The sequence below is a fragment of the Eupeodes corollae genome, chromosome 1 (genome assembly GCF_945859685.1).
Source record: "Eupeodes corollae chromosome 1, idEupCoro1.1, whole genome shotgun sequence".
NCBI classification, from domain to species: Eukaryota; Metazoa; Arthropoda; class Insecta; order Diptera; family Syrphidae; genus Eupeodes; species Eupeodes corollae.
Window position 1 is genome coordinate 141,089,563 of NC_079147.1, and position 144,179 is coordinate 141,233,741.

The window sequence follows — 144,179 nt, forward strand, 5'->3', positions numbered from 1 at the left end:
TTTTTTCCTGCTGGGATGAGACATCTGTATAAATTTATTATCTGTGGTTTTAGTAGCATCAGTTTGTCATTATGTTTTGAACATCCTGACGTTTCTCCCTATAGGTTGCTGGCAAACACTCAATCGCTTGATGCCAAGATGATGTCAGTCGGCATAATTTGCATATCAATCAAAAGATTTTATTATTAAACCATAGCCATGTGTCAGCTACACCCCAAGCCTCCTCCTTTGCTCTAAGTTTCTTCATCTGCAGATGCTGCCGTCAAGTCGGCCGCGTCATCATATCCAGTTTCTTAACAGAATGCATATACATATATAATATCGATTGATCGTCGGCAAGATTGATTTTTAATTGATAAATTTGATCGAAATCCTACATCGCTTGAGATAAGAAAAACGCAATGTTTAATTCGTTTTATGTGTAAAATCCAATCTGTCAAACAGAAAGGGAATAGCAAAAAGAGAGAGAACGAAAGATACAGTGTGAAAAATATTGTCATATTCCATATGACCATTTGTCACTCAAATCAGATGAATACGAGTATATGTCAAACGAAATGGTCACCAGTCTGTTTTAAGCAAAACAAACTTTAGCAATCCTTTTTACTGCATACAAATGGTTCTCTTTGATATGGATGGATGTAACTTAAGCCTTAAGTTAGTTCAACGCACATGAAAAATTGAGGGAAAGAGAAGTCTGTATGACTTTTATCTGGAGAAAATAGCACGCGTATAAGTTTTCAAATTGACTTTTCCAATTATCGATCAATTAATGGGGCGATAACTTTTCCGATATCAAAGTAAACCTAAACGTCTGTATGTCGATCGCAAGTCGATGAAGGGAAGTCAGCATTTAGTTTGTTTGTTTTTTAATCATGACCGGTCTTTTGGGGAAAATTAATCGCTGGAAAAGTGTTCGGTCACAACCTAGATCAAATGGGTGAATGCAATGAGTATATTTAGTCTTGTTTGTAAAGGTTGTTGAAATGAGATTTGCATGCGATAGTTCAAGTTTAAAAAATAAATAAATCGTCCCTTACCGAAATTTTATCGTAAGCGACATTTTCAATAAAAAAAGGGCCTTTGGTCGGGCTTTTGACAGGCTTCTTAACGATTCTACGAAATCTTACGATATCATGTGTCATAAAGAGCAGTAAGTATTTGCAAAACGTATTGTAGCTTCAAACCTCGGACCTTGAGAAGAGAGTATACTTAAGTTTGCGTAAATTTTGTTGAATCATTATATTTTTTTTATATAAATTAAAAAATAGACAAATAAAACAAACAAAATTGCAATGACAATACAGTTGTCAGCTGTCAAAGTGCGCCAAAAAATAAAAAAAATCTAATCGGGCATTGAAATCGAGCCTACGATATTTACGATCTAAAGCGTGCTGAAAGCTTGTCCTGTGTTTCTATTCAATATGTCAAAGTGGTGCTTTAGCTATTAAAATTAAATAAGTACCCTCCAAATTTTTGTCGTTCTATACTCATCGATCACTGCCACTCTGTTAAATTTCATCAATATATAACTATCCGAAGTGTTTCTTATAAATGATAATATACACATGAAAAAAGGGGTGGATACTACGCCCCTGGGACTATATTCTTCGATGTTTGATTTAAGCTTTAGAAAACGCATCAGTCCTTCTACTCTAAGTTTAAGTTTTATAAATTTAAATTTAAGATCTCCCATGGATACAATAGAGCAAATTGACCATGAAGTGGAACAATTTATTGCTGATGCGCAACAGGCCGCTAAAGAAAGTAGTCCAACATTTTCTAATAGAGATATAAGAGAGTTGATAATAGAGAAAAGAAGAGCTCGAAGAAAATGGCAAAATATTAGATTTCCAGATGATAAAACAACGTTTAACCGTACTAGCAACAATTTTAAACAACAAATTTACAAATTCAAAAATGATTCACTCAGTACATTCATAAGGAATTTAACTTCTGATGCTTCAACCGATTTTTCGCTATGCAAAGCAGCCAAGCTCCTGAAAAGACCGCAGTTACAAAACTCACCGTTGAAATCTGATAGGAAATGCATCGGTAACCCGAAAGAAAAAGCTAACCTTTTCGCTGAACATCTTACGAATGTTTTTAAGCCATACTCATCAAACGCGGCTGAAAATAGCTTACAGTTTGTTGATAAGATAGATGAAAGTGGAATACCAATTGTAAGACTTAAAGAAATATAAAGTATGTGTTTACATCAACTATCAAATAAAAAATCAACAGGTTATGATCTAATTACTGCCCAGCCCATGTTATGAAAGAAATGCCATTGAAAGCCTTCATAGGACTCCAATATGTAATAAATGCATGCCTTAAGCACCGGTATGTTCCGCACCATTGGAAAATTGCTGAAGTAATTGTTATACCAAAGCAAGGTAAACCACCTACAGAAGTGACGGTTTACAGACCAATATCGCTTATACCAATTATGGCAAAAGTTTTTGAAAAACTGCTTCTGAAGAGACTCAGCAAAATCATAGAAGAAAGGAGGTTAATCCCAAACCATCAGTTTGGTTTTAGAAATAAACATTCCACGATAGGCCAAGTTCATAGAATATCGGATGTAATAGAAAAAGCATTAGAAGAAAAACAAGTAAGTTCAGCTATTTTCTTAGATGTTGCTCAAGCTTTTGACAAGGTTTGGCATGAGGGACTTGAGTACAAACTGCAAAGGGATCTTCCCAGGCAGTACTTTGAAATATAAAAATCGTACATCTCAGACCGATTGTTTAGAGTAAGGTATGATCGAGAATGCTCGGAATTGAAGAAAATAGAAGCCAGTGTACCACTAGGAAGTGTCCTAGGTCCTACCCTGTATTTATTATACACAAGGGATATTCCAGTTTGTAATCACACCATAATGGCTTCTTTTGCAATTTTGGTACCCACAAATGTGTCTCTAAGGGAGCAGTAAAACTACAAAATGCCGTCGACACAGTGAGTGCATGGACCGAAAAATAGCGCATCAAACTCAATGCAAAAAAATCTTCACATATAAACTTTACAAATAAAAAGATAAACAATATTCCAATAATCATTAATAATCAAGCTCTACCTTACGCCAATACGGCCAAATACCTTGGAATGACTTTGGATGCAAAGCTAAAATGGAAAGAGCACATCAAAAAGAAAAGAGATGAACTAAACTTGAAATATAGAAAAATGTACTGGTTACTTGTTAATAACTCTGATTTATCAATCCAAAACAAAATAATGCTGTATAATCAAGTACTGAAGCCTGTTTGGACCTATAGATGCCAATTAAGGGGCTGTACAAATAAAACACATACAGAAATCATCCAAAAATTCCAAAACAAAGTCCTTCGTGGAATAGTTAATGCACCTTGGTACATAAGAAATATCGATCTACATCGTGACTTACAAATAGAAATGATTACAGAAGTTGTTAAAAAATACGCTGTATCACACAACAAGAGACTGCAAAGTCATGCTAATGTTGAAATGGAGTCCGTCTTGAATATAAGAAACCATGTTCGGATATTAAGAAGAACCAAGCCTCATGAGCTTATGGTCTAAAAAAAAACATGGGAAAGTATTAAATTTAAACTTCCCCCCAAGTGATTGTACAAAATTAAGAAAGCAAAATCGGAAGTCGATCCTTCAAGATTGGTCCTGATGAAGAGGGTGTTTTAGTGGTTAAGAGTCCCACACTACTTGGTGTCGAATACTGTCTTTTGAAGATTTCCTCCTGTTAAATTTCATAATTCTACAAGAAGCTACATTTTTTCATGTAAACGATAACAAATACACGAAAAGCAGGTGAATACTACGCCTTATATTAATCTTGTATTAGCGGTATTTTTAACTAATGTTTTGTGTTTTTTTGTGGGTCGATACCACACCACTCTTGTCTGGAATTTATTCGAGCCACCCGCCACTTGCCATTTTTAAAACTTAATTTGGAAAACTCTTATATTTATGTTCAAGGTAAATTCTAGGCCATTAAATTAAGTTATATCCCTTTTATTTTCATGAAAACCATATATCTAAGAAAATACCCTTTCTATAAAGTGCTAGGGTTTTTGTTGACAAAGACATCACCAATAATAACCTCACCACAACACAATTCACAAAGTTTCACCCAAAGTGAATTTAATGTACAAATTTATGGTTTTCTGACCTGTTCTCGAATGGGGTTCAATGTTTGAGATATGGTTGACCCAGAAAATCCTCAAGACGTTTCACAGAGTAACGAATGTTTACAGCTTTCTTGTGACAGTGTCTGTGACTTTCCAAGTGTTGCACTCAAAAAACTGCACGGATAAAATATTGAAACAGAAAAGATCTAGCTTTGTCTTTAAGCTAAAAGAGTTGTTTTTCCATATTTTGGACAGCAGAGTTTCAAAAGTAGCACGGTTTCTTACGTCTAGTTCAATTGGGCCATCCGTAGTGACAATTATAGTCACAAGATATTTTAAATCTTCTTTTGTCTTCCGAGGCCGTTTAAATATATTTATTTGGATTGATGAAAAATTTAAAAGGCCCATCCTTTTGGTTTTTGCCGAGTTGATCTTAAACTCAATGAACGTCTGCTTTGCTATTTATCATAATGTTGTCATTTGATGGAGTTTCATTAGAGAGAGTTATCATACTTCTTCCGCCAAGTCCAGATGTTCGAGGTGAGATTGCAGAGTCTACTGAATTTCTAACCATACTTGGCTAACCATACTTTGAATTTTAAACTCCCCTGACAATAAACCTGGCTTCATGCTAAACGTGATAACTCGATTTATTAAATGGACCCTTAATAGAAGCTATAAATTGATCTGGGATGCCCCTGCTGTGTAAAGAAAACCACATAAATTCTCTATTGACACTGTCGAACAACACCTTTTGCATATCGTTGAACAGCCGGTGTAGTAGCCGTGGAGTGATGATTAGAACGTAGGACTTACATACTAGAGGTCTTGGGTTCAATAAATGCCCGTTCCACCTAAAGTAAGTATAACTTTCTGAACTAAGGATGACATTTTCGGGAGCCTCTTAAAATCCTGTATGCATCATTCTTGTTACTTTACTTCAGAACTTAATCCGTTTTTTAAAATTCAAAACTGATAAATGCTTTCTTGAAGGAGTAATGGAATAAGGTATTCCCAAGAAGTACACATCCGAGCTGCATCGAATCTTATCTCAATTGGTTCCGTGCATGCACATATTTTACCTGATGATTCCCTAGTGGCCTTAGGATCTAGGAAAAAGAAAAACAAAATATCGTTGCTACTATCAATGTCGAAGTAGATACATATACGAAGAAATACTGGAGCGTGCAGCAATACCTATCCCCATTTTCCAGTTTCAAGCTGGCCAATTTAAGGCTTGTGCCATATTTCAACCCCACATGGACATCTTCACTTTGGCCCAGCTGTAGTGTATATAGTCACCTCATTTATTAACCGAACGCATCTTCCATGGATATCTTTCCAGCTTTGTTTGTTGTATAGACAGTAGAGTAGGTAACTTACTATAGGTTACATATATCTGAGTTTAGTAATCAGAAAATCCAAATATGCGTGAGTTCCTGATAAGCAAATGAGATTGGTGCCGCGCTGAATGAGGTTCTGCACTCCAAAAACTCGCAACACCAGACTCTTAGTATTCCGATTAAACGAACTGATAAGATCCTTGAGCAGCGGTTTACCATGATGGTGGAGGTGCACTTAAATTAAAACACACGCGCTTCAAGATGACCATAGCTTCATCGCTATCGTTGTCGTTTTTGTTCATATGGTCTGTAGCTTCTAGGCTTCAAGACTGCGAGGACGACCCTGTAGAAGTAAAGAGACAGCCGAAGAAATGGTTTGCAGATAAGATGATGGGGTGACACGCAACATGTGTTAGCCAAAAGGATTTGAAAAATAAATTTTTCGGCGGTTTAAGCGAAGCAGACAATAATCATCCGTGTGCCTATACCGCTACCACCACCATCGTTAATATTTGAACGTGTGTACCCTTAATACCTTTGGAATCAAGGCTTAAATAGGTATAAATATATAAAGATGAAGATTCCAGGCGAGAATTTAAGATTTGTTAGGTTAGTGCTGGGCAGGCTTAAATGCTGATGCCAGGATATGGATAAGAAAGAGTCTAAAGCACACCATAATACGGAATGGCTTAAGAAGTAGATATAATTAAACGAATGATGGCGACACATTTTAATCTTTAAATGCGTAATTTATTAGTTTTTGTCATGATGGTAAACGCAAGTGTTTTCCAAAAAAGGGATAACTTGCTTGCATGAAGTTTATACAATTGTAGCTTATAAGAACAAATATATTAAAGAGTGTAAGAGTGTGTTTGGATTGTTTGGTTATTAGTTTCTACCTATGACAATCAAGGTTTCTTCTTTTATAAAATAGATCGGAACTTAAGGGAGATTTGATTGCAACAGAAGGATAGAGAAGATAGAATCAACGTATCATCGTATCGTCGTATTTAATCGCAACATGGAATTCGAATCAAAACAACTTCAAAGCATTGCAAGATTTTTTCGAGTAAAAATATTTTGTTGCAAAAAGAACCTTTCGACACATTCAATTCTTACATGATCAGAAATATCGTCAAAAAATACTACAATGTCCCAAAGGTACTTATACCATTTTTGGTCATTTGTAAAGAATGTGCGTTATCGTCGGTTTCTACCTTCATTTGCAATGACACTTACTTTGTAAGCCCGAGATATGTAGCCAACTTACTTGCACCACAGTTGGCTGTTAGTTCGGTTCCGACAATGATTGGCTCCTCCTGTTCTTGAGAGCATAAACGAATGGTATCCCCACTATTGTTCCGAAGGGGCGTTCTTCAACACTGACAAAACAACAGCGTAAGCTTTTCCATAGTTCGGAGTGGATGGAAAACAGCCTTTGTCAAGCTTGTCATTGTAAATTCAAAATCCTCTTCCCCTCCAACTTTCGTTCAATTTCCGTAACGTGACTCCATTCCAAGGTCGTGGAAAAGCAATTTTCAGCTTAAGAAATATCTTCAATACCGAAAGATTCGTGTTGTGCCCTTGGCATGATGGTTAGTGCGTTAAACTGTCATGCTAGAGGTCTTGCGTTCAATCCCTGCCCATGCCATCGAAAGTTTTTTTCACGGGTACTCCCTCTTTCAAGAAATTGACAAATTTTCCAAAGAGTAAATCTTGTCATGTCAGCTAAAGCATTAAATGCCTTACCATTAATCATTAGAAACGTGATAAATGCACAGCTGTGACTCATGAACATGAACGTTTGTTGAAGGTTTAAGATTTCTGCATCCGCTTGATCATTCGTTGGGAAGCTTTAAGCTACAGCGTTTTAAAATCCGCTTTGAAATTAGTTTAGTCAAAACCGCAATTTGGCTTTTTTTCTGAGTTTTTTTCTCATTTTAATCAGAAACTTTGTTGTTACTATATTTCAATACGCACTGACCATCTCAATATATCAATTAGTTGTTTTCGTTTTCAAAAATTGTAAGAACAATAACGCCGGCGGCCCAAAATCCAGACCAAATGGTAATTTTTTGAGGATGCATTATCACCTGGTGAACCTCGCGAGTATTGGTGTAGTTCCATATACGGACATTTTGCTTGTTAACACAGCTATGTATCCAAGAATGCGCCTCGTCACTAAAGCTGATTCATGCCAAAATTGGGGTATTCTTCCAAACGATTCAAAGCCCAGTCAGCGAACAAACGGCGTTGTCTTTGAGCTCCAGGGTCAGTTGGATCTTGTACGGGTGTAGGCCCTACGCAAAATTCGCCAAGTTGAAGGCTGAAGGAAGAAAAGATCTGACAGATGTCACCAAAAAAAAATGGCCGTGACAATTGAAAAACCATTTATTTTAAACCGGATTCACCCGGGACAAAGGGATTTAGAATTGTAGTTCCAGTTTTCACACCTAGAAACTTTTCCACTACCGTTTTGAAAGATCATCCCTTCAGTCTTTACCATGTTTACCTCTAAGCTCCATACCTTGCAATATTCTGCTAGTCTGTTTATCATTATTTGCAATGACGTGGGTGACTCAGCAAACATGACAATATCGTCGGCATACATTATGACTTTTACCAGCTTGTCAACAAACCTTACTCCACAAGGCAGATATTCAGTCAAATCATCGAGAAACAGGGCGAAGAGCAAAGGACTTAAATTGCAACCTTGTCTTACTCCTCCATTGACTTCCAGTTTCTTTGATATATTTTCTCTATCAAATACATACGCTTCAGTCTGTTGATAGAGCTTTTCCAAAGCTTTTACAAATTTGTAAGAAACTCTCAAGTTATACGGTTTGTTTAAAAGGGCCCTTGGGTTTATAGTGTCGAATGCTGCCTTAAATTCTACAAAGGAGGCGTACAGTTTTTTATTGTGACTAATCTGAATCCTCGCCAAACTACACAAAACAAAAATATTGTCCGACGTGGAATATCCTCTTCGAAAACCCGATTGAAACTCACTCAGCCTCTGTTTCATTTCAACCCATCTTGTGAGCCTTTTACAAAGTAGTAATTTTTTTAGGCCGAGTTCAGGAAGGAATTACCCCTATAATTTTTTGGATCCAGACGTTCACCTTTCTTAAAAATTGGCCAAATGAGCGCTTCGTAAAAGTGTTCCGGATTGACACCAAACGTATATATAATGTTCAGAGCTTCGGATAGCTTTTCTTTGAAGAGACTTGAATTGTACTTATAAAATTCACAAGGGATACCGTTAGTACCCGCGGCTTTTCCATCTTTAAGACCATTTAAAACTAGCTATATTTCAATTTTTGTAGTTTTGGAGTCAAAAATTACATTCTGTAAGAAAGGCACAGTTACACAGTAATCATTCCAAGTTAAGGCCTTGTAGCTGTTATTGTTATTCTTGGATAATTCTTTAACTCCATTTATTTCAATTTTTATTATAATTGGAAGATGATCTGATAAATTTAGATTTCTGACCCGAAAATCTTTGATAACGGTGTCTCCACCCGCAATATAATAATCTATTGTTGAACTTCCATGTTTTCCTATAAATGTTAACTCCCTTCCAGGTCTCCAAAAGAACATCCATTTAACATACCCAATCCAAAATTTTATGTCCCTCAGAGTTAATTTTTTGGGCTTTAGCCTTTCTTTGTTGTATTACCTGATTATTAGTTGGCGCATTGTTTGCTGTTCTGGCATTCAAATCACCCACTACTATGAAATCATGTGTTTTTAGTGAGCAAAGCATGTCATAAAATAAGTTATAGCCCTGTTGCCATTTAGTGCAGTTTAAATATATTGGAATTATAAACATTTTCTTTTGATTATTTTTAATGTCGATATAAAAGAATTAGTTTATTTGGTTAACTTAGAAATCTATTGCAAGATCTTTTTTAATTCCCAAAAGCGTACCACCACTTGCTCTTCCTTTGGTAGCAGTCTTCTTTGCTGGAAGCCAAAAACAGTTATAAGAAGTAAAAAACTTTCGAAGATTTACATTTTTATCTTCAACAACATGTGTTCCAAATAGACATATAAGGTTAAACGTGTAGAGAAAATTCATGAAGTCTGGAAAAATCAATTTATTAATAAGTCCAGCTAAATTATACGGCACAAAATCAATTTACATATATTTTTGTTTTTATCCGATTTGGCCTCAGTGCCACCAATGAGCTAATGACTAGAACTTTGGGTTTAACCGGAGTCATTTTCTTACTGGTTGACGTTTCCTGTCAACTTTCTATCACTGACAGTAGAAGATGATAAACAATTTATAAAATAATTCTCTAAAAAGCCGAATGTTTGTGAAAGTTTATCAAATTCACACATATTACCATGTCGTAATCCTGATATATCGTCCCATGAAAACTGGATATCTTCAACATACAACCTATCGTCTTTTACCACTTTCTTGATGCTTGCTCGGTTCTGCTTGATCAGCTTTCGGACGTGGAGCAAACGCGCTCTTCGTCTTTTCACGCTCGCTAGATAATCTTTTTGGATCGAGATATTTTTGTGTTTTTTAAATTATGTGTATTTTTTAAGATTGGATAAACCTGATTTTTATTTTGAAAGCTTACAATAAAGTTTTTATATCTTGGATTCCATGACTTTACTTCCTTAATATCATTGGTGAAATTTCAGATATTGGGCGCTTTCCAACTTTGAACTTCATTTACAGTATAAAGCCTTTGTCTATAAATAGTTTTGTTCTGCAATAATTTAATAAGTAAAATCACTTCCCTCTTTCTATATATGATTGTAAATATATTTTTATTATTTTGATGTTCGTTTCACGTTTATTTATGCTTGTCGGTCACTTTTTAAATTTATTTTTACTTTTTTAATTTCAAAATTTTAATTTAATTTAAGAGAAAATCTATAGCTAAACCTTATCTACTAAAATGCTACTAAAGATTTTAAAAATTGGATTTTGACTAAAAATCTCGTTCACAACAAAAGATTTTGAATTAATAATATGCAAAAATTGTGGGCTATTTTTTACCTGAAATTAAATGCTTTACCAGGCTCAATATTTCCCAACTATTGCAATACGCATCACACAGAGTTAAATCAATTAACCCAGCTTGTCGATACCCCAATGCCTGATCCCTGCCGTTGCAGGTCAATCCGCCAACACCCTAGACTTGTTTCTTACTTCTGATCCTAATAAATACACAATCAGTGTATTACCGCCTCTAGGCACATCAGACCATTGAATCGTATCTGCAAACTTCTCATGTGTAACAAAGTTGAAGAAAAAACTCCTATGAGAACCGTTTGGCAATATGAGAAAGCCAACTGGGACGGTCTCAATGAATTCTTCAGGAACTTTAACTGGTCATTATGCTTCCTCGATAGTGACGTAGATTCCAGCGCAGATATGGTTACAAATTTAATTCTTTGTGGAATGAGAGATTTTATCCCGAATAGGGTAAAATTAATCAAACCTAAAGGGAACTCATGGTTTGATTCGAGCTTGAAAGAGGAAATTAGTATCAGAGATGTAGGTTTCCGGATTTATAAGGCCAACCCAACTGAGGAAAACCGGAATAAGTTCAAACAAGCTAGAAAGACTTGCAACGGCCACATTCGACGAACCAAATTTTTGCATGACCAGAAATTAAGGCAAAAAATACTACAATGTCCACAATGACGCTCCCTATGTGAGCTCGATCGAAAAAGCCCATTTGCTTGCAGCACAGTTTGCTGTTAATTCGACGCTACCGGAGAGTGTCATGAGTTCTCCTCTTCTTGAGAGCGTAAACGATTTTATGGGACGAAACTTCTTTCAAACTCGTTCAGTTGCAAGATTACTAAGAGACCTTGACATCCACAAATCCGCTGGCACGGATAGTATTCACCCTATTGTTCTGAAGAGTTGTTCTTCAACGCTGGCAAAACCACTGAGTAAACATTTCCATATTTCCTACTCTACAGGTCTCTTTCCAAACGGATCGAAAACAGCATTTGTACAGCCTGTCCTTAAAAAAGGCGAATCATCCTCCCCCTCTAACTATCGTCCAATAGCACTCACGTCCCTTCTTTCCAAGCTCATGGAAACTCTGATTAATTATCAGCTTAAGAAATATCATGAGGAACCTAAGCTTCTTAATGACCGGCAGTATGGCTTTCGTAGCAATAGGTCCACTGGTGACCTCATAGTTTATCTCATCGAACAGTGACACAAATCTTTACATCGTTTTGGAGAAGGTAAGATTATTGCACTTGATATTTCAAAAGCATTTGATAGAGTTTGGCACAAAGCTCTCTTATCGAAAATACGTGCTTTTGGTATTTCTAACCCTTCTTCGTTGGGTTAGAAATTACCTTTCGGACCGTTCAATTCAAGTTGTGTTGGACGGGTTCAAATTTGATATTCACAAAACAAACGCTGGTGTGCCCCAGGACTCCGTTTTGTCTCCGACGCTCTTCCTTATTTTTATAAATGATCTTTTTTCTGAAACTTCTAACCCACTAAATTGTTTCGCTGATGACAGTAAACTCAGCTTTTCATATTCGTTTTTAGATTCTCATCCTTGTCCTTCGGATGTGGAACTTCAACGGCAGCGTATGATAAGTTCATTATATTCTGATCTCGACAGCATTGTACAATGGGGAATCAAAAACCGTGTAGAATTTAATGCTTCGAAAACTCAATGCTGTCTCCTGTCGTTAAAGCGTTACCCACCCCCGATGCCGCTATCCATGAGCGGCACTTGCATCCAGGAAACTAATCAACTTTCAGTACTCGTTAGGAATATCACAGATCACCTTATCGAATATGTGATCTTATGGAATGATCACATATTCGATATTGCAAAAAATGCTGCTAGGTGCTTAGGATTTATCCGACGAGGCAAGAAATTAGTCACCTCTTCTGACCTGGCTGTAATTTATAAAGCCTTCATTCGTTCAAAACTTGAATATAACTCGCATATTAGGGCAGGTGCCCCTAAAACAAGTTTAAGTATTTTAGACAGGATCCTAAAAAGACCTTTTAAAATGAAAGGCGATATAACTATAACCGAAACAATTACGTCACTTAAACACCGTCGCAATGTTTCATGCCTTTCGTTGTTTTACCGATATTTTTATAAACAATGTTCTATCGAATTAGCCAGTTGCATTTCCCCCCTAAAACAATTCAGCCGTAATACTCTTATTTCTAGGAATGCACATCAGTTTAACCTTGAGCGCAATTTCGAACGTACTGTCAAGTATAGAGATTCTTTTTTTAACCGCACATCGAGAATGTTTTTTCCTATCATTTTGATATTCAAAACATTAAGACCAATGTGCATCGGTAGGTGTCTCCTCTTTAATCCTTCCCTATTTACCTAACGCTCGCACTGCGTTTAAACTTTAAACATGTTAAGGGTATTAATAACCCCTTGAGTGCCTGTTTATTATAAAAAAGCACTTTTCATGACAACAATCACTCTTGGAGAATTTGTATTGCACAGGCACGGATCGAACCCAAGACCTCTGGTATGACAGTCCAACCCTACGGGTACTACATTTTCAATTAAAGTCCATTGAAATAAACGGTGGCGAGATAGCAGGTATGAACTTTGAGTGTAATTTATTTTAGACTCAAAACATCTCAGCCAATCAATTCATTTTTTGATTATGTATACACTTGATATATTGATGGTTCAAAAACAAAATTCAACTTCTTTAAAACTATCACAAGCTCTTATAATGGTTACGCTCGCTGTGCATCAGAAGCTGCTTCAAAAAACATGTTTGGACAATGATGGTCAGACACGGGTTCTTAATTTTTATTGTTTACTTTGTATTTTTCATTAAATCTGGCAAATGTTAAACCAATTTAAAATGAAACGTAACTTTATACACAAAGAAATAGAACAATAAAAAAATCTATGACAGACTAATAAATTTGAAACTGAAGAAATTTAATTTTAACACCATCGAATCGAGAAAATATATAAATTTTCCAAGATCCCATTAAAGCTAATCGCTATACCTTGTCTCAGAGATCTTCTGTTTTATAATTATTCTACAATATACAAATACATATGAATTCATGTTTCTTTTAATGAAAATTTATCACTTTATCGGTGGCAACAATTTGATATGCCTCTTGCCACACATTTATGCGGCAGGTACCTAATCAGTTCCCTAAACAAAGATAATAGAATAAAATAAGAAATACCAAAATTTACACCTTTCAATGCTAAAGGCCTACTGGGATTGGACTGACTCTAACTACTACTCCGTCCGTCGCTCATCAAAACTCTAATTCGAAACCAACGATCGATCTACAAATCAAAGAGCTATTAACATAGCCAGAAGCATCAGCTTAGAGTGATATCGTCTTGTAACAAAATATTCATTGTACCAGGGCAGGTACCATCTCCCTGGAACACAGCTATAGCATATAGCTATAGAGAGCTGGTAAAAGTGTTAGAATTTTGAAAAATTGATCCCAATCAAATCAAAGGGTGTCTTTCAATCGGTACTTTAGGTAAACGATCCATAAACTACTGTGTTGGATTTTTCACTGTGAGAACACTACGCACCACTTGATTGGATTCAACCATTTTCTGAATTTAAATAGAGACATGAAGTCGCTTCAATTTTTGGTTTCTTGGTTTTTTGGGATTGTTCAACTTTTGGGGACAAATCGGTCCCTTCGGGTGTATTGCTTATAATCTCAGCTTCATTCCTTTATTTTAACCGATTTTTCTATTGAACGCTGAAGTAATAAAATCCAACTAAAGATTGAAGTCAAATCTTATGAGGGTTATGAACCTATTCAAATAAATAAGAGTGTATCTACATCTTTCAAAACACATAACGATCGATTAAAAAGATGTTGTTATTAGACACAATGGATAGCTAGATTTTATGACGCAAAATAAATTAAAATCAAGTTACTAGGAAAAAGAAATAATAAAACTTCATACATTTTCTTAAAGAATAAGATTAAGATTCTTGAGTCTTAACGTAAAGGAATCGTAAACGAAGCTTGATCCTCAACAGCTTTTGACACGATCTTCGAAGGTAAATATCAAAACTCGACTTGTTGGATGCCTTCAACAGCATTCGTACGATTATGTGTCGATTTATTTTCCGGTAAATTGTCTCGATGACAGATGTCCATGGTTTTAGGTCTTAGTCTTTTTCTAATCCGCTTATAGAAACTTGTACTCCTCCCTGAATGACAACTTCGATATTCCAACAAACGCTAACTTATGTCCGTCTAACAATGCGTTAGCAATTAATCATATTGCGCACTCTCTGAGCCGTCTTATTGAGAGAGTAAAATCGCACCAAACAAGTAACTTTGCAATCGATCATCAATTAATGCGCTTGACATGAGGATTAGACTTATTATATGAGGTTACAATGGGCCATGACCCATTCTTGGGTATATAAGCATTCATAAGTGAGGAATAAGTATGAGAATGAGAACCGAATTGTTGGTTGTACAACGAGTGCCCGAGAATGAATGGGGGTTTCCGGTCTAAAGTTATATAAGAGTAAAGATGAATGAACCTTAAGTTAAAAGATTTCCAATAAGAGGTTTTATTTTGAATAGCCTGCTATTTGGATATATATGACTTTTGACATTTGACAACTTACTAAAAAGTTACGCAACTACTAAAAATATAATGATTTGAGCTTGTGATGTTAAGAGTCAACATATTGTGCGTCACTTAAGAACAAACAAGCGGAACAATTATTGCTTTTTTATTTTGTCTGGCCATGGATGTGAAAGAAAATGAAGTGGATGACGCCCGTTTAATGTAGACACTCAAGACCAAACCAATACGTTCTTCTTTTAACAAAATTTCTACATCTCACAATAAGCTATCGAAGTTAAGTGATTAATCACCTTCAGCCTTGCTTTATAATGTGCTGGTGCAGAATTTGGTATTGTCAAAAACACTTTAAATAAGCTCATCAGATGGGCAAATCGGTGTGGACTAGGCGTTAACCCACAAAAAAACCGACCTTGTCCTCTTAACAAAGGACAAGGAGAATAAACATGGCCACAGTAGCCCTGTTTTCCTTCAAAAAGGCTATTGGTAAAAAATGGGGCCTACAGCCCCCCATTACACACTGGCTATATCTCTCGGTCATATCTTATGGAGTAGCGGTATGGTGGACGGCGCTTAATATAGCGACAAATTGCGATAAACTCAGCAATGTCTAAAGTACCCCCTCCGCCCCACTTGATGTTCTGTAATATCTATTACTGGTGGACATTTTCAGCAAGCAAACGGCGGCTAAAACAGCAATACGGCTTCAAGCCTCCTCTCTGTGGATCAATAATGGAATTGGCCACACCACTATTTTGAACTCGTTCAGAACTATAAACAGTAATATTGACTTCACCATACCCCATTCTCAGTTTAATAACTAAAGCTTCAAAGTGACTATACCTCCCAGGTCTTCTTGGGAGAATACATCATTTTTGAACGATGATCCTATAAACTTTTATACAGATGGATCAAAAACGGAGGACGGGGTTGGTGGAGGCGTATACTCAGAAAGACTAAACTTAAGTCTCTCCTTTCGTCTACCCGATCATTGCAGCGTATTCCAAGCTGATATCCTGGCTATAAAAGAAGTCCTATCCTGGCTTAGAGAAAACGTTATATCAACTAATGATATACGCATCTTCTCGGATAGCCAATCTGCGTTAAAGTTCCTAGACTCTGTCTCAACTAACTCACTAACAGCCCTAAATTGTCGATCATCTCTAACAGAGGTGGCTATATAGTTCAACATTTACCTTTTCTGGGTGACGGACCATAGTGAAATTCCAGGAAACTGCAAAGCTGACGAACTTGCAAAAAGCGGAACAACTTTACCTCTGCTGGCTCACAATGCTAGCATAGGTATCTCCTTAGCTACATGTAAACTCATGCTAAAGCAAGATGCAATAGAGAAAACAAACTTCAGGTGGAATAACACCAACACCTGTTTAGCGACTAAACTAATTTGGCCTAATCTTATCGCCAGGCGCTCAAAACAATTAATCTCTCTGTGTAGATTGCACTGCTTGATAGGAAGGCATGCTATTCGACTTGGTGTCCCTGCGAATGATTTTTGAAGGAGTTGCTAGGGCGAGGAGGAGGAGGCAAGAGAATTTTTCTTTTTTTATATTGATCGTTTTTTTCAATACAAACCACGCCTGATGAATGGAATCTCAGTATTGTTTGCTGGTGTAGACCCTCTAAACTGCACCGGCAAAAGAGGAATCAGTCGACTTAACAAAGCTTAAAAAATCTTCTCTGCTTTAATATGTGAATTCCTAAAGCGCATCGTCAACAATCTGATAGGTCCTTATCAGTGTGGTTTTAGACCAGGAAAGTCTACAGTCGATCAAATCCTGAAAAAACGATTCAAGGTCTTATATGACAGTATCTACAGGGACGATATGGATATAAGATCAAACGAAGAATTGCTCTTGTTTTCTGTTTCTTTGGGATAAGATATGCCGAATCCGAACGGCTAATTTGAAAAAGCACTTTTCATGACAAGAATTACTCTTGGAGAATTTGTCAGTTCTTCGCAAGAGGCAGTACCTGTAAAAAAGTTAGGTGGCACAGTCATGGATTGAACCCAAGACCATTTGCATGACAGTCCAACGCACTTTTTTTTGTAAATTCATTTTTTTAATTCAATCTAAAACCTATCTTAAAGCTAGACAAAAATTGATAAAACTAGCTTAAATAACAATAACTTACAACTAACTTAATGGTTCCACAAGGACACTCTAAGTTAAACAATAATACTTAATTCTAAAAATAAACTTCTTCTGCTTCACCCTATCAGTTCGGTCCCGTTTGTACACAGCCTTACTGAACAGACGGAGCTCTGCTCCGCCTTGTGCCATGACGTCCCGATTGTAAAGGAGTCACCTATCCAAGGTTCGTCATCTGACTTGGTAGATTAGCGGAACTGCCAATCTATCCTGTATCAGACAGCATCTATCTAAAAAGAGGAATGCCGCTGGTGGAATGATGCCGCTCAAGCGTGTACTCTCAAAATACTCGTCGTTCGGATAGAACGCCCCGCAAATTAAATTTTTTGTAGAAGACATAGCTCTTGCAAAGTGACCTCGAACGAGTTTTATCACAAAATTGTCAATTCTTTTGATTCGAGCCCCATTCTATAGGACCTCGTTGGAATAGTAATGCACGTAAGAAGAATCGGCTGTTCGATATAAGTCGATACAGAGTCGTAAGCACTGCCGCTCGAACACCCGAAACTTCTCCATCTGGCAAGGGGCAACGTTAAACCACACAAGACAACCATAAACGAACATCGGCCGTATGAAGGCCATGTAGCAAATTACCTTCACTTTGGGGTCAAGCCGGCTACTGTAAAACAGCCGGGGCCGGTCAGAGCGAAGGCTCCTCTGGCCTTGTCAAAGTAGCATTTAGATCTAACAAGATACCGAGGTACTTCACTTCACTTTTGCTCGCTAATGGCTGCCCTTGAAGATCAACGATGACTATCTTGCGCCAATTCTTGCAAGTATCCCTCGTGGCCCTAGGTAACGGAATCCGGCACAGAATTGTCTCCGTCTCCTGGATATTTATTTTCAGTTTAAAATCGTCGCAATATCGCTGAATCTTGTCGAAATCACGCTGCAAGTTAATTCTAATAACCTCAACACTGTCCAACGCACTAACTATCACGCTACGGGTACTACTTAATGTAGCTGTAGAAGACCCTAATCATTCTCATGGTGCAGAAGCTTGGATTATAACAAAAGTAGATGAAAACACCTAGGGTCGTTTAAAGAAAAAAGTTCTTCGTGTGAGCTACGATTCCGGAAGCATGGGATGTAATTGCATGAGTAGATAGAATGACGAGTTCTACGGCTGTTTAGCGACTTCAAATCTGTAAAAACTATGTTCCGAAAATTGTTTTTAAGCGTTTTAAGTGCTCTTGCCGCTTCATTAGTAAGTGCATTCTTTAAACTATAAATTTCATAGAATAATTGAAATAATTGATGGCAAACATGTCCGCATAAAATCTCTTGGTGAAAGTAATGCCGATAAATTTAGGAATCGTTTGTGATGGTTTTTTTCTCAATTTTCAGACGGTTTATACAGTAAATTTGAACAATTACGATGTAGTGGCTCGCTGGCATCTAAAATCTGTGTTTGGAAAATGAAAGGTATTTTCATATTTCATTAAATAAGGATCTGTTGAATACTTCGAAGAACTAGAATTTGGTCATTTTTTATTTTTTACTTGTTGAAATTACAAGGTACAACTATACCTTTCCCTTATGTTACAAATGCAATTAAAATCTGTAATGAATTAAAATTTTTAACTCGTTAGAACGATGATATGAGGATTTTGGGACAATTACCTTTCAGACCGATCAATTTAAGTAGTATTGGATGGGTTTCAATCTTATATCCCAAAATAAACGATGGTGTACCCCAGGGCTCTGTTTTGTCTCCGACACTCTTCCTAATTTTTATAAATGTTTCGCTGATGACAGTACCCTTAGTTTTTCACATTCGTTTTTGTATTCTCATCCTTGTTCTTCAAATGCGAACTTCCAACGGTAGCGCATGATAAGCTCATTAAGTTCTGATCTTGATAGCAATATCCAATGGGGAATCAAAAACAGTGTAGAATTGTATGTTTCGAAAACTTAATGCTCTCCACTATTGCAAAAGCGTTACCCTGCCTAATGTCAATACACATGGGAAGACTGAACAGCTTTCAGTTTTAGGTATGTACATCCCAAACCATCTCTTGTGGAGTGAGCGCATATTTCAAGCCTCAAAAAAAGTTGCTAAGTGTTTAGGTTTTCTCCGCCAATGCGAGAAGTTTTTTACCTCTTCTGATCTGGCTATAATTTATAAAGCCCAAAACTAAGGTGCGATTCCCATATCTAGATAGGTTGTTCAATAATCCACTTGAGTCTCTTGGACAGAACTCAAAAGAGAGCTTTAAAAATAATAATTGCCCGTTGTAAACCTGACACTTTTGTATCTCTTGAGCACCGTCATTGTAAGGCTTCCTCATTAATTAAGATGTAGGTGACATCATCCGCTTTAACACTCTTCACCTCATAAGGAAATCTTAGAAGAAGCTGTTTGTAATAAAGACAGTTTGGATTTTGTGTAGTCGATTTATCTACATATATAACGGTGCAAGACTCAATGTTGAGGGAGCTGTGAGGAAAGAAAACTGCTGCATTGATTCGCTTGATTTCGGTAGTTCTGTTTGGGGTCCAAGGGATATTTTAAAAACCTGAAGTTACTTATGGTTTCAATTTAAGATTTTACTCTTGCTTTTCGGATAAGTTGAAGATTAGTAAAAAAAATTACCCTTCGACTTTTTTTTTGGGGGCAGCTCTAAAAAATATCAATGCGCTTCAATCAGTTCAAAACCTTGAAGAGAATGAGATTCGTAAAGGTAGCGGGGACACACAGTGAAAATGTGTGTATTGGTAAAAATCTTCTTTGTTATAAAAAACCCCTTTTTTTAATTATCAAAGTGACAAACAAATCTGTCCAAAATGTATGCATTTCGAGGCATTTAAAGAAATATGTGCCACAACAATTAAACTTTAAAGCTCGACACTGTCACTATTTCTTAAAAGTTTTTACAAATTCGTTCGTACTCATTGGAACCACGGAATTTTTAAATATTTTATTGGCTTTTTAAAAATGTAAATTGAAGAAAATACCTGAACCTAACAGAGAAAGATTAGAAAGTACCTAATAACTTTTAAACCTAACAATTTTGTGTTCGAAATAATATGACATAAATTAAATAGAGCAGATTACAATTAACATCAAAATTGATTTTATTATGACAACTAATTATTTTTTCAAAAACCTGACTAAAAATGTACCTAGTTGTGCAATAAGTTCTAGTACAAGCATACAACACCCTACGATAATAACTCTATAATATTTTGTATCAATTATGTTTTCATTTATTTCGCCATAATATTATTAAATTTAAAAAGGAAGCTTAACTCATAACGACCGACCTTATGCTTTCCCTCTTTGACAGCTCTTAAACGTTGTGGGCTTCGACCCATAGTGGCACGCAATGTTCCTATTGATATTTTTGTCACTGTTTCAATAATTTCTATCCTAAGAATTTATACATTTCTTTGAGAAGTCTTTCTGGCCACAAAAAATATAGAAGCCCTGATTTTGAAAAAGGTACAACTTTCAACATTCATTCCAAAATTGGTGGATGCTTAGAATCTATTTATGTTAACAAATCAATTCCATGCAACCATCTTTACCGAACGTATCTCCTATTAGAAACATTTCGATAAAATAATTGTATTGAGGCTATCCACTCGTGCTCTTGGGGGGAGTTGTTCCAAGGAATTTTTTCAATTTTTATTTTTGCGTTGAAGACGAAGATCATCCAATTCAAATTGTACACCAAAAGAAATCAAAACAAGAAGTCGTGATTACGAAACTCATAACTCACTGAGGTTGTCACCCAAAAGCAATGCTCTTCTTCTGCAAGAAACCACTTGTTTTACCCGTCTTCGCGTCGCGTCGTCGTCACAGTGGCCGAAGACGTCGTCGTAGTCGGCTTCCATCCTCTCGAAGAAAGAAGAATCCAACTCCTTCAGTACACAGTGCTTCTGCTTCTGTATTGTTTAATTAAAAGCGGATTCACGTTTTTACGCGTGCTCCTCATTTTCACTTCTGTCATCATCATCATCATCATTGCAATTTCAGTCTCGGGCCTCAGCATCAGTATCAGCCGTTGCGCAAGATTGTAACTTGGCAAGAGTTCGTACTTCTCCTACTTCCATACCTACTCGTATAGCTGTAGCACGTCCGGTTTTCCAAGGTAATAGGGTTTGGCATGGCGAAGTGAGAACTGAGAAGTGTTGTCGTCTTTGTTGTGATGCTCTTATAGTAAAGGTTCCACGACTTAAATTTTGAACATATCCCTGCTAAGAGTATGATGACAATGACGACCATGATTTGGGACCTGATGATGATTCTGTTGCAGTGCAGACAATTGGAAGATGATTTCGTTTTGATAACGAGCTTCCATCGTCAAAAGGACGCAACCATAACATAAGACCACTAAAGCGAAATGAAATAAAAATTAATGCCACTGCCACTGAACCAGACTGCATCTATACCTAACCTACTACTGCTGGTTCAGAAGCAGCTCCAATTATAATGTTGCCGCGAATATTGTGAGTGCAGTTGTGCTGAGTGAAGCAAAGAGTATAGATATGTATACCAGAGTCAGAATAAATATTTAGACAAATCAGGAGGAACATATTGTTTGCACAACACTCGACCATGGACTACGTCCGATCTCAACGATCCTCGATCCTAGACTTACAACCAAATACCGAGCTAAACCAAAATAACCACAACATAGACAATATTTGCAATTATTTCCGAATTGTACTGAGGCTAAGTCAAGTGGCCCCCAAACGACCTGAGCCTGAGATGAATGAGGCCCTTAGCGATTTTGACTAATTTGACAGATCATGCGATCCACATGGAATCAATTACCACCAACGGTGATATAGTGGATCGTGTTTGAGGCAACTCATCATGTCGGTTCCATTCATCCGGCATCATCTCAAACTGCGGGTGGGGTGGTTAGTGGTGATTGTTGGGCACGACCAGGAATGATCAGTTGGTCTAGAGTCAGCAGGATACTTTAGTCTCTGTTCGAGACTATCGAGCCGCGACCATCGACGACGCATTGAATCCCCCTGAACTATGTGATCGATAATTAATTGTGGCACAGGTTGTGTAATCATTTGTTTTTCTTTTTTTTGTTGTTGCGTTATAAGCTTTTTTCGTTCTCATTTGCATGTGCAGCACCCTGTTGAATGATTGATAATGTTGCTCCAGGTGCCGCATCGGCACGCAGGAACATAGAAACACACTAACCACACACGATCTGTTTGCCAATTGAATTTAATTAATTACCGATCGGCTTTCGATGCACCTCAAATGAAATCCAATGCGCCTTAAGGAAGGTGCTAAAACCTAGGCCGCTGAGAGTTGAAGATATATGCATAAGGTATGTAACTCGTTGCATAAATCTATCCAGGAAGTGGACAAACAACGACAAATCCCTTGCGGAATGCAACGCAGCACAGCGCAGTTAAGATGGTCACTCTGAGAAGTCGCTTGCACAGTTGGATCGGATTGAGTCAATTGAGCAAATTCGCATGAATGATTGTTTATTTGTAGGGTTCCTCTTGTTGAATCGATCCTCGACTTTTCCTGATTGCACTCATGTTTCCAGTGCCGGACTTAAGTAATTTGGGCCGTAAAATTTCAACTGGATCAACGTTTACAAAGACGACGAAGTGGTCTCTAATTTTAAAGAAATATAACTTCAAATGAATTAAAAAATAAGCAAATAAGGTGTCGGAATAGCTTGTAGAGAACTTATGTCTTATAGGTCTCAGCTTTTCCTCTGTGCCAGTAATTTCTGGGATGGAAGGGACCTACAGTTTTAATGCCGAATCTGAACTGCTAATTTAAGGAACTTTTTTTCATGAGTAGAAATATTTTTGGAGGTTTTGTAAATTCATCGCAAGAGGCAGTCCACATGAGAGAACTTAAGATCTTCGGTTTAATTATGTCACAAATGAAAAGTTTTGTTTGGCCCTCTTTGACCTGTCACTGATCACTGATTTGTTTTTAAAAGATCCTTACCTGTAGTACACAGATGGTGTGTTCTTTTCGATCCTCTCATCCCATCCCCTACATCGTGCGCCATCATCATCTTTTGAATAAAGGATGCCGCATTGATCATACCGATATCTTCCGATCTTTCGATGGCCTAATCTTAGCAATCGATCGATCGATTTGAACTTCAGTCTTATATAAAGAAGAGGTATAGGTTTTGGACCCTTTTTACTTTTTACTTCTTACTTCTTTTTTTCTTTTATTTAAATTTTTGTTTTGTTTGTGGTTGTTTTCAGTGTTTCCCTTTTGTTGCAATTTATGAGGATCGGTTGGTATGTTAAATGGGCAAAACATTTGACACGGCAGGGCGCCATGTTCAATCGAAGATATGTGTTAATAAATTTTGATTGAAAAGGGAGAAAAAAAGTAAGAAATAAGTAAAAATAATCGTGTGTGTGTGTATAGAAGCAGCGGTCATTTTATCGTCCTGTCTTGATGCTATGATCGGTTAAAATCATAACCAACGGTATATGAATGTTTTGGTTCCTTACATACATATTTTATACTGGACAAGTGTACACATCCTAAGTTAAGAGTGTTGTGTTATCAGTGGCCATTCGAATGAAGAATGAGGCTGTTTATGTTATTGGATTTCGAATTTTTGTCCTAAATAAGGTTATCTGACAGTGAAGGAAAAATTCAGTACAATTTGATTTTTTCAGGACATAAATACATCGTTGTAATTTTCAGTATAATTTTGTTTGTTAAAAATTGTTTTATTGCTGCAATGTGAGACCTTCAGCGGGAGTGCATCTTAACTTCCAATTGAAAATTTGTCAGTAGAGCAGTACCTTAGCCAATCGGAAGAAGATTCCAGCCAACAGTTAGTCAGTGAGAATAGTGTAGAAATCGGGATGAATGAGAAAAAGGAAGCTATCAAAGCTAAAAAAAACTTTGAATGGTAAAAATAAGAGTTAAAAGTCATGACTTCTATGACAGAAGGCCAATTTTGTTGGAGGAAATGTAATTTTAAGATTGATGTTAACGGATTATAATAATGATGAAAAAGATTAAAGTTGAAGTTCTAAAGTTATTTAAAGGCATATCGTGGAAAACCTACTCAAATTATTAATTTTTCTGTGAATTGTTTAAATATCATTTATCGTCTTCGTTTAGAGCAAGTGAAACATTTTTTAGGCCCGATATAGGAACGAGAGTTATTTTACGTCAATGATCTTTTATTTGATATAGTTACCAATTAGACATCATGGGAAAACAGAAGTGTACAAAATATGTTCTCGAAAAATTTAATATCAGAGTGAAATAAAGTAAAATTGGAGAGTTGCAGACCTTGAAAACTACAATGATATTGGAATATTCCAAATGTTGGGAATGCATTTTGGCAGTGCCGATGCCCATAACTATTTTAAAATTGTAAAGTTATTATATTTGTTAGTTTTTTGTGTTTTTTGTGTTCAGAAAAAATAATGTGTTAAGTAAGTTTATTTCTTCTAAATTATGACTATACCGTTGCCGTTTTCGGTACTTTCTTAGACTTTACATGAATTGTTTTTTAGGCAAGTTTCACCGTTGGTAAAAGGCTTACTATTGTACTGAATTCAGTACTATCTGATTTTCTCAGTACGTAAGTACATCTTTGCCATTTTCAGTACTATTTTGAATTGTTTATACAAAATTGATTAATTCCATAGAACATACCCAAATCACAATTACCCAAAAAAGGTCCGAAGACGTAAAATCGTAAAGATTCAGACAAAACTTTCATGAACGCCCCTTTATATACAAATTATAAAATTGCATAAATTATTATAAATGAAATGGATGAACAATTTCGGTGGATTTATTGAAGCCTTTGAAAAAATAAGTAAAAATGTTGTGTATTATTGAAATATTTGTTGATGTCAAATTTGTCAAAAAAATGGTCATGAATCGACACAAATGCCAAAAAATTATCAAAGAAATAATGGCTCCGGAAAATTCGAAAATTATTTCTGAAATAACAAACCGCCAATATTATTCATTAGTTGTAGATGAAAGTACCGATATACCTATACAAAAAAATTTGGCGGTGGTTATTCGAATATACGACGAAAAGTGCCATGGTATGTTTTTGATACTTACTGAAGTTTTCTTGACGGAAAGGCTTCCTGAATTTTTAACACAATTAAAAATATTTTTGAACAAAAAAATATTGCATTTAAAAACATGGTTGTATTCACCGCATATAATTGCCTTGTTATGATGGGCAAAACAAACGGTGTTCAGGCAAAATTAAAGAAAGCCGTCCCCAGTCTAATTGTAAATGTCCTAGAATTGGTCGATAATCTAATAAAGGAAATAAATCACCGATTTTGTAACAGCTCTAGCAGAAGGTTGTAATTCCAAGAACATTTTGGAATTAATTTGCACACAATTTTAAAAATTTTGAGATACGCAATGGCTTTCCCGTCAGGTACTTGAAAGAATGCATTCATTTTAAAATTGCGCTTATGCTAATTTTTTTGTGTTAATAGGCAGCACTTGATCGCATCTTGGAGCAATGGGACCCTTTGTGTTATTACTTTGGACTTGGTGAATTTGAATCCAATTATGAGAAACAAAACCTCAACTACTCTATCGTTCAATTTATTTTAAAGTTTTTTTTCCAATGAACACAAAAATATTGAACTAATAAACAATGAATATAGAGCTCTAGCTGACTGCGAATATTTAAAAACATGAGAAATGTTTCCATATCAGATTTTTGGGCAAAAATTGGTCTCCTTAAAAATGAATGCAATGAGTTAATTTTTGAAAATATTCATGGCATTTTTCAGGGTGCCTTTGTGTTCCTCACTCTTCGGCAAATGTCGAAACAAAATTTTCATACCAAAACATAATTAAAACTAAATTAAGAAATCAAGTGCAAACGTGCTCTGCACTGATACAAACGAAAAATCTGATAAAAAATTAATGTTGTCACAGCTTCATCATTAATACAAACCTTGTGAGTAAAAATGTTACAAGCAAACCACTTCAAAAAAACAAAACTTTTGAGTAAAAAATTATCTACATACCTTTGTAAGTCATCAGCAGTGTTGGGACTTCTACCACTTAAGTGGTATTTCTACCACTTTTTGGTGTTCATGAAAATCTACCACCTAAAAAGCAAATTCTACCACTTTTTGCAACTCGCCGTTCACCTATCATTAAACTCTACCTTCTACCATATACCATACGCATACGACTACAACTCCACGCGTCCACTCCACAAACACAACAGCATACAAAATCGCTATGATGGATTTCTCCCATGCACTTTTTTACCTCAGTTATCTTTCTTTTTCTCTGGGTTGCTGTTGTGTTATCTTCCTTGTACAGATCTTACATAGTTGTCTAATCTCTGTATAAAATAGATTCTTTACTTTTGCCACCAAATTTTAAAGGTTTGTCAAACTCGTTGGCTTTCAATGGAAATGGCTATAAACCGAATTATAGAGCAGTGGGATCCCTTGTTTCATTACTTTATTTTGCTCGCATTTGAAGAACCTTCTTCTAAGGCTTCACAAATTTTTAATTTTTTAAAAAACAAAGACAATTTAGTATATTTAAATTTTTTGTCAACAAATCTTAAAATTATAAACCAGTTAAATAAAACATTTCAATCTGAGAACACAAAAATACACTTGATATTCGAAAGTATGGCTACATTAAAATTAAATTTAATGACAAATTTTGTAAAACCAGAAAATATAAATGTAAACACAAATATAAAAAACAGTGAAAACTATTTACCATATTCTTAAATGTATTTTGGCCTTTACTTTGAAAGGTACTTACTTGAAAATGATATTGTTGAACAAGATGTAATGTAACTACGAAAAGTTATGTGCAGCTATTATATTGAATTATGTGTTCAAATTGGAGAAAGGTTTAACCTTTTAAACGATGAACTAACATTTTTTCAAATATTTAAACCCGAAAAATATCATTGATGGAACAATGCCATCAGTTTTAGGTCTCACGAAACATTTTTCACCAACTCTAAATAACTCAGAACTAGAGTAAATTAATAATAAGTGGAGAAAATTAATTGGAGAAAATCAATTACTAAAAATTTTTAAAACTGATGACATTGTTTCACAGTGGCTTTTGATAGAAAAAATTAAAACACGGAATGGACAATTAAATTTTTGAAAGCATATCTTCTTATATGTTGAAGCTTTGTTGCTTACCGCATAGCAGCGCCCACCGCCTAACGCAAATTTTCATATAAAATAAAATATAAAAATTGAAAAAGGAAATAAATTAAAAACTACAACCATGCACAACATTTTGGCTTCAAGAGAAATTTCAGTAAATTTTCAGAATTTGAATCCTCCGGAAGCATTACTGAAATATGCTTCATAATTTAAATTTTCCGGTGATATAGCAAAAAATAATTTAAAGTTTTTCTAACTAATTTAATTATTGTGAATTGTGATATTTGAAACTGAAAGAACTGAATTATTGTTTATTTAATTTTTTATATTTTTTAACAAGTTATTGAATATAAGATTTACTACATAAAAATTGGTTTTAATTTCTACCACTTTTCTACCACCTTTTTTACATCATTTCTACCACTCTTTTGCTTCTAAGCGGTCCCAACACTGGTTATCAGTTATAAGAATCATTGAAGCTCACAAAATACAAATATTCAATGATAAGTTTCAATGAAAACTCCTAACTGTGATATGGGGATCCTACATTTTGTTTTTGAATGTGTGTGTTCGTTTACTTTAATCCATTTAAAAGAGCTCATTACTATTTGGCCTTTTTTAGTACTTTTTTGTTTCAGCTTTCAGTACAATCGAAAAAAGTCGATTTCCATCACTGGCAAGGCCTAATAAAATTTAGTAACAAATTTACTATAAATGTTTTTTGAGTATTAATAATAAATTTATAGTATTAATTCTTCATCAAAGAGCAAGTATGTAAGTTCATTTGCCTTTCGCAATTGTAAAAATACAGTTGGATTTGAAACTTAGAAAAGATAGCGATACTTTATTTTGTAAATACTTAATTGAAATTATATTGGTGGTATGAACTATTAGCATACAGATGAGGCACTTGGCGAATGTGCCCCATGCAAAGACTAATCAACACTCACTTCAGTCGTTTGAAAATATGATTTCAAACGTACACTTACTTCTATGCTTAAAATGCTGAATTCATATAAGGATTAACGAGACGTCATCATTGGACAGTGGGAAATTTAACTTTGAGTATACGACACTGTAAGCAAAAAATATAAAAAAACAGAATAAAAACAAAACCAAATGTACAACTGTAAGATCTCTTTTCTTTATTTAAAATAATAAATGTAAAGGGCTGCCACTAGAATAGAATTTAAGTAAAGAGAGAGAATCAAAAAGCACGCCAACCGAAGTAGTTAGTTCAGTTGAATTGTGTTAGTCATATCGGTCGGACGTGTCATTTTTGATCTCGCTAAAGAAATAAGTATAAATAAAACAAAAAAAATACATTGAAACCGATTCAGCGTTTTATTAAACAGAAAACAAAAGAAAATAAACAATTAATTCCTAAAAATCAGAAGTGGGATAGATATCCGCCAAATCTGTATGCGGTTTAGTGTACTAAAAAAAAAAAAAAAAAAAAGAAAGAAAATATATAAGGCCTAACTAACATTTTTGCTCTTGAAACCGCATTCAGTTACGAAATTTGTGTCGCGCAAAATGGAAAACGACGAATCACGAGTCGAATCGCTGAAAAAATATACAGCCGTTCAGCTGCGGTCGTGGCTAGACAGGCTACAAAAAAAAACCAACGGCACAAAAGCCGAGCTAATATTGCGATTGCTCTCCCTACCAGCAGAAATAAGGGGTGAGTACGTGCAGCCAGATGCCGGCGGCGACGACGACGACAGCGATGATGCGCACATAGATATATTTGTAGACAGCGTAAACGCTGCCACAGCAAATATGGAGATGGAGAGCACACACATCGAAAAAACAAATGAGGGAAATAATGAAAGAGATACAGACGAGAGAAACAATGAGAACGAGAGACAACAAAACGACAGAACAAAAGAGCGAATGGAACAAATGGAGCGAGAGATGACATCACTGAAGAAAGAACTCAATTTGCAAATGAAAGAGAACGAGCTCTTAAAAAGAGAACTGGAAATTTTAAAGGAGAAAGAATTCAATACTCCTAGTTCCAGTGGCGTCGGAGTAGCTGTAGCAGCATTAAAAGAACTCTTACCAGAATTCCGAGGAGAGTACTTTTCACACTGGGCTGCTCAGCTGAGGGATGTAGTTGAAGCATACAAATTAAATGACAATAATGCGCGAATACTTATTTCGAGTCGTTTGAGTGGAAATGCGTTAAGATGGTTTCACTCAAAATCCAATCTCGCTTTCATGACGACAGAGCAATTATTGAGGGAGATGGATGGAATGTTTGCGACAAATGAGAGCCGATTAAGTTTAAAACGAGCGTTCGAGGGGAGAGTATGGCAGACTGCGGAGAGTTTCCAAAATTATATGCATGAGAAAATTATTCTCGCAAATAAACTAGATCTGGACGAAGAGGAAGTGTTGGAGAATCTAATCGAAGGAATACCTGATCCTGGATTGAAGACTCAAGCACGCATCCAGTGTTTCACGACGAAGCAACAGTTGGCTGACGCATTCAGGCAAATCGAATTGCCCAAGGCTAAGGTGCTATCGTCAAGGATGTCCGCTCCAGCGAACGCGGGTCCTTCTACATCCAGACAAGTGGCAGTTCCAGGAAAGGTAGACATCAAGACGATCCGATGTTACAATTGTAACTCACTTGGGCATTACGCTTATGAGTGCCGAAAGGAAAGGAGACAATACGGAGCATGTCATGTTTGCTCCCAGTTTGGACATCGAGCAGACGAGTGCCCCGGTAGGAAGGCCGTAGTACTACATGCCATCAACAAAGATGAAGAGGACGAATATGTAAGACAATTAAATTTTGTATTAAGAATAAATTTGTTAACATATAAATTATCTTTAGGAACATTATTAGACACTGGCAGCCCTATTTCAATAATAAAAAGGCAACATGTGCCCTCATATTTTTTAATTAAAGATAACGAATGTAGAATAGTTTATGGTATCAATAAAAGTCAATTAAAAATACTCGGTTTTGTCAATGTTTGTATTTATTTTGATTTCGAGGAGATTGAATTAAAACTGTATGTCGTAGAAGATGATACTTTGAAGCATTCAGTATTACTTGGTAGAGATTTTTTAAAATTGGCAGGATTAAAATTAAAAAAAGAGAAAAAAATGTGAGAAGATAAATTAGAAAAAAATGATATTATAAATGAGAGTATACTAGAAAAAGAAAATAATGAAAGCGATTATGAAGTTACAGATGAAGATGCATTTAAATCTATGAATGTAACAAATGAAAAAAAAAAACAATACTGTTGAAGAATATTTTAAATTAATGAACATAAATATTGATGAATTAAACGAAGTAGAATTTAACGAAAAATGTAAACAACCACTAAAAATAAAGAAAGCATTTAAAGAAATGTACCGGGATTTCATGAACCGCAGGCGTCCCGAGTGTCCCAAAACCGATCTGCAGATGAAGATTAGGATATCAAATGATAAACCTTTCAATTGTGCACCCAGAAGGTTATCCTATTTAGAAAAGGCGAAAGTTCAGGAAATATTAGATGAGTTATTAGAGAAAGGCGTAATCAGGGCTAGCAAATCGGAGTATGCCTCTCCCATAGTATTGGTAAGGAAAAAAACAGGCGATATAAGATTATGTATCGATTACAGGACCTTGAATAAAATTACACTTAAAGATAACTACCCCCTTCCTCTAATAGATGACTTGTTGGATAGATTAGCAAATAAAAAGATATTCTCACTATTAGATTTGAAAAGCGCTTTTTATCATATCAAAATGGAGGAAGAGTCAGTTAAATATACATCGTTTGTGACTCCATTAGGACAGTATGAGTTCCTCAAAATGCCATTTGGCTTAAGGAACGCGCCTTCGACTTTTCAACGATTCATTAACGAGGTTTTTGGGGATTTAATTCGAGCTGGTAAGGTTGCCATCTACTTAGATGACATTATGGTAGCGACTGAAATGGTGGAAGAACATTTGGAAATATTGTATGAGGTTTTTGAGAGGTTAGTTGCGAATAAGTTAGAGTTGCGTCAGGATAAATGTAGGTTTCTAGAATCAGAAATCCATTACTTAGGGTATGTAATATCAGAGAAAGGTATTAGGCCTGACGAAAAAGGGATAGAGTCAGTGAAGAATTTTCCTATCCCACGGAATGCTAAGGAAGTACATAGTTTTTTGGGACTATGTTCCTACTTTAGGAGGTTCGTTAAGGGATTCTCTCTGTTAGCTGAACCGTTATATAAATTAATAAAGAAAGATGCAGTGTTCAAATTTGAAAAAAAGAGGTTGACACTTTCCGAGTGCTTCAACAGAAATTACTCGAGTCACCAATATTAGCGATTTACGATCCGCGGGACGAAACCGAGTTGCATTGCGATGCTAGCGCGTTGGGTTTTGGGGCAATTCTTCTACAAAAGAAAAAAGATGGGATTTTCCACCCAGTCTTTTATTTTTCGAAGCGTACAACAGAGTGCGAATCACGGTATCATAGCTTCGAATTAGAGACACTAGCAATTATCAATGCGTTAAAAAGATTCAGGATTTATTTACACGGGTTAAAGTTTAAGATTGTTACAGATTGTAACTCTTTGACGTTAACATTAAATAAAAAGGAAATAAATCCTAGAATTGCTAGATGGGCTCTCGAGCTACAAGACTATGATTACGTCTTGGAGCATCGAAGTGGTGGGAAGATGCAGCATGTGGATGCGTTGAGTCGTATACCCACCATATTGGTACTTGAAGATAACACATTCGAACAAACGTTGTCGATTTGCCAAAATAAGGATGAGAATATACAAAAGATTAGGGAAAAGTTACAGGTGCAAGAGGATAGGATGTACGAGTTGAGGAACGGGTTAGTCTATAGGAAAATGGGAAAGAATATACTGTTTGTAGTGCCATCATGCATGGAACGAAATATTTTGCAAAAATATCACGATGAGTTAGGACATGTAGGATCCGAAAAAGTGGTAGACAACATTCTGAAATCCTATTGGTTTCCAGAATTAAATAAAAAAGTGAAGGACCACATTAGTAACTGCCTTAAATGTTTAGTATTTTCAGCAAAGATGGGCAAGCATGAAGGTCTCATGCACAACATCCCGAAGGGTGATGTACCATTCGACACTGTGCATATCGACCACTTTGGTCCGGTGACGCTTAGATCTTGCAAGAAAAGATATGTTTTCTTGGTAGTAGACGGGTTTTCAAAATTCACTAGGTTGTATGCAGTAAGTTCTGCAGGCACAAAAGAAGTGATTTCTTGTTTAAAATCTTACTTCAATGCGTATAGTAGACCTAAAGTCATTGTGTCTGATAGAGGCAGTGCGTTTACCTCTGCTGCCTTTAGTGAATTTTTAGATGAAAACAACGTCAGGCACGTGAAAATTGCCACAGCATCACCTCAGGCCAATGGACAGGTCGAAAGGGTGAACAGAAGTTTGGCGCCTATGCTTGCGAAAATCACAAACGGCGGCTTAGAATTGTCACTTGATAAGGCGTTAGTGAAGATTGAGTTCGTCATGAATAATACTTTACATAAAGGAATAGGAACTCATCCAAGTCAGTTGCTTTTTGGTGTAAGTCAAAGGGGAGATGTTGTTGATCCATTAAAGGAGGTATTGGAGGGATTAGTGAATAATGAGAGTGATAGGGATTTAAAGAAAATACGAACGAGAGCGGCTGAGAAGATAATGAGAGTACAGGAGTATAATAAACAAAAGAAAGATCAGATGAGAGTGAATAAGAAATATCAAGTAGGAGATTATGTATTGGTGAAAAATTTTGTTAGTAAATCAAATGTCTGTAAGAAAATAATACCCAAGTTTAAAGGGCCCTACGAAGTTAGGCAAGTATTACCTAATGACAGATATGTGCTGGGTGACGTTGAAGGGTTTCAGATCAGCCAAATACCCTATAGTGGAGTATGGGAGGTAGCAAACCTTAAGCCATACATCAATCAAGATCGGTTAGCGGAAGACAATCGGGACGATTGTGTGTCAGGAAGGCCGAATTGTAAGCAAAAAATATAAAAAAACAGAATAAAAACAAAACCAAATGTACAACTGTAAGATCTCTTTTCTTTATTTAAAATAATAAATGTAAAGGGCTGCCACTAGAATAGAATTTAAGTAAAGAGAGAGAATCAAAAAGCACGCCAACCGAAGTAGTTAGTTCAGTTGAATTGTGTTAGTCATATCGGTCGGACGTGTCATTTTTGATCTCGCTAAAGAAATAAGTATAAATAAAACAAAAAAAATACATTGAAACCGATTCAGCGTTTTATTAAACAGAAAACAAAAGAAAATAAACAATTAATTCCTAAAACACCACAGGTTTTTTCCAAAGGTCATGAATATGACCAGTTGTGTCCAATATTTTTGGTGTTTGAAGTTGCCTAATATCATTGATAGTTTACATGGTCTGGAACTATATGAACAAAAAAATGCACCGATCTTTAACTTCACGTGTATCTCGTCGTAATGGCACCTAGCTTTCTTTTATTTGGCTTTAAATATAAATTGATCGTGATTGATCAATACTAATTTTCGGTCTTCATCCTCATCAAAAAAGGTGAGTTGAAAGGGTGCTAAAAATAGAGAGTAAGAATTTTTGTTTTTGTTATATAGTTTTTAACCACTTTTTGTGCATTTCGGGCGGTATTTTCAAGAATTATTCACGTAGACAGAAATGGGGCTTCTGCGTAGCTCTGCAGAAACGACTTCGACAAAACGTGAAACGCGAACTTTTATAGAGATAAAGCCATAATATTTCGTGTTATTTGACTTGTTGCCAGTTTGGGGCGACTTTCCATTACCGCAGCACGAATTTCGTTCTGATTTTTTTTTACAGTTAGGTAGGGGTCTTAATAGAACAGCATTAAAACATTGGAGCGAATTTTTTTGAATTTTATTTTGTATTATTGACTCTGTACGCCTACTTAAAGTTGATTTTAATGGATGGTCCAACGCAGTGAAAGAGTGACGTATATAATTTGGGGCATGCTGCCCCTGTACCCCCCTGCTTGGGCCCACTATATGATTTGGGGTGGGTACAAAGTTTCTTCGTATTTTAAAACGAACTTTCATAAACTATTTTTGTGTGACAAGCACAACGAAAAGAGATTGAGGTATATAACCCCCCTGCTTAGGCCAACTATAGGATTTGAGGTGGGTGCTAGGTTGAGTATGTGCAAAGTTCCTTGCGCTTAAATAATTCATTTATCAGTAAGTACCTTTTTGCGCTACAAAATACAAGTAAACAACAGTGAATTAATTGTTTGTATTATTCTATTTTCAAAATTTCCATAAACAACTCGTCAAAGGGATCAAGGCATTGTGTGGTTATAGCTATCATTATAGAACGCACGTTTTACGTTTTTTGGGATTCAATTCGTTGGGTATGCGTACCTTCTTCTGCTACAAATTGATTATCGGGGGCGCTATGGTTCACCTTTTTATGGATATAACCATGCTCTCCCAGACAATCATATTCTCTACAGTAGTCCGTGTGGATTGCTGTCCCATCTTGTACATGCCCCTGACATGAAAAAAAATTATTAAGATTATATAGTTTATATAAGTATTAAAACTTACATCGGCACTGTGTACATTCCAAGTACGCACCTCTAACCTGAGATCCTCAGATCCACCCTCTATCATACCTAGAACCCAATGTTCATCCTCCTTACAACCTTTATTGAACTTTCGTCGTCCAAATTAACTCTCGTCAATTTGAACGACGCGTCCAGGCCCACCAATTTTGGTACCAATTTCTTGGTTCTCCAAAAAGTGGTCAACGATAACTTCGCGGCAGTAGCGATACCAATGCGCCATGGTTCTCGTTGACACACAACTTGAAGCGGAAGTAAAATCTTCCACCATTACAGTTTCGTACGAACATTTTCTGGCGAAGCTGTACATCAAGTACATAACCCTTTGCACAGGGATTTTTTTTGGGTATTTTCTTCAATTTTAATTGAGTTTGAACACCCAGGAACACTTTCACTGCAACTTTTGCTCTCCATTTCGATGTATTAAATTTGCATTCAAATAATGCAATATCATTTTTCTTGGATTGCGGCATATTTTCCGTTAAATAACTGCTTTTTCCCAAGTAATATTGTAAATATTACTATTTTTAACTTTTAGAAAGTGAGAACACTAAAGTTTCCCAATTTTCCCCCAAATGTATGTATGTAAAATTTCGCTAAAAAAAATCAAATGAAAGGAACAATTCCTAATAAAATCTCCAAAAAACTACATTTGGCATCACTGTAACCACAGGAAATTTGGAAAGAACTGTCAAAATGAAAAAACATCTGGAAAATTGCCATTATTGTGTGTTTTTTATGCGAAAAATTGAAACTTTAAAAATTAATTAAAAATAGAATAAGATTTGTCCTCATCCTGAAATTGTGATTCATATTATCAACGCCGATATCCATTTTTATGATACCATATTGTCTCATGTTTTAGCACTTAACACCGCACCAATCAACCAAAAGCGGAAAATTATTTTATACAAATTGACACAGAAGGAATACGCCTAAAACAAAACCGGCTACACTGATCGCATATTGGACAAACTACCTTGTACGGCCACAAAACCGTATGCACAAAGCTATCGGGATATCAACATTTTAATCACACATCCCATTACACTGGAAGAGGTTGAAGCGAATGTCCGCTCCCTAAATTCAAATAACCCCTGTACTGACGACATAACTGGATGTCAAAAAAATCCGCAGATAAAATGTGGTCCTTTTCTTCAATACCGTCTTCATCGCTTAAAATCTTCCTGACGACGACCTGAAGAAAATCACAACAACAATAATAATTATCAAGATCACCGCCCACTTGGAAACTCTTCTATTTGAAGACCGGTCATAATATCATCGATCTTTCTAAGTAACCGTATCAAAACCAAGCAACAATATCGAGTTCCGAGAGAATCAACACGTGATCTAGTCTGAGAGGCAAAGCAAACATTTGAAAAAACTCTAATGTCAACTGCTGCGCCTCTTTAAAAGAACGAAAGTTGACGGAAAGTTCATAAACTCGTGATTTGTCAATTTCTGCGAACAAAATGGATGAATTCGTATCATCCATCAATACTTGAATTTATGCCCTCAACATTTTCGAATAACCGTGAACTACGATATACATAAGTATCGCTTCCACTGACCGACAATTTCTTCGCAATTTTACGGATTTACGTATTCAGTCGATTATAATGTCCATAATGCCCGAAAAGTGGATAAGTTTGAATCAGCACTATGCATGCGTTACGCAATCGTTGTTCGATTGCCAAACGGACTAAAAATTGGAAGACACATTTGGAATGACAGCTGGTTTGACAAATATTAACTGCCAGTATGGGTAGAGAATATCTACGTTAAACTGGCAGTTCTCATTCCGAGTACCCTGATTTTTAATTTGGAGACCTGAACACTGACCTCCAGATGCAAAATAATGAAGTATTTAAAAGCAGCTAAAACTTATGTTTAAAACAATGCACTTATATGCAACCTATATCTAAGTTTTCTGTACTTTGTACAAAAAAAGGCAAACAAAAACAACGTCTTCAGTTCATACATAGTGCGGTTAAGACATTTATGAATGACACAACAGGAAGACGAAGATATAAATAAAAATAAAAATAAAAATAAAAAATAAAGCTAGTCTCCCTTCATAAGACCATCAGTGTCTTCTTTGTTTTCCCAAAATAAAAATAAAACTCTTAACATCTTCAAAACCATCTGACTTGTCCCCATCATGAGAAACCATCATGGAACATGTTCACAATTACAACATGCAAACGGTGTTTTATGCAAAAATGGCCAACTTATCCTGGCCTCTTGGTTCTTCGTCCTCATATTAGACATTCAGCACACACTCTCTTCTATATATATATTCTGATTTATGAACCATTCCAGAGTCAACTTAACTCCACACCACACCATACTGTGGCATGTACCATATACCAACTCCCAAAGCAGACATAGTAAAATATGCCACAGAAATCTAGAAATCACAAACAAGTACACCACACAAACCAGAATATCCTTAGCCAACAGAGTAAACGGGATGAATTTGAAAATGGACAAAAAAAAACGTTGACCATTGCGTTGTCGTCACTGTAGTTCCAAAAATACAAGACAACCGTCAAGGCTATCTATCCATCTCCTAGTCCCAAAGAGAGTCTCCTTATACGATGGAGGATGAACTCCCCAACAGCCAAATGGAATGAAGACTGACTTGACTATATCTGATGTCGTGGAGCATCATTGCTGGTCCAGCAGCAGGAGCAGAGCAGCAGCGCAAACAGATGATGTTGATGGTGATGATTGCCATCATGACGATGATCACGGTATGCCTTAGCATAGGCTGTGCTATGGATGCGGTGAAACCATCTGAAACGGTCATTTAGGAACCTCTCAACATTATACTGGCCTGATGTTCTCTGGCAGTGTAATTTGTTTAGAAAATTTGTCGCTGGAATAATTTGTGTTATCACAGCTAGAGGATCAGTGTCGAGAAGGATGATCACCCGGTTGGGGAAGAGATGGACCATCAGAATGGGTCTTCGCATATAATGTAGCTATAGGTGCTTCGAAGATGTCTCTTGTAGGTGGGTCGGAAAAGAAGGCATGTTTTATTTAAATTCATTCATGGAATTTTTCTCTCCGAACGGACTTGGAAGTGAATTGGAGGCCGGATGATGCGGTGATTCTAGGAAGATGAGTTGTAAAATCATTCAGAAATATGTTTTAAGTAATCTTTTAAGTCAATAACTTGGAGATATGACTTTGGCTCCTGGGAGTGGTCGTTTCGAATATTCTGTGTCTCTATAGTGCACCCAAGTATATTACGCCAAAAAAGAAACTGAGGGAAGTGTTCGAATGTAAAAAGTATTTAATGTTTGGGTCAATGTCCTTGATGAAGGCAGTATCTTTTTTGTTGTAGAAGTTTCTTTGAATATATTTTACCGAGTAGTTCCTGTAGTGTAATGGGTAGTGCGTAGGACTGTCATTCCAGAAGTCTTGAGTTCAATTCAAATTTTTTTTTTCACAGGACCTGTCTCTTGCAATTAATATACAAATCCCTAAATTCAAATAAAAAGCATTAAATAAGTAGGTTAAGCCGTAGGTTAGCCGTTGGTAAACCGTTTAAGGCCCATTGATAAGCCGGTTAAGAGTCGTTGATAAGCCGGTTAAGATGCGCCGATAATCCGGTTAGGAGCCGTTGATAAGCTGATTAAGAGTCATTGATAAGCTGGTTAAGAGCCGGGTAAAAGCCGTTGATAAAACGTCTAAAAGCCGTTGATAAAACGTCTAAAAGCCGTTGATAAAACGTCTAAAAGCCGTTGATAAGCCGGTTAAGATGCGCCGATAATCCGGTTAGGAGCCGTTGATAAGCTGATTAAGATCCATTCATAAGCTGATTAAGAGTCGTTGATAAGCTGTTTAGAGCCATTGATAAGCCAGTTAGAAGTAGTTTATAAACGAGTTAAAAGTTGTTAAAAAGCTGGGTAAAAACAGTTGATAAAACGTCTAAATGCCGTTGATAAGCCGGTTAAGAGTCGTTAATAAGTCGGCTAAAATCCCTTAATAATCCGTTTAAAAGCCGTTGCTAAGCTGATTAAAAGTCGTTGATAAACTATTTAAGAGCCATTGATAAGCCAGTTAGAAGCTGTTGATAAACGGGTTAAGAGTTGTTAAAAAGCCGGGTAAAATCCGTTGATAAAACGTCTAAAAGCAATTGAAAAGCCGGTTAAGAGTCGTTGATAAGCCGGCTGAGATCCCTTCATAATCCGGTTAAGAGCCGTTGCTAAGCTGATTAAGAGTCGTTGATAAGCTGGTTAAGAGCCATTGATAAGCCGGTTAGAAGCTGTTGATAAGCGGGTTAGGAGTTGTTAAAAAGCTGGGTAAAATCCATTGATAAACATTGCATTGCCAGCCAAGAACAGCAAACGAAGGCCGAATCAGAAAGGAGAAGCCAGCAATCGACGGAATTTTGCCAAAGAAGCAATAACCTGAAGACCTGAGCTTTTAACAAGCTAGCAGACTATTGATACGAATCAAGGAAATTAATGTACGTTGATATTATTTAAATTTTTATGAAACTTAATTTGTAATCAGAATCATACTCAAGAAAACACCTTTAATCTAAAGCTTTCTGTATATTCCTTAGTTGCAACCTGGATACGACAAGCATAATCCAGTCTTTGAATCCGAGTTACATCAGCAAATTTTAATAAAAAAAAAAACATTTCAAGAAACATATAATTTTGTATTGAACATTTCATTTCCCAGTTAAGGTCATTATACAATAAGTTTACTGTGAGATACCTAAATTGACAGATCCTCTATTTTTTCGTGTCCATGATGGTTTGCATAAAGCTTAAATTTTAGTAAAAGAAATCTACAAAAATCTTCAGCAAGTCATGTTTATCGGACAAAAATTCTACAATGAAAAAACATGTAGTTATTCCCGACAAAACCACAAGTAACTGACAAGCACCCATAAGCTGATGCAATGTCATAATTGTTGGTACTCTTTTACGAAGAACATTTTTCTTCTTGAAATTTTCTTTTGCTAATCTATCATAAATATGTTTGATAAGTCCATTGTAGGACATTTGTTTTATACGCCTTTCAAATTCTTCAGTGAAAAAAGAAAACTTTGACATGTAAATACAAAGAACATTATTATGAAAAGGCTTCTTCAGGGTGTAATAACGTTCATATCGAGAAGGATCAATTCTATGGACAAATAATTCATCGCAAGTTGTAAATGCAGCATAGCTATCATCACGCTTGTCAAGTTCGTCAAATAATTGATACATAAAAGGCACATCGTGGTAGAATATCTTTCCCGGAAATGAACTAAAATAAGGATCCAAAGCGTAGAGATAGGATTTTTTGGCAAGATAATTATAACCGGCTTCAATGCTTTCTTCGAAATTATTAGGAATTTTTCGTTGCGGTTGATTGTGGATAAATTTGAATACTGATCCCTCGTAGGAACTTTGAATGACCAGGATTCCCATCAGCCATGACAAGAGATGTATTCGTGAGGAAGATGTCCCCAAATATAGAAAATACTTGAAAAACTTCTTCCATAGAACTTGTCCGACACCTCTCGCAGTCAAAATGAACAAAAGTATCAGCCAAGTATACCAATCGAAGGGAAAAAATAAGATCTCCAATGAGCTGTAAGCCTTCGGTTTTTTAACTACAAGCTGTAAGGAACTTGAAGAAAAGTAATTTGTTCCTGCAAAGTTTTCTATTCGGTCCTTGGAGCAAAGAAATCCGCCGATCATAAGGTCTCCATCGTCTATCTAAAAGAAAACAACAGAATTTAGTCAACACTATAAACTTTTGTAAATATGGTTTTCAGAATTTACATGATCAAATAACACTCGATCTAAGAACTTGTGTGTTTCATTATTTTCTGGAATTATCTGGACATCAATTTGAAAGTTCATGATGTCTGCTAAACTTTTGAGAATATCCACATCAAATCCAAAGGCATTTTTTTCAATAACACTCACAAATGGAGGATCTTCTACAATAACTGCCACAAGAGGGCATTTCCGAAAGTTGTTAAGTTTGTCTGGAAATGTAGGCTTTATCCATTTAAGTTTTTTGTTCACGAAGTAGTTATGAATTTTTGGAGTATTATCACGACATATTTTTTCATTGAATGGATAATAAGTGTAAATAGAAACGATTCCACCTTCTTCTTCTTCGACAAGAACGTTTATGTGTTTGATGAAATTCTTGAGACAAAAATCCATAATATTGTTAAGTGTAAGTTGTAAATTTTCTATTTTGGCGATTGGTTGTAGAATGACATAATAGAATTGGTACATCCCAGATATGTCCTTGGTAAAGACTCTTTGACGAGTAACAAGCCACCTAGAAACATACAAAAATAGTAGTATTAAGTTTTGAGTGAATTGACGCGTTTGCACATAAATTAGTATGAAGGGGATATATGGATTACGAAGGTGATCCTCAACTACTAAACGCAGTTTATCTTCTTAAAGTCCCTTCCATGTTGCGATTGATATGATAGCTCGCGATACGTTTGCTGGCCAACTAAAATAGCTTTTAATTCAAAATTAGATTTGTGAGTGGTCAAGCATGAAGATTACTTACTTACCTACTTTCTTAAGGTGGTGCTACAGTCCGGGGCGGACCTGGTCCTCAACCAACATGCGTCTCCGGCTGGAGCGTTGACCCAGCCATCTAAGCCGTTGGACTTTAATTCTGCTAACTAGGTCAGTGTCGCTGTACAGCCCATACAGTTAGTCGTTATATCTTCTCCTCCATTCTCCATCTATGCGTACGGGACCACAAATCACCCGAAGAATTTTTCTCTCGAAGCATCCTGAGACGCTATCATCTTTCTTTGACAGAGTCTAGACCTCAGCGCAATAAATGAGAATCGGGATAATGAGTGTCTTATCGATGGTGGTTTAAGATGCTCGAGAGAGAAATTTACTTCTCAATTGCCTTCTAAGTTCAAAGAAGCAGCGATTTGCAAGAGTTATTCTTCGTTTGATTTCAGCGCTGGTGTCGTTGTCTGTGTTAAAAACGGTGCCTAGGTAAAGACTATCTCAAAGTTATAGCTGTCCTTGGTGACGTTTTGTCCAAGACGTCATTGTTCAGTGTCCTTTTCTGATAACATCATAAACTTGGTCTTGCACTCATTGACCACTAAACCCATCTTCTTCGCTTCCGTCGCAATGCTCAAAAACGCTCCATTGACATCACGCTTTGATTTTCCAATTATGTCAATATTATCTGCGTATCCGAGTAATTGGATGGATCTTTGGAGAATGTGCCTCTAATGCTCCAATGTGCCTCAATTCTTTCCAGAACGATGTTGAAGAAGTTACATGACAGTGCATCGCTTTGTCTAAAACCTTTTTTGATATCAATATTTTGCATTCTCCAAAAATGTCAAAAGTAGACATTGCTCTGTAGAGCTATTCCCTATTGATGCTGTCATACACGTCTTTAAAATCAATAGAAAGATTGTGGGTATTTGAAGCTCTTGGGTTTTTCAAAGATCTTACGTAGTGTGAAAATTTAGTCGATAGTGGACTTTCCTGGTCTGGAGCCACACTGATAAGGGATAGGACTCCTTAAGAGGTTATTAGAGACTCGATCGGAAAAGGACATGGAATCTTCTCACAGTGCTTCCTTGTTTTGACTTGGAACGGGATATCCGTAGCCGTACCTTGGCTACAACGAGGTAGTGGTATCCTGTATACTGGAGAAGTGTCGTGCGTCGATCGCAATGTGGTCAATCTGGTTGACGGTTGATTGATCAGGAGATTTCCATGTCCCATTGTGGATATTAAGATGTGTGAACTGCGTACTAGCTACCAGAACGTCTCACCCAGCAGCGAAATCGATCAGCCTGAATCCGTTGTCGGAGGTGGTCTCGTGCAGGCTACATCTCCCGATTATGCCACCAAAGATGTCTTCTCTTAATAGCTTGGCATTAAAATCTCCTATGACAATTTTAATGTCATAGCCAGGGCACTGCTCATATGCCTTGTCCAAGAGCTCGAAGAATGTGTCTTTGGTGTCTTCATCTTTCTCCTCTGTTGGAGCATGCGAGCATATTAGGCTTAAGTTAGTGAATGGGTTGTCAACAGTGAATCCGTCCGTATCCGAGGCTTGTTGGTGCTTCGCAACTAAAGGTTTTTTTACGTGGCCAGGAAGTCACCCCGACGGCACAACCCCCAACCTGGAGGGCCAGATTCTTAGTTTAACTCCAAGTCGGATAAACCGCTCCTTACAGGCCTGGGCTCCAAATATGTCGAAGAAGCCTTATAAGGTAGTTCAACATTACTGGAACTGTAGAAGCCACCGTTGATTCCATCTCGAGAATTCATCCGCTGCCGTCTGGATAAGGAGAGGTGCCTTAATGAAAACACCTCTTCCCCCCTCTCTCGCTTGCTGCTCCCAACAACTTTCCACTGGGGTTAGTATCCAATCTCCCGTTGAGGTACAAGCACTCGATGTTCACCACGGGGAGTTGAGAGTAGGAGTTGATAGACAGAGGTGGCCTTTGAGAAAAACCTGTGGACGCTTGTGCCCTCTTGAATGCACATGTCTACCATTTGAACATCAAATCATGAAGATTGGTTGATAAAAAGATTGGGATTGTTTGTAAAAAGGTTTGGTCCAATCCATCGATTAAATGGACAGCTGAAGGACTACTTGATAGACGTAAAGCAAATAGTTATACCTTAAAAAGTATACTAACTTTGAAGTTCGTTCTTTAAAAATTGAAGACGTATGGAAGGCTATAATCCTGGAGATGCTTAGAAATTATATATTTAAAAAAAGGCAACCCACAGTAATAACTTTTTATTGATGGTTTAAACAAATGTTCCAATGGTATTGCCAATTTTGTATTTATAGAAACAAAAAGAGTTTGCAATATTCGACATATTCGAGAAATGAAATCAATAATTTTATTTTTGGCAGGAATTTCATTTTTGTAGTAAACTGTCTTTAATGTTTCAAGATACATTTTAAAACTTAAAAGTCAGTATGTCAGTATCTTTCTTCTAGGAATTTTTAAGTCAAATTTAAATTTTTAGCAAATAATATAAATGAAAACAAACAACATTTTTTTAATTATAAATACATTTCTTCTGGGAGGTTTAAAATTTAATAAAGATGAAACTAATTTTTGGACAATATTATTTATTTTTACCAATATTTTCTAATCGAAAATCAATTTTTAGTAGGATTTATTTTATATTTTTAATTTTTGGAAAAAAAACTTTTAATTCTATTTATCTCAAAAATTTACCAGCTGCCAAAATTTACCACCACCAATCCATTAAGTAAATCACGTCACACAGTATAATATCAAATTTTGTTGAAATCTTTATTTTCAATCTTGTTATTGATTCGTTTGGGGTCAACTAAAATGTTCACTTTTTAAGCACTTTCTCTATTCCGTACAATTATGTGCTAAGTAGTATGTAATGTAATGTAAAATAACTTTGTAATAAATTTGTATTAAAGCACTTTTACCACATTTTTATACCAAAATCTGCAAATTAGATATCTTTGCTATTAATGACATCAATATTCCCAACGTGTACATGCATAGATATCTTCCTAAGAACCTTTAATTTAGATTCTAGAGAACTTAAAACGTATAGAAATGTCAAAATTTTCACTTCGATAAAACGAATCTATTACAATGACTTCCAATGGAAAGTTATTATAAAATTAAGCAATATTAGGACTATACACTTTTCATTTTGATTGTTGCAGGATTCTAATCGCATTTTTATCAGACGATAAACGATGACGCTCTGATTCACACATAGCTTAAGAGTTAAAAAATTTGTAAACAAATATTTAGAAAACAATTCACATTCAATTACTGATTTAAAGTTTTCTCCAAAAAAACGTGACAGGGAAATTCAATTGTTGAAAATTTACTTCTGGCGAAATAGGATATGGTCGGGATGGTTTGATACGTTAGCAAACTTTCAAAAAAAATCCAATAATAGAGTTTTGTTGTTATTTGCATGTATTAAAATATCATCTAAACATCGTTTACTTGTCAACATTTGTATCCCAGTTGTGTACATTTTTTAAACCCTTTCAAAAATTGTCAATTCTTCTTGCAGGGAATGCATTTTATTTTGACAGGGTATCAACTAGCTAATCTGCAACTCGTGATTGTTGATCTTATTCATTGCAATGGTTGTCATCCATCCATTTCCGAGGCTTGTTGTCTATCTTCTAATAAGATTGTTTTCACGGAGTCGGTTATCAGCCTATCTCTAACCTGAAGAACCAGCCTTAACATATTAGACAAAACATTTTTGAGTTCGTTTCTGGCAGCCACTACGAATAGGCTTTTGATCACATTTCCACCAATTCTAAAGTTAAGTGCATGTTTCCGTACTCTACATATTAATCCCTCTTTTCGGTTGATAGCTGTTCAACAGGTTGCTTTATAACCGTCGTTTCAACTCTCTTAAAATTATGATTTTTTTGGAAAGAAATAATTATTCTAAAAAAATATTAAATATCGGAAAACAAATGGTTTTTGCATTCGCTTAGTTTTTTTTCAAATACGCAAACCATTGATAAAAAATTAAGTTTTTCAACTAATTATAAATAAAAATACAATTCGCCTTGTCTAAAGAAAATTCCACCTACGGTTGATGGAAGCTCTCGATACTTAAAAGGCATTGAAATCATTCTTAAGACTGATTAAATTGTCGTCAGAAGATGTCTACTTTTGTAAGAGTGGATTACTTGGATCAAAAACAACATCAACCGGATAGAAAAATAAAAAATCCAAAAAGAGGCTGGGATGCGACTCACACTGATAACTTCCATTCCTATCTGTCGATTTGTCTTGTTTAGAAGATTTGTAAGTTTTCGTGTTTTGTTATAAAGTTGTCAATTGAATTATTATAAAAATTAATAACAATGTTTTTCATATGATGAAATAGTTTTATTTCAAAATCTATTTTTGTTAACGAGATTTTTTAGTCGTTAACCAATTTTTTTCAAATTTAGTACCATTTCTTAAAAGGTTTTATTTCTTATATAAAGAAATACAAATTGGATGAACGAAATTAATATGAAGTCAACACCTTCTATTGAGAACCGTACATCATTTTTACCAAATGTTCGTACTGTTTTTTGTAAATTTTAGTTTTTTTATGAAAAAAACGGACTGTTGGATTCTTATCAAAAATTCACTGAATGTATAAAACATTATTTTATGTGAGATAAAATAAGTTTGAAACCAATATTTTTTTAATTTTTGAAAAGCCATTTGAGTCGAAAATCAATTTTTACGAACTTTTATAAAACCTTTTTTTAGGTTTTTATTTGTTGTTAGAAAACTGTCAATTTGATTTTTCTCAAAATTTCAATGAATGTTGCAAACAAAACTTTTTATGAGATAAAATTAGTTGGAAGCTATAATCTCAAAGATGTTTAAGTCGGAAATCAATTTTTACTAGCTTTTATTATTTAATTTTTTTGTAAAAAAAATGTTTTCAAATTGATTTTTCTCAAAATTTTAGCAGATGTTAAAAACGTTATTTTTCGTTGCACAAAATTATTTTGGAGATAAAATCATGTTTTGTTCGTAATATTTTTGAGGTGACAAATATTTTTTTCTTCAAATTTTTTGAGTAATAAAAAAAAGTCCTTTTTGCATCTTTCTGCATTATTATGTGTATAACAAAATTTATTTGAAGTCGAAATTATTCGGTATCAACTTGACAGAACGGTCGACTGCTTCGGTGTGAGAAGGCAGCGTCAAAAACGTTAAGTTGTTTTTCGCCCTTGAATTTATAATTTTCAAAGTTTCATCATTAGGAACATCTTTTAAAACTTTGGGTTCATACATTTTCTGCTGCCAATCTATCATATCAGTGTATGATGAAGCATACAGAAGTTTTCCCCCAGAAGTTTTCCGCACTTAACGCTGTGGAGGGCGTACATGACGTCCCGAACAAGTGCGGAAATACTGAGGTGCTGTTAGGTGTGGCGGTTGGTGTGCATCTGGAACGACTCGTACATCGTCTTTTTGATCTGCTTCTAAATATGCTGGCTTTAATCTGTCGATTGAAATTTTTAAGATGCGTCCTCGGATATCCATAGTGAAATATTTGTCATATCGATCAATTATTTTGAATGGTCCTTCGTATAGTGGAATTATTTAAGCTTTCACTGAATCATTTCGGATAAATGCGTGTGTTGATGTTTGAAGATCTTTATGCACGAATGAACGCTGCTGAGAGTGCCATGCTGTTGGTTGAAATCTGCAATTTTGCATCATTTTCCGAAGATCTTTTATAAAATCGGTTTGAGATCGATTTTCGCAAGCAGGTGCTAGTAAGTCGCCTGGAAGACGCAGTACTGTCCTATATACCATCTCTGCTGGCGTTGCTCCTAAGTCTTCTTTAATGGTTGATCGGAGGCCCAAAAGCATGAGAGGGAGACGCTTAGCCCAACTTGTAGAATCGCCACAGTTTATGGCCGCTTTTAAAGTTCGGTGAAATCGCTCTACAATACCATTTGAATGTGGGTGGTCATCGTGTGATTCGTTCCTAAACATTTGCACAATTCGGAAAAAATAGGTGGAGTTAATTGTCTTCCCTGATCAGATGTGATTTGCGAAGGAGTTCCGAAACGAGCGATCCAACCAGTGATTAAGGCATTTGCATAATTATAGGCGGTCATGTCGACCATTGGAAACGCTTCTGGCCATCTTGTAAAGCGGTATATTACAGTGAGGAGGTACCGATAGCCATTTAAAGGTGGAAAAGGTCCTACAATATCGACGTTTATGTTTGGCGAAGCGTTGATCTGGCATTGGGTAGTGTTGAAGTTCAGATTTTGAATGGCGATGAACTTTGGCGCGTTGGCAAGATATGCTAGTTTTGGCAAAGTTCAAGCATTGTTGACGGATATTCGACCAAACGAACCGTTCAGCCATAAGGTGCGCTGATGCACGACGTCCTGGGTGCGAAATACTGTGAGTAGCATCTAAAAACGATTTGCGTAGGTCTTTTGTAATAAAAGGACGTATTCGATTATATGAGATGTCGCAGATTAAGTCAATGCGAGGAATTGTCTTTGAGCAAATGCTGGAGTTCATCATCAGTTTCTTGTGATTTTTCTAGTTGTGTGTAGAGGTCGGCTTTGACACCCACAGAGTCAATCCGGGATAGTAAATGTGCTGCATGATTATCTTCGACATTTATATGCCGGATGTCAGTGGTAAATTCGCTAATAAATGACAAATAATTTGTTTGTCGAGCAGAAGATTTATCGGTTGATTAAGGCTGAAGATTTTGTTTCAGTTCAGATGTTCCAGACCTGACTTGATTTGATGGTGTTTGATTGCGTGGTTGTCGAGACGGACGTTGTTGGTTTCGATTGGCCAGTAATCTCGAAAATTCTGAAATAAGGTGAGCTACCTCAGTGAATAATTGGTCGCAACTCCGATATTCGAGCGGGTGGATATCGGAGTTGCGACCAATTATTGACGCTGCACCAAGTCTAGAAAAATACGAATATATTCGACAAATTATTTTGCGGATAGCCAAGAAAAGAGCCTTCGGCATGTACTTCATGACATGCCTCTAGGTGACAAGAAACCTAGTCAACTTTATTATGAGATGGTTCAGGTACAGGTGTCGAATTTTCTCTCGTCTTGGCCAATTCCTGAAGCTTGAAATAAAAGTCAAGAAGGTAGAACCAATTGTCAACGTCTGATTCGACAATTGGAGGCATCTGAGACGGGCATAATAGTTAGCTGCTACATCAGCTCATACACCCAATTGCTGATCGTTACTATCTTCGTTGGACATCACGTGCGTCGGGGTCAATCATAATTTTGTTTGAATTAAATCAAAAAATGTTTTTATTAATTATAAAAGAAACGTGTTGCTTTACTTAAGTCAATGAAAAGATTTAGAGAACAAATAACAATAAAAACAAAATACGATATGATCTTGAATAAGAAGCAAAGTAAATATTAAAAGGTGTTGTAATAAGCTAAATTATTTAATGTCAACGATGTACATAGTTTTTTATACCGCCACATATCTGTTAATATTTATAATAAAAGGTTTTCAGGGTGTGCAAAGTATGCATTTCGCTGAATTACTGGTTCTATAACTTGCTTGAGTTCAGGAGAGTGATATCGATAGTCCTCAATAAGTTTCCAAAAATATCTTGACCCGTCCTTGCAAGTTGAATGCATCTTTATCTGAAACCATACTGGTGGATCGTGTACCCTAAAAATATAGAACCCGGCTCCTTTATGAAAGAAATATGTTCCTCTGTCAAAACTTGTTTGTATCTTTTGGTACCCTTTTTAACGACACCAAGAGTCTTTTCTCCCATCGAAATACAAAGCAGGGACATTTGAACATAAAGCTTTGGATGTTAATTCGGTCCGTACTTTGATTCTTTCTTGGCGTATTTTAGATTTATCAATCACCTCTACATCGGACTTTAGATCATGAAGTGTGCCAGAAACGATGGCGGCTGCTGCCCTATCAGAAACTCCATACCGATCACATGTCTTGGATAATAGAGGTAGGTTTTGAATAGTGGTCTTTTAGGTCCTTGATTTTGACGTTGAGGGTTTATTTATGTATATCTCTCCGTTTTCGTTTGACGTAGATCTTATGAAAAGGTTGTCACTATCAGAATCACACAATGAAGAAAAATTGGTTAATTGCTTCTTCCTTTGTTCTTTCTGTTGCTCTTTTTGTATTATTGAAGTCGAAAGGCTAATTGATATTTCTATTTTTTTTGCAATTTGGCATAAGCTACACGATCGACACCACCTATCCTCATTTTTCTCTCAGATCTTTGATCTAATAAAAAGGTTTGATCTTCTTTATGCATTTAGAAATGTCTTTGCATTTGCATAAGCAAATGTCAAACAAAAGTGTGCTTTGTTTCAAAAAACTCTGATTCTTTTTCGGAACATCTTTTCAAAGATTTATTTAAGTTTTTAGACTTTGCATGGTATGATATCAATAACTGCATTATTCGTGCATTGGTAACTATTGGCAGCGATGCTTTTTCCAAATATTTTCTATCTTCTGAGAAACTATTTTAGCTACATCGTATGAGGACAGTTCTTTCTTTGTGTTTCTATCTAACCAAAGATAAAATGTGGTCCATTCGTAAAACATCATAACATCTGCGGAAGTTGGTAAAATATTTTCTTTAAGTTCCTCCATTGCTCCAAAAATTGGACATTTATAACAACGCCTTATTTTTTCCATTTCAAAATGATGCTAACTTTAAAAGAACTAACTCTGTTTTTTCAATCCTGTTTGTCGACGAAAATATTATTATTATTTGGTATTATTATTGATGTTATCACAAAAACTCTCACCGTTTTGGCCACGATCACATTAATAAAAATAACTATTTGAAACTATTTGACGCTTTCAAATAAGTTAAAGAAATGAAGTTACTTACGCAGCCTACTTTGATTGTACAAAAAAAAATTAAATTTGAAAATTTAAAAATTTGCATTTGGATTGAAATGTTTTCTATGGTAATTTTCATTTCGATGCGCAGGCTAAAGATAAATTCGGATTTCAAAAATATTTTCTTTGGTCCATTTGGCCACGTTGTATTACTATTAGAATTCAAAATCAGCTAAATTAAAAAATGACCCACCTAACACGCACGCACAGGCATCGTTCCAAAAATCTTTTATTTCGACTCTAGGGACCTTGAAACGTCGAGAAATGTCAAAACTTTCAATTCGACAAACTATGGATATTCCGGAAAGTGTCTAAAATATCGCAGCCGTTCAGGTGTCCGTAGCAAACGATCTTAATCGGATCTTGGCTTACAAGATAATTCAAATAAATTATTTAAGTCGATTGACCGTTTGAAGTGACATATGTTCTCCATCATCTTCAGTGTTGGAGCTTGTTTTTGGCTCAATTTGTCAAAAACATTCCACATTTTTGCTTCATAAATCAAATTTACATCCACAAAAAACAACTGTTTTTCGTCGACTATAACGATCGTTCTGTTACTGCATTACAGCGTTAATGGGTCATGTTTACCGATTGTTTTTAACCAGAATTGAAACGCATGACCTTGGATGACATAAAGTTTAACAAGATTTTGCCACAAGCCACACAGCACACGTTAAAATTGATTTAATAAAGAGTAAGTTCAATGAGCGTGTTAGCTTAAGAGAAGGCCCAGAATTGCTAAGCAAGCCGTTACGGGGCTCGGCGCGGCGTTAAAAGAGTTTAGAGCCAAAATTTAAAATGATTCAAGACTATTTGTATTGTATTAAAATACGCTACTATAACTTTTGAAATATCGATAATGGTTAATATTGGAAAAACCTGTGTAAGCAAAACTGAACTTTCGAACACTCACCTAAACGAATTATAACTATCGACAAGAAGAACCCTTGCGTGAATTGTATGTGGTGACTTTTTCATATTCGTTGTTTGCATTTGCAATTCAACTGCCATATTATTATTGTTTAATTCAAAAAATCTTGTTAACATATCATCAAAATTCCATTTAGCTAATTCTGACTCGGTTTCAACACTTATGCGAATGTTTTTATCAAAACCATTATTTTCGTTTTCAATCAATTTTTTCAAACACTCAACTAAATTATAGCTCGATATTTTAACTGGCTGCAAAATACCATGAATTGGATGAAAAATTGCAACCGAAAAAAGAAAAACTTTCAAAGACCGTATCATTGTTTTAAGAAGCAAAGTCTTACTGGATGAAGATAGAAGTCAATTTATAACTTAAGTAGAAAAACTAATTTCATTAGATAAGTACTCAATCATTTAAATAATCAATCTTACTAACATTGTTATTTGTTTAAATTAAGGGTAAGTGAAATGATTTAATAAAACACGTGTAGATTTAAAATCATTCAGGACAGAAACAATATTATTGTTCTTTAATAGGTTTGCAGGTATTAATTGGAAGCCTATGTTAACTTCAGTCAACGCACTAAAGACCAAAATGGCAAAATGCAGTTTGCAATAAAAACAAACCGACAGACAGACAAGACAACAAGTGTTCGTGTTTCGAGCTTGAACTTAATGAAAGTATAAAAGGTACCTACCCTCTAAAGGTTTTACAAGGACAGTTAATAAATATTTAAGTTAGTTTAGGTTGAGATACATTGTAGGACAGTGAATCAGATAAACTCCTTTAAAGTTTGAAAATAAAGACTTTAAGGGCCAGATTATTACTGTTTATTATTACTTCGGAGTTAACTGCTTAAACCGAAATAAATGTATTAGTCATAAAATATCTAAATACACCTGGCCTAGCTGTTACCCGTAGTTTTGCCATAGTCGTAAAATAAAATCGAAATATCACAGAGACATTCGTGTGGCATGTTTAAATGAGTTAGTTGGTAAGCTTTCCACAATCAGAAGAAACTAAGAGGAATCAAGAGTAACGTTGTCTTTTGTTAAAGTGGCCTTCCTAAGTTCATCCCACGCGCTGCCTGCTTAAGTGTTTGCCCTTGTGACTTATTAATTGTCATAGCAAAGCTACCTTTAATGAATTGGGATTCGAGAAATAAGTACATAACGTTTCGCCCAAGTGGTGTGATACGATTTCTTGTACTGTAAAATAATCGAGGGGCTTCTTAATTTCCATTAGCATTACTGGCACTTCTTATTTCGATTGCAGCTTGTGTGAGGCCACACCGGACAAATAAAGTTAGTTAAGATACTGTTGGGCATGAAGTGCTCTGTTCTGAGCAATGGCGGATCCAGAGGGAGGATCGTAGGGGTCATGACCCTTCTGGCAGATAATTCATTTGTATTTTTGTATTATATCCCTTCAATTCAAAACTAATCGTATTGAGTCAATGGATATGGCCCGTTTTATATTTTCAATTATTTTTTTTTGTATATGAAAACAAAATTTGTATTTTACTTTCTAAACTTTGTTGCAAAATTACCACTTTTAACTGAGGTCTGAACCAATAATATAATATGAATCTGACATTCAGCCCTATTCCAAAAACTTAGCACAAATTCATTTTGACCAATGGACAATCCAGGGGGTTCATAAGTGCCATAAAGCTTATGCAGTTAAGTTGTGTAAGTAAAGATTTGTTAGTAATTTAACGACATTCACCAAAAAGTGGTTTGTTGGCAAAAACGTTTAAATTTTTTGTAACTTGAGTAATGCTTTAAATTATTTTCATAAAATTTGTTTCCCAGAAAAAAAACAAAGACTCAGGTTTTTAAGAAGAAACCTTGAACCTTGAAGATCTTCAATTTTATATTAAGTTCCCTTTAAATTCCTGATACTAGCCTTGAATTCGATCTAATTTTTTATACACATGAATAGTGAACATTGAAGTGATTTTTACTTGCGACACATAGAAACTATGTACATGGCAAGTATTGCATTTGTAAAAAATTTGGAACCATACATGACATTAAGATGTTAGAAAAGTAAAAAAAAAAGTGGGTCCCCCATTCCATCCATCTGTCAGTCTGTAAATCATAAACCACTGTGCCGATTGACATTAAGCCGATTAGCTTAAGGCGTTTTTTTCATGTTTTAATACTAGAAATAACCACAGCCCGCAGACAATTTTTTTTGTGTAAATTCAAAAATTCGATTTTTTTCATAAATGAACCGATAGATTTTTTTAGAACTTTATCAAATTTTTTCTTAACTCGGCTTGCTTTTACAAGAAAACATATTTTGGTATTGCTCCAGAAGGGTACCCCTCATAAAGCCGTTATTTTTTTTCAAAATTTCTTAAGAACTTAATCACATTGAAAGTCTTCGAATCCGCACCCACAGGACACGCAGTAGAGGAAGACCGCGGATCAGGTGGCGCGCACAAGTGGAAGGTGACCTCACCCAACTTGGAGCGCGAAACTGGAGACATCTAGATAGGGACCGAGCTAGATGGAGAAGTTTGTTGGGTGAGGCCCTAGTTCACACAGGACTGTAGCGCCACCTTAAGTCCAGTACTTAATCAGATTTCAATAATCTTGTCGATATAAATAAAGGGTGTCCCAAAACTAACGCAAGATTTGAATTAAATAGAAAACGCCGTTTTTAGTCTTTTGATAGTTATATTTTTATTGATTCGTAAAGTACATAGAATAGGGTTATGTATAGAATAACACATCGGACAAATGGCCTCCACGGCTTTGCATGCACATGCGCACTCTTTTGTTGAAATTTTCCATGACCATTCTGCACAAATGTGGCTGAATTTCGTTGATGCAGCGTTGAATCTCCTCCTTTAATGCACGGGTGGTTGTGGGCTTGTTGACATAGACTTGAGATTTCAAATAACCCCATAAAAAGAAGTCTAATGGTGTTAAATCACACGATCTAGGAGGTTAATTTTGATCACCGAAACGAGAGAGTACACGACCTGGAAATATCTCATGCAGTAATTGAATTGTTTCACGGGCTGTATGACATGTGACACTGTCTTGTTGAAACCACATATTGGACACATCAATATCATCCAATTTTGGCAGAAAGAACTGTGTAATCATGTCGCGATATCGAGCACCAGTAACAGTCACTGCTTGACCAGCATCATTTTCAAAAAAATATGGCCCAACTATGCCTCCAGCCCAAAATCCACAGCATACAGTCACGCGTTGTGGATGCATTTGTTTTTCGACAATCACATGTGGGTTCTCCGAACCCCAAATGCGGCAATTTTGGCGATTGACAAAGCCATCAAAATGAAAATGTGCTTCATCGCTTAGGACGATTTTGCTCGAAAAATCAGGGTCCATTTGTTGATGTTCAATAAGCCATTCAACGAACTCTCTTCTCTGTCCATGGTCATTAGGCTTCAATTGTTGTGTTAATTGAATTTTATAAGCATGAAGAAACAGATCTTTGGTGAGTATACGCTGTAGAGAGGTTCTTGAGATTTGCAATTCTTGTCCACGACGTCGAATTGGGGTTCCTGGATTGTCAGTAACACTCTCACGCACTGCTTCGACATTCACATTTGAACGGCTTGTTTTTGGACGACCAGTGTGTTTGGCGTCTCCAACGGATCCAGTCTCAATGAATTTTGTCAATTAATCTCTTCTTTAATAATGAAGACACGTTGTTCTATCGTGTAACGCTCCATTTTTAATAACCCTATACTGTTAGCTGTCAAATTGCTTTTTTTCAGGGTTGCCAACACTTCACTGCACAAATGGCGGCAAATTCAAATCTTGCGTTAATTTTGGGACACCCTTTATAAATGTCCCAAGAACAGCAAAAGTGACACTTTTGTTAAATTGATGGCTTATTGAAAAAACACAATGCACGTTTCATATCTATTAATATAAAAACTTTGAATCTCTTGAGAAGTGAAGTGAAAAGAGATTCTGAAATCTATAATTTGTGACTGCCTAGTTTGTTTCACTTTTTTTCTTAAATTCAAGAACCAAACATTTTTCTCTCTACAATTTTAAAGTTTTGTTGACTCTTTAAGATGAAGCATCAGCTCCAATCTACGAGTAAGCAGACTGGTAGTGATAGTAATAATAGTCAATCGAAAATTCAGTCCGAAAAAACCATGTACAAAAAAAACAGAAAATTCTTGATATCAGATTTTTTTGAAAGAAGGCAAAAACTCTTTTATATATGGCATATTTAGAAAACTGTTTAAATCTACTAAATTAAATATTTAGACTATACCTTGCTGGACAATAGCGTTATAAAATAATTTAATAACTAAAGTTGTCACTTAAGCCCTTGAAATGTGTACATTTAAAGATAAGGTGCACATTTTGTTACTTAAATTTTGTTAATTTCTGTCTTCGTCTCAACATGCCTACTGTAAAGGTTAATCGGTGGAAACAGCGTTACACACTTTAGTACTCAACATCGAATATTCCCTCCATCATAAAGAGTTCACTATGGTTGCTTTCCTTGACATCGAAGACGCGAACACATCTGCAATCACATCTGACTGACATCTGTGAATGTAGAGAGTTCGCTTCGGGAGTAAATTCATTTAATGCTTCCTAGCAGAATAATTAACTCAAAACTGGGCAACTCTTCTAGTAGGCGACTCGTTAGTAGAGGGACACCGCAAGGTGGTGTTCTATCCCCTCTCCTCTGGAACCTAGTGGTGAATGAAATCCTAACTAGTCTGGATGCGGAGGGTTTCAGAGTGAAAGCCCATGCGGACGACGTTGCTATAGCAGTTTCAGGAAAGCAACTTTATATCCTAAAAGAACTCTTAAAAATGCCTTGGACAAATTAAAATTCTCAGACGAGGCTAAATACCTGGGTCTTGTCTTAGACAAAAAACTAAATTGGAAACGCAACGCACAGGAAAGAGTCAAAAAAGCTACTGTAGCTCTCTTTTCTTGCAAAAAAGCAATTGGTAATAAATGGGGTTTACAACCCAGAATCACGCATTGGCTATACACATCGGACCAATTTTAACGTACGGCCCCGTTTGCGGCACTAGACACCTTGCTCTATCTTACACCTCTTGACATATTTAGCAAACAAATAGCTGCAAGCTCTGCTATTCGCCTCAATGCTTCGTTGCAGTGGACTAACAACAACATTGGCCACTCCGTAATTCTAAGGTACTTTGAATCAATTCCAAAGCACACAGACTACACCATCTTCCAACTACAATTCGACAGAAACTTCCAGATTTCTATACCTACCGAGCTTTTTGGGAAGATAGGGATTTCTTGGAGGATGAGCCAAAGTCAATCCATTTTTACACAGATGGGTCAAAAACAAAAGAAGGGGTTGGTGGAGGTGTGTACTCTGAACGACTGAAATTAAGCCTCTCATTCCGCCTTCCCAATCATTGTAGCGTGTTCCAGGCGGAACTTTTGGCGATTAAGGAAGTCTTGTCTTGGCTCAAAGAAAACGTGATATCAACATCTGATATCCGTATTTTCTCTGATAGCCAGCCCGCTATCAAATCTCTGGACTCTGTCTCTACAATCTCTATAACAGTCCATAACTGTCGATCATCTCTAATGGATATGGCACAACAGTTTAATATTCACCTTTGCTGGGTGCCGGCCCATAGAGACATTCCAGGTAACTGTAAGGCAGATGAACTCGCCAGGAACGGTACAGTACAGCCTATCCTACCACGTTTGGCACGTACTGGCATACCAATCGCTACTTGTAAACTGTTGCTAATGCAAGACACTGTGGGAAGGCCAGATGGTGGAACAACATCACCACGCGTCAAGTCACAAAAACATGTGGCCAACACTGGAATTAAAACGTTCAAGGTGCTTGTTCTCTATAAGCAGATCGCATATAAGATCGATAATAGGTGTCATAACCGGACACTGTCTAATAGGAAAGCACGCCATGAGACTAGGCGTACTCTCATATGATGAGAAACAGTTCTTCATCTTCTCTGCACATGCCCTGCTCGAAAACGCAAGAACTACCTAGGAGAATTCTTCTTTAACGATCTAAACGATCTAAATCATATCAGTATAATCAGCCTCTCACGTTTCGTAAGGGACTCAAGCTGGTTCCATTAAGATTAGGAGGAAGCCTCAAGATTCATGTGGTATCACAATGGGCCATTAAACTGGCCTAAGTGTGTCCGTTTAAATCTTGGACAGCCACTATAACCTAACATAACCTAGCCGTCTTTAAAGAATATGTTTAAGCGGTAAGTAAAAACTATGTTAAATGCGTGACCCCCCCCCCCCCAATTTAAAATCTGGATCCGCCCTTGGTTCTGAGTCCATGACAGTGTCAGTTAAATATGTGTCAAACAACATCGTTTCTTAGTTTTAAAATAGCTACTTGACAGAGAAATTGATCGTTATGTAGGTTATTTTGTACATCAGGATATATTATAAGCAGTGACGTGCGGCAGTCCATTTGACTGGGTAGACACAAATTTTGATTCATTATTTCGCATTGTAATAATGAATTAATAGTTATCTTATCTTCTATAGGTAGCATTGAAAACTTTACATTTGTATCATTTGAGAAATACTCAAAAATATCATCATTTCCTGAAAAATCCATTTTACAAATATGTATTGATTTACGCAATACAGGTTTGCAATCTCAAAAATTTACAACCTTAACTTGTCCTGTCTGAGTTCAATATCAAAATGAAATGAAAATAATTTAATTCACATGTAAGACGCAACGTCTTCCGACAGAGCTCAATATCGATAATTCGATTTTTTTTCAAAAACAAACCGATAGATTTTTTTAAATTCTTGCTAAAATTTGTGTTCTTAGTTTAGCTTCTTTCAATATAAAAATATATAAAGGCTATCCCATCCCAGCTAAAACCGTTATTTTGTTTTTAAGTTTTCTCAAGAACTAAACTTTTTTTTTCTGCCAAAAATATCATTGGTTTTTATTGTTAATTTAAAAAACAAATATTATTTTTTTCGAAATTTGATTTCTTGAAAATGGGTTATCATTTTTTACAAAATTGAAATGCCAGTCGTCTAATAATAAGTTCAAAATTATATTCCAAAAATATTTTTAAACTAAAATTCAATAACTATTTTCAAACGCAAGTTTAAAAAAATTGTATTTTTTCTTGAGAAATCAAATGGCATTTACATTTTTGAAAACAAATTTTTTTGCAGGTACATTTTAATTTAATACAGGAAATAGTTTTAGACAGACATTTTTGAATACATGAGCGAGTTCATGCGAACCAGTCGTGCATTTTTTTTTTTTGTTTGTTACAGTTTTAAGTTATGCCCTAGTCTTATTTTGGATTTGATTGTTTGTTTTCAATATCAAAAGATATTTTCAAGTTGTCTAAAAACAAAGATAAAAGGTTTGTTGATGTACTAAAATTGTATTACGATTCCAATAACTATTTCTTGAAGAACTCGTCCTTTGCAATAAAAACATCCTAAAGTCATTTGATATTACCAACACTATCCCAATCTTTGCTTTTTCGTTGCTAACGAGCAAGATTTAATTTAAGAAATGTTACATTAACATCTTGAAGTATATGATATGAAGCCTTAAATAATTAATTGTTTTTTCTATTTTTTATTGAAATAATATAATTTAAAAATATGTAGAATAATTAAGAAAAAGTTAATTTTTGAAATCTACTTCCATTTTTCTCAATCTACTTCACTTTTTTCCTAAAATCTACTTCCACTTTTTTTTGAGAAGTGGTAACACTTGCCTGCTGCCGCTGCCGCTGCGTGCTGACTGCTGCGTTGTTGATCACATTCACTGTGCTACTCCTCCTGACTGACACTCGTTCTCTTCATGAAAAATTCGAATTAAGAATTTACTTTCAAAACAAACAAGCGATTAGACAGATTCACTTATGTCTACTAGCTTCCATACAAAATCAGTTTTTGGGAATGATAAGCTAACCCTTTTCCCTTCATATAACTTTAAAGGGAAACAAAGACACTGTCTTCGTCTTTACTCGTGTCGTGCCATTCGTACTTTTGGTATTCGGTGTTCGTTCGGGAGGTTCGTTAATAGAAGTCAGTCATATATGTAGAGCCAAGCTATCCATCATAGCATAGCATGATGTTGGTATATGTGAGGTAGCGTGATAAATAAAAGTAGAAATAGGTGTGAATGTAGATTGTAGATACACATATAAATGGGTTAGACAAAAAATGACAAGAAGTAGGTACTATGGGATAGGAAATATTATTCTTAATGAAATCAAAATAGGAATTAGTATAATTAGGTACAAATTTTTATTTTTTTTCCATGCATATCATTTTTAAAGTTATGTATTTAGGTACTGTAGAGAGTAAAGTAATGTTTCAAATCTGAAGGGTAGACACTGTCTAAAACGTCTTATTGACGCACCGTCACTGATTATAAGCATATCTGAAATAAGTGTTAAATAAGAATTATTCTGAATTATAAGTGTTACCGGGATATCAAATGAGCTAAGAGTGATATATTTTACCAATGTCAAATGTAGCTTAAAAGACTCTCCAGTCTCGTTACTACCTTTACACAAGAAATCATAACACAATATTGCTCCTTTACGACATAAAGCACGGACAAACAACCAAACAAACAAAGCTATTTTTCAAATTATAATATTAGCATTGATGGAGAAAAATAGTTTTCACAATCAAAATTCGAATAAAAATCGTTCTCCTTAATGACAAAGTAAAAGACAGTACATGAATTTGTATTTGCTCAGTGTTTAAAACTTGTATAGCTATGTTTTAAACTTTTCTGGATTTTAATCTTAAATGACATTTAACTTTGGCTTTTTTGAAAATTGAATTAAAAAACACAGTTTTTTTTATAAAATTCGCATTTTATTGCATTGTTTTTATTTTCAGTGAAAATAATCCATCAAATGCTTTAAAAACATGTATTTATTTGACAAACATTCTAACATAAAAAAACATGTTGCTATTCCTGACAATACCATAAGCAGCTGACAAGCGCCCATAAGCTGATGCAATGTCATCATAGTTACAACTTTCTTTTTACCAACATTTTTTTTCCTTAGACTATCTGCTGCTAGTTTATCATATATATGTTTTATAAGTCCACTGTAAGACATTTGTTTTATTCGTTTGTCAAATTCTTCGACTAAAAACGAAAACTTCGGCATGTAAATACAAAGGACATTACTAAAAACCGGCTTCTTCAGAGTGTAATATCGTTCATAGCGAGATGCATCATTTTTGTGATTTATTAGTTCATCACAAGTTATAAAAACTGCATACCTGTCGCCAAACTTGTCTAATTCATCGAACATCTTCATAAAAGGAACATCGATGTAAATTATCTTGCCCGGTAGTTTACTGAATAAAGGTTCCAATGCGTAATAGTAAGATTTTTTAGCGAGATATTTGTAACCAGAATCAATGCTTTCTTCGAAATCAGCAGGAATTTTTCGTTGCGGTTGATTATGGATAAATTTAAATACTGATCCCTCGTAGGAACTTTGTATGACCAGAATTCCCATTAGCCATGAAAAGAGATGTATTCGTGAGGAAGATGTTCCTAAACAGAGGATGTGCTTGAAAAACTTCTTCCACAAAACTTGTCCAACACCTCTCGCAGTCAAAATGAACAAAAGTATCAGCCAAGTATACCAATCGAATGGAAAGAACAAAATCTCCAATGAGCTGTACGTTTTCGGTCTTTTAACAACTAATTGTAAGGAACTTGAGGAAAAGTAAGCCGCTGCAGCAAAATTTTCGATTCTCTCATTGGAGCAAAGAAATCCTCCGATCATGATGTCTCCGTCGTTAATCTGAAAAATAAAACAAAGAAGGTTTGAATATTAAAGGTAAAGCATTTAAAGAAAATTAAGTGTATCCGTTAAAGAACTCCCCAAGAATTAACTCCCAAAAAATATGATATAATCTCTAAATTTTGGGGCTTTATTGCATTATGAAAGTAATCTACAAACTGAAAAACAATAATTTCTCAACTTCAAGAATTGTCCAAATTATTTTGAGAAATAACACCAACTTATTTTACAAAAAATCAAAGATTTTTTCCAAGATTTGGACTTACAAAGATTACCCCGAAGCTGGAGACATTCATTAATAAGTTCAAAAACAAAACATCTTACGTATATCAAACTTTATAGGTAAACGGGTCAGTAAGCCATTGACTTTGACGAAAAGCAAGTGAAGAAGAATTGTCGAGGAGGAATCAACGTTTAGGGAGGAGTTAGAGGGATCATAAATACATCCCTGGAAACTGCACACGATGGCGCGTAAGAGTTATTAAAGCCTCTGATTCATTAGAAAACACCCATGGAGCTTTAAGGTCTGATGGCCTAGCTAAGTAAGTTTTTAGCAAAAGGGAAAGCACTAAGCATTTCACTTGAAAGAACTTCCAATTCACATACAATTTTTTGAGGATTATCTCCTATTTCGTTCGGGAGTTATTGCTCGGGGATTTTTTTACGGAGCTAAATTAAGTATCTAAAATGTAAGTTAATGAAAAAAATACGACACATTTTATTTAAGCTTGCTATTAACTGCATTTATAAGACTTACATGGTCTACTAAAAGTCCCCCCAAGGCTTTGAAATGAGAATTGTGTTTCTCTGGAATTATAATCCGCACATCGATTGTAAAATTCAAAATGGTGGCCAGACTTTTAAGTACATTCATATCGAAGCCAATTGCATTTTCCTCAATCACGCTCAAAAATGGAGGATCTTCTGCAATAACTGTCCAAAGAGGGCATTTCCAAAAGTTATTTAATTTTGCAGGAAATGTTGGCTTGTTCCATTTAAGTTTTCCGTCTACGAAGTAGTTATGAATTTTTGGTGTACTATCACGACATATTTGTTCGTTGTACGGATAATAGGTGTAGATTGTAACGATTCCGGGTTCTTCTTCGACAAGAACATTTATGTGTTTGATGAAGTTCTTCAGGCAGAAGGACATAATTTTTCGTACTGAAAGTTGCAAATTGTCAGCATTGTCGTCGGTGGGTTGAAAGAGCACATAATAAAATTGGTACAGGCCAGATATGTCTCTGCTAACACTTCGTTGGCGAAGTAGACTGGTTCTGGAAATATACAAAAATTAAAACTCAAATATATTAACCCTCTAAAGATCGACCGCCTAAAAATGAACAATGAAAAATCCTATAAGATATACTGCTTATTAAGGAGTACATAAGCTAAAAAAAACAAAGGTTTCAATTTTCAAGTCAATTATGCCCGGCTTTATCAAATTTTGCTCGATAGCTGACTTTTTGTTTATTTTCGTCTTATGGCTTGTCGCTACGAATTCTAGCCCTGATTTGCTTGGCCTTATTATTTACCAATGTCGTGACGCTGTCTATATGTCAATGGTAGAGTCTCCAGGTTGAGAGTCGAAGGATAGGGTCTGGGACTCGTTTGGCTGGTATCAGCAGTGTTACCATAAGCCACTCCTTCCTCCCTTCTTCTATTTAGGACAACCATTTCGTTTTCTGTGCAATCAGGGATGGGAGATCCTGTGTTGGTGCAGGTTGCGGAGCTTATTAGGCCGTTAATATGTTCCCTAATATAATGTCCTCAGTAGTGTCAGAAAAATTATCTCTCATCTCATCTATTGCAAAATAGTGCGGTAGGCTCCAGGCTTGTTTGGAAGTGCAGCTCAAGGGGCCGATGATTGGTTCGTGCTCTTTGTCAGTTTGCGCACAATCCATTGTCTTAGCTGGAGTCCAGCTAAGACAGTGGTGGGCCTATCAATGTCTTGTCAAAAACTGCCCTGGAAAGAGGTTTCGGTTCGCTATCGGCATGTGAATGGATAATGGCTCTAGAAGTATGTAGTTGTTTCCGTTTATATAACCTTTTTACCCTCCTTTTATAGTTAGAGATTTTCTTAACCTGGATGTGGTTGATGCACCAGAGAGGTTTAAGCTAGCAACGGAGCAATTGCCTCAAACGCTATCAACCTCAATTGCTTCGAGGTTAGCCTTGTCTACTATGTCTAGTTTGAAAAAGGTGTTGAGTAAGAGTTTTTTAATCTTTCTCTGTCAAGTTTTCTCTTGTTCACGTTTTCATTATTTTTAACTTCCCATAGGAAGTTATTGTAATGGGTCCGATTTGTCAAATTGAAAATTTTGACATTTCTCGACGTTTCAAGGTCCCTAGAGTCGAAATAAAAGATTTTTAGAAAGATGTCTGTGCGTGCGTGTGTACGAACGGAATTGACAGTTTTTTTTTTATAAAAAATAAAAGTCTAAAAAAACATAACTCAAAGTTCGTAAAAATTAAATATCGATTCAAATATCTTTTCAAAAACTTGAAATTTAGGCTTCAAGCTTATTTTATCTTATAAGAAATATTGTTTCAACATTCAGTAAAATTTTGAGAAAAATGGAATAGACAGTTTTTTACAAAAAATAAAAACCTAAACAAAAATATTAATAAAAGTTGGTAAAAATTGATTTTCGACTCATATTTCTTTTTAAAACTTTGAGATATTGGCTTTAATTTACTTTTACCTTTCAAAAAATATTGTTGTCAACATTCAGTAAAATTTTGAAGAAAATCGAATTGACAGTTTTTTTTTATAAAAAATTAAAAACCGAACAAAAATTAACAAAAGTTTGTAAAAATTGAATATGGATTCAAATGTCTTTTCAAAAACTTGAAAGTTAGACTTCAAACTTATTTTATCTTATAAGAAATATTGTTTTAAGCATTCTGAAAGATGTTGAGAAAAATCGAATTGACAGTTTTTTTACAAAAAATAAAAACCTTAAAAAAAATTTATAAAAGTTGGTAAAAGTTGATTTTCGACTCAAATATCTTTTCAAAAATTGTAGATATTGGCTTTTAACTACTTTTATCTTTCAAAAATATTGTTGTTATTATTTGGTAAAATTTTGAAAAAAATCGAATTGATAGTTTTGTACAAAAAATTAAATACCTAAAAAAAAATTTAACAAAAGTTGGTAAAAATTGATTTTCGACTGAAATATCTTTTCAAAACTATAAAATATTGGCTTCAAACTAATTTTATCTTATAGAAAATATTGTTTTCAACATTCGATAGAATTTTTAAGAAAATCGAACTGACGGTTTTTTTACAAAAAATAAAACTCTAAAAAAACAATACTTAAACTTGGTAAAAATTTACTTTCGACTGAAATAGCTTTTCAAAAATTAAAAATATTGGCTTCAAACTTATTTTATTTTACAGAAAACATTGTTTTCGGTATTCAGTGATTTTTATATAAAAATCCAACAGTCCGTTTTTTCATAAAAAATAAAATCTATAAAAAATAGTACGCAAATTTGGTAAAATTGATACTAGTACATATAGGCAAACTTTTAAGCAAGGCAAATCGACAGACGGGATGGGAAATTTTCAGTGTGGGTCGCATCCCAGCCTCTTTTTAATTATCTTTTTAAGATGAAGGCTCTTGTGTTTCAAAAATTTGTAAAATCTGTAAGTTAAATAGTGAAGAGAAGTGAAATGCTCCTCCCGATATTGAGATCGAGCGGCTAAGCCGATGCTGGCAGCCATGACTTTTTCGGACAGGTCGACAATATTGGTAATATGAGAAAAACAAGTGGAACATTCTCAACGACATCTTCAGGAAATTGAATTGGTCACAATTCTTCCTAAATAATATGGTTACAAATTTAATTCTTTTAGGAATCCGAAATGTTATCCCGAAAATGGTAAAATAATCTATCAAACCCGAAGAGAACTCAAAAGAGACATGTTACGGTCATATCACGAAGAACGGAAGGTTCTTAAAGACCGGCAGTGATGGCTTCCGTAGTGACAGGTACACTTCTTCGAATGTGGAACTTCAACAGCAGCGTATGTTAAGCTCATTAAATTTCGATCGCGACAACATTGTTAATAATTGGGAATTATAACTTACTTACTTACTTTAGGTGGCGCAACAGTCCGGGCAGACCTGGGCCTCAACCAGCGTCTTTAGCCAACTCGGTCCCTAGCTAGCTGTCTCCAGTTTCGAACGCCAAGTTGGTTGGGGTCTTCATCCACCTGCGTGCGCCACCTGAGTCGCTGCCTTTCTCTACTGCGCCATACCTCGGGATTGGATTCGAAGACCTTCAGGGCTAGAACGTTGATGTCCATTCGCTCTAATACTGCCTTCGCTTTCATATATTGGGTCTCTCGTAAGGCCCCTTACCACGGCAAGGTGCAGACTCGTCGCTGATTTCTTTGAATCGATTGCGGGACATGGCGTTACTTGCCAATACAAATCTGGTACGTTTGTCTAAACTCCAATAAAGTGATTCGGGGCAACGAGTGAAAGCCCGAAAAAATCATTATTCCAATAAAATTGTAAGGATATTTTTTGGTAAGGGCAAATGTGTGAAATCTATAAGACGCTCATCATCCCTGCCCTTATTTATGACGCTAAGGATTGAACCCTGTTATGCAGAGTACAGGAGTAGATACAACGACGAACTGTAGAGTGGCACTAAAGAATTAAAGTCCAACGACTTAGATAAATGGGTTATGTAGAGCTAATTGAAAATAACGCTCCACTCCAGCCTTTAAGGTCTTCGAATCCAATCACGACTGATATCGCAGTAGAGGAAGATCGCTACTTAGATGGCGCATGCAGTTGGGAAGGGTCCTCAACTAACTTGTTCGCAACTAGACCCCTACCGGATTGTAGCTCTAAGTATGTACGTCAACTTCGCTTTGAAATGGAACCGCTCCTGGGATGTCAACCGGAATATGTGAACCAAAAATATTATCCTCACAAACATTATCTTCCTCTTCTCTTTAGATATCCATATCCTGTGGAATAACTATTGAAACTGTTGAAAAAGCCACTGTTCAAGGTTTTGGCCAGTTCACTTAAATGAGTACACCATCTTTGAATTCTACTTTCCGTGGCGAAAATTATATTACTTTGAAATTCGCTTGAAAAGTTGCTTTTGATTTTGTACCTTATAAAATCGTTCGAATATTTCCCGTTAGGCTAACATACAATTTTTATTTTCGGAATGCACAAAGTAGCTAACATCAAACAAAGTTAATAAATAAACAAGAACATATCACAAATCAAAGCTTACATTTAAACGTGTCAGGATTCAAAAGACTATATTATTAAAAACTACAAAAATAAATCACAATTTTTCTTACCTAAACGATTCGAAAGTATTGACCAATATGACCGCTGCGTGAATTGTATACGGCGACTGGTATATACTTTTTGTTCGCAGTTCAAAAGCAAAATTATTATCAATTCCAAAATATCTCGTCAACATATCTCCAAAATTCCACTTTGCCAGTTTTGAATCTGTCTCAACAACTATACGAATATTTTTTTGAATATTCGTATTTTCGTTATCAAACAAACTTTTTAAACATTCAATTAATTTATAATTTAAGACTTTGGCGGAATGTTGTTCTAGTATTCCACAATGCGATGGATTTGAAAATAAAACCGAAAGTAAAAGAATCACTACTGTCCAATTCTGTGTCATAACGTTTCAAAGTATGCAGCTCAACTGTGGAACGAAATCAAAAGTTTCAAAGTAGCCAATGCACATTGCATATGGCATGTGTTTTCAATATTTAGATTATTATTTTTTTCTTATTATCACTTTTCGAATACCAAAATAGGTTGTGACAGTATAGTTAACTGAACTATGAGCGCGTGTTGATACAAATCTTGGTCGTTTTGTAAATTTTCGAAAACTAACTGCCATAGTTAATAATAAATTATTCAAAAGCCTACTATACTCAATGTGGGCACAGTGACGGATTCAAAGTAAAGTCACTGCGGGATCGTATAAACATGCTTGAAGTTGGAATCATGTGTTTCTAAAACATAAAAAGTGTTTTAAAGTCTTATTTCATCAAAAATAACTAAAATATATCTAATATCTTTTTTCGTTCCCAGTGTTTTTGATCGAAAACCAATTTTTACCAATTTAAGTAGCATTTTTTAAATTTTTAATTTGTAACTGTTAAGAATGCAGCTCTGGAACAATTTGAATTTTTTTGAAATCTAGAACTATTTGTTTCGAAGGATTGACATTTTCAAATCGTTTAAGTCTTTGCTAAGAAAATATAACTATTTGGTTCAATTTTCAAGAATTTGGCAGACCAGTGAAAATTTAGTATTTTCGTTGTTTGAATTTAGGTGATATGTGGTTTAACTTGAAACATATTTGGGTTTATCATTTTTGGAATAGTAATAATGTTTTTTAAAAGCATTGATTTTTTTTTTTCTTAAAATAAATACACAGAGACAGAGTAAAGAGTTAACCGTAGGAAAGGCAGAGAGGGTTTGAAAATAGAAATACATGAACCTTGGTTTTGAATACCTGAATACAGTATTGGGGAGTCAGGACGATGTAGCACGTAGTTTAAATTGATTAATTCACCTCTTAACATAAAAATAGTTTTTATCATCTCCGTTTTGTTCCCATCCAGAAAGTAAAGTTACTATTAAGATTATAGTTGACTTTACTATAATACATCCTGTTAAGTGACAATTTAACTTCATTTACATACTTGTTGTATAAAAACGGTGCTGTTTTTTCCAATATGTTCTCAAATTTTCATCTAAGAGTAGTAGCTGCGTCACAATAGTAGAAACTTATGACACATATGCACTTACGCAGCAACTTGCGAGTTCTTGCCATTCTTTGACGTAATGCGAGTTTTTTCTAGCATATGCTTCAGGACAATTTTTGGCATGCGTTCCTCTTCCATTTGTATGACTTTAACTACAGTACAGCATCACTAGTCTGGACACTTCAGTAGTCCGGACACCTCTATGTTTCAGACATTTTCAAAAGTTTACCCCTGCAGTCCGGACAGCGTATTAAAACGCTTATGTACAATGCACATACATATATGCCCATGTTCTGCATTTCACTTATTGTGAATACACTTTGCGAAAGTGAATTTGGGTGTTCCACAATTCGTTATTGTGAATTGGATTTTCGAACATGAAAATGGATGTTCTGTATTTCGGTTTGTTCCATTTTTTGAACGCATTCAAATCACATTTTATATTTCTGTGAATTGTATTGTCTGCCATACAGTTGCAATTAGTTTGTTCTTTCTTTCTTCTTCCCTTAGAACATATAAAAAAGCGTCTTTGCTTAATCTAAAATTACCATGAAAGCTTGAAAGAGGAAATCAAGAATTTACTTTATTTATCAGAACAATTCTACATACATAATTTGCACACACTTACATTGTGTCAGGTAAATCCAATATATTTGAATTGTCTCGCAAAATTCGTCTTCTTATTTTTTCTCTTGAATTCTGCTTCCTTTTTTCATTTAAAATTGCCAATAATATTGCATCCATCTTGAAAACAGCAAAAATTTTACTTCAGAAACAAAATAAAAATGGATGGCCCTTCAGTTCTGACAGTTCGAAACAATTTCGAAATCGATCGAATTCAAGAACATGCAATTTCATTTCACGTGAAATTGAAAAGTGATTTCAATTCACTTTCGATCGAAATTCGGAACATGGGCGATATTATTTGTTTCTGTTTCTTGGAAAAAACGTTTGTTCATACGATTACGGGGAAATGCAAATTTACTAATTGGAAGTTTATATTTGTGGTCGTTGATTTTTCATGCTCTATTACATTTCATCATGAGCTTTCTTTAAGGATAAGGCATATTTTGTTTGGTGTAATTTGAATTTCTCATTGAAAACTTTTAAAACATAAGTTATTACTTATTATGGCTTCTTCAAAGAAAAGGAAGCATGTTACTTTGACACTTTCTGAGAAATGTAAAATATTGGATGATATTGAAACTGGCAAATTAGTCGGGCAAGTAGTAGAAATTTTCAAAGTCTAAAAGTCAACTGTGATATTGATATAAAAATGAATAAGATGAAAATTCGGCAATTTATATCTAACACATTTCAAGGATCAGGTAAGCTTACAAAAGGTCTTAAATTTAAGGTCTAAGATCATTTAACAATTGCTTCAAGGTCAGAGAGAAATTATTAGACAAGATGAACATCCAGCGGTAGAAGAAGCATTGTTGAGATGGTTCATCCAACAAAGAAATTATCATGTGCCAATTTCAACAGATATGATTCAATCCAAAGTCAAATTCTTTTACAACGAGATGACTGGTTAGGAAGATTTTGCAGCAAGTTCTGGTTGGTTGGAAAAATTTAAATTGCGACATGGAATTCGATGCCTTAAGATTTGTGGCGAAAAAGTATCCAGCGACGTTGCTGCTGTTAAGTTAAATTAAAACTGATTCAAGAAATGAACATAAGTGAAAAACAGGTAAATAATGCTGATGAGTGAGTTGCCTTTTGGAGGGTTCTTCCGGGGACGACATGGGTTCATGCGAATAAAAAATCTGCTCCTGGCAGAAAAATATCGAAAGATCGCGTAACTTTTATGCCATGCAGGTACTCCAGACTGGGTTAATGGCTCGTTTTGCTTCTGCTTATTTAATTTGTAGATGTTTTTCCACATTGAGATTAGACGTTATAAGAAAACCAAGGTACCAATACTCTCTAAAAATGCAGCCTTGTTTTACGTTTTACAACCATCGTCGTTGTAAATTCTTCAGACAAAAAGTTTCCATCCCACACCGCCTCTACATTATTCTCATACAGAGCTTTACTGCTGCTTATACCCATCCTAAATAGCTTGTAAAAGAGTGCTTCATGGAGTCGAACGCAGCACAGTACAGTTTTTAGTGCTTTTGCTGGTATATTTGTGCAAGGTGAAGATCTAATCTACCGTGGAATTATTTTCTTTGTAGCCTGATTGAAATTCATGCAGAATGTTTATTGAATATTAGCGATTTAAATAACTTTGAAGCAGTATTCAGGAACAATATCCCTCTATAATTTCCTGGGTTCAAGAAATCTTCTTTTTTATGATTGATTTTTTCAAACTTTGTGGAAAATTTGCACTCTTAAGCAATCGGTTAAATTCTTTTGTAAGGGCTTGAGCAAATTTTACGGTACAATTTTTGAACAACTCGAAAGGAATTCCGTCTTCTTGACGTCTTTGACTGCTTTCCAAAAGTCTGATGAGGATCTGCTACTACTTATCATTGATATGTTCTGTTGATCGTTCTCTAATTTTTTGGAATTGCACATATATTTTTAGATTCTCTGACAGCCTAAGCGTATAGACTTTTGAAAATATTATTGTTGTATCTCCTTAATAATTTAAGGAAAACAAAAGACTTGGTTCTTGCCAACATGCAGTCTTTGTCAAACTATTTTTGCTTACTTTTCCAGTTATTTCCTCTAAATTGCGGTGGACGTGGGCCAGCTTTTTTAATTATGTATGTAAGTTAATCGATACTCGGTGTAGCTTTGACTGTATATAGATGTAGGAGTTCAAGGTCTAAAATAGTTTGGTAAGTATTTGATTTTCTGTCATTCCAAAATAATTTCGGTAATAGATTAAGCTGGTTTGTCGATTGTAGCCTCTAAAGGCTTAAAATCTAAAATCTGCTTACCAATCCGAAATCAGGTTATGCCAGCCTCCAGTTGCAAAGCAGTAATCTATAACAGAGCATGATGTTTTTCTAAGAAAAGTTTGTTCACCACGTAAATCTCCATCACAACTTCCATTCAAAACTTGACAGTCGAAAGGATCAGTGAGTTCAGGTATTTTGCTTCCCTTGTTGTCACATACTTCATCTTTGGATTGACGGTGGGTATTCAATATTGTAGAGTTTATTCCGTAAACAAAATTATTTTGAGTGAATCCTATTCGGCCGTTGAAGTCTCCAACAAGAACGAAGTTTGTTGAATTGAGGTTCTATAAAAGATCACTCAACTTCAAGCTTAATGAAATGAGAATTACCTATCACCTCGAATTTTAATTGTACTTCTAGGTTCATGCGGTAGGCTAAAAGCTCCCCTCCACTTGCTCTTCCGAAGATGTTTCTTTTAACAGCAGGTATCCAATTTAGTTCATAATTCATAAAAAAGTTTTTAAATCTACTTTCTTCAATATCTAATAAATGAGTTTCTAATAGTATGAAAATGTGGAATTCATTTAAATAATTTAAAAATTCAAAGTTTATTTTTTACTCCAGCAATATTATAACTTAAAATTTAAAAAAACGTATTTTTTTTGATTCGGGTAGACGGCTGCTTCTCAACAATTTGGCCCATCAGAAGCTTTAGTAAAGTTTCCAGCAGGTCTTTTGCTTGTTTGACTGCCTCTTGCCATCCCTGTATTTGGATTCGAAGTTGACAGTTCTCATAATTTGTTTTCACTCATCAATTCAACTATAGTATTTTTTACACCTGTCGACAAATTACCTAGAATTTCATTCAGAACTTGCATTCCATTTGAATTTCCACATCTTAACCCTTCTGAATTATCCCAGGTGAAAACTTTACCCAAAACATGCATCCTATCATCTCTCAGACAATTTGTTTCTTTAGATATTTCTGACGCAGTACCTTCATCAACATAAACAATTTGGATCTTCTTTGGCGGACATTGAATGGAAAATCTTTATTAATAGAGATTCCTGACGACTTCAGCTGTCTCGATTGGAATGTGTTGAGATGTCATTTGGACTGCAATTGTTGCTTTGTTCGAGTCTCTCAATGAAACTTTATAAGCGTTGTCGATTTCGGTGTTTGTGTTGAGGTCAAGCAAACCCGAACAAATTGATTTGGCTTTTTCGGTCACGTTTATATACAGTTTTTACTACACTTTTATTAATTTTCCTAGGAGCTCTTATTTTCTCGACTTTTTTGACAGATAATCAAATACGCACCAATTTTATTTAACAATGAAATGATGCTAATCGGAATTTATTGAGTTTTTTTTTGGATTTTTATATGTTAATGTAACATTTCCTAAACTAATTTTATATACAAAATAAAAATTATTATTATTCAACAAAAGAACAGTACATTAATGTATGTAAGTAAAAATAAATAAATTACATAAAATAAACATAAATTATTTAATTATAAGTACAGTGAAACCCGGATAAGTGCCTTTAGCATAAGTGTCTACCTGTTTTTTATAGAACCAACATTTTGAGGATAAGTACCTATCGCAAAACTACGTCCCCCGCTTAGTTGCCTTTTATTTTGTATACTTAATTGAAATACAAAATCATCTTTGCATCTAGCGCTTCCTTGTGTTTAATGCTTTAAAATTCAAATATAAAAAAGTTATAATCTTAATCTACTACAATGGGGGAGACTAACTAGGTAGCTTTCACTGTCAAAATTAAAGTAATTTTGTTTTGTTTTTAAGTTTAAACTGTAAGATTGTTTTCATTTTCATTACAAATTTTATTCATAAGAATTGTGAAAAAAGAAAGAGCCGAAAACTGACTTCACTTTCAATTAAATACAAATTAGAAATCCTCCGCCTGGTTGAAAGCAAATCAGAATCAAGAAAGGAAATTGGCGAAAAATTTAAATGAATTAATCGCAAAAAACAAAACAAACTAAAACTCTAAACGGAAACGTTTGCGAAAGAGTTCTAATGAAAAGTAGAGAAAGCTCTTATTAAATGGTTTGATCAAATGTGACCTCAAAATGCAATAATCAATGGAGTTCAGCTAATGAACAAGGCTAAAAAGTTTGCTGTTAAATTAAATGAAGACTTTGAGCCAACAAGTAGCTGGCTTTGGCGCTGGAAACGAAGAGAAAATATAAGATACAAGAAAACTCAAGGTGAGGTGGCTGACGCAGATGTTTCAGGAGTTTTGCCAATTTTAATTTCCATATACGAGCATATAACTTCTTTAAAGCAGACGAAAGTGGCCTTTGTTTCAAAGCCTTACTAAATGGTACTATAACAAAAAAGGTAGCACCCTGCAGGTGGAAAAATTGATAAAAGTCGACTCACTCTTCATTTTCTATGCAATGCCGATGGAATATTGAAAAAAGTATTTACCATCGGAAAACTCAAGAATCCAAGGTGCTTCAAAGGAAATTCCATTCCACTTCCTTATTATTCCCAAAATAAAGCATGGATGACGCCTTCTTTGTGAACTAAATTGATTAGGTAAAGAATTTGATAATAAAATGTTAAGAAAAAACAGAAATATTTTACTTTTTGTCGACGACGCAGAATGTCACAAGATTGACAACTTAGATACTGATTCCTTTTGGTTCACGAGTTAGATTCTGCTGAAGACAGTAAAGGCAGTAAAGTCTTGGGTCCACTGGACCCAGGCCTTTTAAAATGTCAATAAAATAAAAGTATAATATATTTTATATATTTTTTCTTATTAAACTTCATACTTAAACAATAGAAAACAAGTTTTAAAAAAATCAAACACAGCAAGTTTCATTTGTACTTCAAATTTGCACTTTCGTCAGGCAGTCTTAATTTGTAATGTTTAAATATAGTATTTTTAATAAAATATAAAATTAAATAATAAATAAAAAGTTAAAAATCCAAAAATACATTTGTTTGCAAATTTTAAAAACCACTCTTTCAAACTGTGGAAACAATAATAACTTAAAATTTTTTTTTGAAAAAGTCAACCAATCTACAAACATGAAAAACATACTTGTTTTGAAAAACTCATACAAATGGGCAGCTTGCACTTAGCACATAAATGTACCGTTTTCGATTTTTTATTTGCCGAACACAAAGAGCATCTTTTTCTTTTGTTTTTATCGAATTTTAGATTTTCTTCGTTATCTGGACCTACTTCTATGGGTTGAAGTTGCACGGGAAGTCTTTGGGTATAATATCTTTCCCTCATGTGTGGTTCACACAAAATCTTTGCAAGCACTTTCAAAAACATCATCCTTGTAATGTTCGAGGATCTTGCGTGGCTCTTCTGAATGACATAAGCATTTAGAGCACTCATGTCCAATATTCTATAGAAGACAGCCATCAGCCAACGACGCGTCCTGCGCCTTTTGTGTTATTATAGTGAAGAATTATTTCAGGCTTCTTAGAAAATTCATCAACATTGCTGTCGTGATGCATGGTAGAAATGAGAATGACAGACTTATTCTTCTTTGGCACATAACTTACAATTGTCTTGTCGTTTGTTAACCCGAACAGTGATGACTCGACAGATCTATCCCTGCGAGGTAAAAATATATCTGGAATTTCTTTCTTATTTTTCCTCACGGTGCCAACGACTGTTAGACCTGTAGATTGCATGATGTTGAGAAGTTCCATAGATGTGTACCAGTTGTCTGTAGTGATGTTCCGATTCGAGTTCAAAATGGGTTGACATAGTCTCAAGAACGCTTGCACTGTTATTGGATACTTTCTCTCTTCCTCTGTCAAAGTGATTCCGTCGGTATTTTTTCCACAGTACAAATAAGTATTCAGTACATAGTGATTCCTTGAATCTGCAAGACATTGCATTTTTAATCCGTATTTGTTGGGTTTGCTGGGTATGTACATTTTAAACCCACAGCGTCCCCGAAAAGCTACCAACATTTCATCGATAGTCCCATTAGCACCAATTGAATAGTTTGCTTGTGAATTACTGTTGAAAATATTTATAATTTCAGTCACTATGCAACCAGGATCATTTTGTTTTCTTTTCTCTCTTTCGTTTGGGTTATCAAAACGGATGCATAATAGCAGTGCATAAAATCGCAATGAAGACATGCATAGATGGAAAATTTCTCGTCCTGTTCCATCTGTCGCAAATAGCGATATTATTGCTTCGTGATTCGGTTTAAACACCGCAAAGTAAAACAATAGACCTAAAAAAGCGTCGAGTTCTTGCTCGGTACATACCTTGTATTCAGCACCATCCGAAGACTTATACTTTATCGTGCAAGCTTCCAATTTTATGTTGGTCCAAGTAAGTATTCTATATTTGATCTCTGCATCGAATATTTTTTCAAAGGCTTCCTTTGTATTGAAAGGCTCTATAGGTCTTGATCGAGAGGTTACACATGGTAGACGGATGATATTGTGGTTCCTGGTACGAGCATTTCTTGTGGGTGGAGTTTTAAACTACTTGAATCTATTTTTCCCATAGAAGTATCCAGAACCCTCTGGGATCTCATCTGCTTCATTTTGGTTATCAGAATCATGGTCAGCAGACAATTTTAAGTCTGAATCGTGATCACTAGTCAATACAAAATCACTGTCACTTCTGGCAGAGAAATCCTTTTCCGAATAATTGCTTGAATTAAACTCAATTTCCTCTTCTTCGTTGTTTAATTCAATATTCAGCTGTTGTTCTAACATGTTTTCTGATATGCAGAAAAACTACTTTAATTTGCCATTATAATCAACTGAAATAATACAATAACTTGAAATAATCATTAAAATAAATAACAGGAAAAAAGTAACGTAAATCAAGTTGTGGGTCCAGCGGACCCATACACATGCAAATACACACCTAAGGAGAAGCGAGCGAAATGCGTCCTTCTCACCACAAAAGCAAAGGCTTACTGCAGGAAGGTACTGAGAAATTGAGAGAGCTGCGGTGACTGTGCCGTTTTCTGCAAACATTTGAAGAATTGTGTGTGGGTCCACTGGACCAACGACTTTAGTTAAGGGCTAAAATCAGATTGCATAATCTAAAACAAACCAAAATAAATAATTATTTAACTTCTTAAATAAAAAGTTCTGTTTTTAATAAGTTATCAATACTAGTCAGTTGATTTTCCGAATGCATTTTCCTATTTTTTAAATAAAATTAAATGTTTTTGTTTGTTTTTGTAAATACTGGGATAAGTGCTTATGTGCACTTAAAAGGGTTTTTCATAGCTGCTCAACCCGCATAAGTACCTTTTAAAGATAGGCATTTATGGTTAGGCACTTATCCGGGTTTTACAACTTTAAATTACCATTGGTTTTTTGATAAGATACTTTCCATTTACAAACTTATTAATTTTTGTGTGGGTCAAGAATTGTTTTTTGAAATATTTTGTATCTAATAAGCTCTTTACATTATGCATTTGCATAATGCTTTCCACAGTACCACATAAAAGCTTGTTGGTAGTATCATAATTTATAAAATTCACTGCAGAGAATGTTCGCTCTGATGCTGCGGAACTGTGGGGCAAAACTGCCAAGTTAATCATCGAGTCCAAAAGTTCTTGAAACATTGTCTTTTTGATGGAAACCTGACAACTCCTGTTTCAGGGGAACATTTTTGAACGAATACATTGTTTACTCCTAAATGTAAGCTCCACTACGAATTCAGTTTTTCAAATCTTAATTTTCATGGAATGGATACGCTTTTACTGTTGGCAGTAGGGATATCGTGCTACCTAATCTTCGGCCGAAGCCGAAGCCTGAGGTTGAAAAAAGTCAAGAATTCTCCTATCCAATTGGATACAAATATTATTTTTATTGAAATTTATTGCTTACCAAACATAAGACAAATGAAATAAAAATAACTAATTAGTAAATTATAAAGAAAAAAGAAATAAATAATTCATTTTAAGTTATATTAATTCAATACATTAATAATTAAAATCAAAGAGTCTAATGTTGTATGCTAAGAACAAAATTTTTTCAACATTTTCACTACTCAAATTTGGTCTTTTGTCTGCATATATCTGTCCGGCAGCACTGAACAGTTGTTCACTAGGAACGCTAGTGGGTGGCGCAGACAAAAATTGCATAGCTACGTTCCTTGTATGGGCTAGACGCCCAATATGCATATACATCAACGTTTCGTAAGAGTAAAGGTTCTTTCAAAAAAGACAACAGCTTTCCCTCAAACGGAGGAGATTCATTTAAGCAAGTTCCGCTCTCGAATGGCAAAACAAATTTATCATGTGATTCCCATAAATCATCATGTTGCAATCCTGATGCTTATGTTGAAGAAGATGGCTGGGGATCATCGGCTTCTAAAATCATCGGAACCGTTTGATTTGACAAGCTCTGTTGTAATAATTCCAATATTTTTGCCTTGGTATTTCCGATTCCATCACTGGTAAAATACTTCCCTTTAAATCGAGGATCTATAAGGGTAGCAATCAATAAATTTGGAGTACTTTTTGCGTACGAAAATCGTTTATTAACAGACTCGCACAACCGGATTTTAAGCAATTTTAAGTTTTCAGTATCTTCATCTTTTGCAGCTAGTTTTGAATTCAACATGACAATCAGTGGTATAACTAATGATATTGATGAAGAATCGCTTGAAATATCAAGTGTAGCTTGATAAAAGCACTTCAATGCGTATATCATATCTCTTATTTGCACCCATTCTTCTGCTGCTGGTACTTCTATGCCACCGCGTTCTGCCATGTACAAATTTACAGCGAATTTTTGTTCCATGAGCCTTTCCAACATTAGATACGTGCTATTCCAGCGTGTTTCAACATCTCGAATCAAAGTGTGCCTGGGTAAGTCGCAAGTTTCTTGGAATTGCTTTAAATATCGACAAGCTTGCTCACTTCTTTCAAAATGTCCAACAATTTTGCGACATTTTTTTATTATATCCATCATGGGATCACTTTTGAATATAATGTCATGAATTACCAACTGAAGCGTATAAGCTACGCATCCAAGGGATGCAAAATTTCCAAGACGCATGGCAGACTGCATATTACAAGCATTGTCGCGTATAACCATGTGAACTTTGTTGGTCAATCGGAATTCAGCAATTATATTGATTAGTGTTTCTGAAATATGCTTACCAGTATGATTGCCTTCAAGTGCACTTGCTGCCAATATAACTTTTTGTCTTTTCGTAGCTTGTATGAAATGAGCTGTGCAACTCAGCAAAGAACAAGTCTTCGCAGGATTACTCCATATGTCTGTAGTAAGGCTAACGCATTCAGCCTTTTCCAAGAGAAGTATGACTTTTTCTTTTACCTTTAAATACGTCGCTGCCATTAAAGTCGTTCTGAAGTATTTTCAGACTTTTTTCTGTATCTAAATAGAGTGTCAGGATCAGCTAAGTTGAGCCTTCGAAATGCGTCTCCTTCAACCAAGTTATACGGCAGCATGTCGATGTCGACGATAATGATATCCATTATATTTTTATAGATTCTTAACCAGCATTCACATTAGCGCGACCAACGAACGACGAATGAATTACAAAATGTGAGCGTTCCACATTATCCACACTCGCAACGAATAAAATAATCGCGCGTACTTAACCTACAAAATTCATTCTTGTTTTGGTTTCGGTGATCAAAGTCAAACTTTATTCGCGACGAATTAAAAACTCTCATCTGAAAGAAATGTCAAAATCGACAAATATTCGTTCATTGGTTGGTCGTGCTCATGTGAATATTGCTTTAGGGATTAGGGATACCGAATGATCATCAGGGTAGAGCGCAGCTTTTTTCTTTTCAATCATTTAATATAATGTGGATTGCTTCAGTTCATTTCTGTCGTGTGAAGGGTTTAAGTTTGACCTCTCGCTCTCAGTTTTTTTTTTTCAAAGTTTGTTTTTCTTGTGTTGTTTGTTCATTACTTTTCGAATAAGTTTTCCATTCATTTAAATGTTGGCTTGCCAAATGCTTGTTAATATTTGTCGTGGTCTGATTTTTTGGTAAAACACTTCCAAGAGACAAAGCTTTTTTAAATATTTTTTGCAAATTGCTTTATCGCTGTTTTTAGAAAAATATTCCCAGATAGGATTTTTTCCCAAATATGTCATCATGTAAATATATATCTATGTACAAATATAAACAACAAAACAAAATAAAAGTACACAAATCGTCCAATAAAGTTCTATATTTTACTTTTACTCGATTTAAGAGCGGATAAGTAATTATTAGTAAATGCATGTAAATGCAATGTTTCATATTCTTGCAATACGAATATATACATTATATGTACTTACTTGAATTTTTTAAAATTATTAAGTGTTTTTTCCTTTTAAAATTGAACAAATTAAATTTATAAACAACACAACACAAACTAAACCGAAACCACGATTTAACAAAACAAAACACAAACGATTCGCAAAAGGTGTCAGGCAAAATTCAAACATTGAAATTCTGCAGCGGCGCCTACTATGATGGCACACAAGTATTTTGAAATACCTATTCAAAAATTACAAAAATTTAAATTTTTTCCGGCGCCTGTTACGATGCTCGATATAATAAACAGATTCTTCGGCTTCGGCCAAAACTTCGGCCTAAAATGGCCGAAGCCGAAGGTTTTTCCGAATGTGGTTTTTTTGGCAGAACTTCGGCCGAACCGAAGCCTCGGTCGGACACTACAAATTTCTTTTGAAGTGCATCAACAATAATCCTTTTATCTTGTTTTGGGTAACTTAAAAATATCTTTTCATATTGAAAACAAATAATTAAAAAAGAGTAACACTCGAACACAACTGAAAACAAAGAACAATAACAAACGGAAACGAAAACGAAAAAATGACAGACCATTTATACTATTACCCAAAATATAAAAGGGGTAAACTAGAATATATTAAGGTACCCACAGACGACGAACATGCTCGCGCAACGTGGTCGTGCTCGCGCTAAATTCGTCGTTTGTGGGTTGTTCCCGAACGGCTCGCTGTTGCCGAAAAATTTCGATTTCATCGTGTTTGCCGGTTTCAATGTTCGTCGTCTGTCCTGTGGCAATGTTTGCGAGCAAAACTTCATTTTTATTCAGATTTTGGTAGAGTACACATATCGCCGAAGAAAAATAATGGTGACAGTAAGCCGTGATTTCATTGATGAATTGTGTGTTATAAGAATAAAATTAAAAAAAAAACAAATCTTGGAACAATTTATTAAAAACATATAAAGAAATAGACCAAAGTGCGACACTTTACAGGGTTAAAAAAGATATAAATCTTTGGGTGAATCATACAGGCGAGAACTTGCCAATGTCAGAAAATTTAAAAAAATCTGGTGCAGGTGCTGATGACTTGTATGTGCCAACTCATTGGTATTTCAACCAAAAGGATTTTCTGCGAGAGCAGGAAATTCAACTGGAAGGAATAAATACCTTCGGCATGGAAAATAACATAGGCGCTTAAGCATATTTTGTTTATATTTTTTTAATTTTATTTCAACATATTTAAATACATGTGTTTAATTTGACTATTTTGCCAAGTTACACTGCCGGTAGTGTTAAAATAAGTACAAAATTTATTAGTATTGTAGCTGTGTTTACTGATGTATTTCCACTATTTATGGGCTTTAAACCAGTTAAATTTGCTTGTTGTGCATCTTTCGAGAAATCAGTTTCATCATTTTCAATATTTCAAAAAAATATGACAAGAAATTGTCATTAAATAATTATGCAAATAAAAGCATGTTAGTGTAATTATAGTTACCTTATGAGGAGCTAAGTTTATAGTTGTATGTAAAACTCTGAAACGGTTAGCCAAAATTCCAAATGCATTTTCTACTATTCGGTGATAAGCTACTCGTACAGTTGAAAGTTTGTTTCCCCTTTGTTAGATCGTGGCGGCTGTATGGTTTCATCAGGTTTTCCAAAAGAGGAAAAGCATCGTCTTCAACTATAACATAAGGAAGTATGTCATCAAATAATGGTAGCTTTTCTGGTTGTGGCAGATTTGGAAGTCCTTCATCATAATTGTACTTCAATTCTGACTGAGCAAATATACCAGAATCAGAGGCTTGTCCGCTGATGCCTGCCTCTATTCCTAGAAATTCATAGTTTGCGTTCACAAGTGCTATAATCACTATGCTAAACTGTTTTTTGTAGTTAAAATAGTAAGAGCCGGATTTGGTTGGGTTAACTATATTGACGTGCATCCCATCGATAGCGCCAATGCAATGGTTGAAATTCCATTTGTTTTCAAAGTCGGCAGCAACAGCTTTCCACTCCTGTGCAGTATTGTGCATCTGAAAATAATAAATTTTTTTTTGATTGTTCTACTTTTTCATTATTGATCATATTTTTTTATTGTTTTAGGAACCGAAAGCAATAAACCGAAAAAGATGGAGAACTATTTTTTGGAGAGAGCTGTTTCCTTTCTGGAACAGCCCAAAACCAGACAGAAAAAGATGAAGCTACCATCTTTAGTGAGTCATGGGCTGTAGGATTTTGTAAAATGGACGGGCGGCAAAAATTGTTTGCCAAACGAATGATCGACGATGCCATTTTTGAAGGACAACTTGGAAATTTAAGTTCCAGAAGTTTTGTTAGCCTAGGAAGGCAATCGCTTCCTCATTACATACATCCCAGTATCCACTATAGCCATTCCAACTCCCATTCCCCAATTACAACAAATACTCAGTACTCAGGACCACGTTCTCCAATATCCCCAGCACCGTATCATTATCCCCAGCCCAGAGACTCAAATATTCACATAATTTCAGACGAAATAATTCAGTCGCCAATACAAAAACTATTGAACGGTCCAGAATATCAGGATTATGATTAAAACATATGAATGTATACACATATACAGTCAAAATCCGTTATACAGCATCGGTTATAACGAAATATCGGTTATTACAAACTTATCTCGAAGTCCCGGCCGAGGTTTTTACAAAATGTATACTTACAAAATATCGGTTTTAACGATATCGCCTATAACGAACATAAAAAAAATAAGTAAGCATTGGAAATTTCGCGCATTTTAAATGATAAATTATGGGAATTCCCTTTTTTTGTTGTGTATATACTAGCATTTCTGTTTCTGAGACGAACTGGAATAATCATATTTGGTTAGGTTAGGTCATAGTGGCTGTCCAAGATGGAAACGGACACACTTAGGCCAGTTTAATGGCCCATTGTGATACCACATGAATCTTGAGGCTTCCTCCTAAGCTCAATGGAACCAGCTTGAGTCCCTTACAAAACGTGAGAGGCTGATTATACTGATATGATTTAGATCGTTTAGATCGTTAAAGAAGAATTCTCCTAGGTAATTCTTGCGTTTTCGAGCTAGAGCAGGGCATGTGCAGAGAAAATGAAGAACCGTTTCTTCCTCTTCCTCGTCCATACAGCTTCTGCAAAAGTCATTTGAGAATACGCCTAGTCTCGTGGCGTGCTTTCCTATTAGACAGTGTCCGGTTATGACTCCTATTATCGAGCTTATATGCGATCTGCTTAGAGAGAGCAAGCACCTTGAACGTTTTATATCCAGTGTTGGCCAGATGTTTTTTATGGCTTGACACGTGGAGATGTTGTTCCACCTTGTGCCTGCCCTCCTCGCAGCGTCTTGCATTAGCAACAGTTTACAAGTAGCGATTGGTAAGCCAGTACTTGCCAAACGTGGTAGGATGGGCTGTACTGTACCGTTCCTGGCGAGTTCATCTGCCTTACAGTTACCTGGAATGTCACCCAGCAAAGGTGAATATTAAACTGTTGCGCCATCTCCATTAGAGATGATCGACAGTTATGGACTGTTATAGAGTTTGTAGAGACAGAGTCCAGAGATTTGATAGCGGGCTGGCTATCAGAGAAAATACGGATATCAGATGTTGATATCACGTTTTCTTTGAGCCAAGACAAGACTTCCTTAATCGCCAAAAGTTCCGCCTGGAACACGCTACAATGATTGGGAAGGCGGAATGAGAGGCTTAATTTCAGTCGTTTAGAGTACACACCTTCACCAACCCCTTCTTTTGTTTTTGACCCATCTGTGTAAAAATGGATTGACTTTGGCTCATCCTCCAAGAAATCCCTATCTTCCCAAAAAGCTCGGTAGGTATAGAAATCTGGAAGTTTCTGTCGAATTGTAGTTGGAAGATGGTGTAGTCTGTGTGCTTTGGAATTGATTCAAAGTACCTTAGAATTACGGAGTGGCCAATGTTGTTGTTAGTTCACTGCAACGAAGCATTGAGGCGAATAGCAGAGCTTGCAGCTATTTGTTTGCTAAATATGTCAAGAGGTGTAAGATAGAGCAAGGTGTCTAGTGCCGCAAACGGGGCCGTACGTTAAAATTGGTCCGATGTGTATAGCCAATGCGTGATTCTGGGTTGTAAACCCCATTTATTACCAATTGCTTTTTTGCAAGAAAAGAGAGCTACAGTAGCTTTTTTGACTCTTTCCTGTGCGTTGCGTTTCCAATTTAGTTTTTTGTCTAAGACAAGACCCAGATATTTAGCCTCGTCTGAGAATTTTAATTTGTCCAAGGCATTTTTAAGAGTTCTTTTAGGATATAAAGTTGCTTTCCTGAAACTGCTATAGGCTTTCACTCTGAAACCCTCCGCATCCAGACTAGTTAGGATTTCATTCACCACTAGGTTCCAGAGGAGAGGGGATAGAACACCACCTTGCGGTGTCCCTCCACTAACGAGTCGCCTGCAAGAAGAGTTGCCCAGTTTTGAGTTAATTATTCTGCTAGTAAGCATTAAATGAATTAACTTCCCAAGCGAACTCTCTACATTTAGAGATGTCAGTGCAGATGTGATTGCAGATGTGTCCACGTTGTTAAAGGCTCCTTCGATGTCAAGGAAAGCAACCATAGTGAACTCTTTATGATGGAGTGAATATTCGATGGTGCGTACTAAAGTGTGTAACGCTGTTTCCACCGATTTACCTTTACAGTAGACATGTTGAGACGAAGACAGAAGTCTTGTATCGATACGTGCCCTTAAATGGATATCAATCAATCTTTCCAGGGTCTTAAGAAGGAATGATGATAGACTTATAGGTCGTAGATCTTTAGGATTTATATCAGAAGCCAGAAGATGGGCTGGACAAATGCTGTTTTCCATCTACTCGGAATAAGACCATAAGAGTAGGACAGAAACAAATTCTTACACTATCGAGGAAGCATGGCGTATTAACTAGTAAAGGATCTTTCCAGTAGGATCTTTTTCGTTAATTGGAGAGTTTGGAACGATAAATTTTCAATAGTTAGATTAGATAGAAATCCAATAGCGTACCTATCGTGATGTTTTTCTAAAGTTCAATCATTCCGTATTACTGTATTGTGTCTGCAAATGTGTTTTTTTCACATTTTATTGAAATGTATGGTTTAGATAAAAACAAATTATGGGGTTGCATTTGGTGCTTTAGAAAAATAAGGCAATATCTTTTAGAATTTATGTACATACATGACTTTAATGTTATGGAAAAATTGTTAAAAAAAAATTTTAAAATCATACGCACGATTAAAACAACTTCCTATGGAAAATTAGTGTCTTCAAGAGAAATCGTTGTATGTTATTTTATGTTATTTCATTTCATTTTCCTCTTATAAAATGTTTCATTTTATTTCGTTCTTTTGCAGCTTTCTGTCATTGATATCTTCACAAAGTCTATCTTTTATTGATATTGGAGTATTAGTATATTCATAGACCTTATCTTTCGCGTGGCTAATTGTGATCACTTTCATTTTTGTCAGCCGTGATGTTTAGTGCTTCAGACTGTGATGCAGAGGTCTTGTGTTCAATTCCTGTCAATGCCATCTAAAGTTTTTTTCCACGGATACTGCATCTTGAGAGGAATTGTCAAATCCTCCAAGAATAATGAAAAGTGCTTTTATAAATTAGCCGTTCTAATTCGGCATCAAACTGTTGGTCCACTACATCCCTGATGAGACTCGCACACAGGAATGGCTATGAGTTGTAATGTTAGTCACTAGGCCTTAGTTCTCTAAAAACTGGTACGCCGCCTAATTTATTCATATTCGTTTTAACTAGCCTATTTATGTACTGCCGTACAACAAATATTGTTTGGAGTTGATAGTGCATCTTCACAATTGAGAGAACTGCTTTCATTTATAATACAACAGACTTTTCATAGAAAACTGAAATTGGTAGTACAACCATTTGCTCAATATTCTCAACCAAAATACGACCATCGACGAATGTTTTTATGTTTAAAATATTTAGAATACAAAAAATCAAATCAAAATTTATCTTAACTCAGGGTCATAAAATTTCTGATTAAACGATACCAAATACTTTATTGTAAATTTCTTTTTAATCTGTGACATTTTAAGACCTCATTAAGTTCGCTGATTACAAATAATGTGTTTTAAATATTTTCAAGCAATAAAAACTTTACATACCTATCCATTGAATGTTATTTTATTATTGGTTCTTGTAAGCCCATAACTTCCTATCAACATCATAAAAACCTGTCATTGTCTCAATTATATTCTCAAAAATCAACAAATTCAGATCAACAGCCAATTATGAGAATCTACCTAATAACCCAAATATTGTCGTAAAAATGAAATTTAAATGCGCTATCAAATCAAATCAACATGCCAACAAAAATAAAACGCTTCTCCTTTGTATGAGCAAAGCTCATTTCGAAACAATACCCTTTCAGTTCCAAAAAAAAATATATATATAAATTATGTATTGATCAGCTTTTAATATAAACAGACCACTTGTATTATGTACGGTACGTACCTATGAACGTTTATATTATTAAAGGGATCACTTCAACAGCAGCAGGTGGTGTTATAGCAGTTAAGGAGACATAGATTCTATTCAAGACATCAGGGAATTTAGTTCACATGATACAAATAACAAAACAGAAAAGAAATCCACTAATTTGCTTAAGAATCATAAGGATTAATACCTATGAATAGATTGACAGAATTTGTGTGTTGACGAAAAAGTGCATTAAGTCACGTTTGCTATAGAACGATGCCTTGAAGCAAAGATGGAAATAGGAAAATTCTGCCACTGCTTTTAAGATTATATTTGAAGATAGTCTCATCCACCTAAGTCGTCATCCATATAGCCCAAAAATAGACGCATTTTTATTCGTCATTGAAAATTCCATATGAAAAAATGGTTGCCACTTCCAAGAAAGTTATGTCGTAACTTAGTCTCATAACATTATATGCGTTTTTTTTTTATAAAGAGAAGTGTGTTATAATTAATAGAATGGAATCAAATGCCAAACATAACAGAACTTTGTGTCATTAATTTAGTAGTGCTTGCAAGTTGATAGCACTGGCAATTTACACCTGTCAAACTCAGCTGTCATTTTATGTGGTATAATGATCGTTGAATGTGTACAATTTTCTTTAATGGATCCCTAAACAATCGAAAATTGTTTTCAAGTAATCTTTACTTACTACAAAAGTAGTACAATTTCAAACATTCTCGAATATGGCTTAAAATCCCTTGCAGTTTACTGATATGAAGTATAAATGTTATTTCCTTTTATCACGCTAGTAAGAAACTTGTGTCAAATTTAGCTATCTAACAAAAAATCAAAAGGCTAATATTATAACAGCTCAGGTTTTGAAAGAAATGCCCTTAATAGCCTTCAAAAACTCCAATTTAAAATATACGCATGCCTTAAATCGGAAATCATTGTTTTACATAAGCTAGGAATATCTCCAACAGAAGTAACATAGATCGCTTATACAAATCATCAAAACAAGCATGGTCGACTATATTGTTAAATGTTACCTAAGGCTTTGGCAATGTTTGGCATTTGATACTATATTACAAACTGAATAGGGCACTTACCCAGACAGTACTAGGAAATACTGAAGCAACATGTTAGAGTCTGTCTCTTAAGAGAACAATACGACCAAAATTAAATACAAAAAATTGAATCCGTTTTACTGCAAATAAGTGTCTTAATTAACCTTGTATCTTTTATACATAAGCGATATTCCAGAAGATATCAACACCAAATAAGAAACTCCAAGACCTATGATAAGCAATGACTGATACAACAAAAACGAATTCAAGTCTAGTGGGGATATACGCTAAAGTGTCGGCAGAAGTCACGAATGACATGAATTTTAAAACAACTGAAGAAGAAGAGGACATTCCCCTAAACCCTTTTGCCCACCTTGGTGTTTAGGATCGGACTAGCATCGGACTTGTAGACTGTGATGATATCATTAACTGCTGTTCCGTTCCCAGCTTCAGGCGTAGTAACGTCTCTAACTATAAGAAAGCTGTTAAAAGGCTTGGCACAAGGCTTTGTGATAAACTAAAGGAGGCGACTGTTCAACGGTCAAGCGTTTCTGCTGAGGGAGGTAAAGGTATCCTACCAATACATCGAGGAATACTCCTCCTATGAAGAGCAGCGGTGGGGGATTGATAGTACCACAGGCTTTATACATATGTGGATACAATTCTTACAAAAATAGTGACGGTCACCTCTACTATCAAAGCAAAACAGAAAACAATGGACAGCATTAAACTAACAAGTGTGCAGACGGAATGCCATGGAAAACAATCGGGGTCACAGCTCCGAGTCTTAGCTAAGTACTTCTATTTTCTTACAATTTACACAAGGAAAAACTAGCACAGCAAATTTGAATGCCACTAAACTACACTCAACAGTGACAGCATAGTCGTGAATAATCCAACCAAGGCTGAATCTGCTATGTAACGCAAGACTGGGAAATTCCTCCATGGATAGAAATTCACCGCCGACATAGTCATAATGATGAGAGGTCTTTAAGGTTGTTAGCAGAGAAAAATCCTGAAACCTTATAGGCTAAGGAAAGCCTAGCTGCTGACAGATCAACTAAAAGACTCAGAACAACAACGAAGAGTCCTAATGCTTCTCTCTGAAAGAACGACGTGGAATCACCTACAAAAAAAGCTTGAACCTCCAAGATTCCTGTAGAAGAGCAAGCAAGTTGCCAAAATAGACAGTTTCTTACATAGAAACTCACGGGGATTAATGACATCTTTGAAGAATTTGAATCCTTTAGGAGCTTAATGAGGCTATCGTCAAAAGCCGGCCATCACCACTCTTCGGGACCTTCTTAACCTTCCAATGTTGACACGTGGGGATGATCAGATGACACTCTCATCGCTTCAAGGACTCGCGCAGAAAGCCGTTGCTCAGGTTCCAAACGCTAACATTTGCCTTAGCGGGAAGAAGGAAATGGATAATTAGAATTGTGGCTAGTTTAGCTGAAGACGCTAGTATAAGAAGACTTAAAAAGCGTAGTTGGAAAAGTGTTTGATCGAACGGAACTCACTTACAGAATCGAATACTACTACACCATTTCTATTGAAGAGCTTAAAACTCGAACAAGGTGGAGCATGGACACAGCATAGAGTGGTCATTTTGTCCAATAAGTTCATTGCTGAATTTTATTTCTGTTACTGACTTTCAAACTTATGGTCGTCAAATTACAGGTTCATATGCTAAATAAAAATTAATGGCGCAATTGAATGGTATCCAATTTGACTATAGAAGCATTAAAAATAAACATTACTCAAGTTTGGCAAACATACCACCTGAAATGTGCGAACAAGTATTTAAACATTTTGTCAAGTGAAGGATATTGTCTTTATCACTTCATAGCAAAGTCCAAAATTTATTTTGAAACAACATTTTCATCAAAAATGTGTCGCTGTGTGTGTTTTATTTAGATCTATTTTCGAAACCGAAAAATACAGACCGAGCACGAAGTAACTTTTAAAAAACATTGAGTTCTAAAATAAGTACTTAAAACATTTATTATAAGCTGCACTCCACGACGTTTCTTTCACGCAAACTTAGTTAGCATGGAAAAGTCTTCAGTCATACATTATTTAAGCAAAACTTTAACCTTTTCCATAGTGCCCGCAGTGAAAGCTCGTACTAGTTTAAGCCTTCTCAAACTAAAAGAGTTTTTGAAATCGGAGCAGTAGTTCCAAGACTAGCACGTTCAAACAAACGGCTACTAAAAAGCCATCTTATCCAAGAAGCGGCTTCTTTCTGGATCAGTCGAGTACGACAGTGATCAATGCGGACTGGCTGACGTAATGCAGATTCCGAACGAACGCGTGGAGTTGGAGGAATACGTTGCAAAGCACTCTTACAACTACAGTAAGATGCGTTGCCCTAGCGAGAGAACTTCGTTCGAGTGACATAGCCCCACCAAACAACAGAAACCTGACAAATACAGAAATTGACCAACATTTACAACTGATGGACGAAACAACAAAACGAACGATAGAACGGAAAATACAAAAGCACAAAGAACGGGACCAAATGGACGCTTAAAGAAACGCGGCTATTGACGCACTACGTAAGCACAAGAGCGGCTTGCTGACAACACTCAAAAACTTGTACAGACGATTTACAGACCCACACGACTTGGAGGTTAGGACACTGAAGTCGTCAATAAAAAATGTCAATTTGTTGATTAAGGAGAACTGCAGGTTATCAATTAACAAGTAATGGGACCGTAAGATCCGGTCAGTTAAATCCAGTGACCCTAGTACGTTCCCTAAAATATTCAGAAAAAAGAACGATAATGACCTTCCGTGTCTGAAACTCTAAAGAACCGAAGAGAACAGAGAAGAAGCCATCTTTGACGATGACTTTTACATAGTTGAAGATCCGAAGGAAAAAAGTAGAGGCGATGGGAGCTGCTTTCCAGCAAGTGTACAAGGTGAATGTTAGCATTCGCCCCAACCACGACCTGGAAAACAGAGCCCTACTTAATCACTTTTACCTTCGAAATGATATGACACAATGACGATCTGAGAACCGAGGTTTCATGCGGTTCGAAGACTTCCTTGGCAAATGCCATAATCGCCGATCAAACGGCGATTGTTAGTGACGAAGGTTGAGCTTCAGCTCATCTTCAATTCATTAAAAAACAAAAAGTCAGCAGGTGTCGATGGTATATCCAACGTTGTACTAAGACATTTACCGATGGAGGCAATTGACATTTAGACCACACTCTTCAATGATGCACTAAATAATGCATATTATCCAGTGCTTTGGAAGACCGCTGTGGTTCATCCTCTCCCGAAAAAGGGATAGGACAACTCCAACCGGAAAATCTTCGGTCGATAAATCTTCTTCCGAGCATCAGTAAAGTTTTGAAAAAAATCATTAACAGGGCTCTGACTAAGTGGGCTTCGGACAACAAAATAATTCCAAACAAATAGTTCGGGTTCAAGGCGGGTCATGACACAATTCATGCTGCGTCTAAACTCGTTTCTGATATCCAATGGAATAAATCAAAACAACAAAGCACAGGTGCTGTTCTGGTTGATTTGGAAAAGGCCTTTGACACCGTATGGTTAGAGGGTCTTTACCTAAAACTGAGCAGGCTTGGCATAAGCAAGCCATGGCTGTATATACTGTATGATATGCTTAACGGTCGAAAAATTGTTGTCAAAAGTGGCAATGTAACTTCTACCACAACATTCTCAATTAAAAATGGTCTTCAACAGGGAGCGGTGAATTCGCCGATTCTATTCAGCATTTACACCAGCGATCTGATAGGTAGTCTTAGGCCGCGTTTCCATTTGCAAGAAAATTTCTGCAATAAATGCCCGATAGTCTGTCCGACAGTGAATTGCAAGTGGAAACTACCAAGCAATTTCTATAGCGACAGTACTTTCATAACTTCTTGCGAGTATTTGCAAGTGCAATTAATTGCTAGTTTAAACACATTTGTACCGACTCGCGACAGTTCTTGCAGCTTATCGAAACAGTTTCGTATATCTCGCGCAAGTAGCTGGTTGACGTGTTTGCTTTACACATACAAAATAAGTAAAATAAAAGGTCGTGAATGGCCTCGCGAAGAAGTTATGCGTTTAATTCATGAAATCATGTAATCCATGTTTATGGAATAACCGGGATTCTCCAAAATAGCTCACAGTTTAGAGTATTTTCAAGAACATTAACTCTACATGAAATAAAAACGTTGTTTTATTATTTATCAATGTTTGACACAAAAATAAATTAGAATTTATTACTTGTAATTGTGCCGGACAACGTTTTATTTATGTTGATATATTGTTTTGAATATAATAATAAAAATCTCTGTTCACATGTCGTTTTTTTTTTTTAATTAAGAACAATTATTTAAAGAATTTTTGTTTTTGTTAAAAACGCTTTTAAGGAAACAAATTTTAAAAGAACAAATAAGTTAGAAAGTCAGAAAGAAAGAAAATTGCTCTCATTTAAGAATAAAAATGAGTTTAAGCCAGTAATTTTAAAAGTAAATAGATGCCAGAATGGGTTGTACGAGCACGCTCTTCAATGCCGTTTAATTTTAAAAAAAAACATTAGTTAATAAACATTTTTTTTTTCGAAAATTGTAAGGGCGGTTTTGTTTCTAATATATATACACTTATTATTAGAAATAATTCTGGTAATTTAAATATATACAACGAAACATTAAACTTCGTTCCAAGATATTGCCAAATTTTTAACATATCACAATTTTAAGTAAACAACCAGATTTCTTGCGACATTAATTGCTCTCCTGGTGTAAATACATCTGCAATAAATTGCGACAGTATGTTGCGCGAGCTTCTTGCAAGACATTTATTGCAGAAGAAATTGCAAGAATTCACATGACAATGTAAACGCGACTGCAAGAAACTTCTGCAAGACTTCCGCGAGTTGACTTGCAAGTGGAAACGCGGCCTTACAAAGGCAATTGCGTACGCCGACGATCTAATTGCGTACAGAACGGCCCGAAAGGTTGAGGTTATTAGATTTCTCTTGCAGCGTGATTTCGACAAGATTCAGCGATATTGCGACGACTGGAAACTGAAAATAAATTACCAGAAGTCGAAGACAATTCTGTTCCGGACTCCGTTGGCTGGGACCACGAGGGATACGTGCAAGAATTGGCGCAAGATGGTCATCGTTTATCTTCACGGGCAACCATTAGCGAGCAAAAGTGTAGTGAAGTACCTCGGTATATGGTTAGATCAGTATTTATATTTCGACAGACATATATGTAAATGCTGCTCTGACCAGGGCCAGAGGAGCATTCGCTCTGACGAAACGGCAGTTTTACAGCAGTCGGCTTGGCCCCAGAGTGATGGTAATTTGCTACATGGACCTCATACGGCCGGTGAAAGTTTATGGTTGTCCTGTGTGGTTCAACGTTGTCCCTTCCCAGATGAAGAAGTTTCGAGTGTTCGAGCGGCAGTGTTTACGACGCTGTACCGGCTTATATAGAAGAGCCGAATCTTCTTATGCGCATTACTCTTCCAACGAAGAACTAGACAACGGGCTCGAATGAACAGAATTGACAATTTCGTGACAAAACTCGTTCGGGGTCACATTGCAAGAGCTATGTCTTTGACCAACAATTTAATTTTCGGGGCGTTCCGAACGACAAATATTTTGAAAGTGCACACTTGAGCGGTTCATTCCACCAGAGACATTCTTCTGTTTAGATAGATGCGGTCTGATACAGGCAGTTCCGTTAATCTACCACGTCAGACGAAGAACCGTGGATAGGCGACTCCTGTAGAATCGGGACGTACAGAAATGTTAGATAGTTAGATTTGCTGCTGTGGTTGTTCTAGTTTTAAGTAGTTTAAAGGTAGGATAGGTAGTTTAAGTTAGCATTAAGTTTTATATTAAGGACCTTATTTTAAAAAGATTTAAGTACAAATAAAAAAGGTCTTGATATTAGTTTAGACAAACAAACAAACACCTAGGTTTTATAATTTAGTAAAAATTGTATTTAAGGCAATATGTAATTCCTTGGTCAATCGTTAAAATATTCCACAGATTTAAATTAAAGTGGTAACCATGTATTTGTAATTAGTTGAAAGCATCAGTTGCGGTGAGTATAATAGCACCACGGGACAACTCCTATACAAAGTCCCAGATCAATCCCGACACCAATAGAATGCAATCCAATTTAAATGATACCTATACGGAAAAAAAAAATGAAACTAATGTTCGATAATGAGCTATATGAAGCACGCATAGCCGCATCACATAAAGCCAACTATAGTTCGTCTTTTATCCCCACAACCCGAACAGGAACTTATTGGCTGTCGTCGTGGTCGTCTTCATCTTCGTCGTCGTTGTCGTGTCGTTGCCCATCATGATCATGTTAATTAGGCCATTAATGCACCAGATCGCTAATGAACCAGCTATCACTATTTGTTGATCACATGGAATGAGTTCATTACTTTTGTTCGATGACAAAGACACTACGACAAGAATGTATATTTTTGTTTATGGATGATGTCCCATGATGGAATCTGGAATCTGGAATTGCGCTTAAATTCTTCTTGTTAGGGAATGTGTTAAGTATATTGATGTAAATGTTGTGAGTTAGGAGAACAATTGAATTCAGAGGAAACTATTGTGAACATCTAAACGTTTTGAAATGGTCAAACGCTAACAATTTTAAAGATACTGTCATCAAAAGAAGCGAATAAAAATGGTTGTGTAACGTTTGTAAAGTGAATTGTTGGTGCTACTTAAGGAAAAAAAATGTAGTACCAGATTAACTTGCAGAGGCTATTCTTTAAATGTTCGGTCTTTATATTGTAAAGAAAATTAGGAAGTCTTCCTTTGTTACTTGGATACATACAATTTGTAACTATTGACTTTTATAGGTTAAAGATTAGGTTGGTAAAATGTACTCCTTTCAGTCAGCATAAATTAAGTTCTTACATAAGCTAGAATTACACCATCAACGTAAAGGGTCAACGCGTTGGATCTCTGAATTCAGCTGAATTTAATGATCTTATTAGGGACATAGAATTGCCCAAGAACGGAGCAGAACTTCAAGGTTGCAACAATGGAACCAGTGTTGCCGATTCAACAAAAATTGATGATGATTTTTTATCATGAGATCCTAAACATATCATGAGGTTGCTTATTCTTCATTGGGCCCTTACTAGTCAATATTAGCTTATAATTGAAGCTACAAATTTTAAATAAAAAATACTTTTGATATTTCTTTTCATTTTATTAAGTTTCAAAATAACATTTAGTGACATTTTAGAGCAAAAAAATAAATAAATTACATAATATTATATACAATACTATTGATAATAAACTTTACTAAAATATTTGTCTATTAACCCTAGTTTACATCCTGGGGTGTGATACACCCCAGACGACTTTTAAATGCTTGTAACTTTTTTGAAAATCAGTTTTTCGACTTGGGATAAAAAATCAGTGAACAAAATTCTTTTTTCTGAATAAATTTCTTCTTTATTTAATAAAAGAGCTTCAACTTGATTTTTTGGAAATTTCGTGTGAAAAAAGGTCGTCCACACTTGCCTGGGGTGTGTTACACCCCAATGATCAAAATGTAAAATAAATCAATCTTTTAATGTTTATTTTATTTTTCATGAATTAATAATAATTATATTCTATTTTTATATTATATATATATATTATATTATTATTCTGGTATAGATGGAAGTTCTGGCAGACATTTAGTACAAACTGTGTTGATGTGGCGATGACAAATGTATTTTTCACAAACATCACAAGTTGACCTCGATTTCCTGTCGTCTGCTCTCGGACAAAGATGGCATCTGGCCTGAAAATAAAAAAGCTTTTTAGAAACATTTTGTTTTTTTTTTTTAAATAATCAATACCTGTTTTCGTGGAAGCTTCTCGTCAACTGAACGAAAAACCTGCAACTGTCTTCCCATAGCGCGGAGAGCATCAAGACTAACTTTGTAACTTTTCCATTGAAGGATGCGAACGATCATCCAACTCCTTTTCCATTAGTTCTTGTGCAAGTTGGATAAGCTTCTCGTTTCTAAATACCTTTATATTTTTTGAAGGAGGGTTAAAATGGCGAAAAATAATAACTGTGGCTAAAGCTGAAACATCCAACAAATTGTAAAAAACAACCATGGGCCACCGATTGGTTTGACGAGAACATGAGTGTATAGATACCATTTGGTCAAACACGTCGACTCCTCCTTTTGTTCTGTTATAGTCCAATATCATGAGAGGTTTATTTTGAGGTCCGAAAACTGCCTTTTCAACAATGTGCTGTGTTGAAAGCAGCACAACTTGTTTCCTGGGTGTTGGAACATATGAAACCAATGCCATTTTCTCCGAAAATCCACAAAGTGAAGAATAAAGTGGACGGTATTGTTTTTTGTTGTTTATTTTGATTGGTATATCATACTCATTTAGGAGTTCCTTGACAACAAATGGTTTGGGAATGTCGCGTTTGTTTTTGCGAATAGTCCCAAGAAGAGTAATTTTTTTGTCCAATAACTTTAGTGCCAAATTTACAGAAGTAAAAAAGTTATCCACTGTAAGATTCCTTCCGGTGTGAAAATATCTCGGCATCAATGACATCACAACATCGTATCCACGGCCAAGGCCTACACTTTGATCACTACTGCCAGTGTATATTGAAAATTGCAATGGATATCCAGTTGAACTCTGATTGAGCCACCAAAACTTGATACCATATTTAGCAGGTTTGCTTGGCATATATTGACGAAACTTACAGCGCCCACGAAAGGCTTTCAATTGCTCGTCAATGGTTAGATTTTCGGATGGAATGTAATTTGATGTCAAGGTTTGATTCAATTCTTTCAAAAGGAATTCAACGGGCTGGAGAATGTTTTTTTTTGCGGCTGATTGTCCTCGACGGCCAATTGAATCATCGAATCGCAAAAATAAATTCAACTCCTCAAAGCGTGTAAATGACATCACAGCGCGAAGAATTGTATGGCCATGTATTGGATCCCAAAGTGTACGCAGACGGCGGTGACCATCTTTCATTGTTCCAATGTAAAGCAAAACCACAAAGTATGCCTGCAGTTCATTCATATTTAAAGGCTTCCAAAAACGTTGCTCTGTTCGCTTTGCATTTAATTTTTCGTAGATATCATTGTCCTTTTCGTTTGTCCGTTTTATGATTTCGTTTCTCATATCCAGGTTAAAAATTCGATTAAAAATTTGGATAAGAGACGAGTTTTTCAAATTAATCGTAGATCCAACAGTTCCACCAGGCTTGAAAACATTGCTTCCTTGAACACGAGACAGAGCTGCTGTCTCCGGATCTTTCATCCATTTTCGACCATTATGAGCAAGAAAACATACGTCATTTGAAACTGGAGTCGTTGATTCTTGATCAATATCACTTTCAACTTCATCAGGTTCAGGCAAACTTTCAATTGGTCCCAACATCTCTGCCGAAGTTTCATCGATGTCCTCATAATCCGCTAAGGAATAAATTTATTCAAAGAACGATTTATACAGAATGTTAAAAGAAAATAAATACAATCGAATTCAACATTTGGCAAAAAATCTGGATCATTTTGTTCGTCATCTCCGCCAGCATAAAATGGATCAGTCTCGCCTTCTTCATCTGATTCCAAGTCTAGCATTGCTCTCAACGCTATTTCCCTTTCTTCTTTATCACCTTTATTATATTTTTCAATAATTCATCTAAATTAGACACTAAAACAAATTAGGTATACATTTACAAAGTTCTTTAACTTTTAACATATGTGTTATAAAACAATATTTTCATACTTACTTTTTGATAAATTCCAAAGTTTTTTGCACTTCTCTACAAAATCGCTTTAACTTTTGCAGAACAATACACGTGTTCATAAAAAGTAACAATTATTCCAATGCCAACTCGATTGGAAAAAAACGTAAACAAGGCAACAGAACACTAATTTAAACAATTCGATGCGCTTGAAACTGTTGGGGTGTAACACACCCCAGGCAAGAAAAGTAGTAAGTTTTTTGGGGCTGTAAACTAGGGTTAATGGTTTTGTGACTTTGAAACCAAAACAACTTTGATTTTCTCTTCTCTTCAAGGCTCTTCAAGTCTGTTTCTGATTTTCGTTTTGAGTAATGTTACTTTTAAAAATAGTCTTTCAGTGTTGGCTGAAGAATGTGGCAGCGAAAATACCTCAAAAATAAATTTAGACAAGAGGTAGATAATTTTATTTTTTCTTCATTATAATACAAGCATTTTTTTATTTTTATGCATAAATCATTAAAGCGTGGCTTCTGCCGTCTGCCTGATTGACATTTAATAAAAAATAAAAAGAAATTTTTGTTTTAGTTACATCTTACATCATTTACAAAATAAATAGTAGCTTAATGGTTTTGAAACTAAAAATTTTCATTTATAATATTGTTTCGGTAAGTTATTGCTTGTTTATAATAGTTTAGAAGTGGCTTTACATCTGATTCACAATTTAAAAGTGCTCTTACTTCAGATTCAGATTTAATATCACTGCCTAGATACAGTCTACGAGTTTCCGTGAGAACAGGACAGGACATCTACCAATAGAGTGTACTACATCTTTTCGCTTCACGAAGTTGCAAAGGCTGCAATAGATCGGTAAATCCGAACGATGTAGTATGTAGTTAAGCTTTATGAGTTCTCCCCTCATTTTAAAGATGGTAGATATTAGCTCTTTGCTATTGTGGTTGCTGAAATAATTTTGTTCACACAAATTGTGGTTCGGGGTGCTGTACAACATATCAAGAACTTTCAGTATGTAATCTACGTAGAGCTTTAAAGTTTTAACAAATAGTGGTGAAATGCCTGTTTCGATTATCAGCATATAATTGTCTGTTGTATTTTGTAGTAACTCCATGTTGAGATCACTAGTAATCGTCATACCAAGGTATTTGTAGTTTCTTACAACTTCAATTGGTTCTCCATTGAAATGCCATTGCTCGTTTCTACATAATCTACCACCTCCTTTTTTGAAAATCATCACCTTTGACTTTCCAAGGTTAACTGTTAATTCCAAATTCGACAGTACATATAAAGGCGATTTATCATCAACTGTAATGATTCGGTCGAGAACGCGAATAATACCAAATCGTCTATTCCGTCTGGTAGACGGGTTGTGAGGTCATTGATAAACAACGAAAACAGGTAAGGACTTAAAGAACAGCCTTGTCTTACTCCCATATCTGTTGCGAACCACTCCGAAGTTTCAGTTCCACACCGTACCACTGCTCGGTTTTCTTAATACATGTTTTCAAGCGCCTTTCCAAAATTATTACTCATTCCAGTATTGTAGAGCTTATAGAACAGAGCTCTTCGATCGAAGTTATCAAAGGCTGAATTGAAATCAATAAAGAAGGGGATTAATTTATTTTCTTGTTCTAGAAATTTGCCGGCAATGTGCAACCATTACGGAAACCAACGTGCAAAATACTTCCAAAATTATTCTATATTGTTTTCGTTTGATTGGCCATTTTTTTTAATGTTTGAATTCACTAGCATTCTCCATTCATTATTGATCCCTTGATAAGAATCTTCAGCTACTAGATTTCGAAAATGTTTAATAAGAGGAAAAATTGGCTGAACATTTTTGTTTACAACATTTGTATTTGACAAAGTTTCCATAGGTACATATGAAGACACTGTTGTTGAAGTTGACTCTGGAATATATTTGCTTAGTGCCTTCAACTAAGAAGAACAAACAACAGCATAGAAAGCTTTGAACAATTTGCTTGTCAATCGAAAAAGTTTCTAAAAAAAGCGCTACTTTTATGCCGTAATACATATCCCCATGCTCATAATAATGTTGATTTCTAGGGTCGATACACCTTTTTTGATATAGCAACTCAACAGTGACTTCAAGGCTGTAGTCACATCTTTATACATGTCTTGAATTTTTGGCTTTTCGGATTGTTTGCATTTGTTAAGTTTAGTAAAAAACGATAGCATAAAACTAAGAAAACATAAATACATATAATGAGCAGAGTCATTGAGAATATTTAGAATAGTTCTGCTTGACAGTAAGTTGTCAAGTTTTGTTACGTCGTCGTCAAAATATACTTCTTAGGCTTCATATTACACAATAATATAATTAACTAGTTCTAACCTCGAAAACCACCGTACCTGTGAATAATGTAAAATTTAATTTGACTTTATCCCCAAAATAGATTGAAAAGTTTTTAAATGCTGCAATTCTATTAGGACTGTTCTGAACATAATTATAAACATCTCGAAATAAGTCTTCAATACTTAAGGGCAAATTGGAACATGCATATGAAGAAGATGAAAGGAGTGACAAATACACTACATTATAATAAGTTTGGGACATCAGCTTGTAAATAAGGGCGATCTGATGAGTTCGGCACCAAAACCTATTAAATTGGATTTATAATCAATTTCGTTTTTATTGAAACTAGTTACTAAAATATCATAAATTGTTTTAGCATTAGCTTTATCCAGTGTCAATAGACTATAAAAGAAATCTTGAATCTTAAAATTGTTAAGACATTCTAACAACAACAACTTAACTTATGCCCGTCCGTATCTATATTAATGAACAAAGGTTTTAAAAATTTTGCGCACCAGTTACGTGTTTTATAATCGCAGTAGTTTTAGTGCGGCGGCTGTGGATGTTTTTGGATACTTTGGAGTTATTACAGATAGTTTTTATGAGACATGGCAAGTGTTCCATCAGGTTAAATGCTTAATTATTTTCAGCGAAAAAAAAGATAAAGTTTTATCTTAGCTTCGGCAACATTCCTCTTCAAAGATATTTTGAATCTGTCATTATCCAAGATGCTTTGATTCACCACCGACGATTCTCGAATTGTTTGTATGTTTGTGATTCTGAGTGACGTTCAAGGCTTTTTACACCCATACTTGCCTTTATATATATACATATATTTATATACGATAACAAAAAATAACTTAAATCTACTTCCAATCGTTTTAATACTAAGCAGTCCTGTTTAGCTCTAACAGCTTCAAATCGTTAGCAATTTCCAACTCTTTCTTCCTTATTTCTAGTTCCTCTTTTTTAAGAGAATGAGCTCTTTCAGATTCCCTTTCCCTAATATGTGCCACTGGCAAAATAGCATCCCGTATCTCAACGAGAGTTTCGTTGGTTTTATTTTGAGCTTCCGATTGTTTGGAAAAGAAATTTTCCTGCAGGTCTAGTTGCTTATAACATCATCCACTTTCTTTTCTTTTTGTGGTGTGTTTTTTAGGGTAGTCCATGTTTTATTTACAGGCGAAGTCTTGCCTGTGACACGATTTGGTAGCGAAGATGTTAATGTTAAAATGAATTATTTAATGCAACACTTACCTTTAAGTATATCATCTCAATTTAACTACTTTGCATGATTCTACTTTATGTTTAAGAACTTATTCAGTCATATATTCATTGGATATGTATATTTTTCTTCATAAATAAAATTTCCTTACTTGCTTGTTATTAGTCATATAGTCAACTTGTTTTCTTGAAGCTTTAAGTCAACTGCGAACATCCTGTACTCAATATAATTTCTACAGGTTATGGGCCCAGCTGGTGTTACATAATTTTTGAATTTAATAAAAAAATTGTATCGCACTAGCAAAAATTTTAAAATGTCTCTTTCGAATGCGGTCCAAGGTCGTATAGCCATTTTTAATGGTGAAAATTATTCAACTTGGAGGGCACAAATGGAAGGAGTATTGCACAAGCTCCGTCTTCTCAAAATAGTCCAAGGAAAGGAAGAACGACCAACCGAAAACAGGGATGAGCAGGAAAAATGGAATGACAAGGATTTGGATGCAAGAAGTGAACTATTACTCGCCATGGAAGCACACGTAGTAGCTCTTGTCAAGAACTTTCAAACATCTAAAGAAATCTGGGATTTCTTGGCTTCAAGCTATGATAGGAAAAGTGTACGGCAAAAGGCTGAAGAATTCAAAAAATTATTGAACATTCGTATGGAAAGAACTCAAACTATGGACGAATATCTGCGGGAATTCTGTGGTATAATCAGTCGTTTGACGGAACTAGAAGCAAAACTCGATGATGATCTTCTCGTGGTCCTACTTCTTGATAGTCTCGACGAAAGTTATAAAGATGTTCAAGCAGCATTCGCAGCGCAAAAAGAGTTCCCTTCATTAGAAACAGTCCGCATAAGGTTGATGGAAGTTGGTGATTCAAAACCGAAATTATCAAATGATAATGCACTAAAAGTAAGAGGTAAATTAAACAATTTTTCATCTTATTCCAACAAACCCAAGAAATTTGGTCAATCAACACAACAAATACCCGGTACAAGTTCATTTGGCTCAAGGTATTGCAACTACAATTGTCGACGTTGTGGACGCAGAGGGCATAAGGCAAGTAATTGCCGATCTAATGATGAAGTGGCAAGAAAAGTTGATAGCTCGTATTCGGAAAGCGGTTTTATGATGCAGGAGTCATTAGAGCTTTCTCCCACAAGAGCACTCGAGGTATCAGACAGTCTTAAATACAACAAAAGTTCTCGTTGGTGCTTGGATAGCGGAGCCACTTCTCACATGTGCCACAGTGAAACATTTTTTTCATCTTTATCAAAACGTCACGTTGGGTATGTTAAACTTGCAAATGATAAACAAATAAAGATCATGGGTATTGGTACTGTTGATATAGTCAGCAAAGTTAATGGCAAAAATCTTTTCTGTTCGCTCTTTAATACACTTCTTGTTCCAGACCTTAAAGAAAACTTAATTTCCATCAACAAAGCCACCATGAATGGTGTGAAAGTTTATTTTGAAGCCGACAACGCAAGTCTTGTGAGCAAGAGCGGAAAACATCTGTTGAGCGCGAAAAAGTCAGAGGGACTTTATTTTGTCTATCCATCTAAAGAAGAAGCTTGTTTAAGTTCAAAAACTGGGAATGGCAATGTAAAGGCAGCAGGAGATTTCAAAATCTGGCACAACAGGATGGGACATTTGAATGCAGCATCTTTGAAGCGTATGCAACATGAAAATCTTGTAAGAGGACTTCCAGAGTTTACGAACTATGAACTCGAGTGTGACGCATGCATCAGAGGTAAGCAAACACGTCTACCATTTGATAAGAAATATGAGAAATCAACATCATCTTGTTTGGAACTAATACATTCGGACATTTGCGGACCTATGAAAACAGAATCTCTGAGTAAGTCATTGTATTTCGTAACTTTCATAGACGATTTTTCTAGAAAAATATTCATTTATACATTGCGAAAAAAGTCCGAAATGATAGACAAATTTATTTTATTTAAAAAACTTGTCGAAAATCAATTAAATTCCAAAATTAAGCGAATAAGATCTGATAATGGATCAGAATACACTAGTCGTGTTTTTAGAGAGTTGTGTGAATCGAATGGCATCAAACAAGAATTTTGTTCACCGTATACACCACAGCAAAATGGTGTTGCTGAACGTGCCAACCGCACACTTGTCGAAATGGCTAGGTGTTTGAAAATCAAAGTGAATTTGCCAGATTTTTTATGGGCTGAACTAGTTGTAACCTCAGCTCACATTCGCAACCGTTGCCCAACTACAGCAAATCACAACAGAACCCCAGAAGAGTTATGGTCATCAAAGATTCCCGATGTTTCGTACTTTAAAGAGATAGGTTCACGCGCATTCGTTTTAAACCAAACCAAAGCAAGTTCGATGCCAGAAGTGATGAATTTGTTTTGATAGGATATTGTCACGATGCGAAAGCGTATAGGCTTTGGAAAAGGGGTACAAGATCGGTGATTATAAGTAGAGACGTTGTTTTTATCGAAAATAAAGAAAACAAAAAGTTGTCAAAATTCGTTGATTTTGAATGGATAAACGAAGAATCACGATCGACAGAAGCTAAGAAGCCTGAGAAAAAGTCAGATTTGCCTGATGATGATGGTGGAGCTGATGAAGAAGGAACCGATGGAGCTGAAGAGAATGTAAATGAAAAAATGACAGAGGTACCAATACAAAATGATAGGCAGGAAGAAACTTCAGACTCTGAAAACTTTGAGGAAGCCCTAGATGACCAAGATGTAAACAAATTCGATGTTGAAGAAATTCCAAACTCAAAAAAGGGAAAAGAACTAAAGCCCACTACATCAAACCCCAGACCCAAACGTAACGTTCCTATTCATAACTATAAAGAGAAATCATATTTGTCAGACAAATCAAAAGACGATGATCCTAAAACCCTAAAAGAAGTTGAAAATTCTTCAAATATTGACGAATGGAAAGAAGCCATGAAAATCGAAATAGATTTTTTACATAAAAATGAAACCTGGAAGATTGTAGATCGTCCCAAGGATAAAAACGTGATTGGATGCCGATGGGTATTCAAGACTAAGAGAAGGTCGGATGGAACCATCGAAAGAAGGAAAGCTAGGTTAGTAGCTAAAGGCTATTCTCAACTGTATGGTGTTGATTATTTTGACACATTTGCTCCAGTTGCTGAGATAAGCTCTATCCGCATGCTCTATGCTATTGCTACGGAACATGACCTAGATCTTTACCACATAGATGTATCAACCGCATTTTTATATGGAGACTTGGACGAGGAAATCTTCATGGAACAGCCTGCAGGTTTTGTAAATGACAAATCAAAGGTCTGTAAGCTTCAAAAGTCAATTTATGGATTAAAACAATCTGGTCATCAATGGAACAAGAAACTTGATAGCAAACTTCAAGAAATCGGCTATATAAATTCCAACTATGACCAATGCATTTATTTTAAAAAACAAAACGGTATTTTCACTTTAATTACTGCATATGTTGATGACTTAATTGTGGCAACAAATAGCCAATCCGATTTTGTAAATTTCAAACAGCATCTTAAACAATTTTTTGAAATTAGGGACATGGGTGAACCCACCTTAACCATAGGACTGGAGATTTCAAGAGATCGTAAAAAAGGAACTTTATCGATCAGCCAGTCAAATTATATCAAGAGCTTAATTTTAAAATATGATCTCACGAACTGCAAACCACGAACATTACCGTTACCACCTAAAACAAAACTCCAAAAAGAACCTGAAATTGAGGGAGAAACTAAACCTGTGAACCAAAAGTCATATCAAGAACTCATTGGCAGCTTACTTCATCTTTCTACGTACAGTAGACCAGATATAGCGTATACAGTGAATACTCTTTCACAGTTTAATCAAGATTCAAGAGTTCAACATTGGAATTCAGCTATTTCAGTTCTTAGGTATTTGAAAGGTACTCCTAACACAAAACTTTTCTATTGCAGAACTGGAAAGCCAATTGTAGCATATGCTGACTCAAGCTATGGTGAAGACGAAAATGACCGAAAGTCGCAATCTGGTGTTATTTTTGTACTTTGTGGTGCACCAATTGATTGGGAATCTCGCAAACAGCCCATAGTTACTTTGTCCAGCGCAGAAGCAGAGTATGTCACATTAACAACAGCTGCAAAACGAGCCAAGTACTTCAAGCTTTTACTTGTTGAACTTCATCTACATTGTGCTAATGAACCGATTACCATATCCACCGATAGTCAAAGTGCACAATATATTGCGAACTTTAAAGGAAGACGTTCGCGAACCAAGCATCTACATATAAGATACCACTACATCCGTGAAGCCATATCAGAAGGAACAGTTATTCTTAAATACTTATCAACCGAAGATATGTTAGCTGATCCATTAACTAAAAATTTGTCTTTTGCTAAACATTGTGAACATTTTAAGAATCTTGGAATAATATTAGCTTAAAATTAGTAGAAACCAAACTGTCTTAAATTTAAATTTATGTTTTAATTGTTAAGTGTTGAGGAGGTATGTTAAAATGAATTATTTAATGCAACACTTACCTTTAAGTATATCATCTCAATTTAACTACTTTGCATGATTCTACTTTATGTTTAAGAACTTATTCAGTCATATATTCATTGGATATGTATATTTTTCTTCATAAATAAAATTTCCTTACTTGCTTGTTATTAGTCATATAGTCAACTTGTTTTCTTGAAGCTTTAAGTCAACTGCGAACATCCTGTACTCAATATAATTTCTACAGTTAACTCCTCCAAAAGTTATTCGACATCATCAATATCCTTTTTATTATTTTCTAGTTTTGTAGAGAACGAAAATGCTTTGTTAGACATGCAAGAAATTTGAACTGCCTAAAACATGACTTGTGTGTGTGAGAGCTTGACAATTCATTGTAGGATCTCACCAGCTCCGTATGAAATTCCATGAAGGAGGAGAGTATTTTTATTTGGTGTTGTGTTGCAGACCTTAACAAAAAACAAACATTTTACTTAATTTATAACAATTAAAAAGAATGCATACTTACATTATAGGAGGAACAATATTTGTCACCACAAAACAATGAACAAAAATATCAATAAAACACAACATCTGATCGAAATGACATTTAATCCTGTTTGTTAGCTTGAAAATTTCACCAAGTTTCCTAAAGTTGGGTTTTTTTTCCTATGGGTTTTGACATCATTATTTAAATTTGCAAAAAAATCGCACAAAATTTCATGTGACCTAACATACCAATAATATTATGTAAGTGCTACCAAGCAATCTTAAACTTTTAGTGATCACTTTACGCAGAACCAAGAAGAGTTGATAATCAAAATTGACTATCAAAACAGTGACAGTCAACTATCGCCTTACGCGATTCCACTCCAGCATTGCCTCACAACAATCCTTTTCAGAGTTTCAAAGTCAGCTGATTTACGTCAAAATATTAGAAGAGAAGAACTTTAAGCGTGGTACATATTGAAATTCATCATTAAGGTCTGCTTATCCCATATATGTTCAATTTGAACCATTTGCATTTTAATTTGCAGTTTCTGCTACAAAAGTTCTTCCTTAATTTTGTTATATCTCTTCGGTTCTTCGAGCCGTTTTTCCTCAATCTTCGTAAATTCTTCCACATTTTCACATTTAATTTCGTAATAAAACTTAACTTTCTGTTTTAGTTTTATTTTTGCGCGTTTTGTTAATACTCTGCAAGCTATTTTTTCTTTTTGTTTCCACAGATCCAGATGCCCAGACTACTATGAAAAAACAGTTCGTAGAAAAAACTGTCAAACTTCCTATTCATTCGGGGCTAGTGATGCCACTTTTCCCGAACTCCAAATTTCGTAGGATATATTTTTAGTACGACGGGACTTATGATACATTTGTTCGGGATTCGTAGTACCAATGTATTACGACGGGGCCTGTGATAAGGCTGAATGTTAAGGCCATTAATGAAAAAAAGTTGTTTATGTGAAAGGCTGAACCTAAATGGATTTTTGATTTGTAGAAATAATCGAGTAAGCTGGTTCTTGCATTCAGGATGCATATGGATTTTAAATCATACCTTTCTCACTGGGCTGAACCCAGTTCTTACAAAAAGAAAGCTCTTCCAACTTCTTGGTATAAATTTGTTCGTACCACAACTTCTGTTTTTTTTTCGAGGAGAAGTTCCACAATTGTCTTGAATTTCATGTTGTGACACAAATGAAACGGGGCGACTTTCCATTACCGCAGCACGAATTTCCTTCTGATTTTTTTCGTACAGTTAGGTAGGGGTCTCAATAGAACATGTTTTAAATATTAGAGCGAGGAAACAACTTTAAGTCATAAAAAAAAATATTTTCTTTTTCGGACTTAACCCTACTTTTTTTGTATTGCATTTTTTGAACCTAAAACAAGTTTTTTTTGATTGATAGCACGGCGTACTAACAGCTAGGAATGTAAGGGGGGGCATGCTGCCCCCTGCAACCCCCCTGCTTGGGGTCACTATAGGATTTGGGGTGGGTGCGAGTTTGGGTATATGCAAAGTACTTTTCCATTTGCGCACTAAAATAAAAAAAATTACCAAGAAAAAAAAAACAAGTATGGCAACACTGAACAAAAAAAAGGGAAGAAATGTCAAAATCAACCATTTTTGAGTGTTTTGTATGGAAAAAAGTGAACTTTAAAAATTATTAAAAATAGAAATAAATGTTTCCTCGCTCTAAAATTGCTATAGTTATTATTTATTTGCACATATCTATGGAATAAAAAAAACCGCGAGTCGAAATTCGTGCTGCGGTAATGGAAAGTTGAGCCAATGAAACTACTGTTTATTGTTTAGGCACGTCTGCACGGCACAAGCACATTAGAAACATACTTATAAGTCATAGTACAGAATATTGCATAATATAAACTATATAATATAAAAATATAAAGCAGCACAGGATCACAGTGGCCTGGCCATATCGCACCACTTCCAGTCATCAATGCTGATTGTTGTTGTATTTATTGCTGCTGCTGCCGCTGGCCCGTTGCAGTTGCCCGTTGATGCTTTTTTCCTCACCATGAAAAAGGGTGTGGCCTGCGCACTTGTGTTTTGCTAGTTAAGTTTCCGATTCAATCGTCAACGTCATCGATGATGAGGATGCGCAGCGTTAATGTAGTTGTTGTTGTGCTCGTTCCCAAAAATCTGCCGCACGAAGAATACTTTCTTGTCGGCGCCGTTGCTCTGCTCATGGTTATTGTGCAAGTAGAACTTGCACTTGATGATGGTGTTAGGGTGTCCCGTTGGAAGTTAGGATGGCTCCTATGTTTGTCGCTCAGTTATACAGATAGTCGGATGTGAATCTCTAACAGAAACAGCAGCGCTTGTTTTATTAGTTTCACTTGCCCTTGATGTTGAAGCGACTGACGGACCTTGGGATGTTGGGATTTCGGTGACATTTGTATGCTTAAGAAAACTAAATTGTATTAGAAGATTTGACTCTATATTGGTTTTCTTATTCTTTTTTAAAGGAAGATTTGAAAAATCATGGGATTTTGAATAAACTCATGAGATCATGATATATCGGTGAAAAATTATGAGAAATCATGGGATTCGTCAACTTTAACCCTTAACTGAAGTCGAAAAAAATATGTACGCTTCTAAAGTCGTGGGTCCAATGGACCCAGCCATTTTGGAATAATAATTAAAAAAAAAGTATTAGTTTTTTCAAATTTTTTTTTTATTAAACATCAAACTTGAACAATTATAAATATAGTTTAAAAATAAATAAACGGAAGGAACTTCGATTTCAATTTCATATTTGTACTTTTTGTAAACTTAAAAAAAATCTTAACCTAAAAACATGTAATTTAAAAAAAAAAAAATAAAAATGTAAAAAAAAAAAAAATAAAAATAAAAAAACATTTTTCTTAGAAAAAAAAACATACTCTTTAAAACTATTTGAACAAAAACTTAAAATTTTCTTCGTGAAAAATTTTGACATTGGTCAAAGTAAGCCCATTTAAAGGCATGAAAAACAAACTGGTTTTGAACAAGTCAAGCAAATAGGCATTTTGCACTTGCCACACAGGTGTACAGTTTTTGCTTTTTTATTTGGCGGACACAAAGAGCATCTTTTTCTCTTGTTTCTCTCCAACTTTAAGGATTCATCACTGTCTTGAGCTACTGGTTGGAGTTTCAGAATCGTACCAATGCTCATCCTCAGTTGCACAGGGAGTTTTTGGGTGTAATACCTCTCTTTCATATGGGGTTCGCACATAATCTTGGCAAGCCCTTTCAAAAACATCATTCTCGTCATCTTCGAGGCTCTTTCGTGGCTCTGCTGGATGATGTAAGCATTCAGTGTACTCATATCCAATAACCTATAGAAAACAGGCATTGGCCAACGACGAGTTCTGCGACTACTTGAATAAACAGAACACATTTGGTCGACAGAATCCACACCACCTTTTGTGCTATTGTAGTGAAGGATAATTTCAGGCTTGCTTGTATTATCATCGACAGTGTTATTATGGTGCATAGAAGAAACGAGGACGACAGATTTGTTTTTCTTTGGGACAAAGCTCACCAATGTCGTATCTTTTGTAAATCCGAAAAGCGATGACCCGACTTGTCTACTTTTGTGAGGTAAAAAGTCTTTCGGAATCTCCCTCTTATTTTTCCTCATTGTTCCAACGACGGTTAGACCTTTGGACTTCATTATATTTACTAGTTCCATGGAAGTGTACCAGTTGTCTGTCGTGATGTTACGATTTGAGTTCAAAATTGGCTTGCATAATCGCAGACAAGCTTGCACTGGTATTGGAAATTTTTTTTCTTCCGCAGTCAATGTAAGGCCATCAGAATTTTTGCCACAATATAAATAGGTGTTGAGTGCATAATGTGTTTTCGAATCTGCAAGGCACTGCATTTTCAATCCATATTTATTGGGCTTACTTGGAATGTACATCTTGAATGCACAGCGACCGCGAAAACCAACCAGCATCTCATCTATAGTTGCATTGGCTCCAATTGAGTAGTTTGCTTGGGAATTTTTGTTGAAAATATTTATAATGTCTGTGACTATACAACCTGGATCTGTTTTTTTCCTGTCATTTCTGTCTTCTGGGTTGTCAAAACGAAGACATAGCAGAAGCGTATAAAATCGCAATGAGGACATACAAAGGCGGAAAATGTCTCGACCTGTACCGTCCGTAGCAAAAAGCGATGCTACGGCTTCATGATTTGACTTGAATACAGCTGAGTAGATCAAAAGACCCAAAAATGCATCCAGCTCTTGTTCAGTGCAGTCTCTTAGTTCAAAACGGTCCATTGATTTATATTTAATTCTGAGCGCTGCCATTTTGATGTTTGTCCACTTTAATATTGTGTTTTTTATATCCACATCAAATATTTTCTCGAATGATTCCTTTGGATTATATGGATCAATAGGTCTGGCTCGAGAAGTAGTGCCAGGCAATCTAATTATATTATGGCTCCTGACACGAGCGTTTCTTGCAGGTGGTGCTCTAGCCCATTTGAATCTGTTTTTTCCATAGAAGTATCCAGATGTATTTTCTTCAATAACTTCGGCTTCATCTTCTTCTTCATCTTCAGACAAATCAGAATTTGAATCGTGATCACTTGTCAACAAAAATTCTTCTCCACTGTCAGAGAAATCATTTTCTGAATGATTGTTCGGGCTATTATTGCGCACAGATCCCAAATTTGGTTCAAATTCCTCCTCATCTATAGACAATTCATCGTTCAGCCACTGCTCCAAAATGTTTTCTTCATTTTCAGCCATATTTTCTCGATTTGCCATTAAAAATACCACAATACCTGCAATACAATAAAACAAACAAATAAAAAAAAAAATTACGTATTTACAGTCGTGGGTCCAGGGGACCCAAGCGTATCCTAATACTGACCTAAGGAGAAGCGAGCGAAACGCGTCCTTCTCACTGCACACACGTCGGCTTACTGAAGAAAGGTACCTAGAAGCAGAAAGAGCTACGGCGACCGCTGCGTTTTTTACGGAGGTTTTAAGTTTGTTCGTGGGTCCACTGGACCCTCGACTTCAGTTAAGGGTTAAGGAAGCGGTTTGGTTATTACATAATTCCGTTTATTCGATTCTTATTGTTTTCACAGTTCACATGCAGGAGTCTTACAATATGATGAACATCAATGGCTACACAAATTGTTATTGCTTCATTTCTAAATGCGACAGTCGTAAGAGAAAACAGCATCATATACAAAAGTTATGGCCTCATCTTCAGCCACTTCAACTTTGGGTAAAAAATGTCAACAAAAGATCCTCTAGTTGTTCAACTTACTTCCGCCCTTGTATGTTATGCTACCTTTCAATACCTTCGCAAAAACTATACAATTTTAAATGAGGCTTAGGTCAAAGAAGGTATATTCTTAAGTCCTCATATTAAAAATTTATTTGAATATTTTAACTTTGACTCCGTTCTAGATGATAAGGCAAATCACCTTGAGATGCTTTTCGTCTTGCCGAACAAAATTTTCTTTGAAATAAGAGGAGTGACAACTATATTGAACTTGTAGAAAAAACAACTATGCTGAACTTTTCGACAGTATGCTGTCATAATACAGAAAATTTGATTGCAATATGTCTTTTTAAGTTCACTTTTTACATTTCCGGATGATTGTGGAGCTTGGTTAACTCTTTCATCAGGACATGAAAGCGAGACTTTATGGAAGTAAAATACAGGAGGTCAGTACATGTACAAAAATAGAAACAAATGCCAACGACCAGTCAATGAGTCGATATACAAAATTTTGACGATCACATGATTTAAAAAAATAATTAAGCTACTATGTTGGCTCTCTAATCAATTGGAAGGAAGAAGGCTTTGTTCTCAGAAAAAAAGTCGGATTTACGGACTTAAATAAAATAAAGTAAATATAAAATAAAATCGAAAACACAAGATATTATTTTAAAGAACGGGACATCATTGGGCCAAACAAACGTTCTTGACAGAATATTTCAAATTCTATTAGCTGCTGCTGTTGATTTGTCACACTTAACAGAATACATTAAATCCGAAGAAGAAAATAAATAGAGGTTTAAGTTTACGCCAAGGTCAAGGACGGAGAGGTCAAGGTCCCACAAATATATTGGAGCGATTGGTATTGTACTTTCTTGAATTGCTATACAGTCGGTTCATAGAAGAATTGGAGACTCCACCAATTCAAAAAGTAACCCATATGATGCTTCTATCAAGCATAGAAGAGGCTGTGAAAAGGCTCAAAGGGCATATCAGCCGAACTGATTCATCATGGCGAGCAAGCTAAACATCAAGCTTTTTTTAAAATTATTGTATCATAAATGCCAGAAGACTCGCGGAAAGGTATCATCTGTCTTAAACAAAAGAAAAGAGATGTCAAAACTATATAGGTATCACGATATCGTGTACCGCCCGTAAGATACTCTTCTATTTTGGCATCATCGAAAGAAACGAACAAGCTGTATACTATTCATCCTGATCGAGCAGGCGCACAGTGCGGCGACTAGTGGAAAAAAATCAAAAAAAAAAATTTGCCAAAAATGTGGAGCAAGTATGCCAAATTCAAGGTAATTAGTCTGAGTGAATGAATCAACAGTTAATTTATGATAAAGTTCAATCTTCTGTCGTCAGAGATGCTCAGAAGATCAATAAAAAAAAAACAAAAAATGAGAGTAAGATTTTTCGTTAATGCTCAAAAGAGCATTTGTTGAAGAAAAAAAGAACATATGATATTTTTTTTGCTAGATTCATATTCAGGAGAGAAAATATTATTATTCTAACTGCATTATTTTTTTTTTGCATGTAAATTTATATTTTTTTTGAGAGTCCAAATCTAAGCTTCTTTGTGCGTGTTAAGTACTAACTTCGATAAGCTATATATTTTTGGAGGGGTCCGATGGGAAAAAAGTGTTTTTATTTAAAGAAAGTACACAATTATACCTTTTAAAAAAAGTAAGATTTTTTTGCAGCAGCCTGCGCTTTCTCTTGCAACAAGTGTTTGTTTACAAGTATTTTTTACAGAATGTGTTCAAATAGGGAGCTTTTTGATGTTTGGTTTTCCAACTCAACAGCCCGTGTGCGTGATGTTTTGGAGTTTATGGAGTTAAAACTAAATATACAATCAAATTTAGAGCCTGAAGATCAAGAAATCGTAGAAAAACACGCATCAACAATTTGCTCGGAAATAAATAAACGTTGGCAAAGTTGCCACAGAAAACGTGATAGGTTTTTAAAAAAGAATAAAGACTGGCTTGACAATTTTCACTCCTTTCCCCAAAACATCCTAACTCTAATGAGTGCATCGACAAGCCAAGACCTTAGTAATAAGCGCGGGAGACCGCAAAAAGAATTTGTTGAGTGTTGCCAAAAAACTAAAAAACAAAAAGTTCATGATTTGGTAAGGACAAGATCGCTCGAGGAATTAAAGTATGCTACAGACCAAGCAGCATTAAATTCAAGCACTAATTCAAATTCAGAGCAACAGTTTTTGTCACCGGGAGCAGCCCTTGCATTGTATCTTGACCTTGACTTAACAGAACGAAAGTATGAGGTATTGAGGCACATTAGTGAAGGAAAAACAAAGTACATTGTGGCATCGACTGCGTCAAGAACAGTTTGTAATCAATCAAGATAACTGAGCATGAATTGGAAATAGTGCAATCCTACAAAAAAAATGGATCAATAATAGCAGCCGATAAGAAAATAGAAGAAGAAGCACGCTTGAAGAGCCTACTATACTATAGCACTCCGTCAAAGGTTTTTAAATCCAGAAACCCTGCCATAACTTCTAAGTCGCTGCACTACTGGACTATGGTTCCACCAATAGTCACATATTGTTCCGAGACCTGGCGGTTAGTAAAAAGCTATCCGATATCTCAGGTGCGTTCAAGAGGAAAGTATTACGGAGAATTGTCAGTCAATTAAGTGAGAAAATACCATTCCAGAGAACAACCTGGAAGCAGGTATCGTGACAAAATTTAAGCTTGGTAGGCTCAGGTAGGCTGGATACTGTGCTGGCATGAGCTAAAAGGAACCATCCCGGAAAGTTTTTTTGAAGTACATTGTATGGTAGGCGATAGAGTAGTAGACCATTGAGAAAAAGCGTAGACCATGACACACCTAGCGTTGGGTGCACAACTAGATGATAAATCAGCCCTATAGGGGTAACCGTCTCGGAGCGGATCTTTCTCAACAACGCATCCTTTTTCGGAGATTGAATTCCGGTTTGAGGTAGCTGTCATCGGAAGAAATTTTACAGACATGAGACGACGCAATGCGATGGATATAAATTTCAAGCAGGGATTTCAAATTAACCGATATCTAGAAAATGCGATATATTTTCGATAATATTTTATAAAATAAACATCTATATATATAAAAATCAATGCCACTTTTCGTTGTAATGTTATAACTCAACAATGCCTCCACCGATTTGGCTAATTTTGGTCTTGAAATATTCTTGTAAGTCCAAAGAAGGTTTGAAAAAATTAAAAAGAAATCTTGAAAAGGTTTAAAATCAACATTTTTCTATACTCCCATATACAAACAATTTGTACTAATACTTAAAGAAATCCCGATTTGCTGATTAACTTGGAAATGTAGAACGAAGCTGTAATAATAATTGAAGATATGTGTCTAACGATTGTAAATAAAGCATTAGCACAATTGGGTATGACCGCACCAAATCGTGAGATACGTTATTTTTTCGATCGTGAATTACAACGTCAGCAAAAGTTCAATTCTAATGATTTACGTTAATTTGTACAATCGAATATAACCAAATTGAATATTCTACAAAAACATGTGTATGACACAATCATGCAAGGCGTTTCCAATAATACAGGCGGATTATATTTCTTGGATGCACCTAGTGGTACAGGCAAAACATTCGTTGAATCATTGATTTAAGGGACTATTTGATCGGAATAGAAAATTGAATTGGCACTTGCGTCTTCGGGAATTGCTGCTAAAAAATTGGCATTGAATGTACGGGTGATTAAAACTCCAACTTGCAATATTTCGAGAAATTCTGCTATGGATAAAGTTCTGCGATTAACGTCAATTATTTTATGGGATGAGTGCACAATGGCGAATAAAAAATCAATAGAATCATTTAATCGAACAATGCAATGCAATTACGGAGTAATCTGAATCTGCTCTGATATTGCTGTCAGGGAACTTTCGTCAAACATTGCCTCTCATTCCTCGATCAACTCCTGCTGATGAAATAAACACCTGTTTGAAGTCATCAGTTCAGTTCACTGAACATTAATATTCGTATTTACCTACATAATTATGCAATTGCTAATGGGTTTTCAAAACAATTGTTAGCACCGAAAAAAAAATATCTGCCAAACTGCAAGGTGTAGGCACAACATAACAACAATTGACAGTGTTATGAATCAAGATGAGGCAATGAATTATCAAATTGAATTTTTAAATTCATTGGAACCGACTGGTATATCACCGCATTGCTTGAATCTGAAAATTGTTTCTTTCATTATATTATTGCGAAATATTAATCCACCAAAACTATGTAACGGTACCAAAATGGCAGTGAAAAAGTTATTGCCAAATTTGATTGAAGCTACAACATTAACTGGTAAATCAAAAGGAGAAGTGTGTTTGATACCGCGTATCCCTATGATTCCAACTGATATGCCATTTAAATTTAAAAGATTACAAAATCCTGTGCGTTTATCATTTGCTATGTCCATAAATAAGGCCCAAGGGCAAAAACTTCACATTTTGGTGTCAATTTGGAGGAATTATGTTTTTCACATGGCCAACGTTATGTTCCCTGTTCCAGAGTCGGCACGTCCAACTGTTTATTTATTCATGCTCAAAATTGAAAAAAACTTAAAATATTGTTTATCCAACTTTTTTAGACTTACCTATATAGATCCACCATACTAAGAGTACCCAATTCTTTTTTATTTTTTAGTTTTTACTCTTTGCTGATAAATATAATACAAACAATATATCATTTGGGTCATTTATACTTTTAAATAGCTAGCAATTTAAAATATTGTTTTGTTTGAATAAATGAACTTAACAATCACTTTTTTTTACTACGCCTTATACGTAGCGAAGCACGTACCGGGCCGCTAGTAATAACATATGTTTTTGTTTCCATTTGAAGTGCCAGAGAAAAAGAATAACTTTTGACACATAAGTTTTATTTATTTATATGACTTTATACAATCAATAATGATAAGAAATGGATAGTGTTAGTTTATTTTTCCTGAATCCAATGAGCTAAAGGCACAAAATAAAGAAAATAGGAGAACATTTTGAAATGAAAGCATTACGTGAACTATCTGACGCGGGCGGCGTAAGTAAACGTATCTTCTAATATAATTCATATCTTTTAATAATTCTACGATTATCTTCTACATTCAAGAAAAACTTGCGTTTGGTTTTGGTTTGGAGCAGATTCAACACAAATACAAAACAAATCATCGGTCTGATTTCGTCACCCCGGAACATAAATTAGCAGCTTGCCTCAGATTTTTTGCCGATGGAAACTATCAACATGGTGTTGGAAAAGATTTTCAATGTTCAATTTGCAAATCGTGAAATAGAAAAATTTGATTTAATGTTCAGGAAAAATTCTATTTCTTTAAAACGAATTATTTTTTTTTTTTTTTTAACCAACTTTTTTAATTATAAAACGCAAGAAATAACGATGGTACAAATTACTTTTAGATAGAAAGATAGAATGAAAAACGACCTGTTTGTGTAACGTGACTTGATATCAATAATCTTCTTTATTGATTTTACTTAAAATGTAACATCTGTTATTAGTTCAATATGACATTAACCCTCCAGTGGGCGCGTGGGTAAAAGTAACACGAAGAGGCGCGTGGTCTACGATTGTAGACTATTTTATTTTGCAAAAAAAGTATTTGTTAAAGCGTTTTTAGTATCCAAATCGTGATAATATTATATATGAACATATTATTTTCCATATTCACCACTTTTAGTTAAGCAGTTTGTGATACACTGAAAAAAAAAATAGTAAACCAAAATAACTCGCATTTTTAGGATTTTTCGTTATATTTTTTTATTAAAAAAAAAAAAATACTTAAGAAAAGTTTATAACAAAAAAAAACTTCGTTTACAACAAATTAATAACCAATTAAAGTGGTTAGTTAAAAAAAAGGAACCTTATTCTGAAAACAAAAAAGATATAAGACTTTAAAAATCTTATTTGTTTGTATCACATTTTTTCTTATTTTACAAGTAACAAACAAAGAGAAGTACAATAAACATAAAAAATTAAATTCATTTATAAGTTAAAAAAAAAACTGAACAATAAACATAAGCAAACAAATTCATTTATAAATTAAAAAAAAAAAAAAAACAATATAAATATGCATCAAATATCACAATCGGTGCATAGACTTTTCAAGTGGTCCTTACAAGCAAATTTGCCACATTTTACGCATCTCACCCTAGAGGACTTATTTTTTTTTCTTGGACAAATTGCACAACGTCCAACGTAGCTTCCTGATGTGGCAGGGATTGGGGGTTGAATAACTGTGTCAATCCCTAAAAGCGCAAGAGCTCTCTGGCGTATTACCTTTGGCAATTGTTGAATTGTTGCCCTGACTGCAATTTGAGGCCGGATCAGTTCCCAGGCAAACTGTTCTATGAAATTGCTTCGTTTAGTAACCTTCTCCGAATTGTTTGCCTTGTATACACAGAGCCCATTTATGCCAGAAATGTTTAGCAGATCATAGAATATAACCATTGGCCATCGACGAGTATTCCTGGCCACATCATAGTTTTGGCATAGCTGATCAACCATATCAACACCAATTTTTGTATGGTTATAATCTGTTATTATCTCTGGCTTCTTTTGGGGCCCAGTATTTGGGTCGATCGCATTGTCGTTATGCATTGAAGACAACAATATAACACAGCGATTTTTTTTTGGCAGTAGGAAACAATGGTGCAGCCCTCTTGAAATCCAAATACTGACGAGTATTCCTCTCTATTCTTTTTTGGCAAAAACTCGGAAGGAACCTCACGTCTATTTTTCCGAATGGTTCCAGTATAAGTTAGCTTTTTGTTTTTGAGATTATTGACAAGTGAGAGGCTAGTAAACCAGTTATCTCCTGTAATGTTTCTTTTTGTTCCTTCAACTGGTTGTACCATTCTAAGTGTGACATCTTCACCATTGTTTTTGAATTTGAAAGGGCCGTCAGGTTGGGTTCCAACATATGGCTCAAGATTCAAAGTATAAAAAGTTTTGGCGTCAACCAACGCAAAAGTTTTTATACCATATTTTGCTGGCTTGCTAGGTATGTATTGCTTAAACGCACATCGGCCTCTAAAAGCTAGCAATTGTTCATCAACCGTTAGATATTCACTAGGAATAAAATTATTTTGAAAGTTATTCAAAAAAATTTCGAAAAGTTCTCTAATTGGTGCTAGTTTATCAATTTCTCTTCTTTCATTTCTAGTCCTATAGTCGTCAAATCTTAAACTCCTCAAGAGGAATCTAAATCTCTTTTCACTCATTGCTAGATAACAAGCTTCGATTCCGTTTCCTCTTGTATTATCCCAAATTTTGTGTGTATTTTTTCTAGAACTTTTGAATGTTCCAATCAAAAAGAGAATACCAATCACAGCACGAATCTCCGTTTCGTTTGTATCCCTTGTGTCCCGATCTCTCTTGTACTCATTTCTATTTTTTTGAATCCATATGTTTGTGCAGCAAGTTACAACACCGATGACAGCATCTGTTATGAATAACTTTAGGCATTCAATTTCAGTTTTGGCATGGCGACCGTCGCCTTTAGTTCCAGGAAGAAGTTTTATTATATTTTCCGATCGTACTCGCGTCTGAAGATTGGGTCTCGTTTTTTTCCATTTTGTTGTCTTGTCCTTTCCAATAAAATATCTCTCATTTAACTGTTCTTGTAGTGAACTATCTTCGTCTGATTCAGACCACTCCTGCTCAGACTCAGTGTTGTGTTCGCTTTGCTCAACATTTTCACTTATACTTACATCATTTTCTTCTTCTTCGTCGTCGAAGGGACTTTCATCGCCACTTGAAAGATCACCGAGCCAAAAATTGCTACCTGCGCTATTTGAAGCCATGTTCTGTATAGAATTAACAGTTTTAAAATAAAAGTAGATCAAAATGTACTATTTCTCACTTACAATTAAAAAATTCAACAAATAAATTTTTGTTACACCAATGGGCGCGTGGTCTACGATCGTAGACCAAGAGACTTTTAACACTTATAAACCTGACGTCTGTCCTGCCCGAGAACAAAAGGAATACTAATTAGGTAGAACAATCAATTATCTACAGCTATTGTAAAGGATGGTGACAAAAAAAATGTTTTCTGAGAATGGCGGTATTTTAAATAAGGGTGGTCTACGACCGTAGACCACGCGCCTACTGGAGGGTTAAAAATATGGCGAACCTTGGTATTAAGGCGGTATATTTAAAATACAATTTTTTGAAAAGGCTAATAGCTTAATCGTTACAACTAATATTAGGTATTTTAATTCATTTTATTGTTAAGTAAAATTATTGAATGTGTTGGGCTCCAACATTCCCCGCACTTTGAAAGAACTCCTTTCAAACAGGAAGCAGAGCAAGCTTTCGAATTGGACGACGAATAATGCCTTTTGTCGTCCTTACATCTGCTACTCGAACACATCCATCTTTTCCAGGTATGACCTTGATGACTCTTCCTAGCAACCACTGTTGGGGTGGTGTGTTGTCTTCATGTACAACAACCATTTCTCCAATGTTGAGATTAGGCTGATCTTTCGTCCACTTAGAGCGAGACTGTAACTCTGTTAAATACTCGGATGTCCAACGCCGCCAAAAGTGTGACTTTACTGCCTGAATGCGACGCCATCTTTGAAGGTAGGATATATCTTCGACTTCAATTATAGGTTCTGGAATGGACCTCAATGATGAACCAATTAAAAAGTGGCCAGGAGTCAGGGCTTCTAAGTCGCTTGGATCTGATGACATTGGTGTTATAGGACGTGAATTCATCACCGCTTCGATTTCCACCAGTGCCGTTGAGAGCTCCTCGAACGTGAGTTTTGCGTTCTCCAAAGTACGGTATAAGTGGCCTTTTGCAATTTTTACGGCTGACTCCCAGAGACCGTCAAAGTGAGGAGCCCTAGGAGGAATAAAATTAAAAGATACATTTTGATTAGTACAAAAATTTTCAATATGGCTTTTTGTATTATTTGAAAACAAAAATTGTTGTAGATCGTTTAACTTGGACCTCGTTCCTACAAAATTTGTGGCATTATCACAAAATATTTTCTGTGGAAGACCACGACGGCCAATTAATCTTTTTAAAGCTGCTAAAAATGCTTCAGAGGACAAATCTGACACAGCTTCAAGATGAACTGCTTTCGAAGATAAACACACAAATACTGCTATATATGTCTTATAAGGTATTTTCCCACGAATTTTTAAATATGTGAAGAAAGGTCCACAAAAATCAACACCGCAGTTCTGAAATGGACGTGATGCTGGAGTTATACGTTCAGCAGGTAGGTCTCCCATTACCTGCTCCATAAGTTTTGGGCGATATCGGACACAAGGAATACATCTTCTCACCGTACGACGTGCTATTTCCCTTGCGTTTATTATCCAGAACTTCTGCCTTATAAGAGCTAAAAGTGCCTTAGGTCCTGCATGGTAATTTTTTAAGTGAAGATCTCTGACAAAACATGTTACAACATGAGCGTCTCTTGGAAGAAGAATGGGGTGCTTCTGCTCTTCTGGAATTGCTGCTTTCTGCAACCTGCCTCCTACTTTCGCAATTTCCACTCCCCTGCACTCTTCAAGGAATGGATTTAGCCATTTCATTGAGCTCTTCAAACTTTCCCTATTTCTTAGGAAATTTATTTCCTCAGCAAAGTGTTCCTGTTGAATATTCCATGCAATCATTGCCTCTGCACATTGTGTTTCATCTACAGACAGTAATATTTTTCGCAAATTGTCCTCTTCAAAATCTAGAAATTTAACATCTTCTTTAGAAAGTGGCAAATTGTTTGCCTTCCGCTTTTTGATCTTACTAACTCTGCAAACTTTTACAAATCTAAGCATGTATCCAACAATGCGAACCATTTTTGTGTATGTGCTATACCTTTCCAGAGCTTTCAAAATATGATTCTCTTCTTGATTCCTGACAAGCAAAACAGTTTTGTGCATCTCGAGATTTGCCTTTTTTGATACCGAGTGATTGTTAAAAATAGGAGGCCATTCTTCATATTTTAAGATAAATTTCGGACCACTAAACCAATTTGACTCCTTCAACTCTTGAACTGTACAGCCTCTTGATATGACATCAGCGGGATTATCCTGTGTCGGAACATGCCTCCAACTTTCAATGTCTGTTATCTCCTGGATCTCTGCAACTCTATTTCCGACAAACGTTTGAAGCTTTGACGTATGAGTTCCAATCCAATAAAGTACTACTTCTGAATCCGTCCAAAAATAAACTTCGGGATTCAAGCCTTCAAACAAAATTTTGACCTTCGACCAAAGTTTTGCTAACAGATGTGCTCCGCACAATTCTAACCTTGGAAGGCACTTCTTTTTAGCTGGTGAAACTTTAGATTTGGCAGCTAATAACTTGGTTGTGGTAGAATTTGATGAATCAATTGAACTAGCATAGATGCAGCAACCATAAGCATTTAAAGATGCATCACTGAAGCCATGAATTCGCAACTTTATTTTGTTTTCAGATAAAACAAATCTGGGTATAGAGAAATCCTGCAGTGAATTAAGATCTACTAGAAACTGCTTCCATTCAGTTTCGATATTCTGTGGGATAGATGCATCCCAATCTAACTTTTCGATCCAAAGTTTTTGCAAGATGATTTTGGCTTTTATAATAATTGGACCCAATAAACCAATGGGGTCAAAAAGTGACGATGACAAAGATAGAATTGTTCTTTTTGTAAACTTAGAATAATTTTTTGAAGGTTTATACGAAAAAATCAAATTGTCTTCCATAGGATTCCAGGTAATTCCCAAAGTACTTGTTAAACCTGATTCGGATAATTTTAGTACTTTTTCTGTGGCTTGAGGCATTGAATCCACATTACTATGCCATTTCGTTAGCTCAAAACCAGCTGAAGATAATATAAATGATACTTCTTCTCTAATCTGCTGCAGGGTTTCTAGATCATTGGCTCCGGACAACATATCATCAACATAAAAATCCGATTTTAATACCTTGGATCCAAGACTGTGAGAATCTTTGAATTTATCACTCAAATAGTGAAGACACCGAATGGCTAAAAATGGTGCAGACGATGTACCATATGTAACGGTATTTAACTGATATGTTTCTACGGGTTTTTGATTGCTTCCTCTCCATAATATGTACTGGAATTGTCTATGACTTGGATGAATCAAAACTTGTCTGTACATCTTAGAAATATCTGCCGTTAGGACGTATCTATTGCACCGGAAACGCAATAAAAGAGTAAAAATGTCGGCTTGAATTGTTGGGCCAACCATTAAGATCTTGTTTAGTGAAATTTGTGACGATGTACAACAAGACGCATCGAATACGACTCTTAGCTTTGTCGATACGCTGTCTGGCTTCAACACACACTGATGAGGGAGATAGTAGTGAGGAACTTCAAGGTTCGGACTTTTTACTTTTGACATATGTCCTAAGTCTTCATATTCTTTTAGAAACTTCGAATAATCAGCTTTGAGTTCTAAGTTTTTTAGTAATCTGCGCTCCAATGAAAGAAACCTTCTAAACGCAATATCATATGATGCCCCTAAACATTCTGGATTCTTTTTGAATGGTAACTTAACCATAAGACGACCAGTGTCTATTTCTTCTATAGTTTTATTGAATTCTTCCTCACATTGAATTTGTTCTTCTGTCCACTTAGACTTACGGCCATTAACTTCCTCCAACTCCCAAAACTTTTCCACATACTGGTTTAACGAAATTTCTTCAGTATTTAAACAACAAGTTTTAGTGGATGAGTCAAATGAACTACTATATTTGCCTGATACTATCCAGCCTAGCAAAGTTTTTTGCAAAATTGGTAAATGATTGCCTAATTTTATCTGTCCGACCGACAAAAGATCGAAAAATGCCTCAGCTCCAAGAAGCATATCAATTTTTGAAGGTCTATTGAAGTTTACATCAGCTAGTTCAATGTTATTTGGTATATTCCAGTTACGTGTTTGGAATGCCTCATCTGGCTGGTATCCAGTAATGGAGTGCGCAATTAAAAACTCTAAAGAAATTTCAAAATTATTGAAACGAGAGCGAATGGTAGTTTGAGTTTGATATTGAATATTGGTTTTAGAACCACTAATGCCAGTTATATCAACAAATTTCTTATTTTTTTGAAGGAATAAAGATTTGGCAAACTTTTCACTAACCATATTTACTTGAGAACCTGAATCTAACAAAACTCGTCCAAATTGATAAGATCCTGTAGAATCTTTTACCAAAACTACTGCTGTTGCTAAAATTACTTGATGCGATGATTTTCGATGTTCTTCCAATGCAGCATGAACAGCTGCTGATGTAGATGCAGCTTCATCTTTAAGCCTAGTACATACTTGTGAACCATCTCGTGAACCCATACAAATTTCAGTTTTTGGTTCACTCGTGAACTTGCTTGTGAAGCTGAGTGGAGAACAAAGTGGAGAGTTTTCGTTCACGGGCAATTCACGTGCAAAATGTACGGGAACTGTTGGTGAAGCTTTGACATTTGGTTTGTTCATGTTCACAACGTGTACTCACAAGTGTGTACCAGTGAGCAATGTCAAAAGTTCACTTTCTCCACTGGCGAACGTTCACTTCACGAGGAAGTATGTACTAGGCTTTAAGTGGATTTTTTGCAACTTCATCTTTTACTGTATTGGTTACAGTTTGCGTACGATGTAGTAAAAAGTGATGAGGTTTATGACATATTCGACATGTATACTTTGATGAACATGTGGAAACAGTTTGTCCTCTTCCTAAACAATTGATGCATAACTCAAGTCTTTTTGCATTTGAGAAACGTTCTATGACTGAAAGATTTTTAAAACTCTGACAGGAAGCAATGTAGTGGGTGTCATCATTACAAAATGCACAAGCTTTTTGAGTTCTTTGAGTGATAGCCAAACTTGTTTGCTTATGTTGATTTCCATTTTGTTGGCGATGTTTGCTTTGACCCTTTTTATTTGTTTCACTCTGAATTTGCCTACCTTCCTTTGCCTCTAAGAATTGACATCGCTTATTAAGCATCTTAGTACACTGATCCCACGAAGGAAGCTTGTTATAATCTAACTCTTCATCCCATTTATTTCGAGTCTCAGAATCTACCTTTGACATAACAATATGGATTAAAACTGCATTGCATATATCTTTCTCTGAACCTAACGAAGTAAGTGAATTGTAGAGAGCGGACATGTTGTCTACGAGGCTTCGTAGATTAGTTGGCGAGACCTTTGTAATTTTGGGAAATTCGAAAATCGAAGAAATATTTTCCGAAAATATTAACGCGTTATTGTCAAAACGATCCTTGAGGCTTTGCATTGCCTTGGAATAATTTTCCTCAGTGACTTGCAGAGCATTAACAGTGTCTAATGCTTTACCACTTAAACATGAAAGCAAATGATTATATTTTTCTATAACACTGAGTGCCGGACTTTCATGAACCAAATATTCGAAAGACCGCATAAAATTCTTGTACTCTGAATACTTTCCATTAAATTTTGGTAGACGTAAAGGCTGCAAACGTGAAGGTGGAGTTGGAGCTGGCATTATAAATGAATGCTCGCCACCTATACTAAGACGTCTTCTTTCTCCAAGCAACGAAAGAATTTTTGTTTTTGTCGCAACGTACAAGTCCTCAAGTTCACTGCGCCCCATATCAGTCGGCTGTAAATGTTCTATTTGAGTTTGATATGCTAATCCTTGCTTGAAATATGACTCTAGTATCCCTAACCGACATTCTAACTCTGTAGGAGAGGGCTCCTGTGGTCGCTCTAAAATATTTTTAATTCTGGTTATGTTTCCCTTAGTGGTTGCGCGCAGCTGTTTGACTTCTTCTAATTTTGCTTGATCTACCGACATGATTAAATACTTCTTTATTTTTCCAAAAGAAAATTAAAATCCTTGAATACTGTGACTATTAAATGTGTGATAGCTGTCAACAAATGCCCAATTTGCAATATAATGACCTATGGTTATTAAGTGTACGAAAAACTTCAATAAATTGATCAAAAATATCTTAACCTTCCAGCTTGACAAAATATGTTTGAAAAGCTCACGAGAATCCAAAGCGATATGCCAACCACAATTTCTGCAAAATATTGTATTTGGTTACTTCTGCCAAATGCAAATATTAAAAACTAACGAATTTGGCATCTACAAGAAGTGTGTACGAAGATTGAATTATGTGTAATTTTAATAAAAGCTTTGTAAGTGGGTGTCAACGAAGTATGACAGCAACAATAAATCCACCATGTGAATGAGCAATGATAACGATAAGGCTTAATCAATGAATATTTATTAATTCCAGCATCAGCAAACAACAACCACGACGAAACGACGATGATTGGAATCTGTTCAAAAGCTTTGGCTATTAACAAGAAGGTATACGAAAGATGATGATGACGAAAGCTTTTAAGATTCGATAATCGATTACGAAACAACGAGGAAGGCGGCGGAGACGAACGAGCGACAAATAAGCTTTACCGGCTTGTTGTGCATGCAAGAGCGAAATGGGATATATATGATAATCTTTGTGGATTCCATCAAAAATGACGCAAAGTTAAAACGATCCACAAAATTTGATTTTTTTTTGTATTTAATTTTATATTTTAATTTTATATATTTTAAATGACAGCATTTAATTGTTTTTGGAAAGCGAAGGTGCGTTAATGCAGTTTTATTTTTTCGAAGAATTACAGGAATCCATGCAGTATTTTTGTTAGTTTGATTAATTATCAATTTGGTGAAAATGAACGCACATTCGCTTTTCTATATTGGCAACATACCTTGAAGGGAGTTTTGTACTTAACTTCCCTGAGCAATTTGCCCAATTTAAATTGCTGCTGATGTGACCTTTGAACTGCTAAACACTGCTAGTAAAGTTCGAATGATTTGGTCATATGACTCTTATTTTCTCGTCGATTAACTTTTTTTTGTTTTTCTTTTTTATATGTTAAATTATTATTGTCTATGCACTTTTTGATAACCGAACCGAAACCACCGATAAAATGTCTTTAATAATGTCTTGAATGTCTCTTTTTAATTTGTATACTTTTTGTTACACATAAGGCTTATAGCTTTTTTTGTCTTTTCGCAGAAAATTCTGCTCCACGTTTGGGCGCCAAAATGAACGATTTGCTCTTTTACAAATCGTGAAATAGAAAAATTTGATTTAATGTTCAGGAAAAATTCTATTTCTTTAAAACGAATTATTTTTTTTTTTTTTTAACCAACTTTTTTAATTATAAAACGCAAGAAATAACGATGGTACAAATTACTTTTAGATAGAAAGATAGAATGAAAAACGACCTGTTTGTGTAACGTGACTTGATATCAATAATCTTCTTTATTGATTTTACTTAAAATGTAACATCTGTTATTAGTTCAATATGACATTAAAAATATGGCGAACCTTGGTATTAAGGCGGTATATTTAAAATACAATTTTTTGAAAAGGCTAATAGCTTAATCGTTACAACTAATATTAGGTATTTTAATTCATTTTATTGTTAAGTAAAATTATTGAATGTGTTGGGCTCCAAAAGATATAATAGAAGAGACCTAGTGCATCAACTGGATATATTTACAGATGTCAACTGTCCAAAACATATTTCTCCGAAAAAACTGTTTTTTTTTTTGGAGTGATTGGCTGTGTCGATGGTACTCAAGTTCAAATAATTGCACCAGTAGAAAACAAACATTTATTTTTTAATCGCAAAGGACTAGTCTTAACGTTTTGATTGTAAGATGTTAGTTTTGCCTATAAAGTATTACCTTAAAATTATTTTTATTTTAGATTTGCGACTACAAAGAACCGTTAATTCTTACTACCAGGGAGCAACTCTCATGTTTGGGCTTTGAGTCCTGAACGACGGTATTTTGAAAGAAATCATTTAAGTACAAGAAGTTTTTTGCAACAATACAGACCATCTGAATTTGTTTCTTTTTGTCGGTGATTCAGGATATCCGTTGGAACCCTGGCTTATGACACCATTCAGGACTCCTGCACCGCTAAGCGCAGAGAGCCGTTTTAATATATATCACTGCAGAGCTCATAACAAGGCTGAACGTTCAATAGCATTATTGATAAGAAGATTTCGTTGCTTGTTAGGTGCAAGACAGTTGCACTATGCACCTTTACAATCTGCACAAATCTTGAACGTTTGTTGCCCTTTACACAACACATGTTTACATTTTGATTCAAGTTATGAAATTTTCGACCATGAAGATGTAAACAATACGGATAAGAGGAAATGAAATAGTTCAACTCAACTTTAATGTATAAACATTTACTTAAAATAAATTTGTATACATATTTGAAAAGAAAAATATCACAAGCCTTCATGGTGTTTGTCTTTGGTTCTTAAAACTAATTTAAAAAAAAAACACTGGGCTCCTTGGCGTTTGTCATGAAATGAAAAAATAAAAAAATCACTTGCCTCCATGACGTTGCTTAGGTTTCTCAGAAATAAAAACAAATAAAAATGAAAATGAAAACAAAAATTAAAGTAAATATAAAATCATTCCGTCAAAATGTTGGCTTTTGCAATTTCGAACTCCAATTTTCTTTTTTTCAATTGGAGCTTCTGCAAAGCTATTCTCCTCATCTCAGTGTTGTGAGTTTGCGTCTCTTTAAATTTTTCTCTTTCAATTTTGCAAACATCTTGGAGTGATCGAGAAACACTTTTTAAGGTTTTTGTTGTGTCCTTATACAAATTTTCTTGATTTTTAACCTGTTTTGTTAAAAGCTGAATCAGCGTCATATGCCTTCGGCGTCTGTTCCTATTTTCCGTTGAGTTTTGGTGCTGCACAGTTGATGGTCGATTGTCCTCTTTCTTGTTCTCATCAACGACAGTGGTATTTGATGTGGACGATTCCGCAGGTGGCACTTGGCGTGATGTGCTTCCTGCTCCAAATGATACAGCTCCAATGCCACTTACAGAGCTGCCAATATTTTTTAAGGCTATCACAGCATCCTCTAAAGGGGTGAAAGACTTTTGCCTGCGTGGTCTTCCACCAGTACCCGCTATTTTTCTTATTTGCCAAGAGTTTTGTTTTAATGTAAGACTTATAGTCACTAAAGGCCTGCATGAATGCATTCATTTGCTTTCTCATAACTTGTGCACTACTTCAGTGTACACTATTCATTGTCATTTCTCAACACAGTATACTGTGAATACGAGTACCACACTATAAAAAGCAGGAGGTGTATTCTACTCGATCACCTGATTGCAAAATGTGTACACTGTTTTCTTTCTCTCGCTCTCTTGAGTGCTTGATTTGAGCGAAAGGTGTGCAATGTAAACTTATGGAAATACACTGAGTACACTGAGTACACTGGGTACACTGAATGCATTTAATGAAACAATAACAGACAGCAAACAGAGCAAAAACACTCTAGTAAAGATATAAATCCTCGGTAGCTATATTGGTTTGCCTACAAACTAAACCGGAAACGGATATCATAAAGTAATTCTTAGTGTGGGTGAAAACACGCACACTAAGACACAATTAATGAGGTCCGGTGCGTGGAAATTTAGTTTACCAGTTATTTGAATTTCACATTTATTCATGGACATAATGTCAAAATTACAAATACAACAATGTAAACAAATGGGGTTTGGAGGGTGATACGTAGTACGTACGAAGGATTTATATCTTCATTAGAGTGTTTTTGAAACAGAGTCCAATTAGTTTCTTGCTTTGTTTAGGTTAAAGTTAAAATAAAAAATAATAAAAATAAAAAAAATGGAAACTACTGATGTAAGTTAATAATAATTGTCTTTATTTAGGTTTCGATATTCTTTGTTAATGCAAACGTTTGATATTTTTATTGAATTAGGATTTAACAAATGACTCTGACGTCTCAATGGCCAGTGTTAGTGATAGTGGGTAGCTGAATAGTTCCGTTATCAAATCAAAAATTAGAAATGGAGAATTCAAAATTGTTAACAATAATAAAAGAGGCCGAAGTAAGGTATGGGATGTATTCGGAACAATCAAAAATGAACATGGCATTGACATTCAAAATTTAGTGGCGTGTAAAAATTGTTTTTCAGTGCACAAATTTAACTGTAAAAGCACCTCAAACCTTGTGAAACATAAGTGCTACATATTAACAAGTGTGAAAACCGACAATAAAATAGAAAAAATACAAGTAAATGTTGAAGATAAAAAAAGAAGTATATTGTTGGTAACAGAATGGGCGATAGAAAACTGCTGACCGTTTAATATGGTAAGTGATTGTGGTTTAAGAAATTTTGCGGAGTTTTTAGTATCCATTGGCGCAAAATATGGACATAATGTTGATATCGATAGATTATTACCACACCCAACTACAGTCTCACGTAATATTGATAATGTTTACAATAAATACTTAATGTTGTAAAATCGGATGTACTGAGTGTTAAAAATATTGGATATGGCCTAACTTCTGACGTTTGGACAGATAATTATTTAAGAACTTCATATCTATCGTTGACAATTCATTACGTCTATGAAGGCAAATTGATTTCCAAACTCCTGGGCTTAAAATCTATGAAGGGCGTGTCATGTACAGGTGATTGTTTCTGAAATTATTTTAAGTTCAACCAAATATTTACGTGAAATTTCAGGTCAAAACATTTATTCGAAAATCTCATCACTTTTGAGTGAATTTCAACTTGATTTAAGTCGCAAGGCCATAATGGTTACGGATAGGGGGTCAAATATGATTGCTGCCTTCAGGTCATTTGATCATAATTTTTGCATAAACCATTTACTACACAATATTATAGAAAAGAGCATTAAGGAAATCCCTGAAATAATTGAGTTATGTAATACTTGCTCTAAACTTGTAAAATACTTTAAAAAATCGGGTATTAATTGTTCTCTTGAAACATCATTAAAAAGTTATGTTAGTACTCGATTCAATACAATTTATTATTTATTGCTTTCCATTGAAAAAAATTGGGTCGAAATCACAAATGTATTGCGGGAAAAAAATGAATTGCAAAAAATTTCTAACATTAATTTAAGTTACATAAGTGGTTTGATTAAAATTTTAAGCTCTTTTGAGGAAACTTCAAAAGTATTAGAAGGCGAAAAATATCCGACACTTCATCTAACAATCGTTCATATTCATCGTTTAAAAAAATATGCGCTGTTAACTATGAAGACTTAGACGCAATTAAGAATTTCAAAATAAAATTAGGCACCTTTTTGGATTCCATTGTCTTACAAAATTTGTCAATAAATCATAAAATTGCCCTTTTCCTTTTTCCCCCAACAAATAAATTAATTCAATTTGATGAAGCCGAAAAAATATTGATCAAGGATGAATGCAAAAATTGTATGCAATATTATGCAAATGAAACACCTGAAGCGTCTGATCAAATTCTTGAACGAGTGTTGAATGAAGAGCTGGATAGCCTTTTATCAGATGGTAAAAATTTGTTTGAAGACTTTATTCAACCAGCAGAAACTGCAACTTCTAATGATAAAATTAACAATGAACTATTGGCGTATGAAAACGTAAACGTGATTTTTCATGATGGTTTTGATGTTTTGCAGTGGTGGTATCTACACAAAATTGAATTCCCACTATTGTTTAAAGTCAGCTGCAAAATATTGGCTACACCGGCAAGTAGTGCTGCCTCTGAACGCATATTTTCTGCAGCCAGAATGTTAATTTCAGAAAAACGTTGTCTTATTGAATCCGACCCAATTTTAGTTAACCAAATTATGTTTTTACATTCTAATATAAATAAAACCGAAATATGTAATGACCTCAAAGAACTTTTGTAATAAATTAATTAAAAATGTGTTATTTGATTTATTTGTTTTATTGATATCTATACTTTCCATCATCAATCATGTCTTAATGCTTAATCTGTTGCTTTTCTCAGCAGCCATTTCTCACATATCTGTTGTTTAAGAAAGCTGACTTTGATTTCAAACAGCAGTAAGTTAACCAATATTTCTTGAACCTTATCAGTGTACTCAGTGTACCCAGTGTACATAGTGTATTTTACACTTTGTTCATGAGTACCCATTTATGAATACCCATTCTTCATGGTTTCACTGCAGTAAGTGCTTGGTTTGAAATGGGTACAAGACTCATGCAGTAATAACATATACGACGATTCATTCATTTTAGTTTCAAGCAGTGTATATAATATGAAAGTGTACTTGAAATAAAGTGAATGTCTTAAAACTGGTTTCAAGACATTCATTGCAGACCTCTAATAGTCACTCCAAACCTTTAAAAATATAATAATGAAATATGTGTACTTAAATCGCAATGGAAACAATGCACAAAATCACGAACATACTCTTTTCCATCCACTAACATCCCTTTGCCTTGGTCCCAATGAATTACCATTTCCTCATATTGCTGAGCGCTTGTTTTTTCGTTTTACGAGTTACGCATTCATGGAAGAATTATTAGAATACACAGAAAAAGTGTATTGAGCGTATATCGCAACAAGGTTCATATGCCTTTTTAACAAGAGAGCTCAGGCAAAATGATAAGCCATCGTTCTACAATTATTGAAGCGAAGCATCTTTTGAGTTGTTGTTATCCCTCATACAAAGTGACATTTTCGTCGAAGACACCCTTCATGGATTGTTCTAAGATGTCTGAAGTAGGGTTTGTTGCGTTATAAATGAACGCAACAATTTCTTTAAACATTTAATTTTAATTAAAGTAAAAAAAAAATGATGCATTTTGCATCCACTTGCACACTTGTTTTTTGTTTACAATTTTCGATCTGACAACTGTCATATTCCTTCTACACGAGGATGAGAGAGAGCGGGACGGCCATAGTCCTTCTGACCATGGTTCTCTCTGTCATTTTCGTGAGGAAAAAAATACCAAGTCTCGTTTCAGGTTTCAAAAGAAGGATGGTTTCCATGGAAGTGAAACCAAACCAGATGGACGGTCTGGTCGACACGTAAAGTTTCATGAGAAGTCACTCCAAATGGAGAATGGCCTACGGCCCAACTTTAACTCTTTAGAAAACTTTTTTGTAAATTTATATTCTTTAATTATTAATTTAATTAATTAATTTAATTATTTTGTTCATGTTGTTAATCATTTCTAACGTCAAGCATATTAAAAAAAAATGAAAGAAGAATTGTAATACAAAAAAAAAAGATTTCATAAATTTTTGGACGATTAAGTTTCGGGAAACTTAGTTCGGGGTTTAATTAACAGATACCAATTTGTAATTATCTTTTTTTTCTTTCGCGCGGTTGTTTTGAAGATAAAGTTAAATTTAAAGTTAAGTAAAGATTTGTCTCGATCTTAAATTTCATAGTCATTGTTCGATATCAAGGTAGAAAGTGGGGCTGGCTGAATGCAGCTCCTGGAATCGTCGTGACCTGGAACTGAATCCAGCGGGCGGCGAATTCCAGGATGACTTGCATTTAGCTGTGAGAGAAGAGCGAGTAAGCGGGATCGCGAGAATTTCATCACAAGTTGAGATCAACATGCCGATCTCCGATTGGCTGTTGATGATGTGATTGAAATCCGCCACTCCATATTGGCTGAAAGCTAAAATGGCGGGAGAGGTAAAGAAGAGATAGGATAGATCTTGAGATCTGGCCGTCATTTCTTGTCAAACTTTCAAGGAGTGAAGATAAAAAAATAATTTGAGAAATTCGAACAAAGAGTGTGAAAAAAAAAAGATTGAGAAAAATTACAAAAAAAAAAGTGTCGGGACTGAGGAAAAATAAAGAAGGAAAAGGAAGTTAGTTGAGAATAAGTTGCTAGTTTGGGATTTTCAAAAAAAAAGATAAGTACAAATTTTATTGGTTCTGTGTAAAATCGTTTTGACAATTCATTTTTTTATTCTTTTTTAATCCCCAATTTATTGATGGGAATTTAGGCCTTAACGGTCCATAATTTATGAAATCTTTTGTTTAATTGTTTGAAAAGATCCTGAGTTTTCATCCTGCTTTTTGCAAGGTTTCTCAGGCATATTTAAATTAATAAACATATCTTAAAAGGTATCCATTTTGTTCTTTCTTTTTTTTTCATAGTGGTTTTATTGTTGTGTTTGTTTTTTTTTCTTTTCTTAAAGGTTTGCAATTTCCTTCTTTTTATTTCAGGAAAAAAATTGCTGGCGCCCCTTTTCTTACTTAACGTAAGAACGCCCCTGTGGCAAATTTTTAATCAAACAATAATTTTGATATCAACGTGATATCATATCCATACGCAACTTTATTAATCGATTCATCGATTGATTGTTAATTGCTGAACCCACCCCTTTCTGAGCTCGTCGTGCTGGCAGCACTTAAATTGCTGCCTGTTGCAATTTTTGCCTCGTCGCTTATTCGCCGCTGTCGTTTGACAGCTCGATATAATTCTTTTAATTCGGTTCTTGTTTTTCTTCGCGGTTTATTTGTTTAACTTTATTTTCGTTTAATTTCTTTTCTTTAATATTCGGCAAAATAAATTGTAACAGGTTGCCTAAAAAAAATGTAACAGCTGACAATGTAATGAACTATGACTCTTAACCTCCCAACAATGCACAAGTATGCGATAAAAATAAGTATCCCAGTAGGAAATTTGCTCACCAATGAAAATTTTCTGTGAAATCGCCAAGGAAATCAGCTACTCGAATCATTGAGGAATAGCATGCAATGAAATCCTTACTGAAAGGCATTGCGTTTTTCCTATGATTATACAATCCACCCTATCTTTTTCCTTGTAAAATATTTCATTCCCGATATGAAGCACGAGATGGGTGTTTTGTTTTTGTTTATATTTGCCTTTTTCTTCTCTACCTGCCACTGAATAATACGGAGATTGGCTTCAGTTTTAGAATTTCAATGCTCGGGTTTTTTACATACAATAAAAAATTGCCGTTCCCGTTCGTCAGCCTGGTTTGCTTCGAGAAACAAAGTTATTTCCAACAACAACGACCGACGGTGATGGCGACGCATGGTTGAAGGATTGCAATGTTCGGGTTTTTTTACATATCATAAAACTTCGATTCGCGATCCTCAGCCTGGTTTGCTTAGAAACAAAGTTATTTCCAACAACAACGCACAGTGTTCGGGGTAAGTGATTTGTTTTGAAAGCATTGTTGTATTTTCGAGAAACTGTTTTTCAGTTGAATTCCATTGTTCATAGTGTCAACAAGTGAGTAAAGCTTAAAATTATTAAAAAGAGTTGAGAAAATAAATTATATTATAAGCGTAAAAAAGTGAATATTTAGGTAAATTGGTAGGTAATTGTGTTCTAATGGACAAGGAAAATATTCAGGTAATTTTATTTAAATTACAAATCCCTTTCTACAATTATCTAATCCTATTTTTTTGCTCTTTTTCTAAAGGCTTCCGGATCTAAACAGTCGGCAATGGACTCCATTGAATTTTCACCCACAAAGCAGCCAAGGCGGATTTTTAAGAAAACGGTAATTATAACTATTATTATTTTATTAAATTAAATTTCTATATATCTGCTTTACATTTTGTATAGAATCAACAAGATATGATAGACGAAATGAGAGCGGACATCAAACGTTTGTGTGTCACCACGGAGCAGGTAAAAAATGGGATCTGCACATTGGCAGCATTTTTTTCAATAAAATCATAACAATTTACATGGCTGTTTTTTTTTTAAATATTTGTATCCAAAGATTTAGGTATGAGTAAAAAATAATTCGATACTAAAAACATGATTGACTTCATTTATGCACATTCACGAAATTTTTCACCAGGTCAATTTGCATTAGTGAATGAGTTACATTGGCTTCCCTAAGGAAACCACTGGTCAATATTCATTTATGAAAAAGGCGTTCAATTTTGCAAAGTGAATTCCTTGGTGAACATTCATCACATTTTTCACCAATGTAAAGTACACAAGTATATCAGCAACTCCACTAACCCAGTGATTTCCCCGGTGTGAATTCGCGGTATTTTTCATCAACTACAATTCACTTTGGAATACACCAAATGCACTTGCTTGGTGATTTCCTCACTGAACAGTCACCATGAAATTCACAACTTGGTGAACGCCAATCCAATCCCCATGTTAATTTCACTGATGTTTTCACCATGTTTTCATGGGGTGTAGCTTCCATTCACCAAGGAATAAGTTGGTGATTCACCCATGAATTTTTTGAAATTTCCTACTGGGATAATAAAACACATATTGTCATCAACTAACACTTATGCATTCGTATGAGACTCCGCTCATTATTATTATATTTTGTCACCGACTCTCTGTTTCTCCTATCCTTTCATTTGTGTTATTGTTTCTGTTCGGGTTCGGTATTCTTAATTCTTGTCTTCTTGATCTGTTTGTTATTTGTATCTATTGTTTGTTTAAATTAAAAAAAAATAGATCTTTCCTTCACATTTGTCTATTTTTGTTCTCTATCATATTTCAAGTAAGTAGAATTCATATTCAGTTTATGTTTTATGTTTACTTTATCTAGTTGTGTTTTGGGGAATGCTTACAAAAAAAATCTGCTGTTTGGAATTTTTTTAAGCCAGTTGCTGGAGAAGGTGCTTCGAAGGATTATGTGAAATGTACTCTGTGCAAGAAAGAGTATAAACACTCAGGAAACACCAGTAACCTGAGTGATCACCTAAAAAGGAAGCACCCTGAAAAAATATCCTCAGCAACCACCGAAAATGAGGCTACAGAAGATGTAGAAGCCCAATTTGAATCCCCGGCTTAAAAAAACAGAGGCAAAGCATCAAAAGCTTCTTTGAAAGAGATAAAACTTATCAAAAGAACTCAAAAGAAAAAAAATACCTTGATAGTCTCTACGTTGAGATGATAGCAAAAGACTTTATGCCATTCCGCACTTCCGATCGGCAGGGGTTTCGGAATTTTGTTCGTGGCCTCAACAGTAGATACGAAATCCCAGATCGAACAATGTTAAAATCAGTTCTTCTACCATCTTATTGTAAGAAGATAGAAGATAAGCTTAAAAGTATATTGAGCATGATAAGCTACTGTGCCTTAACAACAGACATGTGGTCCAGTGTTGCGAACGAGGGCGTCTTGGCGGTGACATGTCACTTTTTTTCAAAGCCTATTTATTTATTTTTTTATAGAATTCTTTTGTTTTGTTTTTGAAGTACGTACTTATGTATGTATGTAACAACTAATTTATGAATGTTATTTTTTGGTTTTTTGTTTGTTTTAGTGAAATAATATTATTTACTTTATGTTATGTTTTTAAATAAAAATTATTCCAAATATTTTCATTTATTTTTATTTTACGTAATCTTCATAAAAGAATAAGGTAAAAGGTGGTATCAATCAACTATTGTTTTTGTTCTATGTGGTAAGCTAAATAAGATCCAGATTCGTATTTGTATGGATAAATAACACACCTATACGGCTAAGGCTTTTAAAATAAAAATTGTTTTATCTTAAAAATATCGATACTATCGAAAGCGCCAACTATCGATGTTTAAGCAACCCTAGTCTGAAGTGAATGAACTTCGAGCTCCACACTTAATACGTGCACCAAATTTGCATTTGTCCTTACTTCTCCCGATGTTGATGAACTTCGCCATTTTTTTGTGGATGATTGACGATTCATTCTAAGGTTTTCTTCCCTGCTATCGTGAGATGTCGATGGAAGAGAATCACTTTGGGAGCTTTTTGCTAGGTAATCTTCTCCAAAGTCCCTTAAAATTTTCTGGATCTCCCAGGCGGCTTTTCTTTTTAACTTTTCATCTACCATTTGCTCTATCTCAAATACAACCTGCTTTCCCAGCCAAGCATAGGGAGATTTATGGGACATCTTTTCTTCAAAGTATCCGGAAATCGTCTTCAGGCGTTTGCTGAGGCTTTCGATAGATGATTTTGCCTGAAATTAAAAGAAAGCATATAATTTCATATTGATTAGGTTTTGATTAAATTATTAAATGTTACACTGTTTAGGTTCTATGATTAATATGACTTACAATTTGTTTTTTTTTTTCAGTTTCCGAGTTCAAAATTAGAATGGGAAAAAGTAGCGGAGGAATTTACCATTCGTTGGCAGTTTCCAAACTGCTTGAGTGCTCTTGATGGCAAAAACATACAGTTTAAAAGCCTGCGTAAGGATGGTGCATTCTACCATAATTATACAGGTTCAAATAGTATAGTTTTGCTGGCTTTAGCTGATGCAAATTGTGCCTTCATATATGTGGACATAGGATGCAATGGAAGGACAAATGATGCCGGTGTTTTGCTTCAGAGCACTTTAAGAAAAGTAATTGATAATGCCGCGAATCATTTTTCAGATGATAAGGTAATTGGAAATGGAAGAAAGCTGCCCTATATGATAGTGGGCGATGATGCATTTCCGTTGCAAAAACAAATCATGAAACCCTATCCTTACGCAACTCAATGTATGAAAAAACGGATATTTAACATTCGATTATCACGAGCAAGGCATGTTATTGAACACGCCTTTGGGATATTAGCGCAATTGTTAGGAGCCAGGTCTCCACGGGGGAATGCTTTGGAGTACTGGAAGAGGCTTCAGCACGCTTGTGATTGCACGGCTCAGCTCGTCGCGTGGGGTGGTTCTTGCCACCTCCCAGTACACCTCCTGCTCGACTAAACATTAATTTAATTCGTGCCTAAGGTAACTACAAGATGTAAATGACACAAACCTGAGAACTTTGACGATATCTAAGAAAAATTTGACATCGGTGCTTCGAAATTAAGCTTAAAAAAAAATCAAAAAAAATTAATATTACTAACCTAATATAATTCCCAAACGTTCGTCTGATGTTATTGACGAAAGTCTGGCCAGCCCGCCCAAGTATCATGAAGATACTTCCTTCGCTATTTCCATGGCCGAATGTAGCGGGAATAGCCCCTATAATGACTCAACCAGTCACAAGTTAGTCCGTTTCGAAAGTTAGTCTATCATGTCGAAAAAAAATTCAGAATAGCATCTGGACGGCCTTGCCAAGCCTCCACACACCACTAGCTTCTCCAATTAGTACACCATTTTTTTTTTCAATATTAATTCAAATTATAATTTTATTTATCAATTTTACGGTCATTAAAATAACAAAAAAACTTAATCGAATTCTCTTATTTTTACTTATCAAAAAAAAAAATAATTGAAATAAGAAAAAAATGTATATAAAAAAAAGGTATAAATCTAAATTCATAAAAAATTTGACCTTAGAGGCTTTTACTTCTTGATCTTTTATCAAACTAAAAAAAAAGTTCTTACTTACGATTTCCTTAGTCCCTCGTCGTTCTGCCGGCAGCACGTTGAGAACCAGGTGTAGCACTTTCGCACGACTGAATCTATTTCTTTCAAGTTTTTTATATCAGCCTATAAAATCACTTTTTTTTTATTCAAACCGAATTTAAATTAAAAAAAAAAAACAAATTTAATTAGGTAAAAAAAAATGTTTAGAGAACTGGATTCACTGATTTGGACTTTTACTTTACTTAGATTAAATAAAAAAAATTAAAGTTCTTCTTTCTTTCTACACTTTTCTTCTTCAACTTTCTCTACTGGACACTTTTTTTTGTTTATATTTAAATCCCTTAGTTTTCTCTCTTTGAGGGATGTCTATGTATATCTTTTACTTGTAGATATAAAGTACCCTCTTGGAAACTACTTAATGGGTCTATGAACTTATTTTCTTTGTTCCGGACAAAGGAATACTTCCACTGTGTTGAGTGTCCTTCCTCAAAGTCATGAATTTAAAAATCCGAAGGAGGCAACAAAAAACTCCGCAGAGGCTCAGGCTTCTGCTACTAAAATTCCTGATCTTTGGATCTTGACCTGAACCTCTGCTTCTATATATATCTATATATATATTAATATCGCCAAAAAAGTTTCTAGAATTTGTCCAGATTTCCTGTCCAATTTAGCGGATGAAATTCACTCTTTATCTTTACTAAGTTCCAATCGATTAAAATCGATATATTTTAAATTTAAAAAAAAAATTGTTGGTTAAAATTCACTAGCCGTTAACACTTCTATTTTCCAAGTTAGCAAGCGAAAGAAAAACAACGATTGATCTTCGTGTTGAAAATGTAGAGATAGTTACCAAAGCTAGTTGTGTTCTACACAACTTTCTACTGCACCACAATAACCGTTTTGATCCACCGCCTTTAAAAACAATAACTCCTGCCGGTACAAAAAGTTGACAATCCTAATAAAGGTGCTGCGGAGCGAATACGCCAGGCTTTTACAGACTATTTTGTAAATGAAGGTAAAGTAGACTGGCAACTTACTGAATAAAAAATGACGCATACATACCTTTCTTTTGGGTGTAATGATTTCATCTTCCTCAATTAAACCTTCATATATTGCTTCTTCATTTGGTTGTTCTATCTATTTAACAAAAAAAAAAAAGATTACAAAAATAAAGAAATATGTACCTACATAAATATACGACTTGCCTTTTCTTCGTAGCTTGAAGTAGAATCCCTTGTTTTACAGTGAATTCTTAAAAACAACATTTCATTGTAACACTACAACTTGGGCTCAAAAATATCCTCCGCACCAGCTCCACTTTTCTTGGACCTCTCAACTTCACGTAGATCCCTCGTGAATTGGTTTCTAAGAGAATGTATGTTCCTTTTAACCGTTTCAATAGTTATATTAGGCGCCGTACACTTGAGGGAATCCACAATCATTTGGAATGAATCGGCCCTCTTTATTCTATTTATATAATCTGGGTGTTTCACAACATACAAGTTTTCGTTGGTCTCATATAAACACAAAAGTTGGAGAGTTAAATCTTTTGTCCAAATAAAATTCTTTTCCATTTTCAAAAATTTATTTCTGACTGTGCACCATAGAGGAAATATATTATCTAGAGTCCCGACTTAATGGGTTTGCTCTCTTTCGGCCTACAAACTAAATTGAGAGAATTTTGCCCGTTGGCATAAGCATGTGTTAGTTCTCCCGTGCATTTCTTATGGGAAAATCCAGATTTTATGTAGTTGTTCTGGGCTTTTGGTGAAGTTTGCACAATTAGGGGGAAAACAATATGAGGTGTACTCAGCCGTTTAAAAAAGAAATCCGTTGAATTCAAAAATTGAAAAATGAATGCAATATTTTTAGAAAAATGAATTATACAATTTCTTTTTAGTAAAAACTGTGCTAAAAATAGTATTTGAATGCTTTTGGCAGATAAATTCTATGGTTTTTATGAAAAATTTCGCTAAAAACAGAAAAATTCGCGCGAAAGTATAAGCGCACCTTAGAACTGTAATGTGAACGTGGCCGTTTATTGTTGCACCTCCTTCACTGCAATTTGACTTACTTTTTATTCAATGAAGTGAACTTGTATATACCCCCTTCATTATAAAGAATTTTGGTCTGAAAAATATCAAATTATATTTAAAATCAAAACAATTAACAAAAACTTACTCGAAAAATCCGAAACCCATTGTTTTGTTTTGCAAAATTGATTGTCATTTTTGACAGGTCACAAAAATTCCATAAGTTTCTTTTTAGCCCAATCCCCCATTTTGCTTTTTTTTCTCCACTCACATGTATTCACCGATAGAGAATTTGAGAGAGTTTACCTCGAATATGAGAGATTTCACCTCGAACAAAATTTGAGGGTGTTTCAGGTAGGACGGGTACCGGTCGGGCCTCTAGATAATATATTTCCTCTATGCTGTGCACTATAATCAAAAAACAAAGACATAGATTCCTACAAAATGAACTGTCCGTCGAAGTTTCCTTCTCGAACAACGAAACCATATGAAAGAGAATAGCAAAAATACGAATAAGAGAACAGAGAAACGTCAAATTGTCGCGAGGAAAATTTTACCCGTGCGACACAGGTCGATTTTCTTGCGTCTCATGTTTTCGATTTTTTTTCTCTTTTGCACTTATGTTGTTCGAAGTGTCATATGCATTTAGATTCATCGTGTAATAGCAGACTTTCCGCAACAAGAACTTGTCGAAGGACTTCGAAAATTGTGTTTGTATGTCCGGTATTACACAGCGCGTGTTTAGTCTCGCGTGAATGAAGTGCAAAAGAGAAAGAAAGAACGAAAAGATGAAACAGAAATAAATCTATCTGAACACGCACGGGTAGAAATTTCCTTGCGTGTTTTTGACGTTTCTCTTTCTACTATTACTCTCTTTTTTGGATTTGCTTTATTTCATTTTGAATGTTGATGAATGAAGAACACAAATAAAAATGGCTGATGAATTCAAATGGAGCAAGGAATTAACGTCCGAGCTCATTTTGAATTACGAAATGCACCCCATTCTCTATAATCCTTGTCATCCGGAATATATAATAAATAGGGTCAAAAAGGCAGACGCATTTCAAAGTTTGTTAAATGCACTGAAGCCTTTTGATCCGAATATAACAATGGATGCAATAAAAAGAAAAATCCATACATTGCGTAGTCAATTTTCTAAGGAGTTCCTTGAAACGGAAAAGTCGAAGAAGAGTGGGGCTGGTGCCGATGATTTACATGAGCCTAAACTCTGGTGTTATGACCAATTAGTTTTCTTAAAAACTTACTGCAAAACCCGAACATCGGAATCGAATATTGAAGAGGTGAGTTAATTAATTAAAACATCAATTTATGTTTATAATTTGTTTTTTTTAGAACAGCGAGCAAAACCCAGTACCCAGTCCCTCCTACCACTCCAGCACTCAAGATTCGGATTTTGAAAATAATTATACAAGCAAAAAAAAAGTAAGCACATAATTTTATTAAAATCTGTTTATTTTGCCATTCTACTTGTCCTTCGTTACAAAAATATTCAGCAAAACTACATCGTATTGCCTCTGCTGCCCCTTTACGGGGATTTTCAACTTTTTGAGTTTTTATGTTTGTGCTCGTTGTTGGAAAAGAGGCTAACAGTGAATTAGTTTCATTAGAGTTGTGTTTCATTAAGAAATTGTGCAGGACGCAACAAGCTTTTGTGACAACTTGAACTTGTTCAACACGAAGGTTCATAGTCGACTGAAGTATTTTAAATCTGTTCGTTATTATTCCGAAGGTATGCTCAACCACATGCCTTGCTCTGCTTAATCGTACGTTGAAAATCCTTTTTGTTTTGCTTTGCGTTCTGAATGGATATGGTTTCATTATGTGTTTTTGAAGAGGAAAGGCATCATCCCCAACAATCACAAATGGAAGTACTCTTCCATCTCCCACAATCCTATCGTGTGGAAACTTATTAGGTGCATCATCCACTACGTTTTTCAAAGAGCTTTGTAGCAAAACTCCAGCGTCATTAGTTCGTCCATTGCTTCCTATGTCCACGTAAATTAACCTGCAGTTTGCGTCTGCCAAAGCTAATAAAATTATGCTGTTAGTGCCTTTATAATTGTGGTAATACGCACCATCTTTTCTTAGGCTTCTGAAAGCAACATGTTTGCCGTCGAGAGCACCAAGGCAATTTGGAAATTGCCAACGTATCGCAAAGTCTTCAGCGATTTGTTCCCATTCCGATCTCGATTCTGGAAACTAAAAAAATCATCATTTTTAACAACAACAATAATAGTAATATTAATAATAACACTTTTTTTTCGTTTCAGAGAAGATTAAATACACCAAACATTGGCAACAAAATAAACATTGTGGCCGAGCTTCATCAAAAAAAATTGCAAATAAATCGTCGTATTCTTGCCTGGGGAAACAAGTTACTTTCGAAATGGAAAATATCCAAAAGAAAGGCAATTTGGACCATACAACACGTTCTCCGCGAATGCGTCGAGCAAGATTTATCCCTTAGAGATAACGCAAGGCCTCCATCTGAAAGTTTTTTCACACCAGATCGATCTTTGGAATCATTTCCCTCCACATCAAACAGTTCGAGGGTTAAAATTTTAAGTGTGGAACAAATAAGACCTCCATTTTCAAACTCAGATACGGCTAAGAGTTGTTTCACTCCAGATCCAGACTTGCTTCAGCAGTCAATGGCAGGGATATTTGAGGATGAAGATTTTATTTAAGTAATTTGCAATTTTTTTAAACTTTGTACCTAAGTATCTACTAAGTTATCTAGAGTAATAAAAAGAACTTACCTTTAAATATGAGCCTTTTAAGTTTTTCCAAATCGCTGCGCAAACTTCTGGGATGGCTTTAGAAAGAAATGGTTGCGATAGTCTGGTTTGATAATTTATGCTCTTGAAAGATTCACCTGTAGCTAAGAATCTCAAAGTAGCTGCCAATTTTTCAGGCGGTGATATAGCATCTCTCATCATTGTATTTTCTTTTTTGATGTCATTTTCAATTAGTAATAAAAGCAGGTCAAATGTTTTTTCGTTCATCCTGAGATAATTAAAAAAGGATTCGCTGTCATTTACTTTAAGTTCAGATGTTAAAAAACTGAATGATCCCTGGACAGGTCTTTGTTTTCTCCACTGTTTTATCCAATTTCTTTATTTCTTTTTTTTTAATATATCGAAAGCATCTTCACAAATATCTACAATCCCCAACATTATTTCTTCGTCGGAACTGCTATCGGTAATCATACAATTAAGAATAGTTACCGCCGTGTCTAGAAAATTTGTTTCATCTTTGGCTTCCATTTTTGCTATTAAAATAATTTTATGTTAATCTAACAATGGGCGAAGAAAATAAAATGAAAAGAACTGTCAAATTAACGCGCAATACTGAAATGAGAAAAAAGCTTTGTGTAATAACACTCGCGTCACGGAATGAATGTTCAAAAGAAAATAGCCAAGAGTTGCGCGTTTAACTCACGCGCCGTGTAATACATGACTTCTGTCAAGAATAAAACCAAACAAGTACTTCATCGCATAGCATCGCATGCAAATTACATGCGTTGAATTTTGTCGGTGAGAATGTCCGATCAACTGATTGGACAACTACCTTGAAGAAAAATGTCTCCGATTCGTATAGGAAATCAGAGAGAATTCCGCTCCGACGGGGTTACCTCGATAGGGCCGAATATCTCGCGATTGAAATAAATGGAGTGACTTGTTGAATGAAACCAGGACCAGATCCTAGATTTTGATCCTAGATTTTGAGCCGATGATGAATATCTATCGTCAACATCTCAATCCGTGTTGCTCGTAAGTAAATTTACTCTTAAACCCTAAGGATATTGATCTGAAAGTCATCCAGTTGTTACAGTGAGGGGCTCAAAAGACTAATTTGAAGACAACGATTTTAATATTTGGATGAGTATTATTTCTGAGCTCCAGTTAAAATGTTTTTATTTTCGTGGAAGTCTGGGTTTTTAGGGATTCTTTTTGAAAGTTTTTTTGGTGATGGTCAGAATGAGAAAGCTCCATATCCTCATAGCGATAAGACCAAACAAATCAATACATTTTTTTTACCAGACTCTTAGTGCTGTGTATAGAATTACTTAGGATAGAGATGAATATCAGCTTTTAGGTATGGGCTCCAGCGGTTCATTGGCCACTGTATCTTTTACCAATTTTTGAACACAAGCGGATTTTGTGTGCAATTTTGAGTCATATTCGCCAACTGGGAAGTTCCATAAAGATCAGCTTATCTCTCAGGAAGGACTAAGAGTAGAAAATTAATATTTTTTGGTTCTTAAGTAATTCATGAAATGAAAACAACATTCTCTCGAAGAAATGGTCAATTTGTCAGAAGGAATAAGGTGCGGCATCAAATAATATACAATATTGTTTATAGCTGATGGAAGTCTAAACGAGCTTATTATAAAAACACTTTGTTATACATTTATAAGTTTTAAGATAACATTTATGTTTAACCCTTTTTTATTAAATGGGTGGTAATGACAAATAGCGCATTATGTTTCATAGATAACAGATTCCTTGTTTTTTCGTTTTAAATAATAAGAAGTCCATAAAATATATGTACCTCATTATCACTGTTTCCATTATTGTGGTTGAGCATTAATAATTTAAATAAGCATTTGTCTTCTATTTACTATCATGATCAGAATGCATTTTTGTTTTATATTTAAAACTTCAGAGCCACACCCAAAGACACGCGACTTAAGTTAATAACATTTAAAACAATCATTTTCAGAGCTGTGTATTTTATTACAGAGATGATTATTGTTATGATAACATTTTAACACCTTGTAGCCGCATATTATCAAAGAATCCATAAGCCTAATATGGTAGGTATGGGTATTTATGGATTTTGATTTTGAGTTGGGTTTGAATTGAAGACATAA

At 35.2% G+C, this 144,179-nt stretch overlaps 3 protein-coding genes and 1 long non-coding RNA gene across 4 annotated transcripts; 1 reads left to right on the forward strand and 3 right to left on the reverse strand.

Moving 5' to 3' along the window:
- Positions 1-39,744: 39,744 nt before the first annotated feature.
- Positions 39,745-66,834, reverse strand: LOC129945201 (uncharacterized). The gene is made up of 5 exons (XM_056054860.1): positions 66,472-66,834; positions 61,888-62,407; positions 60,262-61,130; positions 40,744-41,257; positions 39,745-40,677 (listed from the first exon to the last, which is right to left on the reverse strand). The coding sequence occupies exons 1-5, from the start codon at positions 66,813-66,815 to the stop codon at positions 39,745-39,747; spliced, it is 3,180 nt and encodes a 1,059-aa protein (XP_055910835.1). The 5' UTR covers positions 66,816-66,834.
- A 10,252-nt stretch (positions 66,835-77,086) lies between these two features.
- On the reverse strand, positions 77,087-78,115 carry LOC129945208 (zinc finger BED domain-containing protein 4-like). The gene has a single exon (XM_056054869.1). The coding sequence runs from the start codon at positions 78,113-78,115 to the stop codon at positions 77,087-77,089; it is 1,029 nt and encodes a 342-aa protein (XP_055910844.1).
- Positions 78,116-94,323: 16,208 nt separating this feature from the next.
- Positions 94,324-96,198, reverse strand: LOC129945215 (piggyBac transposable element-derived protein 4-like). Its single transcript, XM_056054877.1, has 3 exons — positions 96,093-96,198; positions 94,519-96,033; positions 94,324-94,379 (listed from the first exon to the last, which is right to left on the reverse strand). The coding sequence occupies exons 1-3, from the start codon at positions 96,196-96,198 to the stop codon at positions 94,324-94,326; spliced, it is 1,677 nt and encodes a 558-aa protein (XP_055910852.1).
- A 36,421-nt stretch (positions 96,199-132,619) lies between these two features.
- On the forward strand, positions 132,620-134,183 carry LOC129941570 (uncharacterized). Its single transcript, XR_008780883.1, has 3 exons — positions 132,620-133,330; positions 133,401-133,481; positions 133,547-134,183. It is a non-coding gene; the product is annotated as an uncharacterized LOC129941570 (long non-coding RNA).
- The last annotated feature ends 9,996 nt before the right edge of the window (positions 134,184-144,179 follow it).

Coding starts and splice junctions, on each gene's coding strand:
- LOC129945201 (XM_056054860.1), bottom strand. CDS start 66,815: ATGACACAGAATTGGACAGTAGTGATTCTTTTACTTTCGGTTTTATTT. Junction 61,131..61,887: donor GGGGACTTTTAGTAGACCAT/GTAAGTCTTATA, acceptor TTTATTTTTCAG/ATTAACGACGGAGACATCAT. Junction 41,258..60,261: donor ATAGCAACATGTTTTTTTAT/GTTAGAATGTTT, acceptor GTATGTTTCTAG/GTGGCTTGTTACTCGTCAAA.
- LOC129945208 (XM_056054869.1), bottom strand. CDS start 78,115: ATGGCAGCGACGTATTTAAAGGTAAAAGAAAAAGTCATACTTCTCTTG.
- LOC129945215 (XM_056054877.1), bottom strand. CDS start 96,198: ATGCTAGACTTGGAATCAGATGAAGAAGGCGAGACTGATCCATTTTAT. Junction 96,034..96,092: donor GCCAAATGTTGAATTCGATT/GTATTTATTTTC, acceptor TTTATTCCTTAG/CGGATTATGAGGACATCGAT. Junction 94,380..94,518: donor TTCAATGGAAAAGTTACAAA/GTTAGTCTTGAT, acceptor TTTTATTTTCAG/GCCAGATGCCATCTTTGTCC.